This window comes from Musa acuminata, unplaced genomic scaffold (genome assembly GCF_036884655.1).
Source record: "Musa acuminata AAA Group cultivar baxijiao unplaced genomic scaffold, Cavendish_Baxijiao_AAA HiC_scaffold_1077, whole genome shotgun sequence".
NCBI lineage: Eukaryota > Viridiplantae > Streptophyta > Magnoliopsida > Zingiberales > Musaceae > Musa > Musa acuminata.
Genome location: NW_027021291.1, coordinates 134,340 through 277,168, shown reverse-complemented (window position 1 = coordinate 277,168; position 142,829 = coordinate 134,340). Strand labels below are relative to the sequence as shown.

The 142,829-nt window shown below is 44.7% G+C and overlaps 12 protein-coding genes and 2 pseudogenes across 14 annotated transcripts; 4 read left to right on the top strand and 10 right to left on the bottom strand.

Annotated features, from left to right (window-relative positions):
• Positions 1–738: 738 nt before the first annotated feature.
• On the bottom strand, positions 739–3,462 carry LOC135666183 (uncharacterized). The gene has a single exon (XM_065177754.1). It carries the CDS (start codon positions 3,460–3,462, stop codon positions 739–741), a length of 2,724 nt encoding a protein of 907 aa, XP_065033826.1.
• Positions 3,463–3,501: 39 nt separating this feature from the next.
• Positions 3,502–5,385, bottom strand: LOC135666182 (uncharacterized). The gene has a single exon (XM_065177753.1). It carries the CDS (start codon positions 5,383–5,385, stop codon positions 3,502–3,504), a length of 1,884 nt encoding a protein of 627 aa, XP_065033825.1.
• A 14,825-nt stretch (positions 5,386–20,210) lies between these two features.
• Positions 20,211–20,678, bottom strand: LOC135666181 (leucine-rich repeat protein FLOR 1-like). Its single transcript, XM_065177752.1, has one exon. It carries the CDS (start codon positions 20,676–20,678, stop codon positions 20,211–20,213), a length of 468 nt encoding a protein of 155 aa, XP_065033824.1.
• A 10,371-nt stretch (positions 20,679–31,049) lies between these two features.
• LOC135666248 (ATP synthase subunit alpha, chloroplastic-like) lies at positions 31,050–32,107 on the top strand. Its single transcript, XM_065177815.1, has one exon. It carries the CDS (start codon positions 31,601–31,603, stop codon positions 32,105–32,107), a length of 507 nt encoding a protein of 168 aa, XP_065033887.1. The 5' UTR covers positions 31,050–31,600.
• A 251-nt stretch (positions 32,108–32,358) lies between these two features.
• On the top strand, positions 32,359–65,632 carry LOC135666180 (ATP synthase subunit alpha, chloroplastic-like; annotated as a pseudogene).
• Positions 65,633–66,505: 873 nt separating this feature from the next.
• LOC135666179 (LRR receptor-like serine/threonine-protein kinase FLS2) lies at positions 66,506–74,227 on the bottom strand. Its single transcript, XM_065177751.1, has 2 exons — positions 73,698–74,227; positions 66,506–68,305 (listed from the first exon to the last, which is right to left on the bottom strand). The coding sequence occupies exons 1-2, from the start codon at positions 74,021–74,023 to the stop codon at positions 66,730–66,732; spliced, it is 1,902 nt and encodes a 633-aa protein (XP_065033823.1). The 5' UTR covers positions 74,024–74,227; the 3' UTR covers positions 66,506–66,729.
• An 8,689-nt stretch (positions 74,228–82,916) lies between these two features.
• LOC135666178 (uncharacterized) lies at positions 82,917–91,155 on the bottom strand. Its single transcript, XM_065177750.1, has 7 exons — positions 90,744–91,155; positions 90,308–90,439; positions 89,930–89,989; positions 83,784–83,860; positions 83,629–83,689; positions 83,117–83,179; positions 82,917–83,015 (listed from the first exon to the last, which is right to left on the bottom strand). Exons 1-7 carry the CDS (start codon positions 90,930–90,932, stop codon positions 82,917–82,919), a joined length of 681 nt encoding a protein of 226 aa, XP_065033822.1. The 5' UTR covers positions 90,933–91,155.
• Positions 91,156–95,062: 3,907 nt separating this feature from the next.
• On the top strand, positions 95,063–96,208 carry LOC135666177 (uncharacterized). Its single transcript, XM_065177748.1, has one exon. It carries the CDS (start codon positions 95,063–95,065, stop codon positions 96,206–96,208), a length of 1,146 nt encoding a protein of 381 aa, XP_065033820.1.
• A 5,030-nt stretch (positions 96,209–101,238) lies between these two features.
• Positions 101,239–102,432, top strand: LOC135666176 (MDIS1-interacting receptor like kinase 2-like). The gene has a single exon (XM_065177747.1). The coding sequence runs from the start codon at positions 101,239–101,241 to the stop codon at positions 102,430–102,432; it is 1,194 nt and encodes a 397-aa protein (XP_065033819.1).
• Positions 102,433–104,458: 2,026 nt separating this feature from the next.
• Positions 104,459–108,320, bottom strand: LOC135666156 (protein FMP32, mitochondrial-like; annotated as a pseudogene).
• Positions 108,321–109,915: 1,595 nt separating this feature from the next.
• Positions 109,916–119,451, bottom strand: LOC135666155 (uncharacterized). Of its 3 annotated transcripts, none has more exons than XM_065177727.1 (5): positions 119,100–119,451; positions 117,394–117,563; positions 116,523–116,583; positions 110,385–110,454; positions 109,916–110,299 (listed from the first exon to the last, which is right to left on the bottom strand). In XM_065177727.1, the coding sequence occupies exons 1-5, from the start codon at positions 119,272–119,274 to the stop codon at positions 110,215–110,217; spliced, it is 561 nt and encodes a 186-aa protein (XP_065033799.1). In that variant the 5' UTR covers positions 119,275–119,451; the 3' UTR covers positions 109,916–110,214. The 3 variants fall into 3 exon arrangements, with proteins under 3 accessions (XP_065033799.1, XP_065033797.1, XP_065033798.1); XM_065177725.1 differs by having other exon boundaries at positions 119,082–119,450; XM_065177726.1 differs by having other exon boundaries at positions 110,385–110,451; positions 119,082–119,449.
• Positions 119,452–122,597: 3,146 nt separating this feature from the next.
• Positions 122,598–126,186, bottom strand: LOC103983229 (mediator of RNA polymerase II transcription subunit 10b). The gene is made up of 5 exons (XM_009400436.3): positions 125,896–126,186; positions 125,685–125,765; positions 125,514–125,616; positions 124,205–124,294; positions 122,598–122,887 (listed from the first exon to the last, which is right to left on the bottom strand). The coding sequence occupies exons 1-5, from the start codon at positions 126,156–126,158 to the stop codon at positions 122,816–122,818; spliced, it is 609 nt and encodes a 202-aa protein (XP_009398711.1). The 5' UTR covers positions 126,159–126,186; the 3' UTR covers positions 122,598–122,815.
• Positions 126,187–127,192: 1,006 nt separating this feature from the next.
• Positions 127,193–133,214, bottom strand: LOC103983230 (heat shock 70 kDa protein, mitochondrial). Its single transcript, XM_009400437.3, has 6 exons — positions 133,015–133,214; positions 131,240–131,313; positions 131,037–131,115; positions 130,380–130,946; positions 129,676–130,296; positions 127,193–128,252 (listed from the first exon to the last, which is right to left on the bottom strand). Exons 1-6 carry the CDS (start codon positions 133,090–133,092, stop codon positions 127,632–127,634), a joined length of 2,040 nt encoding a protein of 679 aa, XP_009398712.2. The 5' UTR covers positions 133,093–133,214; the 3' UTR covers positions 127,193–127,631.
• A 1,317-nt stretch (positions 133,215–134,531) lies between these two features.
• Positions 134,532–138,855, bottom strand: LOC135666237 (probable F-box protein At4g22060). Its single transcript, XM_065177806.1, has 2 exons — positions 138,555–138,855; positions 134,532–136,088 (listed from the first exon to the last, which is right to left on the bottom strand). The coding sequence occupies exon 2, from the start codon at positions 135,761–135,763 to the stop codon at positions 134,660–134,662; it is 1,104 nt and encodes a 367-aa protein (XP_065033878.1). The 5' UTR covers positions 135,764–136,088; positions 138,555–138,855; the 3' UTR covers positions 134,532–134,659.
• Positions 138,856–142,829: the final 3,974 nt, after the last annotated feature.

The following is a 142,829-nucleotide window of genomic DNA, read 5'->3' as shown; positions in this document are numbered from 1 at the left end:
TCGGGGGCCTCGTTAGTCGTAACGCTGAGCTCAGCCAGCAGATGGCGGAGATTCAGGCCAAAAACGGGCCGGAGGTCGTGGCGGCTGCCGAGGAGCGTGCCTCGGGCTTTGAGGCGGAAGTGGTCCGTCTTCAGTCGGAGCTGGAGGCCTCCAAAGAGACCAACGACGCCATGAAGGTGGCCAACGGGGAGCTCCAAAAACTGATGCGGATAGAACGGACCGAGCTCCGTCTGGTGAAGGCCGAGGCGAGTGCCCTTAGCAAGAAGCTGGAGAGCGCAAATGCCGAGGTGAAAAAGGCATCGGAGGCGTTGGCGGAGGAGACCCTGCTTCGACCCCTGAAGGACACGGCGCTCATCAAGGCATACAAGAAGTCGGAAGGGTTTGAACTCGGGCTGACGCGGACGGGGCGGGTATCTTTCGAGTATGGGTATCGGATTGCTACGTCGCGCTTCCGTGCTCGCCATCCTGGTCTTGACGTGGACGAGGACCCTTTTAACTCCCACCCCGAAGACCGAGTTGTGGACATGCCCGAGGAGGTTCCCTTCGACGACCGCTTGGAGGTCCCCCGGCAGTGAGGACGGGTTTCAGCCCTGCGGATTTATGTGCACCGAGCTTTTGTGTCTCCTCTGGGTGCCGAGTCTTGTATCTCTCCATTTATGAAATAAAGGATGCTTTCTACCATTCGTGTGTTGTTCGGCCAAAGAGGCCTTTTGTTTGGCGGCGTGATCTTCCCTTGCTCTAAACAAAAAATTTCTTAAGGTTCCGGACGTTCCATGTTCTTGGCAAGCGGGACCCGTCCATTGTCGCGAGCCTGTATGTGCCTGGTCGGACTACCTCGATGACCCGATAGGGTCCTTCCCAGTTGGGGGCCAGCTTCCCCCCGGCCCTGGTCGGGTTGCTGACTTCGGCCCTTCGTAGAACTAAGTCGTTCATTTTAATAGGCCGAGGTCGCACCCTGCGGTTGTACACCTGGGCAACGGCTCTCTTGTAAGAAAGATCCCTCAGGTGTGCGCCGGCGCGCCGCTCTTCGATCAGGTCCAAGCCGGCACGCAGCCCCTGGTCCGATGTGGTCTCGTGGTACTCTTCTACTCGAGGGGTAGGAAATACGACCTCTGGGGGTAGTACGGCCTCGGTTCCATACGAGAGGCTGTAGGGTGATTCCCTGGTGGCTATTTTGGGGGTAGTCCGTAAGGACCACAAGATGCTGGGTAACTCCTCGACCCAGGCCGTTCGGGAAGCCGATACCCTTCTTTTGAGCCCGTCCAGGATAGATCGGTTTGTTACCTCGGCTAGTCCATTCGTCTGGGGGTAGGCAACCGAGCTGTGTTTTAACCGGATTCCATAGTTAGCGCAGAATTCTTGAATCCTTTTGCTGGCGAATTGGGTCCCGTTGTCCGTGACGATGGTTCTGGGGAGGCCGAACCGGGTCACGATGTTTTTCCATATGAACTTCTTGATCTGCTGCTCGGTGATCGCCGCCAGCGGTTCAGCTTCCGGCCATCGGGTGAAGTAGTCTATTGCGACCACAATGTATCTTCTCTGCCCTGAGGCTGGGGGGAAGGGGCCGAGGAGATCCAGCCCCCATTGCGCGAACGGCCACGCGCAAGTGATGGGGGAGAGCGGCACCGCCGGCAGTTGGGGGGTCCGGGCGTGCCTTTGGCACGGGCCGCACTTCCGTACGTAGGCCTTCGCGTCCTGAACCATGGTGGGCCAGTAATAGCCTTGGCGGAGAATTTTGCAGGCCAGGGTTCGGCCGGCGATGTGCTCTCCGCAAATCCCCTCGTGGACCTCGGCCAAGACTGTCGCCGCCTCCTCTGGCTCGAGGCACCGCAGCAGAGGATGGGAGAAAGACCGTTTGTACAGCCGCCCGTTCGCTTCGGTGTACCATGCCTGTTTTCGGCGAATACGCCGAGCTGCGGCTTCGTCGGTGGGGAGGGTCCCGTCGCGTTTGTAGCGCAGCATATCCCCTACCCAGGTGGCTCGGGTGTCGGCCGCCGACACATACGCGACCGGGATAGAGGGGGAGGAGAGCTCCTCGATCCCGTGGGTGGTGCCCGGGGGTCGCTTCGAGGCTAGCTTGGCCAGCTCATCGGCTCGGTCGTTCTGATGTCTTGGCACCCTGGATATCGTGAAGTGTGCGAAACAGGAGGCTAAGTTTTTTACCTCCGTTACGTATTTTGCCATAGTGGGTTCTCTGGCCACGTATCCGCCGTTAAGTTGCTCGGTCACCAACTGCGAATCGGTGAGGACTTTGATGGCGTCGACCTGCATCTCGCGGGATAGTCTGAGCCCCGCCAGGAGCGCCTCGTACTCAGCTTCATTGTTCATGGCATGAAACCCGAAGCGGAGGGAACGTTCGAACGTCTGCCCATCGGGGGCCGACAGCACCAGTCCTGCGCCGGCCCCCGTTGAAGCGGACGAGCCGTCCACCTGTAGGACCCACGTTCCGCCTAGTTCACTGGGGGGCCGCCCTTCGGCATGGGCGAGCTCAGAGATGAAGTCGGCCAGGGCTTGTGCTTTGATGGCGGTCCTGGGTGTGTAGCGGATGTCGAACTCTCCGAGCTCGATCGACCTCTTGAGGAGTCGACCTGCGACATCGAATTTTGATAGTACTTGACTAAGAGGTTGGTCGGTGATTACCTTGATCGGATGAGCTTGAAAGTAGGGGCGTAACTTTCGGGCTGCCAGCATGAGCGCGAGGGCGAGCTTCTCTATTGGGGGATATCGCTCCTCGGGCCCGCTCAGGACATGACTGGTGTAGTATATGGGGAGCTGTTCGCCGGCTTCCTTGATGAGGACCGAGCTGACTGCGTGCTGTGAGGCAGCCAGGTAAACGCCGAGCTCCTCTCCAGTAGTGACTGAAGCGAGGCGGGGAAGGTTGGCCAAATGTTGCTGGACCTGTCGGAAAGCTTCCTCACACTGGGGCGTCCATTGGAAATTCTTTGGGTCTCTTATTGCACGGAAGAAGGCGAGGCAGCGATCGCCCGACCGGGGCAGGAATCGGGATAGGGCGGCCAGACGTCCATTCAGTCGCTGTAGGTCTTTGACCGTCCGAGGGGCCTGCATGTCGAGGATCGCCCGGACCTTTTCCGGGTTGACGTCGATCCCTCTTTCGTGTATGATGAATCCGAGGAACTTTCCTGAACTGACGCCGAAGGCGCACTTTGCGGGGTTGAGCCGAAGGTCGCAGTTTCGGAGTGTGGCGAATGTTTCTGATAGGTCCGTCAGGTGATCTCCCGATACCCGGCTTTTTACGATCATGTCGTCCACATAGACCTCTAGGTTTCGCCCTATCTGTTGGGCGAATATCTTGTTGATGGTCCTCTGATAGGTTGCGCCAGCGTTCTTCAGCCCGAACGGCATTACTTTGTAACAGTATGCCCCAAGGCTGGTGATGAAGGCTGTGTGTCTCTGATCTTCAGGCGCCATTCGGATCTGATTATATCCGGAGAAGGCGTCCATGAATGAGAGTCGGGCGTGCCCTGCGGTTGCATCCACGAGCTAATCAATCCTTGGAAGGGGGTAGCAGTCTTTGGGGCACGCCCGATTAAGACTGGTGTAGTCAACACACATTCGCCAGCTCCCATTATGCTTTTTTACCAGAACTACATTGGACAGCCACTGTGGGTACTTGACCTCTTCTATAAAGCCGGCTGCTAAGAGCCGTTCTATCTCTTCGCGGACAGCTTCCTGCCTGTCCGGGGCCTGGGGTCGCGGCTTTTGTTTTAACGGCCGGGCATCAGGCGATATGTTGAGGTGATGTTGGGTTGCCTTCGGGTCCACGCCTGCTGCGTCGGATGGCGACCAAGCGAAGACGTCAGCGTTCTCTTGCAAGAGGCCGACAAGTTTTTCCCGCTCGTCCGGGGGTAGGTCAGACCCGACTTTAATGGTTCGGTCCGGGCGTCCCTTTTTCAGCGACACGTCGTAGGTTGGGGCCGACGGCTCGGGATGTGGATTTGGCCGTTTCATTTCTCTGGGGTCGTCCGGGAGTGCTTCGATTTTCGCCCTCTTGTGTAGGGAGACCGCCGTCAGGTAACATCGCCTGGATTCCCGAGGGCTTCCCCAAACCTCCCCAGTTCCCGCGTGAGTCGGGAATTTTACTGTCTGATGGTAAGTGGAAACCAGGGCCCTGCTTTTGTTGAGGGAGGGTCGGCCGAGGATGGCATTGTACGCCGTAGGCAGATCTACTATCAGAAAAGTCGACATCACTGTTTTAGTCTTGGGCGGTGTCCCCAACGTCAGAGGTAGTGTGACAGATCCCAATGGCGAAACCGAGTTGCCAGTGAACCCGGTGAGGTCGGAGCGGACAGGTTTCAAGGCTTGCTTCGTAAGCCCCATCTTCTGGAAGGCGTCGTGGAATAGTATATCCGCGGAGCTTCCTGTGTCAATCATAATCCTTCTTACCTGGGCATTGGCGATTCTGGCAGTTATTACCAGCGCGTCATCGTGCTCCAGTCGTTCGGCGTCTTCGGGGGGAAATGCGACCAGCGGGTCAGGGGTTCCATGGGGGCCTTCGTCTCTGGCCGAGCGGGCGTAGGCCTTCCTTCCAGACATGCTATCCCCCCCGGATGCTGGGCCGCCAGTGATGACGCTGATTAGACGCTCGGACGGGCCGTCCGGGCAAGGCGGGGCGAGGTTGCCTGTCTGAACGTGCGGGTCGAGGCGTCCCTCCCGGCGGAGTTCGTAGATTTGGCGCGAGAGCTCGCGGCATTCCTCAGTGTCATGTCCGTTTTGCCGGTGAAAGCGGCAGTATTTGGACCGGTCGGCCAGCTCTCGCGGGTTGTTCATCGGGTAAGGTGTTTTGAGCAGTCCCCTTTCCCTGATCTGGAGAAAGATTTCTGTCCGGGATGCACCCGTTGGGAGCGGGAGGGGTCTTAGCAGGGGAGGATCGGGTTGGTGGAGCTTCCGTCTGGGAGGGAGCTGTCCCTGAGCCGGTTCTGGTCTTTCCCTCTTGTGTTCCTGCCGTTTCCCCCCCGTCCAGGCTTCGACTTCCACGAACTGGTTCGCGCGCTGGAGCATTTCGGGGACCGAAGTAGGAGGTCGCTCCACGAGAGACCAGAAGAGTCGGGAGGGACGCAGGCCTGTCACGAATGCCTGCATTGACAGTGAAGGGTGAGCGTCCAGGAGTTCCCGGATCCTTGTAGCAAAGCGATTTACGTAAAGGGAGAGGGGCTCATCCTCCTTCTGGCTAAGCCCGAGGAGGAACGCCATGGAAGGCTTCGGGCGTGCGCAAGCTATGAAGTGGAGCTCGAAGTCCTTGGCAAGCTGGTCGAATGAGGAGATCGTCGTAGTCTTCAAGCCTCCATACCACGCGAGGGCCGGCCCTCTCAATGTGGTGGGGAATGCCCTGCTCATCAAGGCATCTGAGGTCCCGTACAACGACATCTGCGCGCGGAAGGCCGCCGTATGGTCGGCCGGGTCGGCAGAGCCGTCATAAGTGTCCAGGGGGGGGAGTCGGAAGCCTGGGGGAATGGCGTGTTCCAATATCCAGGGGGGGGAGGCGGAAGGCCCTCGAAATGCAGGTGGCCGTGATACGCGTCCTCATCGACTCACAACTTGTGGCCGAGCAGCTCAATGGCGGATACAAAGCTCGGGACGCGACCATGGCGAAATACCTGGCACGGGTAAGGGACCTGACCCCCAAAGTTTCGCTACTTTACCTTATCCAATGTTCCGAGGAAGAAAAACGAACGAGCCGACGTCCTAGCTAAGCTGGCGTCAAAACCGACCTCCAAGGCACGGCCAGAGGTTGAGGAGCTCCCTGCTCGCGCCATTGAAGTGGCGACTACGGCCTCAGGCAACGCCCCGATCACGTAGGTGCAGGAGCTACTACGCTTCAAGCGGGACGGAACCCTTCCCCTCAACGAAGCCGCGGCTCGGCGCCTGCGTCGCACACACGTATGGTACACCGAGGAGAGCGGCCGACTTTACAAACGGTCCTTCACCTATCCCCTCCTGCGATGCTTGGAGCCTGACGAAGCCCAGGCGGTCCTAGCCGAAACCCACGAAGGGGTTTGCGGCGAGCACATCGGCGGGCGAACCTTGGCGCACAAAATACTTCGCCAAGGCTACTACTAGCCGACCATGTGCCGGGACGCGAAAGCTTACGTACAGCGGTGCAGCTCGTGCCAACAGCACGCCCGCACTCCCCGACAACTCGCGGTCCCGCTCAGCCCCATCGACTGCGCATGGCCATTTGTGCAGTGGGGTTTGGACCTCCTCGGACCTTTCCCACCGGCTTTTGGACAGCGGAAGTACATAATTATAGGAGTGGACTACTTCACAAAGTGGGTCGAGGCCGAGCCGCTGGCGACGATCACGGAACATCAAATGGAGAAGTTCGTGTGGAAGAACCTGGTAACTCGGTTCGGGTTGCCCAAGGCCATTATCACGGACAACGGACCTCAGTTCGCCGGTAGAAGGTTCCAGGAATTCTGCGCCAATCATGGCATTCAACTGAGGTTCAGCTCCGTGGCTCACCCCCAGACGAATGGGCTGGCAGAGGTAACCAACCGATCCATCTTGGACGGACTCAAAAGAAGAGTGTCCGCAGCCCGGTCGGCCTGGATAGACGAGCTCCCCAGCGTACTATGGTCACTGCGCACCACTCCTAAGGCCGCGACCGGAGAATCCCCGTACAGTTTGACGTTCGGGACCGAAGCCGTCTTGCCACCCGAGATGGCTGTCGCCACCCTTCGGACAAAGAGATATGATGAGGAAGTCTTGAACGAAGGACTTCGTGCCAGCCTCGACGTGCTCGAGGAGCGACGCGCTGATGCGCACCTGAAAGCCCTCTCTTACCAGAGAGCCGTTGCGAGGGTCTACAATAAAAAGGTACGACCCCGACCGATCAAGTTAGGCGATCTAGTCCTACGAAGGGTCGAGGTTAGCGACCCGACCCGAGCAAGGGGAAAGCTGGCCCCCAAGTGGGAGGGACCTTATCGGGTCATCAAGGTAGTCCGACCGGGTGCTTACCACCTCACGTCGATGGACGGTTCTCCTTTGCCGAGAACCTGGAACGTCGGAAACCTTAAGAAGTTTTTCGTCTGAAACGAAGAAACCTTTTCCGTTTAAAGAAGAAGAACTCTCTCCCGAAGGAAGAAGCTTTTGCCTAGGAAAAGAAGAAGGGAACAATAAAGCGGATGGAGAAAAGTCTTTCCTTTTATTGAAGACAGCAAACCAAAATACAGGACCCGACTTACAAAACCCGACCAACAAAAACAAATTCAAAAACCCTTTATTTTTGGGGGACCTCTAGGCGATCGTCGAAGGGGACTTCCTCGGGCATATCCACCCCCGGGTCCTCGGGGTGAGGGGTAAAAGGGTCCTCCTCCACCTCGAGACCCGGGTGACGAGCACAGAAACGGGACGTAGCGATACGGTATCCATATTCAAAGGATACCCGCCCCGTCCGCGTCAGCCCGAGCTCAAACCCCTCCAACCTCTTGTAGGCCTCGAGGAGCTCCTTGTCCCTCGCGGGTCGGAGACGGGCCTCCTCCGCCAGCGCCTCCGAGGCCGTCTTCGCCTCAACCTTCGCTTCCTCCAGCTTTTTGCTGAGGGCGCTCGCCTCCGTCTTCACCAGGCGGAGCTCAGTCCGCTCCACCCTTATTGTCTTCTGGAGTCCCTCATTCGCCTTCTTAGAGGCCTCGAGCCCCGACCGGAGGCACGCCGCCTCCGCCTCCAGGTCCAACGCACGCTGCTCGGCAGCCGCCACGGCCTCCGGACCAGCTCCGGCTCGAACCTCTTCAACCTGGCAGGACGAGTTCAGCGTTGCGGCTGGCCAGGCCCCCGATGACCCGGCCGGCGTCGCGCACCCTGTCCATCAGGGCCACCGCGTAGTGGAGACCCTGCATAGAAGGAAACAGGTCAAGGAGGCCGGCATCAGACAAATGAACCGGCAAAGCAGGAGCACGCTTACCCAGGTCAGTGACTGGGCCGACTTGTTGAGCAACGCCTCCGAGGGCAGGACATACAAGTCCCGAGCCATATCGGGATGGAGCGCGCCTCGGAGGAACGTCGCGGAGAGATCCCCTCCGGCCCACACCTTAGACCCCCGGGACAAACCCTCCCAGCGGGGAACCAGAGGGTCGCTGAGCTCACCGGGTAGGATCTCGCTCGCTAGCCGCGTCAGGTACGGCTCCCCGTCTCTGGCAGGAAGCCGGCAGAGGTCGCGCACGGAGACAGGGCGAAGACCCTTCCCGGCCGTCCGACGACTGGGGACTGCCCCTCCACGATGAGAGCTCGCCTCGGGCCCCTTCGACGGGGTTGTCTTCGCCTTCTTCGAAGGGCGCCCAGCCTCGACCTCCAGCGGGGCGCCCACCGAGCCGGGTAGCGGGTCGGTCAACGGAGCGGGAGTAGGAGGTTGCGGATCGGTTGGCGAAGCTGGAAGGGGGGGCTCCGAACCCTGACCCCCCAGGAGCGAGCGCAGGTTCACCATATCTACGAAAAACAAAAGAAGTTAGTACCCGGAGCCAACCACGCAAAACGCCCGGACAAAACGTAACCAAACATACCCATAGGCGTCGGGCTGAGGCCCGCCTCGACCAGCCATTGCTCGGTCATGGTACGGATGGCCTGCGACCTAGGGAGAATCTCCTTGAGCCTCACCAGAGCTTGGCGCTCTGCCTCGCCCAAACATGGGGTGGTGTTATCGATCGCCCTCGCGGACCACCGAACCCCGAAACCCCAGTCCTGCGCACGGCTGACATAAAAAAACCTCCCATTCCATCCCTTGTTACTGGAAGGGGCACCACCGACTCGAAAACCCGTCCGGGCTGACAAAAAATAGCCCCACGAACCCTTGCAGAGGCGGTAGCAGGAAAGAAAGAGGTTAAGAGTGGGGGTGATGTTGGCATAATGGCATTCCCCCAGGAATACCACCAGGTAACGCCAAGAGTTTGGCGCCACTTGAGATGGCGAAATCCGCCAGAGAGACAGGCAGGATGCTATGAGGGGGTGAAGAGGAAAACGCAAGCCCGCCTCCAGGGCGTCGAGGGTCAAGGCGAAGCCCTTCTGGACTGGGTCATACGCCCGTTGGCCCGGTTCGAGAGCACTGAGGATATGGTCCTCCGAGATGCTATAGCGTGCCCGGAGTTCCTCCAGCAAGGCCCCGCTCATGGAGTGTGACTAAATGCAGTGTGAGCTGCAATCCATATCAATCAAATTAATACCAATACAAATCAATATCAATATATCAATATGTAGTAATATAAAAGTATGAAGTAGTACCAATATCAATATATAGTAATAATTAATACTAATAATTATCGATAATATAATTATAAATGATTATATTAACTAATACTTAATTGATACTTAGATATTTTACATATGAATATTAATACTTATATTAATATTAACTATTAAACTAATTATTAATGTTAACTAATACTTATTTTATTACTTATATTTATTTACTTATATTTATTATATTATTATTATATTATTATTATTTATTATATTATTATTATATTAATATTATTATTATATTATATTATCATTATAGGATTATATTATGTATAGGATTATATTTTATATTATGTATAGGATTATATTATGATTACAGAGTAGAAGTTATGATTATAAAAAATAGTAATAGTATGTAATTAAGTAATAGCATGTAATTATGTAATATAGTGATGTTATATAGGATGATAGGGATAGCCTTATATAACTAATGAATATCTAATGTCATTCTAATATGACATATATATTTGTTTCTTCCATAACGTAAATCACCCGTATTTTTTTTAGATTAAATCGGATTCTAGAATCATTCCTAGAAACATAGACGGGTCTGAGCTTATAGACATTACATACATCTAGTATAACCTCCCCAACCCTTCTTTTTTTTTTTACAATTCTGTAATACCGTCCATCTTTTCTCCTAAAACTCTAAGTCATATAGTAATACGTTATTATGTTCCCCAACCAATTGGATTATCTTGAACCACGCATGAATTGGGATAAACTTACTTAATAATAATAATAATAAGACTATTTTGTAATAATAAAAAGACTATTTTGAAAGCTAGTCAATGATGACCCTCCATGGATTCACCTATATAAGCCGCAGCTAACGTTGCAAAAATAAGAGCTTGAATACCACTTGTAAATAATCCAAGAAACATGACAGGTATAGGAACTACTGAAGGGACTAAAGAAACAAGAACGACAACTACTAAGGTAGCGCACCGATAAGGTAGGAACTCGCTCTTCTTACCGTCGTGTTGTTCACCGAAGTGGAGCTCCCAGTAGCTCCCGATCATACCTCCGTATGATAAAGTCCCTCACGGGACTGTGTCGTGTGAATCGCATTGCCACGAACTGCTTCCACCACGATCCGCTGCACCATGTCGCCTCCTGGTGACATCTCCAATGCATTCTGATCATTGTGGTTTGAACTTGAATTGTGAACCCTCTATGTGTAGCCTCTGCCAATACATCGCAGGGTCTCCACTTTCGTTTTGTTCGCTCTTTTGACAATCGAGCTTCATCCACCCGCTCTTAGGTCACACTTAGTTGAAGCATCGCTCTAGGACAATCCATCGCCTAGTAGCTCCCGAAGTCCACCAACTTCGCTATAATTAGTGCACCATTGTCTGGATCCTGGGCCTCTGCCCCTACAAGCACAATCTCCGCTGCGCATCGCTTCCTTCAAGTAACTTGAATGGCATCACTGTGGCATATTCTTCAAGAATACTTGCCTCTGCATCCTCTTGCCCCATGCCAAGGCATTCTGAACCCAACTTCGCCTCCGCAAGTTGAGTTGCGTTAGTTCCTCCATCAAATGCTTCTATGAGATAAGGTGCATGTGCCCATAAACTTCTTTCGTCTTTGGCACCATACAAGATGAGTCCGCTTCGTCAGAATGAATGACCCATGGAACAACATGATCCTACTCTTGCCTTTGTAAGAGTTCATATCCTTGACCTCTGTCCAAGGAAAGCTTTGTGCCTCCGCTCCATGTTCCATCTTTTATGCTGGCTCACTTCATACGGCTTGGGTACTTCGCCAAGTTACACCCAAGTTGCTCCGCTCCTCGTTTTGCATTGAGTTGATGGTGGCCCTCACGCCCACCATTCCTCGGGTCAGCCCTTCCTTGAGTCTGATCATCATATCTACTCCCAAGTGTGCTTTCATTTATGTTGCTTTAGATCGCTCTCTCACTTGATCTCGCAATGCATCCACCAATGCATTCTCTTAAGTGAGATCATTCAACGACTCCTCATCGCTCGCTCGGTCCATTGAGCTTCGTGGAGTTGTTGTTTTTGAGGTACTCCTCCTCAACATGTGCGATCTGTTGCACATGATTCTCCCTCTGGATAACCGAGATCTATCCCTCCTAAATAACTGTCATATTGTAGCAACATCTCTCTTCGTTTCGGAGACCACCATCCCCTTAGACTACTCCGATTTGCTGAATAAACTGTGCATTGTTCCGTCTCCTGCAAACACACTTGCTAGATTGCGACTCTACGTCAATACAGCCCCCGCTGCATCACTCAAGCCCTAGCAACATGCTGAACTTGCTGCACACTTTAGCCTTCCACGGACGTATCCTTCACATGCCGAAGAGAAAGTTTCAATGCTCCTTGGCACCGAGTTTCAGTCGCCTTGGGATGGCCACGAACATTCCATCATCCGCATGCAAGCCCTTACATGAGCACCGAATTCTTTGAGTTAGCAATTCCTCTCACCTCTGTGAGCTTTGCACAGCTCTTTCGATTGCTGAGCAACTCTTTCCACCTTGCATTGTCTCATCCTTTACCAAGCACCTCGCTTGCCTTGAGCACCATCAAGTGTTGTTGTCAACATTGAGCCGTAGCTCGAACTCAGCCATCCGAACCTTTGTGCGCTTCACATTCTTCCCAGCTTGCTTGTCCTCGTGGTGTCTCTTGCGCGAAGGGTTTGCCATTCCTCCGAATGCCAGTCTCAGATGCTCGCTCCTCCGAGCGACTCCTTTTTCCTACATCTCCATGCCCGTTTTCTCCCAAACGGTCGCGCGTGTGCTGACTGCCCTCAACGCAACCCCACTAGGTCCCTTAGATTTGTATACCAGGTGTTTATATGGGTGCTTGTCCCGGTCTGATACCATCTGTCACAGACTTAGCTAGTTTTGCCTAAGTCGTGCGGCACCCTTGCGTGTTCGTCCGCAAAGGTTAGTCTCCCCGAAACCTCCCATGATCCATTAGGACCCACAAAAGAGAAAACGGTTTAGAGTAAACGCCTCACTCGGAATCCACAAGCAAACATTTCCGAAAAACACTTCACAGACAATGCAAATTACAAATAGACTATATAAGCTCAGAACAGTTGCACAACAAAGGGGTAAAATGGTCCATTACAGATCGAATAATCTCTCACACGTGTCTACATGACACAACATTTATTTACAAGCCTAAAGAGGCCACCAAACCCAACTAAAATGAGACTATTAAACCTTTGGTTGTCCATCTATATGCTGTGCAAAGCATAAACAAATAGAAAGACACGGACATACGTAAGCATTAAATCAAACATCATGTTTCGAAGTTTGTCCGTGACACACTATTCAGTTGTATCACAAAGAAGTACGTCGGGCAGTAGGGCAATAGCACTATATGCTTTCAATCCTTGGAAGCAAGGTAATAGATGATGAAAATGAGCGGGCTCATCAGAAATACTTTCAATCCTTGGAAGCAAGGTAATAGACGCAGCAAAACACGATGCCATAAAGTTGTGCATTGGTATTCTTGTTTCTATGTCGTTCAAAGCAGCAGCCTTTCTTCGACAGTTTCTCTAATGCAAAAGCAACGCTGTCAACCAGTTAAACACTAGAGTGACGTTAAAATTCAGATTTGTCACGATATGACATGATAAATAGGATTTTTGTTTGAATGATCGTAAACTGAACTTAAGTGAAAAAAAGCTTAAATATCGTATCAATATATAATTGAAACTTAATACCATGATAAATATTTTGAGTCGATGTAGACCATGATATATGATTTTGAATTAAACGGGACTTCTTAACAATCTCACGACTTCTGCCGCTCTTAAACTTCACTTTTTTCTAATTGGCTTTTGCAGGATGTTAATGTGCCTCGGTCGATGTTCTGATAAGTTCCGAGGCGCGTGACGTCATTTGGAGCAGTTGACGTTGTCCTGAGACTGATCGCCATTTTTACCCTCATCATATTCCCCCCCCCCCGAAAGAAGCTATGCGTCGGTCGTTATAACGGGGGTCTGAGGCATGGCTTCAGCTTTCTGTATTCGTTCTTATCGTGCGGTTGCCGATCCGTTACCTGGGGTATGACCCAAGTTTAGAGAGTAAGGCGGGCTAGGCGTGTCGCGGTGGTCTCGAGCGACGTGCAATTGAGGTACATGCTCGAGCAAGCAGGCTGCGCAGAGATGGGACTCGGGCTGCTTGGAGCCGAGGAGCATGACGCAGGCAAGTTGGTTGCGCAGGTGTGGTCTCGGGCGGCATGGAGTCGAGGAGCACGACGCAGGCGGGCTGGCCGTGCAGGTGTGGTCTCGGGCGGCATGGAGCCGAGGAGCACGACTTAGGCGATCCACGCTTAGGTAGTGGTCTCGGGCAAATGAAGCCGAGGAGCCCGACTCAGGCGGGCAGGCCGCGCAGAGGTCGAGGTCTCGGGCAACAAGCAGCCGAGGAGCACGACTCAGGCGATCCACGCTGAGGTAGTGGTTTCGGGCAGATGAAGCCGAGAAGCACGACTCAGGCGGGCAAGCCGCGCAGAGGTTGTGGTCTCGAGCAATAAGCAGCCGAGGAGCACGACTCAGGCGATCCACGCTGAGGTAGTGAGCTCGGGCAGATAAAGCCGAGGAGCGCGACTCAAGCGGGCAGGCCGCGTAGAGGTCGCGGTCTCGGGCAACAAGCAGGCGAGGAGCATTACTCAGGCAATCCACGCTGAGGTAGTGGTTTCGGGCAGATGAGGCCGAGGAGCACGACTCAGGCGGGCAAGCCGCGTAGAGGTCACGGTCTCGGGCAACAAGCAGCCGAGGGGCGCGACTCAGGCGGGCAAGCCACGTAGAGGTCGTGGTCTCGGGCAGCAAGCAGCGGAGGAGCACGACTCAAGCGATCCACGCTTAGGTAGTGGTCTCGGGCAGATGAAGCCGAGGAGCGCGACTCAGGCGGGCAGGCCGCGCAGAGGTCGCGGTCTCGGGCAACAAGCAGCCGAGGAGCACGACTCAGGCGATCCACACTAAGGTAGTGGTCTCGGGCAGATGAAGCAGAGGAGCGTGACTCAGGCGGGCAGGTCGCGCATAGGTCGCGGTCTCGGGCAACAAGCAGCCGAGGAGCACAACTCAGGCAATCCACGCTGAGGTAGTGGTTTCGGGAAGATGAAGTCGAGGAGCGCGACTCAGGCGGGCAAGCCTCGCAGAGGTCGCGGTCTCGGGCAACAAGCAGCCGAGGAGCACGACTCAAGCGATCCACGCTGAGGTAGTGGTCTCAGGCATATGAAGCCGTGGAGCGCGACTCAGGTGGGCAGGCCGCGCAGAGGTCGCGGTCTCGGGCAACAAGCAGCCGAGGAGCACGACTCAAGCGATCCACGCTGAGGTAGTGGTTTCGGGCAGATGAAGCCGAGGAGCGCGACTTAGGTGGGCAAGTCGCGCAGAGGTCGCGGTCTCGGGCAACAAGCAGCCGAGGGGCGCGACTCAGGCGGGCAAGCCGTGCAGAGGTCGCGGTCTCGGGCAGCAAGCAGTCGAGGAGCACGACTCAGGCGATCCACGCTGAGGTAGTGGTCCCGGGCAGATGAAGCCGAGGAGCGCAACTCAAGCGGGCAGGCCGCGCAAAAGTCGCAGTCTCGAGCAACAAGCAACCGAGGAGCATGACTCAAGCGATCCACGCTGAGGTAGTGGTCTCGGGCAGATGCAGCCGAGGAGCGCGACTCAGACGGGCAGGCCGCACAGAGGTGGCCTCGGACTTGATGCGGTCGAGGAGCTTAACTCGGGAGGCGGCCTCGAACCGGTTGCGGTCGAGGAGCTTAACTCGGGAGGATGCCTCGGACCGGCTACGGCAGAGGAGCTTAGCTCATGCGGGTAGGCTGCGCAGAGGTGACCTCGGGCCGGCTGTGGCCGAGGAGCTTGGCTAAGGAGGAGGCCTCATTTATGGTGGGGTGGCGCTTGGCCTGATCCTCTTGTGCTTCTCCCGCCTCCCGACCATCCAGGCTTCTGCCGCGATGTAGTGGTTGGCCCGTTGGAGCATCATCGGTACCGCGGTGGTGGGTTGCTCCAGGAGGGACCAGAAGAACCTGGAAGGTCGCAGGGCTATCATAAATGCCTGTATTAACAGGGAGGGATGAGCTTCCGGCAACCCCCAGATTTATGTGGTAAAGCGATTCACAAAATTGGAGAGGGGCTCGCCCTCCCTTTGGTTGAGTCCGAGGAGCAGCACAACGGACGGCTTCGGGTGGGCGTAAGCCAGGAAGCTGAGCTCGAAGTCACTGACGAGCTGATCAAAGGAGGTGATCGTCCAGGTCTTCAGGCCGTTGTACCATGTGCGAGCTGATCCTCTTAGAGTTGTGGGGAACGCTCTACACATCAAAGCATCATAGGTCCTATACAGCACCGTCTGGGCACGGAAAGTGGCCACGTGATCCGCTAGGTAGGTGGAGCCATCATATGCGTCCAGAGAGGGGAGCTGGAAGTTCGGGGGGACTATCTGACCTTGAATCTCGGGTGTGAACGGAGACCCCTGTTGCGCGTTCACCCCGAGCTCCCCCCTTGACCTGCGAACCTCCTGCTGCACTTTGTCGTGCCGCTGACTAACGAAACGTAACTGGGCTCGCAGGGAGTCCGTTGAATCCGAAGACAATGCCTCGGGTTCCGGGCGACCTCTCGGGTTTGTTGTCGCTCGATCCCCGAGCAGGGCCGATCGGTCCAGAGGCGAAGTTGGGACCTCCGGAGGTAGCGTGTGGGCCTGGACAGGCAGCGCTTGTTGCCGCACTGGTTAGATCGCAGGTGGGTGCTCCGGACGAGGGACTAGTGGGATGATGGTTTGCACCATGCCCGTCAAAGCCCGGACTTGATAGGAGAGGTCCTGTAAGGCCTCGGACGACACCGATGATGGGTCGGTAGGGGGACCCTCGGGTGGCGACAAACTCGGGTCGTTAAATGACCGCCAAAAGCGTTCCGAGGTCGTGGCGGGGTGTTCATCTCGAGGTTCTCCTTACGTGGCGCGCTCCCCCGGAGCCCCGATCGGGTGTGACCCCTCAGTTGTGGCTTAGTCCAAGTCGATCTGCCGATCCCTCGACATTCGGGCCCTCCTTCTAGTGGAGGCCGAGGAGCACGACGCAGGCGGGCTGGCCGCATGCGTGTGTCTTGGGAGCAGGAAGCCGAGGAGCACGACGCAGGCGGGCTGGCCACGCTGGTGAGGTCTCGGGCATCGAGCGATCGAGTAACACGGTGAAGGCCAAGGGATATGGTGAAGGCGGGCAGGCTGCGCTGAGGTGGAACTCGGCAGTCTACGTCCGAGGGACACGGCTCGGGTCGAAGCTATTACCCGGGCCGAGGGATGCATCTCAGGCGGGAAGGCCGCGTTGAGATAGGACTCAGCAGTCTGCGGCCGAGGGATATGGCTCAACCCGAAGGATGTGGCTCAGGCTGTGGGATCCAGTTCAGGCGGGAAGGCCGCGCTGAGGTAGGACTCGGCGGTCTGCGGTCGAGGAATATGGCTCAAGCCGAAGGATACGGCTCGAGGAGCACGACGCAGGCGGGTAAACCACGCAGGTATGTCTCGGGAGCAGGAAGTCGAGGAGCACGACGCAGGCGGGCTGGCCACGCACGTGTGTCTCGGGAGCAGGAAGCCGAGGAGCACGACGCAGTCGGGCTGGCCGCGCACGTGTCTTGGGAGCAGGAAGCCGAGGAGCATGACAAAGGCGGGCTGGCTAGCCGTGCTGGTGGTCTCGGGCAATACGCGACCGAGGAGCACGACGCAAGCGGGCTGGCTTGCCGCGCTGGTGGTCTCGGGCATTACGCGGCTGAGGGGCATGGCGCAGGTGGGCAAACCGCGCAGGTGTGGTCTCGGGCATCGTCCGATCGAGTAGCACGACGCAGGCGAGCAGGCCGCGCAGGTGTGGCCTTGGGCATCGAGCGACCGACTAGCACCACGCAAGCGGGCTGGCCACGCAGGTGTGTCTCGGGAGCAGGAAGCCGAGGAGCACGACGCAGGCGGGCTGGCCGCGCTAGTGGTCTCGGGCATTACGCGGCCGAGGAGCACGACGTAGGCGGGCAAACCGCGCAGGTGTGGTCTCGGGCATCATGCGACCGAGTAGCACGACACAAGCGGGCAGGGCGCGCAGGTGTGGCCTTGGGCATCGAGCGACCGAGTAGCACCATGCAGGCGGACAGGCCACGCTGGTGAGGTCTCGGGCATCGAGCGACCGAGTAGCATGACGCAGGCGGGCAAATTGCGCAGGTGGAACTCAGCAGTCTACGTCCGAGGGACACGGCTCGGGTCAAAGGTATGACCCGGGCCGAGGGATGCATCTCAGACGGGAAGGCCGCGCTGAGATAGGACTCGGCAGTTTGCTGCCGAGGGACGCAGCGAAGGCCGAGGTTGTCTCCGGCCGAGCCGTGTAGGCTCGGAGGAGTTTAGGCCGGGGCTAACAGCGAGTCGAGTGGAGGTAAGGCAGATACTGAACCTTCGCTCGGAAAAGACCGAGGCAGGGCTTTGATTTCTTTCACGAGGACTACATCGAGTAGCCACTGTGTGCGCTTGGCCTCTCTCGTAGAGCCCGCGATCGGGAGTCGTCCCTTCTCCTCCCGGCCGCCCAGGTCTCCGCTGCGATGTACCGGTTAGCCCGCTGGAGCATTTCTAGCACCGTGGTGGGAGGTCGCTCTACGAGGGACCAGAGAAATCTGGAAGGTCGCATGCCTATCACGTACGCCTGCACTAACAGAGAGGGGTGAGAGTCCGACAAACCCCGGATTTGCGTGACAAAGCGATCCACGAAATGTAAGAGGGGCTTGTCCTCCCTTTGTCTGAGTCCAAGGAGCAGTGCCGCGGAAGGCTTCGGCCGTGCATATGCCATGAAGTGGAGCTCGAAGTCATTGACGAGCTGGTCGAAAGACGCGATCGTTCCGGTCTTCAAGCCGTCGTACCACGCGTGGGCCGGCCCTCTCAGAGTTGTGGGAAACACTCTACACATCAGAGCATCAGATGTCCCGTATAGCGCCATCTGGGCGCGAAAAGTAGCTACATGGTCCGCCGGGTCGGCGGAGCCATCGTAAGCGTCTAGAGAGGGGAGCTGGAAGTCCGAGGGGACTGTCAGATCCCGTATCTCGGGCGTGAATGGAGACCCTTGGTGTACGTCCTCCCTTACCTCTCCCCTGGACCTATGGACCTCTTTCTGCAGCTCGTCGAGTCGCTGGCTGACGAGCCGCAACTAGGCCCATAGAGATTCCGAAGAGAGTGCCTCGGGTTCCGGGCAGTCGCTCGGGTTTGCCATCACTCGATCCTCGAGTGGTAATGACGGGATCCGAGGCGAGCCGGGAGACTCCAAGGGCGGCGTGTGAGCCTGAACGGGTGGCTCTTCTTACCACAACGGTTTAGCAATGTACGGGATGATGGATTGCACCATGTCCGTTAGAGCTTGGACTTGATGAACGAGGGCTTGAAAGGCCTCGGGCGACACGGGCGTCGAGTCGGCTGGGGCGCCGCCGTGTGGCGACAAGCCCGGGTCGTTGATTATTTGACAATATCGTCCTAAGGTCATGGCGAGGTGTTCGTCACGATGGTCTCCGTGCGGGGGCCGTTCCCGCGAGGCTTCGGTCGGGCGCGACCTCTCAGCCGTAAGCTCGTCTGAGCCGCTCGAGTGATCACCCGACATTCCGAGCCCTCCTTCTAGCGCCAAAATGTTGTGGTAAACAACTGTAAGCCGTGGCCTCGGGGGCCGACGCGGCTTGGTTCGGGCTCGGTCGACGAGGGGATCTCTCCGAGGTGGGCTTCGACGAACCGTCTGGGCGGTCGCGTGCTGGTGTCGTCGGGTCCTCATGGAGGCGGCTCCACGCCGGGAGCCCAGCGGGAGGTCGGGCGTCTTCATACCTGCACGGAGGTCGGGTCGGAAGCTCGGCCCGACCCCTCCGACGACCAAGTTAGAGGAAGCGGAGAGGGTTTTAGGTGGAGAAGTAGAAGTTCCAGTCCCCCTTTTCCATTCAGAAGGTAAGGGTATTTATAGGGAAGCTTACTGTTCCCTGATGTGCCCGCTTGCAAGGGGCAGGCTGGTAGCGTCTGACATTGCTATTGACGTTGCGTGGAGAACCGAAATGTCGAAGGGTATGAGCGAGGGTCGGTTGTCGTCCTCCTCTACCTCGGTCAAGCGCACGAGGTCAAGCAACGATGAAGTCGTTGTCTGAGAGCGGATGACGTCAGCGCATGTCGAGTTAGCATTATTGCCCTCCTCCTCGGACAGAGTGGCACCCAGGTGAGGCCGACGTCGTGACGCGTCATGTCGTCATTATTACCCCTATCAAGAACTATCAAGGTTTCGAGTTTGCCTATGGACCTGGGGATGCCGCCGGAGATCTTGTTCTCTGAAAGATCAAGAATAGTGAGCCTTCGCAGCAATCCGATCTCCATGGGGATAGAGCCGGTGAGGTGGTTGCCATGGAGGTCTAATGCCTCCGTTGTAGGTACCCAACCGATGAATTCCGTTTTTTTTATTCTTTAATTTTTGTTTTATTAACTTTTTAAATTTCTATACAAGTTCAAATTCATCACCACTTCAGCTTATGCTCAAGTGGTTTTCTTGTGTTCTATATCTCAAATCGTTCATGTTCTTTGAAAGGTTGTTTTGTTCATCATGTTCATCATATGTATTGTACACCATTTTCATATGTCATTAACGAATCAATTAGTTCTTCAAATGGTAAGTTGTTTAGATTTTTAGCTTCTTTTATCACAGTTACTTTTGAATTCCAATTTTTAGAAAGAGAATGTAAAATCTTGTTTACAAGTTCAAAATCCGAAAAACTTCTACCAATTGTTTTTAAACCATTGACGACATCCGTAAAACGGATGTACATGTCAACAACGATTTCTTTTGGTTTAATTTAAAAGAGTTCAAAATCGTACATTAAAAGATTGATTTTTGAAACCTTACCACTTATTCGCGTGTGGTTTCAAGAAAAAATGTCAAATATCGAAAGTCATTTCGCACAAAGAAATCCGATTAAACTATGTTTTATATAAGACGTAAAATAGAGCATTAATAGTCGGGTGAGGTTTGCGAACGCGGAGGGGATGCAACCGGTGAGTTGGTTGGAGTCGAGGAGGAGGTGTTCGAGAGGCGGCCGAGGGCGGGTGGAATGGGGCCGGCGAGCTGCTTGAGGTTGCTGAGATCGAGCAACCGGAGGGAGAAGAGGTCGCCGAGGGCAGGCGAGAGCCTCCCGGCAATGGAGGCGTCGGAGATGAAGTCGGGCCCCGAGGAGAGGCCAGGGCGGGAGACGTTGACGACGCGGCGAGTGGCAGCGTTGCAGGCCACGCCGTCCCACGCGGAGCAACAGTCCGTGGCCGAGTCCCAGGAGCGGAGGAGGCCGGAGGGGTCGGCGGTGATGCCGGCCTTGAAGGCGAGAAGGGCCGAACGGTCGTGGGGGTGAGATCCCTGCGACCACTGCAGCAACAGGGTGGAGCAGAGGAAGAGGAAGACGAGGCACAGCGGCTGCATGTTATCCATCTCTTACGTGAAAGAATCGACGAGGGTCGACAGATGTTCTCCCCAGTCGAAGAACTTGTGCAATGAAAAGGCGGTGAATCAAACTGGAGTAAAAAAGCATTCGTTACTGCCATGAAAGTGGCAGCAGAGGGTCTCTTAAGAGACAATTTCCTCGCAGTTTCTACTTTCTTTAATGGGCTCTCAGGTCGGTAGAAATGTGGAGATGCAGTAGCAAATTAGGCGTGGAAATGGAGTCTGCTGCTGCAGTCATGAACGGTCTCCAAGGAAACTGGGGTGAGGCCCCATGAAGCTTGCCTGGGTTCAGACGCCCCATGATGGAAGTGACGCTGCTGACTTTAATGGGACCAGAGAAGAAAGAATAGGGGCGTCTCTCTGTCCCAATGGAGTATTTTATATCTCCTTCCTTCTCACCTAATGAGCTGTCGGAGTCGATGGGCTTCACTTGCCTTCGCCTGCCTTTCCAGGGTGTGTACTTGTGATGGCGCACGAGGCTGTCAACTACTCACCACAGCAAACTGCAGGTTGGGGGAACCTCAACTCATTGTATCATCTGGCTGTTTCTACAAGGCTTTGATACTGATTAGATATCGTTGCACACAGGCATTTAGGAAGTGATGAGGGCAATAATGACGACATGATGTGAATGATGCCAGCCACCCTGTACCAAGGCCTCACTCCCAGGTCAACGAAACCCTGGGACGCCGACCCAGGCGCATTAACGCCCGGACTGGACCCCGTCCGTCACAACAATGCCACCACCCCTCGGCCAACGAGCCCGGCTCTGTGCCTTCTGGGCTCGGTCAAGGGTAAGGAACACGCCAACCGAGACGCGCCATACCCTGCAGCAGCCCGACCTCCCACACAGCCCCAATGGGCATGTCAGACGCAACGTGAGGTATTTACCCAGGCCCATCTATAAATACTAGGGAGTTCCAGACAAGCGGAGGAGGACACACTCACACACCACACTTGTATGGAGGCATTTCGTCCTCCAAAACCCCCTCCACATCTCCCTCTAACTTGATCGTCGGAGGGGTCGGGCCGAGCTTCCGACCCGACCTGTGTGCAGGAACGAAGACGAGGTGGCCTCTTCCTGGCGCTGCTGCGGAGCTGCCGACCCGATCTACCGCCCCGAACGACCGATCCCGACCGGGAGACCCCGAGGGAGCTGCGCCCGAGATCCCCGACATTCCGAGCCCCAGAACCGAGCCGCGTCGGCCCCGAGGCCACGGCTTAAAAAGTTACTTACCGTAACATTTTGGCGCTAGAAGGAGGGCCCAGCATGTCGAGCGATCATCAGGACGATCGTGCCAGACTCGCGATCGGGGGATCATTCCCGACCGAGGCTACGGGGGAACCCCCCCCTCTCCAAGGACCTCGGGAAGAGCGTCCCGCTACGGCTTCGGAGCGCTACTGGCGGATCTTCAACGATCCGGGCCTATCGCCCCCCGACGGAACCACCGGCGATCCGCCGCCCGTATCGGCCGAAGCCTTCCACGGCCTCACTCACCAGGTCCAGCTACTCACCGACATGGTACAAACCATTGTCCCCCTTGTCTCCCGTCCATCTCGGCCCCCGGGCCCCCAACTGTTGTATCAACAGGGGGTCCCTAGTCAAGCTCCCACCCAGCCTCGAGAGCTCCCCACTTCACCTCGGGTGCCGCTATCTCAACCCCGTGAGCAGGCGGCGATCTGCCCGAAAGGCCATTCGGAACCAGAGGCACTATCCTCGAACTCTGCAGTTTCCCTCCGCGCTCAGTTGCGTCTCGTCAACCAACGGCTTGACAATGTGCAAAGGGAAATCCGTGCCGGGCCACCAGGAGAGCCCACGGAAGGCCCGCATCAGGGGTCGCCGTTCGTGCCGAAGATACTGGAGCACGCCATTCCCCCAGGCTTCCGACTCCCCCCCCTGGACACTTATGATGGCTCTGCCGACCCGGCCGACCACACGGCGGCCTTCCGCGCACAGATGTCATTGTACGGGACCTCTAACGCCTTGATGAGCAGGGCATTCCCCACCACGTTGAGAGGGTCGGCCCTCGCGTGGTACGGAGGCTTGAAGACTGCGACGATCGCCTCATTCGACCAGCTCGCCAAGGACTTCGAGCTCCACTTCATAGCTTGCGCTCGCCCGAAGCCTTCCATGGCGTTCCTCCTCGGGCTTAGCCAGAAGGAGGATGAGCCCCTCTCCCTTTACGTAAATCGCTTTGCTACAAGGATCCGGGAACTCCCGGACGCTCACCCTTCACTGTCAATGCAGGCGTTCGTAACAGGCCTGCGTCCCTCCCGACTCTTCTGGTCTCTCATGGAGCGACCTCCTACCTCGGTCCCCGAGATGCTCCAGCGCGCGAACCAGTTCGTGGAAGTCGAAGCCTGGACGGGGGGGAAACGGCAGGAACACAAGAGGGAAAGACCAGAGCCGGCTCAGGGACCGCTCCCTCCCAGACGCAAGCTCCACCAACCCGATCCTCCCCTGCTAAGACCCCTCCCGCTCCCAACGGGTACATCCCGGACAGAAATCTTTCTCCAGATCAGGGAAAGGGGACTGCTCAAAACCCCTTACCCGATGAACAACCCGCGAGAGCTGGCCGACCGGTCCAAGTACTGCCGCTTCCACCGCCAAAACGGACATGACACTGAGGAATGCCGCGAGTTCTCGCGGCAAATCTACGAACTCCGCCGGGAGGGGCGCCTCGACCCCCATGTTCAGACAGGCAACATCCCCCCGCCCTGCCCAGACGGTCCGGCCGAGCGCCTAATCAGCGTCATCACTGGCGGCCCAGCGTCCGGAGGGGATAGCATGTCTGGAAGGAAGGCCTACGCCCGCTCGGCCAGGGACGAGGGTCCCCATGGAACCCCTGACCCCCAGGTCGCATTTCCCCTCGAAGACGCCGAACGACTAGAGCACGACGACGCGCTGGTAATAACCGCCAGAATCGCCAATGCCCAGGTAAGAAGGATTATGATTGACACAGGAAGCTCGGTGGATATACTATTCCACGACGCCTTCCAGAAGCTGGGACTTACGAAGCAAGCCTTGAAACCCGTCCGCTCGGACCTCACCGGGTTCACCGGCAACTCGGTTTCGCCTTTGGGATCTGTCACACTACCTCTGACGCTGGGGACACCGCCCAAGACTAAAACGGTGATGTCGACCTTTCTGATAGTAGATCTTCCTACAGCGTACAATGCCATCCTCGGCCGACCTTCCCTCAACAAAAGCAGGGCCCTGGTTTCCACTTACCATCAGATAGTGAAATTCCCGACTCACGCGGGAACTGGAGAGGTTTGGGGAAGCCCTCGGGAATCCAGGCGATGCTACCTGACGGCGGTCTCCCTACACAACAGGGCAAAAACCGAAGCACCCCTGGACGATCCCAGAGAAATGAAATGGCCAAATCCACATCCCGAGCCGTCGGCCCCAACCTACGACGTGTCACTGAAAAAGGGACGCCCGGACCGAACCATTAAGGTCGGGACTGACCTACCCCAGGACGAGCGGGAACAACTCGTCGGCCTCTTGCAAGAGAACGTCGACGTCTTCGCTTGGTCGCCATCCGACGCAGCAGGTGTGGACCCAAAGGCAGCCCAACATCACCTCAACATATCGCCTGATGCCCGCCCGGTGAAACAAAAGCCGCGACCCCAGGCCCCGGACAGGCAACAAGCTGTCCGCCAAGAGGTAGAACGGCTCTTAGCGGCCGGCTTTATAGAAGAGGTCAAGTACCCACAGTGGCTATCCAATGTAGTTCTGGTAAAAAAGCATAATGGGAGCTGGCGAATGTGTGTTGACTACACCAGTCTTAATCAGGCGTGCCCAAAAGACTGCTACCCCCTTCCGAGAATTGATCAGCTCGTGGATGCAACCGCAGGGCACGCCCGACTCTCATTCATGGACGCCTTCTCCGGATATAATCAGATCCGAATGGCGCCTGAGGATCAGAGACACACAGCCTTCATCACCAACCTCGGGGCATACATTTACAAAGTAATGCCGTTCGGACTAAAGAACGCAGGCGCAACTTATCAGAGGACCATCAACAAGATATTCGCCCAGCAGATAGGGCGAAACCTAGAGGTCTATGTGGACGACATGATTGTAAAAAGCCGGGTCTCGGGAGATCACCTAACGGACCTATCAGAAACATTCGCCACACTCCGAAACTGCGGCCTTCGGCTCAACCCCGCAAAGTGTGCCTTCGGCGTCAGTACAGGAAAGTTCCTCGGATTCATTATACACGAAAGAGGGATCGATGTCAACCCGGAAAAGGTCCAGGCGATCCTCGACATGCAGGCCCCTCGGACGGTCAAAGACCTACAGCAACTGAACGGACGGCTGGCCGCCCTATCCCGATTCCTGTCCCGGTCGGGCGATCGCTGCCTCGCCTTCTTCCGTGCAATAAGAGACCCGAAGAATTTCCAATGGACGCCCCAGTGTGAGGAAGCTTTCCGACAGGTCCAGCAGCATTTAGCCAACCTTCCCCGCCTCGCTTCAGTCACTGCTGGAGAGGAGCTCTGCGTTTACCTGGCTGCCTCACAACACGCAGTCAGCTCGGTCCTCGTCAAGGAAGCCGGCCAACAGCTCCCCGTCTACTACACCAGTCATGTCCTGAGCGGGCCCGAGGAGCGATATCCTCCAATCGAGAAGCTCGCCCTCGCGCTCGTGCTGGCAGCCCGAAAGTTACGCCCCTACTTCCAAGCTCATCCGATCAAGTTAATCACCGACCAACCTCTCAGTCAAGTACTGTCAAAATTCGATGTCGCAGGGCGACTCCTCAAGTGGTCGGTCGAGCTCGGAGAGTTCGACATCCACTACACGCCCAGGACCGCCATCAAAGCACAAGCACTGGCCGACTTCATCTCTGAGCTCGCCCATCCCGAAGGGCGGCCCCCCAGTGAACTAGGAACATGGGTCCTACAGGTGGATGTCTCGTCCGCTTCAACCGGCGCAGGCGCAGGACTAGTGCTGTCGGCCCCCGATGGGCAGACGTTCGAGCGTTCCCTCCGCTTCGGGTTCCATGCCACCAACAATGAAGCCGATGCTAGTCATAGGTGCCCAGCAAGCCAATCACGTGAGTGATGGCACGTGTGACTTGATACAGAATCTTTTTGCTTATTATATTTTGGCGTATATCACTTTATAACTATTGCATAAATGCATATATATTGTGATGTCCTTGGATTTGTGCAATGGGAATCGGATCGTGATGAGATCACGATAATGAGATCGATTCACCTTTAAACACATATCCTAAATAATCCCGGTCATAGGTTACTCGAGAGGGACATCGTGATAACCGGATAGACTGGTGTGCTGTATACCCGTCCATATGATGGATGCAGCTGGTCTCATAGCTGCTCGTGTAGGGACACTAGGGATACAGTACAGGTGCTCATTGGAGAATGAGTTCACTGATTGATCCGCTTACGGAATGCTGGATGGTTGATGATGCCTTATTGTCAGACAGCGATTCCGTAGTCCTAGTGGTGTATCTGGTCCTTAGACTTGAGACAGCTGGTCATTGGGAGTGGTAGTCGACCTTACGAGGGCTATTGAGTGTCGACAGAGGATCATCCACTCTCGGCATAATGAGAGGAATATCCCATGTGTTCTTGCTCAGACAAATCCCTGGCCAGGGTCATTCGGGTTGAGAGAGAAAGAGTTCTCCGGGAGAATCCGATTAGAGCGAGACTCGAGTAGAAACTGTATGGGTCTGACAGCACCATGCTCGATATACGGTCTCTGGGATATTAGATGGATGAGGGACTATAGGTACATGGTAACTGAGGACAGACAGGTCCAATGGATTGGATTCCCCTGTATCGTCTGGGGACTACGGCGTAGTGGCCTAGTACTTCCGTAGTCGATGAGTCGAGTGAATTATTACAGAGATAATAATTCACTCAGTCAGAAGGAGTTCTGACAGGTATGACTCACGGCCAGCTCGATATTGGGCCTAGAGGGTCACACACATATGGTAGGCATTGCGATGAGTAGAGGTTCGGATATGAGATATCCGACGGAGCCCTTGTCTTATTGGATGCAGATCCAATACCCACTAGGGAAGGACCTATTAGGGTTTGACACGGGATCTCTATAAATAGGAGGGATTCACAGCCTCATAGGCTAGAGTCTTTGCTTGCCCTTCCTATTCTCCTCTCCCTCTCCACCTCAGAGTAGGCCTGGAGTTTTGAGGAGCGTCGTCGCAACCCTGCTGTGTGGATCACCGCTAGAGAGGAGGACGCTTGACCTCCTTCACCCTCTCCTAAGGATCTGCAAGGAAACAGGGATATACGATCTCCCTAGGTAACACAATCTCTATACGCAGTTTTGTGTTTTTGCGGATTTTGCGCACCAATCTTCGCACGACGATGAACATCTTTTTGGGAATCGGGGATTTTTGTTTTTTTGTTCTTCCGCTGCGCATATGATGTCGCCCCCCCTATGATTGCCCAACAGCCGAGTACGAGGCACTCCTGGCGGGGCTCAGACTATCCCGCGAGATGCAGGTTGACGCCATCAAAGTCCTCACCGATTCGCAGCTGGTGACCGAGCAACTTAACGGCGGATACGTGGCCAGAGAACCCACCATGGCAAAGTACGTAGCGGAGGTAAAAAACTTAGCCTCCTGTTTCGCACACTTCACGATATCCAGGGTGCCAAGACTTCAGAACGACCGTGCCGATGAGCTGGCCAAGCTAGCCTCGAAGCGACCCCCGGGCACCACCCACGGGATCGAGGAGCTCCCCTCCCCCTCTATCCCGGTCGCGTGTGTTTCGGCGGCCGACTCCCGAGCCACCTGGGTAGGGGACATGCTGCGCTACAAACGCGACGGGACCCTCCCCACCGACGAAGCCGCAGCCCGACATATTCGCCGAAAACATGCATGGTACTCCGAAGCGAACGGGCGGATGTACAAGCGGTCTTTCTCCCACCCTCTTCTACGGTGCCTCGAGCCAGAGGAGGCGACGACTCTCTTGGCCGAGGTCCATGAAGGGATTTGTGGAGAGCACATCGCCGGCCGAACCCTGGCCTACAAAATTCTCCGCCAAGGCTATTATTGGCCCACCATGGTCCAGGACGCGAAGGCCTACGTACGGAAGTGCGGCCCGTGCCAAAGGCACGCCCGGACCCCCCAACTGCCGGCGGTGCCGCTCTCCCCCATCACCTGCGCGTGGCCGTTCGCGCAATGGGGGCTGGATCTCCTCGGCCCCTTCCCCCCAGCCTCAAGGCAGAGACGATACATTGTGGTCGCAATAGACTACTTCACCCGATGGCCGGAAGCTGAACCGCTGGCGGCGATCACCGAGCAGCAGATCAAGAAGTTCATATGGAAAAACATCGTGACCCGGTTCGGCCTCCCCAGGACCATCGTCACGGACAATGGGACCCAATTCGCCGGCAAAAGGATTCAAGAATTCTGCGCTAGCAGTTTGCGTCTAAAACAGTTTCAAAGGGATCTGAACTTAGAAACTAGTTCGTAAAAGCGCAGAAGACAGTTTTGTAGAATCAAAACGCAAACGTAAGCTGCAATGTAAAGATCGTACGAAAAACACCGATTTACGTCTGAATGCAGATTTGGAAAGATCAGCACTTAGAAACTTGTTCGTAAAGGCGCAAAGAGCAGTAGCTATGTCAGAGGTTTGCAGTAATGATAAGGTACTCGAAATAAAAGCAAACCAGAGATTTAGAGTGGTTCGGTCAGTTTTGACCTACTCCACTTTTGGCTTCCTCCTCCGACGAGGTCACCGACGTCAACTAGAGGCCTTCCTTCAATAGGCGAAGGCCAACTGCCCTTTTACAGTTTCACTCCTTTTGATGGGCTCAGGAGACAACCCTTACAGAACCTTTCTCTCCTCACTTTACAACTCAAAAGCTTGAAGAACAGAAGGAGGAGACTTAAAGGCTTTACAACAATTTTGAGCTCTTAGAATCACAGAAAGGATCAAGATTTCGGTGTAGGTCTGTGTGCTTTCTGTGCTGAATGGGTGGGGTATTTATAGGCCCCAACCCAGTTCAAATTTGGAGCTCAAAACGATCAAATCCCGGAATTCCGGGATCAGGCGGTTGCACCTCCTGACTGGAGCGGTTGCACCGCCTGGCAGAGCTCGAAGACTGAGCTCAAGCGGTTGCACCTCTCTGTCAGGGGCGGTTGCACCGCCTGAGTCTAGCTCGGAGACTGAGCCCCAGGCGGTGCCACCTCTTGACTGAGGCGGTTGCACCTCTCTGCCAGAGCTCGAAGACCGAGCTCAGGCGGTGCCACCTCTCTGTCAGGGAGGTTGCACCGCCCAGTCTAGCTCGAAGACTGAGCTCAGGCGGTGCCACCTCCTGGCTGGGGCGGTTGCACCGCCCAGTCTCGCTGGCAGACTTAGCCCAGGCGGTTGCACCTCCTTCACTATTTCAGCTCACTTGGTTTGGCTCCAAACTTGGCCCAAACCAGTCCGAACTTGAGCCTAATTGGCCCCTACTTGGGTTATAGGATTAACACCTAATCCTAACCCTAATTAACATGCTAACTATGATTTTAAAGACATTTTCTAAGCTATTACAAAGTCCGCAAGTCAAGACTTCTTCTGGCGAGCTTCCGGCAAACTTCCGGCGGTCTTCCGATGAACTCTCGGAAACCATTCTGCGGACTCCCGGCAAGCTTCTAGACTTCACGATTTGATCTTAGCGAGTTCCAACGAGCTTCTTCGGCAAGCTCCGATCTTTCTCGGTGAGCTCCGCGAACTTCCAACGAACCTTCCGGCGAGCTTCCGAAAAACCCTTCGGCAAGCTCCCAACTCATTCTCGGCTAGTTCCGGTAGCATTCCCGACGAACCTTCGGACTTCCGTCGAACTCTCGAACTCGCAACAAATCCTTCGCGCTTGACTCCGACACTTTGTTTCGCTTTATGTCTTCATCGTTATCATAGTTAATCCTGCACAATAAAACAAAACTTCGATCGAGACAATTAATCCTAAGCAATTAACCAAGTTGTCCGACATGTCATTGGTCACTCGACGCTTCGTCCGATTCTTCGGCGCATCGTCCTCTCCTGCAACCTATTGCCCAATCGGCCAGTTGACTCCGCAACTCCGATATCCTTGGCACAATACCCGCTCTTCTTGGCCTGATGCCCGATTCCACGGCCCGAAGCCTTCTGTCGATACGTCGACCGATCCACCGGCCCGACGTCCAATCTTCTGACATGTTCCTTCGGCACAACATGATTTTCCTGCTTTAATTGTCTCATCCTGATCGAAGCATCCTGCGTTACTCAAACCGCAGATTAAATCATATACATATATCAAGTTGTTTCATCATCAAAATACGAGATTCAACAAAGAAATCGATAAAAAAAAGGCGAGTGAAATGATACAAAAAGAACTCTGTTCTTTGTTAGTCCTATCCATAAGAGAGGGGAGCATATGAAAAATGTAATCGATTCTTTCGTTTCCTTGGGTCACTGGCCATCTGCCGGGAGTTTCGGGTTTAATACCGATATTTTAGCAACAAATCCAATAAATCTAAGTGTAGTGCTTGGTGTATTGATTTGTTTTGGAAAGGGAGTGTGTGCGAGTTGTGTATTTCAAGAATAGGTTGGATCCATCCAGCTGCACTTTATTTATGGTATTTATAGGAGAAATAGGAAAAAGGTGCACGATCTCGATGAATTACTTCTGAATAAATTAAGAAATCATATGTAAGAACCATAGCATTTCGTGACTTATTGGTAAATCCACTTTGATTCTCTATCAACCAATAATGTGAGACCATTAACATGATTAAAGCTAAATTGTTTAAAGTCTAGGTAAAACATGGTACTCTTTCTATCACTTCTACCACTACGTTAGTAACGAAATGGTTAAAAAAAAATAGTTGGTAATTTATTTGATTTGATATAGAACACTCGTATCGATAAAAGAATTTGAACCATTTACTAGAAAAATGAGCACTTTGCTTTTTTTATCTAATGCTAAAATGACGACCTATGTATAAAAAAAAAGGAATTTTTGGACTTGAAGAAACAAATAAAAAAATGTAATAATTATTATTTTCATTTTTAAAAAATGAAAAATGAAATAGAATTCTAAAATTGAAAATGATAAATAAAATACAAAACAAATATAAATAAAATACAAATAAAGAAACAACTTTGTTAACAATTCTAGATTTTTGTCTGGTCTAGTCGGAAGAGTCCTCCTGATATTCTGGTCTTGTATCAGTTTTGACATCTTTGAATACAAACAGAAAAGAGAGGGTAGGCTCATTACATTAAAAAAGATATGGGAATACCCACACCATAAATAAAACATTAAAAAAGATATGGGAATACCCACACCATAAATAAAATAAATAATTGAGCGTGAGAGCCAAATGAATCGAAAGATTCATGTTTGGTTTGGGAAGAGATCATGGAAGTTTTGAAATTAATGATAAGATAATCTACTTTCATTAAATGATTTATTAGATAATCGAAAACAGAGGATTTTGAATACTATTCGAAATTCGGAAGAATTACGTAAAGGGGCCATTGAGCAGCTCGAAAGAGCCCGGGCTCGCTTACGTAAAGTGGAAATGGAAGCATATGAGTATCGAATGAATGGATACTCTGAAATAGAATGAGAAAAACAAAATTTGATTAATGCCACTAGTAATAGTTTGGAACAATTAGAAAATTACAAAAATGAAACCCTTCAGTTTGAACAACAAAGAGCGATTAATTAGGTCCGACAACGAGTTTTCCAACAAGCCTTACAAGGAGCTCTAGGAACTCTGAATAGTTGCTTGAATAGCGAGTTACATTTCCGTACGATCCGTGCTAATATTGGCATTCTCAGGGCCATGCAAGAAATAACTGATTAGCCCTTCTTTTTTTAGTTATAGTTTAGGCATTATTTTTTTCTTTTCCTTCCTAAAAAGAATAAAGAAACACTAATGGTAACCCTTCGAGCCGACGAAATTAGTAATATTAATCGTGAGCGTATTGAACAATATAGTAGAGAAATAAAGATTGTGAATACCGGTACCATACTTCAAGTAGGCAACGGAATTGCTCGTGTTCATGGTCTTGATGAAGTAATGGCAGGTGAATTAGTAGAGTTTCAAGAGGGTACAATAGGCATTGCTCTGAATTTGGAATCAAATAATGTTGGCGTTGTATTAATGGGTGATGGTTTGATGATACAAGAGGGAAGTTCCGTAAAAGCAACAGGACGAATTGCTCAGATACCTGTGAGTGAGGGTTATTTGGGTCGTGTTATAAATGCTCTGGCTAAACCTATTGATGGGAGAGGTGAAATTTCAGCTTCTGAATCTCGGTTAATTGAATCTCCTGCCCCATGTATTATTTCTAGACGTTATGTATATGAGCCTCTTCAAACGGGGCTTATTGCCATTGATTTGATGATCCCTAGGACGCGGTCAACAAGAATTAATTATTAGAGACAGACAGACTGGCAAAACAGCCGTAGCCACAGATACGATTCTCAATCAAAAAGGTCAAAATGTAATGTGTGTTTATGTAGCTATTGGTCAAAAAGCATCTTCTGTGGCTCAGGTAGGAAAGATGGAATATACTATTGTGGTAGCTGAAACGACGGATTCACCTGCTACATTACAATACCTCGCTCCTTATACGGGAGCGGCTCTGGCTGAGTTTTTTATGTATCGTGGACAACATACTTTAATAATTTATGATGATCTCTCCAAACAAGCACAAGCTTATCGCCAAATGTCTCTTCTATTAAGAAGACCTCCCGGTCGTGAAGCTTATCCAGGAGATGTTTTTTATTTGCATTCACGACTTTTGGAAAGAGCCGCTAAATCAAATTCTAGTTTAGGTGAAGGAAGTATGACCGCTTTACCGATAGTTGAGACTCAATCTGGAGACGTTTCAGCTTATATTCCTACTAATGTAATTTCCATTACAGATGGACAAATATTCTTATCTGCCGATCTATTCAATGCTGGAATCCGACCTGCTATTAATGTGGGTATTTCCGTTTCCAAAGTAGGATCCGCAGCTCAAATTAAAGCCATGAAACAAGTAGCCGGCAAATCAAAATTGAAACTAGCGCAATTCACAGAGTTAGAAGCCTTTGCACAATTCGCTTCTGATCTCGATAAAGCTACTCAGAATCAATTGGCAAGAGGTCAACGATTACGCGAGTTGCTTAAACAATCCCAATCAGACCCTCTCGTAGTGGAAGAACAGATAGCTACTATTTATACCGGAGCGAATGGATATCTTGATCCGATAGAAATTGAACAGGTAAAGAAATTTATCAGTCAGTTACGTAGCTACTTAAAAAACAATAAACCTAAATTTCAAGAAATTATTGTTGAATCTCGGATTTTGATGATGAAGTCAATTGTCATTTGTTGTCTAATCTATGTGTTGAGATAAGTGTGCAGGATTAACTACGATGAAAGTTAGACAAGCAGCAGGAGTTGCGCCGGAGTCAAGATCATGATCACATTGGGAGTTCGAGAGTTCGACGGAAGTTCGGACGGTCGTCGGAGGTTCTGCGAGAACAGATCCGAGAAGTCCGGAAGCTTGCCAAGCGAAGCTCGTCGGAACTCGCCAAGTGGATCGTCGCAAAGTCTAGGAGTTTGCCGGAAGTCCGCAGAAGCATCACCGAGGGTTCATCGGATGATCGACGGAAGTTCGCCGGAAACTCGCCGGAAGAAGCGATTGACGTACCGAAGCAAAGCTGCAGAAATTGTCTTAGATTTAATCGTAGTTAGCACGGTGATTAAGGTAGAAATGGGAGGTGATCCCATTAGCTTAATCCTGGGGCAATTGGGCCCCTGAAGAACTCAAGTTGGGTCGAATGGTTCAACCCATTCGGACCCAAGTTGCTGTGGGAGGTGCAACCGCCCAGGCAGGGAGGTAGCACCGCCCAGGCTAAGTCTCCCAACGAGACTGGGCGGTGCAACTGCTCCAGCCAAGAGGTGCAACCGCCCAGGGCTCAGTCTCCAAGCGAGACTGGGCGGTGCAACCTCCTCTGTCAAGAGGTAGCACCGCCAGAGCTCAAGTTTCGAGCTCTGCAAGGCGATGCAATCACCGAGCTCGGTCTTCGAGCTCTGGCAGAGAGGTGCAACCTCTCTGGCCAGGAGATGCACCGCCTGAGCTCGGTCTTCGAGCTCTGGCAGAGAGGTGAAACCTCTCTGATCAGGAGATGCACTGCCTGAGCTCGGTCTTCGAGCTCTGGCAGAGAGGTGCAACCACCCCTGACAGAGAAGGTGCATCCGCCTGAGCTCAGTCTTCGAGCTCTGCCAGGCGGTGCAACCTCTCCAGTCAAGAGGTGCAACCGCCTGAGCTCAGACTTCGAGCTCTGCCAGGCGGTGCAACCTCTCCAGTCAAGAGGTGCAACCGCCTGATCCCGGAATTCCGGGATTTGATCGTTTTGAGCTCGAAGTTTGAACTGGGTTGGGGCCTATAAATACCCCACCCATTCAGCACAGAATGAGAACAGATCCATTACGAATTCTTGATCTTTTCTGTGATTCTAAGAGCTCAAATATGTGTAAAATCCTTAAGTCTCCTCTTTCTGTTCTTCAAGTCTTGAGTTGTAAAGAGAGAAGAGAAAGGATCTGTAAGGGTTGTCTCCTGAGCCCGTCAAAAGGAGTGAAACTGTAAAAGGGCAGTTGACCTTCGCCCATTGAAGGAAGGCAGCTAGTTGACATCGGCAACCTCGTCGGAGGAGGAAGCCAAAAGTGGAGTAGGTCAAGACTGACCGAACCACTCTAAATCTTGTTGAATCTCGAATTTTGATGATGAAGTCAATTGTCATTTGTTGTCTAATCTGTGTGTTGAGATAAGTGTGCAGGATTAACTACGATGAAAGATAGACAAGCAGCAGGAGTTGCTCCAGAGTCAAGATCATGATCACGTTGGGAGTTCGAGAGTTCGACGGAAGTTCGGACGGTCGTCGGAGGTTCTGCGAGAACAGATCCGAGAAGTCCGGAAGCTTGCGAAGCGAAGCTCGTCGGAACTCGCCAAGTGGATCGTCGCAAAGTCCAGGAGTTTGCCGGAAGTCCGCAGAAGCATCACCGAGGGTTCATCGGATGATCGACGGAAGTTCGCCGGAAACTCGCCGGAAGAAGCGATTGACGTACCGAAGCAAAGCTGCAGAAATTGTCTTAAATTTAATCGTAGTTAGCACGGTGATTAAGTTAGAAATGGGAGGTGATCCCATTAGCTTAATCCTGGGGCAATTGGGCCCCTGAAGAACTCATGTTGGGTCGAATGGTTCAACCCATTCGGACCCAAGAAGCTGTGGGAGGTGCAACCGCCCAGGCAGGGAGGTAGCACCGCCCAGGCTAAGTCTCCCAGCGAGACTGGGCGGTGCAACCGCTCCAGCCAAGAGGTGCAACTGCCCAGGACTTAGTCTCCAAACGAGACTGGGCGGTGCAACCTCCTCTGTCAAGAGGTAGCACCGCCAGAGCTCAAGTTTCGAGCTCTGCCAGGCGATGCAATCACCGAGCTCGGTCTTCGAGTTCTGGAAGAGAGGTGCAACCTCTCTGGCCAGGAGATGCACCGCCTGAGCTCGGTCTTCGAGCTCTGGCAGAGAGGTGCAACCACCTCTGGCAGAGAGGTGCAACCACCTCTGGCAGAGAGGTGCAACCACCTCTGGCAGAGAGGTGAAACCTCTCTGATCAGGAGATGCACCGCCTGAGCTCGGTCTTCGAGCTCTGGCAGAGAGGTGCAACCACCCCTGACAGAGAAGGTGCATCCGCCTGGGCTCAGTCTTCGAGCTCTGCCAGGCGGTGCAACCTCTCCAGTCAAGAAGTGCAACCGCCTGAGCTCAGACTTCGAGCTCTGCCAGGCGGTGCAACCTCTCCAGTCAAGAGGTGCAACCGCCTGATCCCGGAATTCCGGGATTTGATCGGTTTGAGCTCGAAGTTTGAACTGGGTTGGGGCCTATAAATACCCCACCCATTCAGCACAGAAAGGATACAGATCCACTACGAATTCTTGATCTTTTCTGTGATTCTAAGAGCTCAAACTTGTGTAAAGTCCAAAAGTTCTCCTCTTTCTGTTCTTCAAGTCTTGAGTTGTAAAGAGAGGAGAGAAAGGATCTGTAAGGGTTGTCTCCTGAGCCCGTCAAAAGGAGTGAAACTGTAAAAGGGCAGTTGGCCTTCGCCCATTGAAGGAAGACAGCTAGTTGACGTCGGTGACCTCGTCGGTAGAGGAAGCCAAAAGTGGAGTAGGTCAAGACTGACCGAACCACTCTAAATCTCTGGTTTGCATTTATTTTTGAGTTCCTTATCATTGCTGCAAACCTCCTACATAACTACTGCTCTCTGCGCCTTTACGAACAAGTTCTAAGTGCTGATCTTTTCAAATCTGCATTCAGACGTAAATCTCTGTTTTTCGTACGATCAATTTACATTTACGTTTTCATTCTGCAAAACTGTCTTCTGCGCTTTTACGAACGAGTTTCTAAAATCAGATCTCTTTGAAACTGTGTTTAAACGTAAAACTGTGTTTTAGACGTAAAACTACTTTTAGACGCAAACTGCGTTCAGACGTAAAACTGCGTTTAGACGCAAACTGCGTTTAGACGTAAAACTGCGTTTAGACGTAAACTGTGTAAAACTGTGTTTTAGACGTAAAACTACTTTTAAACGCAAACTGCGTTTAGACGTAAAACTGCGTTTAGACGTAAACTGAGTTTAGACGCAAAACTGCGTTTAGACGTAAAACTACGTTTAGACGCAAAACTGCGTTTATACGCAAACTGTATTTAGACGCAAACTGAGTTTAAACGTAAACTGTGTTTAGACGTAAACTGCGCTTGATCTTAAGTAATCTTAGAATCAGCTTTTACATCGAAATCGTTTTTATCGAACAAACGCAGCTTTCGTTTTTAATCGCAGAAAGATATCCGCTGCACTAATTCACCCCCCCCCCCCTCTTAGATCTCTCGATCCTAACAATTGGTATCAGAGCAAGGTTAACTCTCTAACGGATTAAAACCCAAGAGAGATGGCATACGCCGGAAACCATGAGGGGCATTCTATTACACGTCCACCCATGTTCAGTGGGACGGACTACACCTACTGGAAGACTCGAATGAGGATCTTTCTTATTTCTATGGATTTTGAACTATGGAACCTTGTTGAAAACGGATTTTCAAAGTCTTCTCTTCCAATGATCGATTGGAATGAATTGGAGAAGAAGGCTTTCGCTCTTAATGCAAAGGCTATGAATGCCTTATTTTGCGCACTTGATAAAAACGAGTTTAATCGTGTTTCAACTTGCGAAACTGCATTTGATATTTGGCACACACTCGAAGTGACCCACGAGGGCACAAGTAGAGTGAAAGAGTCAAAAATCAATCTGTTATTACATTCTTTTGAACTTTTTCGAATGAAACCAAGTGAAACCATTGGCGACATGTTTACCCGTTTCACGGATGTCGTCAACGGTCTAAAAGGACTTGGAAAAAGTTTTTCGGATTTTGAACTCGTAAGTAAGATACTAAGATCCCTTCCTAAGAGTTGGGATCCTAAAGTCACTGCTATTCAAGAGGCAAAAGATCTGCGCAACTTCCCTCTTGAAGAACTAATCGGGTCATTAATGACCTACGAAATGACCTGTAAAGCTCATGAAGAGCAAGATGACATCCTTCCAAAGAACAGGAAGGATATGGCACTTAAAACTTCTGAATGCCACTTGAGAGAAAACTCAAGTGATGAAGACTGTAATGATGACTTGGCACTTCTAACAAGAAAGTTTAAAAAGTTCTTTAAAAGAAACAAGTTTAAGAATGATGCAAAAATTAAACTTGAACCCAAGAAGGACCAAGTGATCTGCTATGAATGCAAAAAGCCAGGACACTACAAGAGTGATTGTCCCCAAGCCAAAAGGAGAACATCAAAGAAGAAGGCTCTTCAAGCAACATGGGATGACTCGAGCGCATCCGAAGAAGAGGAGTCCAACACCGAGCAAGTTGCTCATTACGCCTTAATGGCCATCGAAGATGAGGTAACAAATTCAATAGATGCAGATTTATCATTCGATGAATTATTAAATGCTTTCCATGAATTGTTTGATGAGTGTAAGACTATCAGTAGTAAATACAAATTGCTAAAAAAGCAGCATGATAGTCTTATTTATAATTTCGATAAGTTAAATGCTGAACATCATGATAGCTTAAGCTCATGCATAAAATGCCATGATCTAGAAACTCTCCAAAAAGAAAACTTGCTACTTAAGAATACCTTGAAGAAATTCGAGGTTGGTAGCAAGTCATTGAACATGATCCTTACAAACAAGGGTCACGTTCCCAAAAGAACTGGAATTGGATTCGTGAGAAGTCCTCACCAAAATCCAACCACCTTCATAAAAGGCCCCATCTTATATGTTGAACATCAAAGCAAATGCAACTTTTGTTGCAAGTTTGGACACAGGACGCGTTATTGTCCATTTAAGAAAATTAGTCCAAACAAATTGATTTTGGTTCCTAAAGGGACCATGACAAATTCTATGCAACATGATAAAAAATATAGATCTATTTGTGAGGCACCCAAAAGCAAATGGGTACCTAAACATCATCCTTTCTTGTAGAAAACTAAACCATCACAAGCTAGGAGCAAGAGATGGTACGTTGATAGTGGATGCTCAAGGCATATTACCGGAGATCCATCACAATTCTCTAAGCTCACTAGCATAAACGAAGGATATGTCACCTTCGGAGACAACAACAAGGGTAAAATCGTTGGCAAAGGAACCATAGGTAACAAATCCAACTTCTCTATTGAAGATGTTTTGCTAGTTGATGGTTTACAACATAACCTCTTGAGCATTAGTCAATTATGTGATAAAGGATATATTATAAGATTTGAATCTAATGCTTGCATCATTCAAAAACCACACAAAAATATATCTATGATTGCATTGAAACAAAATAACGTATACACTATTGACATCAATGATTTGTGTAATGAAATGTGTTTTTCTGCTTTGAATGAGGATGCTTGGATATGGCATAGAAGATTAGGTCATGCTAGCATGAAACTAATCACTCAAATATCATCCAAAGAACTTGTAAGAGGAATTCCTCATATCAAGTTCATCAAAGATAATGTATGTGATGCTTGCCAATTAGGAAAACAAATTAAGAGTAGCTTCAAATCTAAAAATCAAATAAGCACCTCTAGGCCCTTACAATTGATCCATATGGACTTGTTCGGACCAATCTCCACATCAAGCCTAGGAGGTAGCAAATATGCCTTCGTCATCGTGGATGACTATAGCAGATACACATGGACTTACTTCTTAAAACAGAAAAGTGAATGCTTTAGATCTTTTACCAAGTTTTGCAAACTTGTTCAGAATGAGAAAGGGTCTATGATTTCATCAATTAGAAGTGATCATGGTGGTGAATTTCAAAACCATGATTACCAGGAATTTTGTGAACTCAATGGATACAACCATAATTTCTCTACTCCTAGAAATCCTCAACAAAATGGAGTTGTAGAAAGAAAAAATCGAAATTTACAAGAAATGGCAAGAACCATGTTGAATGAACACAACCTACCCAAATATTTTTGGGCCGAAGCCGTAAATACTGCATGCTACATTTTGAATAGAGTTCTAGTAAGACCTCTACTAACCAAAACTCCCTATGAATTATGGAACAATAAAAAACCCAATGTCTCATATTTTAAAGTCTTTGGGTGTAAGTGTTTTATCTTAAATGAAAAGGACAACTTAGGAAAATTTGATGCTAAATCCGATGAAGGAATTTTTCTTGGTTATTCTACTGTTTCTAAAGCCTTTCGTATCTTCAATAAAAGAACTTTAATTATCGAAGAATCTATTCATGTTGTTTTCAATGAGATTTCCGAAATCACGAAAAATAATCTTGACGAAGATGTTAATTTTGATTCCTTGAATTTAAATGAAACCCCTTCTCCAACTAGCAACTTGGATGCATCCACTCCCGAAATATCCTTACCCAAGGATTGGAAGTATGTAGATGCTCATCCCAAGGAGCTAATCTTAGGAGACACGTCAAAGGGGGTTCAAACACGATCTTCTCTTAAAACTTTTTGTGCAAACGCCGCCTTTCTCTCCCAAATTGAACCCAAATGCGTTGACGAAGCCATGAAAGATGATTCATGGATTATCGCAATGCAAGATGAATTGAATCAATTTGAGAGAAATGAGGTATGGAAGCTTGTTCCTAGGCCAAATGACCATTTAGTTATTGGTACTAAATGGGTTTTCAGAAACAAGCAAGATTAAAATGGTATCGTGGTTAGAAACAAGGCTAGATTAGTGGCCAAAGGTTTCAACCAAGAAGAAGGTATCGATTACGAAGAAACCTTCGCACCTGTGGCTCGATTGGAAGCCATAAGGATGCTCCTTGCCTACGCTAGTAGTCATAATTTCAAGTTATTTCAAATGGATGTTAAAAGCGCCTTTCTAAATGGCTTTATTTCTAAAGAAGTTTATGTTGAACAACCTCCAGGATTTGAAAATAATAGCCTCCCTAATCATGTGTTTAGATTAACTAAAGCTCTCTATGGTTTAAAACAAGCCCCAAGGGCTTGGTATGAGAGACTTAGTTCTTTTCTTATCAAAAATAATTTTACAAAAGGCAAGGTTGATACTACATTGTTTATCAAGAATTTTGAAAATAATTTTCTCATTGTTCAGATTTATGTTGATGATATTATCTTTGGCTCTACAAATGAATATCTTTGTAAATCTTTTGCTAAAACTATGCGTCTTGAATTCGAAATGAGCTTAATGGGAGAATTAACATTCTTCTTAGGTTTACAAATCAAACAACTAAGCAATGGCATCTTTATTAGTCAAACTAAATATGCCATGAATTTATTAAAAAGGTTTAATATGAACAACTCAAAGGCTAGTAACACTCCTATGAGCACCTCCACTAAGTTAGAAATTGATGAAAGTGGAGAAAGCTTTGATTAAAAAACTTATAGGGGTATGATAGGAAGTTTACTTTACCTCACTGCTACCAGACCAGACATCATGTTCAGTGTAGGACTTTGTGCTAGATTTCAATCAAACCCTAAGATATCTCATCTCAAAGCAGTTAAGAGAATATTTAGATATCTTAATGGAACCACAAATCTAGGATTATGGTACCCAAAATCAGAGAATTTTGAGTTAATTGCTTATGCTGATGCAGACTTTGCTGGTTGTAGATTAGATAGAAAAAGCACATCAGGATCATGTCAATTCTTAGGACATGCCCTTGTTTCCCGGTCATCAAGGAAACAAAACTCGGTTGCACTATCAACAACCGAAGCTGAATATATTGCAGCAAGTGCATGCTGTGCACAAGTTGTATGGATGAAAAACACTCTAGAAGATTACAAAGTTAATCTTAAAGATATTCCCATTAAATGTGATAACATGAGTGCAATTTGCTTAACTAAGAATCCTATACAACACTCAAGAACAAAACATATTGATATTAGACATCACTTTCGAGATCATGTCACTAATCATGACGTAACCATAGAGTTCATTGATACTAAACATCAACTAGCTGACATTTTTACAAAACCTCTAAGTGAAGAACAATTTGACTTCATTAGAAGAGAACTAGGAATGTTGATGTGTCCGAATAAATAAACTTGTTAAAATTATTTCGGACTATGTTGAATGATCAAATCACTTGATTGCCATGTTTCTATCTGCAACAAAATCTTGTTCGAATGCTATAAAACAGATTTCTTTTGTACACTTTCATGAATAAATTTGATGAAATGATTCATGTGTATGCATCTGGTATCATTATTACTATGCTTTTTGTTGATGACAAAGGGGGAGAAATATATGAATTGATAAACACTGTCATGATTATTATGTCTGTGTCATACTTTGTCTATAAGTGATGCTATAAACACTGCTATGATTATGCCATCCTTGCATCACCTAGGGATATATGAACATGTGCTAAAGTTTGCATTATGCCCTGAGTTGATATCTTATCATGTGAAGAAAATGCAAAACTTGCTAGAATATTTCAAATGTGTGCATCATGTAATAGTGCTTCACAGCTTTATGCGAAAATGATCAAACTACATGATGAATAGTTACAAACACAATCATACAAACTTGATGATGTATGTCAAGGTTTGACATCATTCTTGGAGAGATACATCATGATGGGTATCATGATGGAAGTATTGATAAGTTTAACTGATCTAACTTATCAATACGTCCCTTGAATTCTTGGTCTTGAATTCAAGGTTGACTTATCTCAACTATGGCATGTAGACAGGGGGAGTTAAGGATAACTCCATTATCAATTGATTGTCATCATCAAAAAGGGGGAGATTGTTGAATCTCAGATTTTGATGATGAAGTCAATTGTCATTTGTTGTCTAATCTGTGTGTTGAGATAAGTGTGCAGGATTAACTACGATGAAAGATAGACAAGCAGCAGGAGTTGCTCCAGAGTCAAGATCATGATCACGTTGGGAGTTCGAGAGTTCGACGGAAGTTCGGACGGTCGTCGGAAGTTCTGCGAGAACAGATCCGAGAAGTCCGGAAGCTTGCCAAGCGAAGCTCGTCGGAACTCGCCAAGTGGATCGTCGCAAAGTCCAGGAGTTTGCCGGAAGTCCGCAGAAGCATCACCGAGGGTTCATCGGATGATCGACGGAAGTTCGTCGGAAACTCGCCGGAAGAAGCGATTGACGTACCGAAGCAAAGCTGCAGAAATTATCTTAAATTTAATCGTAGTTAGCATGGTGATTAAGTTAGAAATGGGAGGTGATCCCATTAGCTTAATCCTGGGGCAATTGGGCCCCTGAAGAACTCATGTTGGGTCGAATGGTTCAACCCATTCGGACCCAAGAAGCTATGGGAGGTGCAACCGCCCAGGCAGGGAGGTAGCACCGCCCAGGACTTAGTCTCCAAACGAGACTGGGCGGTGCAACCTCCTCTGTCAAGAGGTAGCACCGCCAGAGCTCAAGTTTCGAGCTCTGCTAGGCGATGCAATCACCGAGCTCGGTCTTCGAGCTCTGGAAGAGAGGTGCAACCTCTCTGGCCAGGAGATGCACCGCCTGAGCTCGGTCTTCGAGCTCTGGCAGAGAGGTGCAACCACCTCTGGCAGAGAGGTGCAACCACCTCTGGCAGAGAGGTGAAACCTCTCTGATCAGGAGATGCACCGCCTGAGCTCGGTCTTCGAGCTCTGGCAGAGAGGTGCAACCACCCCTGACAGAGAAGGTGCATCCGCCTGGGCTCAGTCTTCGAGCTCTGCCAGGCGGTGCAACCTCTCCAGTCAAGAGGTGCAACCGCCTGAGCTCAGACTTCGAGCTCTGCCAGGCGGTGCAACCTCTCCAGTCAAGAGGTGCAACCGCCTGATCCCGGAATTCCGGGATTTGATCGGTTTGAGCTCGAAGTTTGAACTGGGTTGGGGCCTATAAATACCCCACCCATTCAGCACAGAAAGGATACAGATCCACTACGAATTCTTGATCTTTTCTGTGATTCTAAGAGCTCAAACTTGTGTAAAGTCCAAAAGTTATCCTCTTTATGTTCTTCAAGTCTTGAGTTGTAAAGAGAGGAGAGAAAGGATCTGTAAGGGTTGTCTCCTGAGCCCGTCAAAAGGAGTGAAACTGTAAAAGGGCAGTTGGCCTTCGCCCATTGAAGGAAGACAGCTAGTTGACGTCGGTGACCTCATCGGTAGAGGAAGCCAAAAGTGGAGTAGGTCAAGACTGACCGAACCACTCTAAATCTCTGGTTTGCGTTTATTTTTGAGTTCCTTATCATTGCTGCAAACCTCCTACATAACTACTGCTCTCTGCGCCTTTACGAACAAGTTCTAAGTGCTGATCTTTTCGAATCTGCATTCAGACGTAAATCTCTGTTTTTCGTACGATCAATTTACATTTACGTTTTGATTCTGCAAAACTGTCTTCTGCGCTTTTACGAACGAGTTTCTAAAATCAGATCTCTTTGAAACTGTGTTTAAACGTAAAACTGTGTTTTAGACGTAAAACTACTTTTAGACGCAAACTGCGTTCAGACGTAAAACTGCGTTTAGACGCAAACTGCGTTTAGACGTAAAACTGCGTTTAGACGTAAACTGAGTTTAGACGCAAAACTGCGTTTAGACGTAAAACTACGTTTAGACGCAAAACTGCATTTATACGCAAACTGTATTTAGACGAAAACTGAGTTTAAACGTAAACTGTGTTTAGACGTAAACTGCGCTTGATCTTAAGTAATCTTAAAATCAGCTTTTACATCGAAATCGTTTTTATCGAACAAACGCAGCTTTCGTTTTTAATCGCAGAAAGATATCCGCTGCACTAATTCACCCCCCCCCCTCTTAGTGCTCTCGATCCTAACAAATCTCTGGTTTGCTTTTATTTCGAGTACCTTATCATTACTGCAAACCTCCTACATAGCTACTGCTCTCTGCGCTTTTACGAACAAGTTTCTAAGTGCTGATCTTTCCGAATCTGCATTCAGACGTAAATCGGTGTCTCTCGTACGATATTTACATTGCAGCTTACGTTTGCGTTTTGATTCTGCAAAACTGTCTTCTGCGCTTTTACGAACCAGTTTCTAAGTTCAGTTCCCTTTGAAACTGTTTTAGACGCAAACTACGTTTAGACGTAAAATTGCGTTTAGACGCAAACTGCGTTTAGACGTAAAACTGCGTTTAGACGTAAAGTGCGCAAACTGTGATTTGACATAAAACTGTGTTTTAAACGTAAACTACTTTTAAACGTAAAACTACGTTTAGACGTAAAACTACGTTTAGACGCAAACTGCGTTTAGACGTAAAACTGCGTTTAGACGTAAACTGAGTTTAAACACAAAACTGTGTTTAGACGTAAACTGCGCAAACTGTGTTTTGACATAAAACTGTGTTTTAGACGTAAACTACTTTTGAACGCAAAACTACGTTTAGACGTAAAGCTGTGTTTAGACGTAAACTGAGTTTAGACGCAAAACTACGTTTAGACGTAAAACTGTGTTTAAACGCAAAACTGTGTTTAGACGCAAACTGTATTTAGACGCAAGCTGCGTTTAGACGTAAACTGTGCTTAGAAATAAACTGCGCTTAATCTTAAGCAATCTTAGAATCGGCTTCTACATCGAAATCGTTTTTATCAGACGAACGCTGCTTTGATTTTTAAATCGCTGAAAGATTTCCGCTGCACTAATTCACCCCCCCCTCTTAGTGCTCTCGTTCCTAACAATTGGTATCAGAGCAAGGTTAACTCTCTAACGGATTAAAACCCAAGAGAGATGGCATACGCCGGAAACCAAGAGGGGCATTCTATTACACGTCCACCCATGTTCAGTGGGACGGACTACACCTACTGGAAGACCCGAATGAGGATCTTTCTTATTTCTATGGATTTTGAACTATGGAACCTTGTTGAAAACGGATTTTCAAAGTCTTCTCTTCCAATGATCGATTGGAATGAATTGGAGAAGAAGGCTTTCGCTCTTAATGCAAAGGTTATGAATGCCTTATTTTGCGCACTTGATAAAAACGAGTTTAATCGTGTTTCAACTTGCGAAACTGCATTTGATATTTGGCACACACTCGAAGTGACCCATGAGGGCACAAGTAGAGTGAAAGAGTCAAAAATCAATCTGTTGTTACATTCTTTTGAACTTTTCCGAATGAAACCAAGTGAAACCATTGGCGACATGTTTACCCGTTTCACGGATGTCGTCAACGGTCTAAAAGGACTCGGAAAAGGTTTTTCGGATTTTGAACTCGTAAATAAGATACTAAGATCCCTTCCTAAGAGTTGGGATCCTAAAGTCACTGCTATTCAAGAGGCAAAAGATCTGCGCAACTTCCCTCTTGAAGAGCTAATCGGGTCATTAATGACCTACGAAATGACTTGTAAAGCTCATGAAGAGCAAGAAGACATCCTTCCAAACAACAGGAAGGATATGGCACTCAAAACTTCTGAATGCCACTTGAGAGAAAACTCAAGTGATGAGGACTGTGACGATGACTTGGCACTTTTAACAAGAAAGTTTAAAAAGTTCTTTAAAAGAAACAAGTTTAAGAATGATGCGAAAAATAAACTTGAACCCAAGAAGGACCAAGTGATCTGCTATGAATGCAAAAAGCCAGGACACTACAAGAGTGATTGTCCCCAAGTCAAAAGGAAAATATCAAAGAAGAAGGCGCTTCAAGCAACATGGGACGACTCGAGCGCGTCCGAAGAAGAGGAGACCAACACCGAGCAAGTTGCTCATTACGCCTTAATGGCCATCGAAGACGAGGTAACAAATTCATTAGATGCAGATTTATCATTCGATGAATTATTAAATGCTTTCCATGAATTGTTTGATGATTGTAAGACTATTAGTGGTAAATACAAATTGCTAAAAAAGGAGTATGATAGTCTTATTTACAAATTTGATAAGTTAAATACTGAACATCATGATAGTTTAAACTCATGCATAAAATGCCATGATCTAGAAACTTTCCAAAAAGAAAACTTGCTACTTAAGGATACCTTGAAGAAATTCGAGGTTGGTAGCAAGTCATTGAACATGATCCTTACAAACAAGGGTCACGTTCCCAAAAGAAGTGGAATTGGATTCGTAAGAAGTCCTCACCAAAATCCAACCACCTTCATAAAAGGCCCCATCTTACATGTTAAACATCAAAGCAAATGCAACTTTTGTTGCAAGTTTGGACACAGGACGCATTATTGTCCATTTAAGAAAATTAGTCCAAACAAATTGATTTGGGTTCCTAAAGGAACCATGACAAATTCTATGCAACATGATAGAAAATGTAGATCTATTTGTGAGGCACCCAAAAGCAAATGGGTACCTAAACATCATCCTTTCTTGTAGAAAACTAAACCATCGCAAGCTAGGAGCAAGAGATGGTACCTTGATAGTGGATGCTCAAGGCATATGACCGGAGATCCATCTCAATTCTCTAAGCTCACTAGCATATGTTGAATCTCGAATTTTGATGATAAAATCAATTGATGGGTTATTTGATCTAATCCATATTATTGAGTTAAGTGTGCAGGATTAACTACGATAAGCCAGAAAACATAAAGCAAGGATACCGGAGTCAAGTTCGATGGACGTTTAAGAGTCCGAAGAATCGTCGGAGATGCTGCCGGAACCAACCGAGAAGAAATCGGGAACCTGTCGGAATTTTTGGAAGTTCGCCGAAGAGATCGTCGGAGGTTCACGGAGATCACCGAGAAGGCTCGGCTACTCATTAAAGTCATCACAAGTTCAGGAGCTTACTGGGAGCCCGTCGGAAGAAGTTCGTCGGAAAGCTTGCTGGAACAAGACTCGACGTTCGCGGTTGAAAAACTTGCTTAGGAGATGATTTTGTCATGTAGTTAACTTGTAATTAGGATTCGGATTAAGAGATAATCCTATATCCTGGTTAGGGGCCAACTGGTCCCAAAATCAGATATGGTTTGGGCTAAAATTAAGCCAAACTAGTGAAATCGGAAGTCAGGTGGTGGCACCGCCTGGCTGGGCGGTGGCACCGCCAGCATCAGGAACCCAAGAGAATTCAAATTTTCGAGCCCAAATTTGAATTCACATTTTGGAGCCCAAATTTGAATTCACATTTTGGAGCCCAAATTTGAATTCAAATTTTGGAGCCCAAATTTGAATCCTCTTGAGGCCTATAAATACCCCTCAAATCTCAGCTGAGATAACAACTTTTTGAGCAGCAAGAGTTTGAGAGAAAGGTCTTAGAAAAGTGTTAGCTTGTCTTCTTTTCAATTTGCTAGTGTTCACCTCATCTCTTCTCGAAAATCTGTAAGAGAGTGAACCGCTTGTAAAGAGTTGTAAGCGGGGTATTTACCCTTCCATTTCAAGAGACTTGCTAGTGGAAGGTGGGAGCCTCATCGAAAAGGGGCCTCGCAAGTGGAGTAGGTCATTTGACCGAACCACTCTAAAATCGGCGTCATCCTTGGTTTGCATTTCATTATTGCCATTTACATTATTGCAAACCTTCTTACATGCTTTAGTTCCTTATTACTTTTGCTGCACAACTTTAAGAATACGCCTTCAAGTTAAGCTTTTCAAGTTTCGTTCTTTTCGTACGAAAGTTTTGTCGAAATCAACGATTTAATCCGCTGCACTAATTCACCCCCCCCTCTTAGTGCTGCTCCGATCCTAACAATTGGTATCAGAGCAAGGCTCACTCTCATATTTGGTTTAATACCCAAGAGAGATGGCTTACTCCGGCATACATGAGGGACACTCTATCACACGTCCACCTATGTTTAATGGGTCGGATTACACGTATTGGAAGACTCGAATGAGGATCTTCCTCATTTCTTTGGATTTCGAGCTTTGGACTATTGTTGAAAACGGATTTCAAAAATCTTCTCTTCCGATGAGCGAATGGAATGAATCGGAGAAGAAGGTTTTTGCTTTAAATGCAAAAGCTATGAATGCCTTGTTTTGTGCACTAGACAAAAATGAATTTAATCGTGTTTCAATTTGTGATTCGGCTTTTGATATTTGGAGAACTCTTGAGGTCACTCATGAAGGCACTAGCCGAGTGAAAGAGTCCAAAATCAACATTCTTGTGCACTCTTACGAACTTTTCCGAATGAAACCAAGTGAGTCCATCGGAGACATGTACACCCGGTTTACGGATGTCATCAATGGACTCAAAGCTCTTGGTAAAGATTTTACTAACTTTGAACTAGTAACTAAAATCTTAAGATCCCTCCCTAAAAGTTGGGATCCAAAAGTTACGGCCATTCAAGAGGCCAAAGACCTTAAAACATTCCCTCTTGAAGAACTCATTGGGTCTCTAATGACCTACGAAATGACATGTCAAGCTCATGACGAGCTCGAGAACCCCCTTCCAAAGAACAGGAAGGATATGGCACTCAAATCACAAGAAGACCACTTGAAAGGAACATCAAGTGATGAGGACAGTGACAATGATATTGCACTTTTGACTCAAAAATTCAAAAAATATTTAAGGAAGAACAAATTTAAAAATAATACAAAAAATAAATTTGAACAAAAGAAGGACCAAGTGATTTGCTATGAATGCAAAAAACCGGGACACTACAAGAACGATTGCCCTCAAGCCAAAAAGAGAACACCAAAGAAGAAGGCGCTCAAGGCAACATGGGATGACTCAAGCACATCCGAAGAAGAGGAGTCCAACACCGAGCAAGTTGCTCACTACGCCCTAATGGCCTTCGAAGAAGAGGTAACGGATTTAATTAATGCAGATTTACCTTATCATGATTTATTAAATGCCTTCCATGAGTTATTTGATGAATGTAAGACAATTAGTAGAAAATACAAATTGCTAAGAAAGGAGCATGATAGTCTTACTTGTGCTTTTGATAAATTGAAAACTGAATATCATGATTGTCTAGCTCCATGTGCTAAATGCCATGATTTAGAAACTCTCCAAAATGAGAACTTAGTACTTAAGGGCACCTTGAAGAAATTCGAGGTCGGTAGCAAGTCCTTAAACATGATCCTTACAAATAAGGGTCACGTTCCTAAAAGGAGTGGAATCGGATTTGTGAGAAGTACTCACCAAAATCCAACCACCTTCGTTAAAGGTCCTATCTTACATGTTCAACACCAAAGCAATTGTAACTTTTGTTGCAAATATGGACATATGACTTACCAATGTCCATTCAAGAAAATTAGACCGAACAAATTGATTTGGGTCCCTAAAGGAACCATGATCAAGTCTATGCAACATGATAAACAAGTTAGATTAGTTTTTGAGGCACCCAAAAGTAAATGGGTACCTAAAAATAATTCCTTCTTGTAGAAACATACACCATCACATGCTAGGAGCAAGAGATGGTATCTTGATAGTGGATGCTCAAGGCATATGACCGGAGATCCATCCCAATTCTCCAAGCTCACTAGCATGGACGAAGGCTATGTCACCTTCGGAGACAACAACAAAGGCAAAATCATTGGCAAGGGAACCATAGGTAACAAATCAAGTTTTTCCATTAATGATGTGTTACTAGTTGATGGATTGAAACATAATCTATTGAGCATTAGTCAATTATGCGATAAAGGTTATAACGTTAGATTTGAATCAAATATGTGCATTATTGAAAAACTAAATCATAACATGACTATGATTGCTTTAAAACAAAATAATGTCTATACCATCAATCTTGATGAACTAAGTAATGAAATGTGTTTCTCCGCCGTAAATGATGATGCTTGGCTTTGGCATAGGAGATTAGGCCATGCAAGCATGAAAACAATATCTAAAATCTCATCTCTAGAATTAGTACGAGGGATTCCGAATATGAAGTTTATTAAGGATAAGGTATGTGACGCATGTCAACTAGGGAAACAAATAAAAACAAGCTTCAAACCAAAAAACCAAATTAGCACCACTAGACCGTTACAATTGATCCATTTGGACTTATTTGGACCAATTGATACAACAAGTCTAGGTGGAAGCAAATATGCTTTTGTGATTGTGGATGACTACTCTAGATACACTTGGACCTATTTCTTAACTCACAAAAGTGATTGTTTCAAGTGTTTCTCTAAATTTTGTAAACTCACTCAAAACGAAAAAGGTTTCATGATTTCATCAATACGAAGTGATCATGGTGGCGAATTTCAAAACCATGACTTTCAAAATTTTTGTGAAGTTAATGGATACAATCATAACTTCTCCACTCCAAGAAATCCCCAACAAAATGGTGTAGTTGAAAGAAAAAATAGAAACCTACAAGAAATGGCTAGAACTATGTTAAATGAACATAGTTTACCTAAGTATTTTTGGGCCGAAGCCGTAAATACGGCTTGCTACATCATGAATAGAGTCCTAATAAGACCATCCTTATCAAAAACTCCCTATGAATTATGGAATAACAAAAAACCAAATATTTCCTATTTTAAAGTTTTCGGTTGTAAATGCTTTATTTTAAATGAAAGGGATGCCTTAGGAAAATTTGATGCTAAATCCGATGAAGGCATCTTTCTTGGTTATTCTTCCGTTTCGAAAGCTTTTCGGGTTTTTAATAAAAGAACCTTAGTAATTGAAGAGTCTATTCATGTAGTTTTTAATGAAGTCTCAAATTTTAAGAAAAATGATTTTGATGATGATCTTGGTTTTGATAATTTGAATTTAAATGAACCCCCTCCTCAAAATAGCAACTTGGATGCACCTTCTTCCGAAATTTCATTACCTAAGGAATGGAAGTATATAGATGCTCATCCAAAGGAGCTAATTATAGGGGATACATCTAAAGGGGTTCAAACTCGTTCCTCTTTCAAGAATTTTTGTGCTAATGCCGCCTTCCTCTTTCAAATCGAACCTAAGTGCATTGACGAGGCCATAAAAGATGATTTTTGGGTTATTACAATGCAAGAGGAATTGAATCAATTTGAGAGAAATAAGGTGTGGGAGCTTGTTCCTAGACCTAGTGACCATTTAGTCATTGGTACTAAGTGGGTCTTTAGAAACAAGCAAGACGAAAATGGTATCGTGGTTAGAAACAAGGCTAGATTAGTGGCCAAAGGTTTCAACCAAGAAGAAGGTATCGATTACGAAGAAACCTTCGCTCCCGTGGCTCGATTAGAAGCCATAAGGATGTTCCTTGCCTATGCTAGTAGTTATAATTTTAAACTATTTCAAATGGATGTCAAAAGTGGCTTCTTGAATGGTTTTATTTCCGAAGAAGTATATGTCGAACAACCTCCCGGATTTGAAAATACTATTTTTCCTAATCATGTATTCAAATTGACTAAGGCTCTCTATGGCTTGAAACAAGCTCCTAGAGCTTGGTATGAAAGGCTTAGTTCCTTTCTTATTTTAAATAATTTTACCAAAGGCAAGGTTGATACTACATTGTTTATTAAACATTTTGAAAATAATTTTCTTATTGTGCAAATTTATGTTGACGATATTATTTTTGGCTCTTCGGATGAATCACTATGTGAATCATTTGCCAAATGTATGAGTCATGAATTTGAAATGAGTTTAATGGGTGAATTAACTTTCTTTTTAGGATTACAAATCAAACAACTTAAGGATGGTATATTTCTTAACCAATCTAAATACACATTAGAATTGTTAAAACGATTTAACATGGATAATTCAAAAGCAATAAACACCCCTATGAGTACTGCGACTAAGTTAGATATGGATGAAAATAGTGAAAATTTCGATCAAAAAACATATAGGGGAATGATAGGTAGTCTATTCTACCTTACCGCGACTAGACCGGATATTATGTTTAGTGTAGGACTTTGTGCTAGGTTTCAATCAAATCCTAAATTATCTCATCTTAAAAGTGTTAAAAGAATATTTAGGTATCTTAAAGGAACTCCAAATTTAGGATTATGGTATCCAAAATCTGAAAATTTTGATTTAATAGCTTATGCGGATGCCGATTTTGGCGGATGCAGAATAGATAGAAAAAGTACATCCGAAACATGCCAATTTTTAGGACATGCACTTGTTTCTTGGACTTCCAAGAAACAAAATTCAGTTGCACTATCTACGGCGGAAGCCGAATACATTGCTGCAAGTGCATGCTGTGCACAAGTTGTTTGGATGAAAAATACATTAGAAGACTATGGAATTCACTTTAAAAATATTCCCATAAAATGTGATAATGCTAGTGCCATATGTCTCACTAAAAATCCAATTCAGCACTCTAGAACTAAGCACATCGACGTTAGGCATCATTTCATACGCGATCATGTCCTTAACAATGATGTTGTTCTAGAATTCATTGACACAAAGCATCAATTAGCAGATATATTTACAAAAGCCTTGAATGAAGACCAATTTGAATTCATTAGAAGGGAATTAGGTATGTTAAATTGTCCTTAAACAATAAACTTGTTTGAATAGATTTTCCGTAAAGTTTTTCATCTTCTCTCCATTTCTCGGTGAATCTAATCCTTCTCCTTCAAATTCCATATGACATGTTGTGAAATCTCGAAATCGATTTTGATGACTTGATTATGAATTTCAAGTTACCGATTTGATTTAAATATGTTTTATCTAAATCTTGATCTCGCAAAATTGGAATCACAAATAATATCTTTTGGTATTCATGAATTGATACTTACAATATGAAAGTATTGGTATTTATGACTTGAATTTGATTGAAACATTGTATGCTTAAATCAATCATTCTCCTATGTTTCAAAAATTCTTTAAATGCCTTATGTGATGATTGAAAAGTAATGTTGAGATTTTCATGAATTTGACGATTTGAATGGTTTTGTATTCGAATTATGATCTTGACTTCGTGAAATTACTACTTGAATTGTTTTTTTATCCCAATCTCTCTCTTGTACATCTACAATTTCTGTTATTTATAGAAAGAAGAGATTAGATAATATGGATGCATGCTGAATTTTTCTTTAAAATGAACTCTGCGTAAATATGTTTGCATTCTTAATTTTCAATGATAAAAACTTTGTATGACAAAAAATGTGCTTCAAGTCTCATTTCCCTTTTTGTTGATGACAAAGGGGGAGAAAAGTGATGACTCATATCATTTTTAATAGCATGACAAAATATGAATTGCAAAAACTTTTCAAAATCTTTGAGAATATGCCTTGCAAAATCCTTGAGAATATCGCAAGATCGATTGATCATATTGAAAGCATGTCCAACATGTATTATCATTCTTAATAGCATGAAAAAATATGAATTGCAAAAACTTTTCAAAATCTTTGAGAATATGCCTTGCAAAATCCTTGAGAATATCGCAAGATCGATTGATCATATTGAAAGCATGTCCAACATGTATAATCATGAAATTCATGTTGAAAATCTTTATCTCCTGTCATAGTAAAATTTGTCTCTTATCTTTCGACTTGAAAAAGATTTTCATCAAAGTTTCGCATTTACATTATGCTTAATGAGAATAACGATAAATTCTACGGTTAGAACTTATCGGTTTATACTTGAATTCAATGGATGAAATTCAAGTGTTTTGATCTTCTCATAATATGGCATATAGATAGGGGGAGTTATGTTTAACTCCGTCATCAATTGATTGTCATCATCAAAAAGGGAGAGATTGTTGAATCTCGAATTTTGATGATAAAATCAATTGATGGGTTATTTAATCTAATCCATATTATTGAGTTAAGTGTGCAGGATTAACTACGATAAGCCAGAAAACATAAAGCAAGGATACCGGAGTCAAGTTCGATGGACGTTTAAGAGTCCGAAGAATCGTCGGAGATGCTGCCGGAACCAACCGAGAAGAAATCGGGAACCTGTCGGAATTTTTGGAAGTTCGCCGAAGAGATCGTCGGAGGTTCACGGAGATCACCGAGAAGGCTCGGCTACTCATTAAAGTCATCACAAGTTCAGGAGCTTACTGGGAGCCCGTCGGAAGAAGTTCGTCGGAAAGCTTGCTGGAACAAGACTCGACGTTCGCGGTTGAAAAACTTGCTTAGGAGATGATTTTGTCATGTAGTTAACTTGTAATTAGGATTAGGATTAAGAGATAATCCTATATCCTGGTTAGGGGCCAACTGGTCCCAAAATCAGATATGGTTTAGGCTAAAATTAAGCCAAACTAGTGAAATCGGAAGTCAGGCGGTGGCACCGCCTGGCTGGGCGGTGGCACCTCCAGCATCAGGAACCCAAGAGAATTCAAATTTTGGAGCTCAAATTTGAATTCACATTTTGGAGCCCAAATTTGAATTCACATTTTGGAGCCCAAATTTGAATTCAAATTTGGAGCCCAAATTTGAATCCTCTTGAGGCCTATAAATACCCCTCAAATCTCAGCTGAGATAACAACTTTTTGAGCAGCAAGAGTTTGAGAGAAAGGTCTTAGAAAAGTGTTAGCTTGTCTTCTTTTCAATTTGCTAGTGTTCACCTCATCTCTTCTCGAAAATCTGTAAGAGAGTGAACCGCTTGTAAAGAGTTGTAAGAGGGGTATTTACCCTTCCATTTCAAGAGACTTGCTAGTGGAAGGTGGGAGCCTCATCGAAAAGGGGCCTCGCAAGTGGAGTAGGTCATTTGACCGAACCACTCTAAAATCGGCGTCATCCTTGGTTTGCATTTCATTATTGCCATTTACATTATTGCAAACCTTCTTACATGCTTTAGTTCCTTATTACTTTTGCTGCATAACTTTAAGAATACGCCTTCAAGTTAAGCTTTTCAAGTTTCGTTCTTTTCGTACGAAAGTTTTGTCGAAATCAACGATTTAATCCGCTGCACTAATTCACCCCCCCCTCTTAGTGCTGCTCCGATCCTAACAATTGGTATCAGAGCAAGGCTCACTCTCATATTTGGTTTAATACCCAAGAGAGATGGCTTACTCCGGCATACATGAGGGACACTCTATCACACGTCCACCTATGTTTAATGGGTCGGATTACACGTATTGGAAGACTTGAATGAGGATCTTCCTCATTTCTATGGATTTCGAGCTTTGGACTATTGTTGAAAACGGATTTCAAAAATCTTCTCTTCCGATGAGCGAATGGAATGAATCGGAGAAGAAGGTTTTTGCTTTAAATGCAAAAGCTATGAATGCCTTGTTTTGTGCACTAGACAAAAATGAATTTAATCGTGTTTCAATTTGTGATTCGGCTTTTGATATTTGGAGAACTCTTGAGGTCACTCATGAAGGCACTAGCCGAGTGAAAGAGTCCAAAATCAACATTCTTGTGCACTCTTACGAACTTTTCCGAATGAAACCAAGTGAGTCCATCGGAGACATGTACACCCGGTTTACGGATGTCATCAATGGACTCAAAGCTCTTGGTAAAGATTTTACTAACTTTGAACTAGTAACTAAAATCTTAAGATCCCTCCCTAAAAGTTGGGATCCAAAAGTTACGGCCATTCAAGAGGCCAAAGACCTTAAAACATTCCCTCTTGAAGAACTCATTGGGTCTCTAATGACCTACGAAATGACATGTCAAGCTCATGACGAGCTCGAGAACCCCCTTCCAAAGAACAGGAAGGATATGGCACTCAAATCACAAGAAGACCACTTGAAAGGAACATCAAGTGATGAGGACAGTGACAATGATATTGCACTTTTGACTCAAAAATTCAAACTGCGTTTAGACGCAAACTGCGTTTAGACGTAAAACTGCGTTTAGACGTAAAGTGCGCAAACTGTGATTTGACATAAAACTGTGTTTTAAACGTAAACTACTTTTAAACGTAAAACTACGTTTAGACGTAAAACTACGTTTAGACGCAAACTGCGTTTAGACGTAAAACTGCGTTTAGACGTAAACTGAGTTTAAACACAAAACTGTGTTTAGACGTAAACTGTGCAAACTGTGTTTTGACATAAAACTGTGTTTTAGACGTAAACTACTTTTGAACGCAAAACTACGTTTAGACGTAAAGCTGTGTTTAGACGTAAACTGAGTTTAGACGCAAAACTACGTTTAGACGTAAAACTGTGTTTAAACGCAAAACTGTGTTTAGACGCAAACTGTATTTAGACGCAAGCTGCGTTTAGACGTAAACTGTGCTTAGAAATAAACTGCGCTTAATCTTAAGCAATCTTAGAATCGGCTTCTACATCGAAATCGTTTTTATCAGACGAACGCTGCTTTGATTTTTAAATCGCTGAAAGATTTCCGCTGCACTAATTCACCCCCCCCTCTTAGTGCTCTCGATCCTAACAATTGGTATCAGAGCAAGGTTAACTCTCTAACGGATTAAAACCCAAGAGAGATGGCATACGCCGGAAACCAAGAGGGGCATTCTATTACACGTCCACCCATGTTCAGTGGGACGGACTACACCTACTGGAAGACCCGAATGAGGATCTTTCTTATTTCTATGGATTTTGAACTATGGAACCTTGTTGAAAACGGATTTTCAAAGTCTTCTCTTCCAATGATCGATTGGAATGAATTGGAGAAGAAGGCTTTCGCTCTTAATGCAAAGGTTATGAATGCCTTATTTTGCGCACTTGATAAAAACGAGTTTAATCGTGTTTCAACTTGCGAAACTGCATTTGATATTTGGCACACACTCGAAGTGACCCATGAGGGCACAAGTAGAGTGAAAGAGTCAAAAATCAATCTGTTGTTACATTCTTTTGAACTTTTCTGAATGAAACCAAGTGAAACCATTGGCGACATGTTTACCCGTTTCACGGATGTCGTCAACGGTCTAAAAGGACTCGGAAAAGGTTTTTCGGATTTTGAACTCGTAAATAAGATACTAAGATCCCTTCCTAAGAGTTGGGATCCTAAAGTCACTGCTATTCAAGAGGCAAAAGATCTACGCAACTTCCCTCTTGAAGAGCTAATCGGGTCATTAATGACCTACGAAATGACTTGTAAAGCTCATGAAGAGCAAGAAGACATCCTTCCAAACAACAGGAAGGATATGGCACTCAAAACTTCTGAATGCCACTTGAGAGAAAACTCAAGTGATGAGGACTGTGACGATGACTTGGCACTTTTAACAAGAAAGTTTAAAAAGTTCTTTAAAAGAAACAAGTTTAAGAATGATGCGAAAAATAAACTTGAACCCAAGAAGGACCAAGTGATCTGCTATGAATGCAAAAAGCCAGGACACTACAAGAGTGATTGTCCCCAAGTCAAAAGGAAAATATCAAAGAAGAAGGCGCTTCAAGCAACATGGGACGACTCGAGCGCGTCCGAAGAAGAGGAGACCAACACCGAGCAAGTTGCTCATTACGCCTTAATGGCCATCGAAGACGAGGTAACAAATTCATTAGATGCAGATTTATCATTCGATGAATTATTAAATGCTTTCCATGAATTGTTTGATGATTGTAAGACTATTAGTGGTAAATACAAATTGCTAAAAAAGGAGTATGATAGTCTTATTTACAAATTTGATAAGTTAAATACTGAACATCATGATAGTTTAAACTCATGCATAAAATGCCATGATCTAGAAACTTTCCAAAAAGAAAACTTGCTACTTAAGGATACCTTGAAGAAATTCGAGGTTGGTAGCAAGTCATTGAACATGATCCTTACAAACAAGGGTCACGTTCCCAAAAGAAGTGGAATTGGATTCGTAAGAAGTCCTCACCAAAATCCAACCACCTTCATAAAAGGCCCCATCTTACATGTTAAACATCAAAGCAAATGCAACTTTTGTTGCAAGTTTGGACACAGGACGCATTATTGTCCATTTAAGAAAATTAGTCCAAACAAATTGATTTGGGTTCCTAAAGGAACCATGACAAATTCTATGCAACATGATAGAAAATGTAGATCTATTTGTGAGGCACCCAAAAGCAAATGGGTACCTAAACATCATCCTTTCTTGTAGAAAACTAAACCATCGCAAGCTAGGAGCAAGAGATGGTACCTTGATAGTGGATGCTCAAGGCATATGACCGGAGATCCATCTCAATTCTCTAAGCTCACTAGCATATGTTGAATCTTGAATTTTGATGATAAAATCAATTGATGGGTTATTTGATCTAATCCATATTATTGAGTTAAGTGTGCAGGATTAACTACGATAAGCCAGAAAACATAAAAGCAAGGATACCGGAGTCAAGTTCGATGGACGTTTAAGAGTCCGAAGAATCGTCGGAGATGCTGCCGGAACCAACCGAGAAGAAATCAAGAACCTGTCGGAATTTTTGGAAGTTCGCCGAAGAGATCGTCGGAGGTTCACGGAGATCACCGAGAAGGCTCGGCTACTCATTAAAGTCATCACAAGTTCAGGAGCTTACTGGGAGCCCGTCGGAAGAAGTTCGTCGGAAAGCTTGCTGGAACAAGACTCGACGTTCGCGGTTGAAAAACTTGCTTAGGAGATGATTTTGTCATGTAGTTAACTTGTAATTAGGATTAGGATTAAGAGATAATCCTATATCCTGGTTAGGGGCCAACTGGTCCCAAAATCAGATATGGTTTGGGCTAAAATAAAGCAAAACTAGTGAAATCGGAAGTCAGGCGGTGGCACCGCCTGGCTGGGCGGTGGCACCGCCAGCATCAGGAACCCAAGAGAATTCAAATTTTGGAGCCCAAATTTGAATTCACATTTTGGAGCCCAAATTTGAATTCAAATTTTGGAGCCCAAATTTGAATCCTCTTGAGGCCTATAAATACCCCTCAAATCTCAACTGAGATAACAACTTTTTGAGCAGCAAGAGTTTGAGAGAAAGGTCTTAGAAAAGTGTTAGCTTGTCTTCTTTTCAATTTGCTAGTGTTCACCTCATCTCTTCTCGAAAATCTGTAAGAGAGTGAACCGCTTGTAAAGAGTTGTAAGAGGGGTATTTACCCTTCCATTTCAAGAGACTTGCTAGTGGAAGGTGGGAGCCTCATCGAAAAGGGGCCTCGCAAGTGGAGTAGGTCATTTGACCGAACCACTCTAAAATCGGCGTCATCCTTGGTTTGCATTTCATTATTGTCATTTACATTATTGCAAACCTTCTTACATGCTTTAGTTCCTTATTACTTTTGCTGCACAACTTTAAGAATACGCCTTCAAGTTAAGCTTTTCAAGTTTCGTTCTTTTCGTACGAAAGTTTTGTCGAAATCAACGATTTAATCCGCTGCACTAATTCACCCCCCCCTCTTAGTGCTGCTCCGATCCTAACAGCATAGACGAAGGATATGTCACCTTCGGAGACAACAACAAGGGTAAAATCATTGGCAAAGGAACCATAGGTAACAAATCCAACTTCTCTATTGAAGATGTTTTGCTAGTTGATAGTTTAAAACATAACCTCTTGAGCATTAGTCAATTATGTGATAAAGGATATATTATCAGATTCGAATCTAATGCTTGCATCATTGAAAAACCACACAAAAACATATCTATGATTGCATTAAAACAAAATAACGTATACACTATTGATATCAATAATTTATGTAATGAAATGTGTTTTTCTGCTTTGAATAAGGATGCTTGGATATGGCATAGAAGATTAGGTCATGCTAGCATGAAACTAATCACTCAAATATCATCCAAAGAACTTGTAAGAGGAATTCCTCATATCAAGTTCATCAAAGATAACGTATGTGATGCTTGCTAATTAGGTAAACAAATTAAGAGTAGCTTCAAATCTAAAAACCAAATAAGCACCTCTAGGCCCCTACAATTGATCCATATGGATTTGTTCGGACCTATCTCCACATCAAGCCTAGGAGGTAGCAAATACGCCTTTATCATCGTGGATGACTATAGCAGATACACATGGACTTACTTCTTAAAACAGAAGAGTGAATGCTTTAGATCTTTTACCAAGTTTTGCAAACTTATTCAGAATGAGAAAGGTTCTATGATTTCGTCAATTAGAAGTGATCATGGTGGTGAATTTCAAAACCATGATTTCCAGGAATTTTGTGAACTCAATGGATACAACCATAATTTTTCTACTCCTAGAAATCCTCAACAAAATGGAGTTGTAGAAAGAAAAAATCGAAATTTGCAAGAAATGGCAAGAACCATGTTGAATGAACACAACCTACCCAAATATTTTTGGGCCGAAGCCATAAATACTGCATGCTACATTTTAAATAGAGTTCTAGTAAGACCTCTACTAACCAAAACTCCCTATGAGTTATGGAATAATAAAAAACCCAACGTTTCATATTTTAAAGTCTTTGGGTGTAAGTGCTTTATATTGAATGAAAAAGACAACTTAGGAAAATTTGATGCTAAATCCGATGAAGGAATCTTTCTTGGTTATTCTGCAGCTTCTAAAGCCTTTCGTATCTTCAATAAAAGAACTCTAATTATCGAAGAATCCATTCATGTTGTTTTCAATGAGATTTCCGAAATCACGAAAAATGATCTTGATGAAGATGTTAATTTTGATTCCTTGAATTTAAATGAAACCCCTTCTCCAACTAACAACTTGGATGCATCCACTTCCGAAATATTCTTACCCAAGGATTGGAAGTATGTAGATGCTCACCCTAATGAGCTAATCCTAGGAGACACATCAAAGGGGGTTCAAACACGATCTTCTCTTAAAACTTTTTGTGCAAATGCCGCCTTTCTCTCCCAAATTGAACCCAAATGCGTTGACGAAGCCATGAAAGATGATTCATGGATTATCGCAATGCAAGATGAATTGAATCAATTTGAGAGAAATGAGGTGTGGAAGCTTGTTCCTAGGCCAAATGACCATTTAGTTATTGGTACTAAATGGGTCTTCAGAAACAAGCAAGATGAAAATGGTATCGTGGTTAGAAACAAGGCTAGATTAGTGGCCAAAGGTTTCAACCAAGAAGAAGGTATCGATTACGAAGAAACCTTCGCTCCTGTGGCTCGATTAGAAGCCATAAGGATGCTCCTTGCCTACGCTAGTAGTAATAATTTTAAGTTGTTTCAAATGGATGTTAAAAGCGCTTTTTTAAATGGCTTTATTTCCGAAGAAGTTTATGTCGAACAACCTCCTGGATTTGAAAATAATAGCCTCCCTAATCATGTGTTTAGATTAACTAAAGCTCTCTATGGTTTAAAACAAGCCCCAAGGGCTTGGTATGAGAGACTTAGTTCATTTCTTATCAAAAATAATTTCACAAAAGGCAAGGTTGATACTACATTATTTATCAAGAATTTGGAAAATAATTTTCTCATTGTTCAGATTTATGTTGATGATATTATCTTTGGCTCTACAAATGAATCTCTTTGTGAATCTTTTGCTAAAACTATGAGTCTTGAATTTGAAATGAGCTTAATGGGAGAATTAACATTCTTCTTAGGTTTACAAATCAAACAACTAAGCAACGGCATCTTTATTAGTCAAACTAAATATGCCATGAATTTATTAAAAAGGTTTAATATGAACAACTCAAAGGCTAGTAACACTCCTATGAGCACCTCCACTAAGTTAGAAATTGATGAGAGTGGAGAAAGCTTTGATCAAAAAACTTATAGGGGTATGATAGGAAGTTTACTTTACCTCACTGCAACCAGACCAGACATCATGTTCAGTGTAGGACTTTGTGCTAGATTTCAATCAAACCCTAAGATATCTCATCTCAAAGCAGTCAAAAGAATACTTAGATATCTTAATGGAACCATAAATCTAGGATTATGGAACCCAAAATCAGAAAATTTTGAGTTAACAGCTTATGCTGATGCGGACTTCGCCGGCTGTAGACTAGATAGAAAAAGCACATCAGGATCATGTCAATTTTTAGGACATGCCCTTGTTTCCTGGTCATCTAAGAAACAAAGTTCGGTTGCTCTATCAACAACCGAAGCTGAATATATTGCAGCAAGTGCATGCTGTGCACAAGTTGTTTGGATGAAAAACACTTTAGAAGATTACAAAGTTAATCTTAAAGATATTCCCATTAAATGTGATAACACGAGTGCAATATGCTTAACTAAGAATCCTATCCAACACTCAAGAACAAAACATATTGATATTAGACATCACTTTATACGAGATCATGTCACTAATCATGACGTAACCATAGAGTTCATTGATACTAAACATCAACTGGCTAACATTTTTACAAAACCTCTAAGTGAAGAACAATTTGATTTCATTAGAAGAGAATTAGGAATGTTGATGTGTCCGAACAAATAAACTTGTTAAAATTATTTTTCGGACTATATTGAATGATCAGATCACTTGAATGCCATGTTTCTATGTTTATATGTGAAAATCTGTAACAAAATCTTGCCCGAATACATCTTATTTGTTCGAATACTATAAAACAGATTTTTTCGTACAAAATGGATGTCATCCTGAAATAAATCTGATAAAGTAATTCCTTTGTATGTATTTCATCCTGTAATATCATTGCGGGTAAAAAGATTATAACAAAAAGGGAAAGAAGTTTTCAAAGAAATCTATGTAAAATTTCTCTATAAGCTTGCCAATATTGTTTTTCCTCGTATCATAATTACCATGTTTTTGTTGATGACAAAGGGGGAGAAATATATGAATTGATAAACACTGCCATGATCATATATGTCATACTTGCAAATACTTGAGTGATGCTATAAACAAACATATGAATTGATAAACACTGCCATGATCATATATGTCATACTTTAAAATACTTGAGTGATGCTATAAACAATGTTATGGTTATACCATCCTTGCATCACTAAGAGATATATGAACATGTGCTATAGTTTGCATTATGCCTTGAGTTGATATCCAATCTTATGAAGTAAATGCAAACTTGCTAGAAAATCTCAAGTGTGTGCATCATGTAATAGTCCTTCGAAGCCTTAAATGATAATGTTTAATTACACGATGAATAGTTACAAACACAATCATACAAACTTGATGATGTATGTCAAGGTTTGACATCATTCTTGGAGAGATACATCATGATGGGTATCATGATGGGAGTATTGATAAGTTTAACTGATCTAACTTATCAATACGTCACTTGAATTCTTAGGTCTTGAATTCAAGGTTGACTTATCTCAACTATGGCATATAGATAGGGGGAGTTAACGATAACTCCATTATCAATTGATAGTCATCATCAAAAAGGGGGAGATTGTTGAATCTCGGATTTTGATGATGAAGTCAATTGTCATTTGTTGTCTAATCTATGTGTTGAGATAAGTGTGCAGGATTAACTACGATGAAAGTTAGACAAGCAGCAGGAGTTGCGCCGGAGTCAAGATCATGATCACATTGGGAGTTCGAGAGTTCGACGGAAGTTCGGACGGTCGTCGGAGGTTCTGCGAGAACAGATCCGAGAAGTCCGGAAGCTTGCCAAGCGAAGCTCGTCGGAACTCGCCAAGTGGATCGTCGCAAAGTCCAGGAGTTTGCCGGAAGTCCGCAGAAGCATCACCGAGGGTTCATCGGATGATCGACGGAAGTTCGCCGGAAACTCGCCGGAAGAAGCGATTGACGTACCGAAGCAAAGCTGCAGAAATTGTCTTAGATTTAATCGTAGTTAGCACGGTGATTAAGTTAGAAATGGGAGGTGATCCCATTAGCTTAATCCTGGGGCAATTGGGCCCCTGAAGAACTCAAGTTGGGTCGAATGGTTCAACCCATTCGGACCCAAGTTGCTGTGGGAGGTGCAACCGCCCAGGCAGGGAGGTAGCACCGCCCAGGCTAAGTCTCCCAGCAAGACTGGGCGGTGCAACCGCTCCAGCCAAGAGGTGCAACCGCCCAGGGCTCAGTCTCCAAGCGAGACTGGGCGGTGCAACCTCCTCTGTCAAGAGGTAGCACCGCTAGAGCTCAAGTTTCGAGCTCTGCAAGGCGATGCAATCACCGAGCTCGGTCTTCGAGCTCTGGCAGAGAGGTGCAACCTCTCTGGCCAGGAGATGCACCGCCTGAGCTCGGTCTTCGAGCTCTGGCAGAGAGGTGCAACCACCTCTGGTAGAGAGGTGCAACCACCTCTGGCAGAGAGGTGAAACCTCTCTGATCAGGAGATGCACCGCCTGAGCTCGGTCTTCGAGCTCTGGCAGAGAGGTGCAACCACCCCTGACAGAGAAGGTGCATCCGCCTGAGCTCAGTCTTCGAGCTCTGCCAGGCGGTGCAACCTCTCCAGTCAAGAGGTGCAACCGCCTGAGCTCAGACTTCGAGCTCTGCCAGGCGGTGCAACCTCTCCAGTCAAGAGGTGCAACCGCCTGATCCCGGAATTCCGGGATTTGATCGTTTTGAGCTCGAAGTTTGAACTGGGTTGGGGCCTATAAATACCCCACCCATTCAGCACAGAATGAGAACAGATCCATTACGAATTCTTGATCTTTTCTGTGATTCTAAGAGCTCAAATTTGTGTAAAATCCTTAAGTCTCCTCTTTCTGTTCTTCAAGTCTTGAGTTGTAAAGAGAGGAGAGAAAGGATCTGTAAGGGTTGTCTCCTGAGCCCGTCAAAAGGAGTGAAACTGTAAAAGGGCAGTTGACCTTCGCCCATTGAAGGAAGGCAGCTAGTTGACGTCGGCAACCTCGTCGGAGGAGGAAGCCAAAAGTGGAGTAGGTCAAGACTGACCGAACCACTCTAAATCTCTAGTTTGCTTTTATTTCGAGTACCTTATCATTACTGCAAACCTCCTACATAGCTACTGCTCTCTGCGCTTTTACGAACAAGTTTCTAAGTGCTGATCTTTCTGAATCTGCATTCAGACGTAAATCGGTGTCTCTCGTACGATATTTACATTGCAGCTTACGTTTGCGTTTTGATTCTGCAAAACTGTCTTCTGCGCTTTTACGAACCAGTTTCTAAGTTCAGTTCCCTTTGAAACTGTTTTAGACGCAAACTACGTTTAGACGTAAAACTGCGTTTAGACGCAAACTGCGTTTAGACGTAAAGTGCGCAAACTGTGATTTGACATAAAACTGTGTTTTAAACGTAAACTACTTTTAAACGTAAAACTACGTTTAGACGTAAAACTACGTTTAGACGCAAACTGCGTTTAGACGTAAAACTGCGTTTAGACGTAAACTGAGTTTAAACACAAAACTGTGTTTAGACGTAAACTGCGCAAACTGTGTTTTGACATAAAACTGTGTTTTAGATGTAAACTACTTTTGAACGCAAAACTACGTTTAGACGTAAAGCTGCGTTTAGACGTAAACTGAGTTTAGACGCAAAACTGCGTTTAGACGTAAAACTGTGTTTAAACGCAAAACTACGTTTAGACGCAAACTGTATTTAGACGCAAGCTGCGTTTAGATGTAAACTGTGCTTAGACATAAACTGCGCTTAATCTTAAGCAATCTTAGAATCGACTTCTACATCGAAATCGTTTTTATCAGACGAACGCAGCTTTGATTTTTAAATCGCTGAAAGATTTCCGCTGCACTAATTCACCCCCCCCCTTAGTGCTCTCGATCCTAACAATTATATCTTCTACCAAGTCATTCACCGAGGAAGTAGAATTTCTTTTGAACGTTCATCGGCTTCTTAGGTAAATCCGATCTCTCAACCGTTTCTTGAATTGGCTTCCTTCCTTGGTTCTTGATCTTGGAATGGGGTTTGTCTGTGATTAGGGTGGGATCACCTTCAGCTGCATTTCTTTGGAGTGGCACTTGGGACATGGATTTCACTTCATTTACGAAGAAGCTAATCCTTTACTTTGCCTGATTAGTTCCCATGGAGGGTTGGATCGAACTGTTTGTTTTCTTGATGTGAAGCTTCTGGTTGATCGGCTTTCTTCCACTATTTGCTTTCCGTTCGAGATCATGCTCGTTGCAAGTGTCGTTGAAAGTAGCAGCCTTTCTTTGACGGTTTCTCTAATGCAAAAACAACGCTGTCAACCGGTTAAACATTGGAGTGACATTAAAACTAAGATTTGTCACGATATGACATGATAAATAGGATTTTTGTTCGAATGATCGTAAACTGAACTTAAGTGAAAAAAAAACTTAAATATCAGATCAATATATAATTGAAACTTAATACCATGATAAATATTTTGAGTTGATGTATACCATGATATATGATTTTGACTATTAAACGGTTCTTCTTAACAATCTCATGACTTCTGCCACTCTTAAACATCGGTTGGAGATTGGAGATTAGTGCAAAACCTAATCAAATTTACTTGTGATGAAAATAAAAATATAAAGAATATTCATTTTATCGAGGTCCTCTTATATAATCATAGATTTAGATTTGGTACACATATTTGTAAATATATTATTAGAAAAATATTGTGCAAGCCATAAATGGTAGAGGTGTTCAAATTGAACCTAACCAAGATTTCAGTTCGGATCAATTGAATTGAACTAATTTATTATATATATATATATATAATTATTTTAATTATAAACTGATTAATTGAATCAAATTAATCGAATCGATTAAATAAATTTGAATCGATTACGATTCAAACTATCTTATTTTAATCAAATCTAACTGAAAACGGTTTGAACCAGATTTTATTACGTCGACTGAAACAACACATGGATATTGTTCGATTGGAGGAGCTCAAGTATATAGATATATTCATCGATCTCTATAAATTATGTAAGTATGTAGCCTTATATTATATTATATAGTTTGATATATTAAGATTCCTCACCTTAATAGACAATTGGACTCCAAAAAACGAAAAAGAAAAAAGTGCAAGCCGTTCTTACGTTTCCATGAATTGTCAAACAAGAAAGTTTTGTTTTGTTCTCCGTCACCTTGACATCGGGAAATTAAATCTGAGACTCCTTCCTGTGTACTTTGGCTCGTTACCACAGCTTGCATGGCGGGAGAGGCGCGCTGCAGAGCCCCGTGTTTCCTCTGAAGCCCTCCGCCGTCAAGGGAGCCCGATGGCGCGGTATCCGACCGCTGAGCCTGTTATCTGACACATCGAACTCGGTCAGTCGCGCGAGGTCCAGCACGCCCTCAGGTATGCTCCCGGAGAGCCCGTTCCCCGCCATCCCCACCTCCTTCAGCGCCGCCAGCCTCGCCATGGACGCCGGTATCCCGCCGCCAAGCTCTGGGTTGTGCGACACCACTAGCCTCTCTACTGTGTCCATCGCGGCCAGCTCCCCCACGCCCTCGTCAAGCCCCCCGGTGAACCGGTTGCGTGACAGATCCAGCGTCCGGTAGTGCCCCAAGGGGTCCTGCGTCCCCTTCGCCAGCACTAGCCGCAGCCGGCCGTACAGCTCGTTGGAGTGCAGGTCCAGGTCCATCAGCAGCGTCAGGTTCTTGAACCCCTCCGGGATCCCCGAATGCAGAGTGTTGTTGGAGAGGTTGAGCAACGAGAGCCCGGTCATGTTGCCGATCCACGGCGGGAGATCCCCCACCAGTCCGTTGCTGGAAAGGTCGAGGATCGAGATGGACGACGCCGACGACAGCCAGTCAGACAGCGGACCGGAGATCCCTGTGTCCGCCAGGACAAGCTTGAATATGTTCATCTGGCCGAGCCAGCTCGGCGGCCTGCCCAAGTGCATCAGGGAGTTGAAGGAGAGATCCAGCTCTTGGAGGTTCCGCAGGCGGGAGAGCTCGGCGGGGATTGGACCACCGAGGCGGTTCCGCGACAGGTCTAACGTCTGCAGATTGGCCAGGTTGGCGAAGCTGGAAGGGATCCTGCCGGTAAATCGGTTGTTGGAGAAGAAGATGTCCGTGAGCGTGGCGAGGCGTCCTATAGCGGCGGGCAGCTGACCGGTGAGCTTGTTGTTCTCCAGTATCAGTCTCTCGATGCTAGGTAGGCCGCCGATCGAATCCGGGATGCTCCCGGTGAGCTGGTTCTCCGACATCCTACAGAACTGCAGCGAGACCATACCGGCGATGGAAGGCGGAATGCTTCCCGTGATGCGGTTCTGGTTCAAGTAGAGAACCACCAGGTTTTTGAGCTTGCCTATGGAGCTGGGGATGCCGCCGGAGATCTTGTTCTCTGAAAGATCAAGAACAGTGAGCCTTCGCAGCAATCCGATCTCCATGGGGATGGAGCCGGTGAGGTGGTTGCCATGGAGGTCTAGTGCCTCCATTGCAGGTACCCGCCCGATGGATGCCGGGATGCCGCCGGTTAGCCTGTTGTTGGAAAGAGAGACCACGGAAAGAAATGGAGAGGTGAACATGGAAGGGGGAAGCGAGGGAAGCGATCCGGAGAGGCGGTTGTTGCCGAGGGAGAGCTTCCGGAGTCGGGTGAGGTTTGCGGAGGGGATGCAGCCGGTGAGTTGGTTGTGATAAGCAGATAAGATTTCCTCAAGGCAGTTGAGGAAATCTCTCAGCAGTTGAGAAGCAGATAAGATTTCCTCAAGACAGTCGAGGAAATCTCTCAAGAAAAATCCTCCATGCTGAATATGTATAACCTCCCTACTGAGTGTGTATAAATGGCTATCAAGAGCTCACTATCAAAATGTATTAGACAATTTTATCTTATACATTTCATAGTTTCTTCTACAATTTCTATCTTTCTATCTTCTTCGTTTAATATCTATCATGGTATCAGAGCAGTTTGCCTAGAGCAAGCCCTCTTCGCCCTCTTCTCGACCATCCCTCTCGTGGCGACATCTCCGCCTCTCAGTCGTAGCCATTCGCTGCAGCCTACTGCAGCACTTGTGGTTGCTAATATCAGATCCGTGGGCAACGCTCCTAAAGGAAGCATAGTCACGGCCTTTGTTTCTACCGCCGGCTGCTGCTCCCTTGCCAACCGAAGTCTTCCGCTGAAAACTCCGCTGCTCTTCCGGCCACCAATCTCCAATACTGCATTACTGCAACTATCTCCAACCTTGCAGATTTCTCCAGCATCGCTGCAGAAATCGCTGCAAGCTGCAGAGATTTCTTTCACCTCGCTGCAACAATCTCTCCTGCATTCTGAATCGCTGCAGCCTACCAGTGCCTCTGGAAGAAGCAGCAGCCCTCTTCGGCATTGCATACAGCTACTCTTCTACATCTGACGTCTTCATCGTCTACCTCCCGCCACAGCCATCACTGCCTTTCTTGCTGCAGATTTCTCGCCCATCTCTGCAGTTCATCGCGCTGCAGCCTCCTCTGCAGCGCATCGATCTGCTTTTCTCCTCATCCCTTCCTCCTATATCTTTACATCTTCTATAAAGATCACTTGACCCACCACAAAATATCTGGGATGTCTTTATTTTCCTCTTCCGATATTCCTGTTCCTATTTCTGCAGGGACTCTGAGCACTTCTCAAAGTCTTATCACCATCAATGCTGCAGCACTCATTCCCTTCAAATTATCCAACGGCGGCAACTACGCATCTTGGCGGGCACAACTTTCTAATCTTTTATTTGGCTATGATCTCCTAGGTTACGTTGATGGCTCTCTCCAGTGTCCACCTGAAATGATCAACATCCCAGGCGAACCCAATCCAGTGCCAAATCCAGCCCACCAACTATGGTTACGTCAAGATCGCCTCATCCTCCAAGCTATTCAAGCTTCCGTTGCTGGATCCATTGCCTCGCTGATATCCTCATGTACGACTGCTGCAGAAGCATGGTGCAAATTACAAACAACTTTGGCAAATCGCTCGCGTACTCGCATGCTCGGACTTCTCTCCAATCTGATGAAAATGAAACAAGAGGGAAGTACTATTGCTGATTATCTACAAAATATCAAAGTTATCATCGATGATTTAGCTTTGATAGGTCATTCTCTCAGCGATGAAGAAGTCCTAATCCATACCCTCAATGGCCTAGGAGGCGAGTACAAAGAACTGACAGCAGCACTTCGGGCACGTGACTCACCAATATCATTTGAAGAACTTTATGATAAGTTGATCGACTATGAGACGTACTTGAAGCGTGATGATAAGTTGCCCGGACCACCTATTACAGCTCAGGTCAATCAAAAATCTAAGAGGAAGAGCAACCAGTACAATAAGCACGTCAACAACGATTTGGCTAAGCTGCCTCCTAGCTTTATGGGGCCCAGACCAAACCCTCCTTATCCATATCAAGGTGGTAACTTTCATAATACTCAGTCGTCGCGTCCTGACTTCACAGGCCGCCAACGAGTTGTTTGCCAACTATGTGATAAAGTTGGACACTCCGCGAAAGTCTGTCGGTCTCGTCCCAGACTCCCTACTCCATCACAGTGGCCTCAGGCGAATTTTATGGCTACTCCAACTCCTACTCAACCTAATTGGATTGTGGATTCGGGCGCCTCTCATCACATCACCTCTGATCTTCAAAACTTGTCCATCCACAACAACTATGACGGAAATGAAGATATCATCATCGGTGACGGTAAAAGAATTCCTATTACTCATTCTGGTTCCTCAACGCTTAGTTCACTTACCACAACCTTTACACTCGATGATGTTCTGTGTGCACCTAACATTAAAAGAAACCTCATTTCCGTTTCTCAATTCTGTAAACAAAATAATACATCAATTGAATTCTTTCCTAACTTTTTTCTTGTCAAGGATTTGAGCACGAGGACATCCTTGGTCCAGGGCCAGAACAAAGACAACATTTATGAGTGGCCATCCACTTCACAAATTACCCTTCCTACTGCTCACTCCTCAATCGCAGCTCCGGTTGATGTATGGCATCGTCGTCTTGGTCATCCCTCCCCTTTTATTCAGCAAAAATTACTTTCTCGTTATTCTCTTCCTACCTTGAAAATCAATAGCACTATTAATCATTGTGATGCTTGTCTTTGCAATAAAAGTCATAAACTGCCTTTTGGGACAACCTCCATTTCTTGCTCTAAACCATTTGAAATCATTTATACCGACGTGTGGGGCCTTGCCCCAATTCCTTCTTTTGATAAGTTTCGTTTTTATGTCATTTTTGTAGACTATTTTACTAAGTACACATGGTTATATCCTCTCCATCATAAGTCTGATGTTTCTACAGTATTTACCAACTTTCGAAAGTTGGTCGAGAATTTGTTTCAATCTTCCATTAAAACAGTTTACTCTGATAGTGGCGGCGAATATCAAGCCCTCACATCCTGTCTCTCTACTTGTGGTATACAACACCTCAAGTCACCCCCACATACTCCCCAATTGGTTGGTTCTGCCGAACGCAAACATCGGCATATCGTTGAAACTGGTCTCTCCCTTCTACATCAAGCATCCATGCCACCATCTTTTTGGTCAGTAGCTTTTCAAACTGCAGTTTATCTCATTAATCGTATGCTCACTCCAGTCTTACAATACCAGTCACCATTTGAAAAATTATTCCACAAACTTCCAAACCTTCATAAACTCAGAGTTTTTGGCTGTTTATGTTATCCATGGCTCCGTCCCTATGCGTCACATAAGCTAACACCACGATCTAAGCCTTGCACTTTTATAGGCTACTCTCTTGAACATAATGCTTTTCGATGCTATGAACCCCAAACTAAAAAGGTCTTTATATCACGTCATGTTATCTTTGAGGAGTCTGTCTTTCCTTTTCAAAATAATCCTACCATGCAAACTACTCCGATAAACATACATCACTGGAATATCCCTCCGATCTCATCACACGAACCTCCAATGACACCATCCAGTCCTTACTCTCAAGATTCACATACTACTATTTCTCCAGTTCAACAGCTTCTCACTCCCTCTATTCCTCCACTCCCTTCCTCACAAGTTTCCCCTATTAATGAAGTCATACCCTCGGCAACATTGCCACTGGCTTTACCTTCTCCTAGATCTAGTGACATTGTTGTGCCGACGGTTGGCCCGATCCATGACAGTGACTCGCCCTCGGCTATACCACCAACACAATCTACCACTTCCACCCCCCCTAGACATCCAATGACAACACGCTCCAAAAGTGGTATTTTCAAACCACGTCAAGTCCTTGACTTACATGCCATAACAAATTCCTCCACTGAGGCCAGTGAACCCACTACAATCACTCAAGCTCAAAAATCTTCTCACTGGCGTAAAGCCATGTGTGACGAATATGATGCTCTCCTCCATAACTCTACATGGACCTTAGTACCCTGTCATCACACACAAAATATCATCGGGTGTAAATGGGTCTTTCGAATTAAGCGGAACCCAGACGGATCCGTTGCTAGATACAAAGCACGTCTAGTCGCCAAAGGGTTTCATCAACGACCTGGTGTCGACTTCACAGAGACATTTAGTCTCGTTGTTAAACCCACAACAATCCGTCTTATCCTGAGTTTGGCTATCTCAAAGGGCTAGCATATACGACAATTGGATGTTAACAATGCCTTTTTACAGGGGTCACTTACTGAAGATGTCTTTATGCAACAACCTCCTGGTTTCGTTCATCCTCAATATCCGAGGCATGTCTGCAAACTTCAAAAAGCTATTTATGGACTTCGTCAAGCTCCACGGGCTTGGTATAACGAGCTTGGCTCATTTTTGACCTCAATTGGCTTCATCAATTCAAAGTCTGATACCTCGTTATTCATTTGCCAGCACAATGGAAGCATAATATATCTTTTAGTATATGTGGATGATATTATTGTCACAGGAAATGATCCTTTGAAGACTCATGCATTTCTAAAGCACTTGGCCGATCGATTCTCCCTCAAAGATCTAGGAACTTTAAGCTACTTTCTGGGAGTGGAAGCAACATTTACATCTTCAGGTCTCTTCCTATCACAAAGAAAGTATATTCAAGATTTATTATCAAAGGCAAACATGCAGGATGCGAAAGAGGTTACAACTCCTCTTTCTACCAGTGAATCACTTAAATTATGTGATGGAAGTCCTGCTACAGATTCGACTCAGTATCGACAAGTCCTTGGCTCCTTATAGTACTTGGCTCTCACCCGTCCAGATATTTCATTTGCCGTCAATAAGTTATCACAATTCATGCATCGACCATCTACTACGCATTGGTCTGCGGTCAAACGAATTTTGCGGTATCTTAAAGGGACTCTTAATCATGGCATTTTTCTTCGCAAAAATACTTCACTCCATCTCCATGCCTTTGCTGATGCTGATTGGGCAGGGAACTTTGATGATAGAACATCTACGTCCGGATACATTGTCTTCCTTGGAGCCACTCCAATCAGTTGGAGTTCTAAAAAACAAAAGACGGTTGCACGATCTACAACTGAAGCTGAATACCGTGCCGTCGCCACCACCGCTGCTGAACTCAATTGGGTCACAAATTTGCTCAAGGAACTCAACGTCAACTCCACGGTTATTCCTACAATATATTGTGATAATATTGGAGCTACTTATTTATGTGCCAATCCAGTGTTCCATTCCCGCATGAAACACAAAGCCATCGACTTCCATTTTGTGCGAGATCAAGTTGTCAGACATCAACTCCGAGTTTCTCACGTACATACAGCAGATCAACTAGCCGACTCACTCACAAAGCCTCTCGCCCGTAAACTATTTTCATCTCATCGGTACAAGATCGGCATCCTTGATGGAAGCTCAATCTTGCGGGGGCATGATAAGCAGATAAGATTTCCTCAAGGCAGTTGAGGAAATCTCTCAGCAGTTGAGAAGCAGATAAGATTTCTTCAAGACAGTTGAGGAAATCTCTCAGCAGTTGAGAAAAATCCTTCATGCTGAATATGTATAACCTCCCTACTGAGTGTGTATAAATGGCTATCAAGAGCTCACTATCAAAATGTATTAGACAATTTTATCTTATACATTTCATAGTTTCTTCTACAATTTCTATCTTTCTATCTTCTTCGTTTAATATCTATCAGGTTGGAGTCGAGGAGGAGGTGTTCAAGGCGGGAGAGGCGGCCGAGGGCGGGTGGATCGGGGCCAGCGAGCTGCTTGAGGTTGCTGAGATCGAGCAACCGGAGGGAGAAGAGGTCGCCGAGGGCAGGCGAGAGACTCCCGGCAATGGAGGCGTCGGAGATGAAGTCGGGCCCGAAGGAGAGGCCAGGGCGGGAGACGTTGACGACGCGGCCAGTGGCAGCGTCGCAGGCCACGCCGTCCCACGCGGAGCAACAGTCCGTGGCCGAGTCCCAGGAGCGGAGGAGGCCGGAGGGGTCGGCGGTGATGCCGGCCTTGAAGGTGAGAAGGGCCGAACGGTCGTGGGGGTGACATCCCTGCGACCACTGCAGCAACAGGGTGGAGCAGAGGAAGAGGAAGACGAGGCACAGCGGCTGCATGTTATCCATCTCTTACGTGAAAGAATCGACGAGGGTCGACCGATGTTCTCCCCAGTCGAAGAACTTGCAATGAAAAGGCGGTGGATCAAACTGGAGTCGAAAAGCATTCGTTACTGCCATGAAAGTGGCAGCAGAGGGTCTCTTAAGAGACCATTTCCTCGCAGTTTCTACTTCTTTAATGGGCTCTCAGGTCGGCAGAAATGTGGAGATGCAGCAGCAAATTAGGCGTGGAAACGGAGTCTGCTGCTGCAGTCATGAACGGTCTCCAAGGAAACTGGGGTGAGGCCCCATGAAGCTTGCCTGGGTTCAGACGCCCCATGGTGGAAGTGGCGCTGCTGACTTTAATGGGACCAGAGAAGAAAGAATAGGGGCGTCTCTCTGTCCCAATGGAGTATTATATCTCCTTCCTTCTCACCTAATGAGCTGTCGGAGTCGATGGGCTTCACTTGCCTTCGCCTGCCTTTCCAGGGTGTGTACTTGTGATGGCGCACCTCGGCTGCATCTGCCCGAGACCACTACCTCAGCGTGGATCGCTTGAGTCGTGCTCCCCGGTTGCTTGTTGCCCGAGACTGCAACCTTTGCGTGGCCTGCCCACTTGAGTCGCGCTCCTCGACTTCATCTGCCCGGGACCACTACCTCAGCGTGGATCGCCTGAGTCGTGCTCCTCGACTGCTTGCTGCCCGAGACCGCGACCTCTGCGCGGCTTGCCCGCCTGAGTCGCGCCCCTCGACTGCTTGTTGCCCGAGACCGCGACCTCTGCACGGCTTGTCCACCTGAGTCGCGCTCCTCGGCTTCATCTGCTCGAAACCCCTACCTCAGCGTGGATCGCTTGAGTCGTGCTCCTCGGCTGCTTGTTGCCCGAGACCGCGACCTCTGCGCGGCCTGCCCGCCTGAGTCGCGCTCCTCGGCTGCTTGTTGCCCGAGACCACGACCTCTGCGAGGCCTGCCCGCCTGAGTCGTGCTCCTCGGCTTCATATGCCTGAGACCACTACCTCAGCGTGGATCGCCTGAGTCATGCTCCTCGGCTGCTTGTTGCCCGAGATCGCGACCTCTGCGTGGCTTGCCCGCCTGAGTCGCGCTCCTCGGCTTCATCTGCCCGAAACCACTACCTCAGCGTGGATCGCCTGAGTCGTGCTCCTCGGCTGCTTGTTGCCCGAGACCGCGACCTGCCTGCCTGAGTCACGCTCCTCTGCTTCATCTGCCCGAGACCACTACCTCAGTTTGGATCGCCTGAGTCGTGCTCCTCGGTTGCTTGTTGCCCGAGACCGCGACCTCTGCGCGGCCTGCCCGCCTGAGTCGCGCTCCTCGGCTTCATCTGCCCGAGACCACTACCTAAGCGTGGATCGCTTGAGTCGTGCTCCTCGGCTACTTGCTGCCCGAGACCACGACCTCTGCGTTGCTTGCCTGCCTGAGTCGCGCCCCTCGGCTGCTTGTTGCCCGAGACCGTGACCTCTGCGCGGCTTGCCCGCCTAAGTCGCGCTCCTCGGCCTCATCTGCCCAAAACCACTACCTCAGCGTGGATCGCCTGAGTCGTGCTCCTCGGCTGCTTGTTGCCCGAGACCGCGACCTCTGCGCGGCCTGCCCGCTTGAGTCGCGCTCCTCGGCTTCATCTGCCCGAGCCCACTACCACAGCGTGGATCGCTTGAGTCGTGCTCCTCGGCTTCATCTGCCCGAGACCACTACCTAAGCGTGGATCGCCTGAGTCGTGCTCCTCGGCTCCATGCCGCCCGAGACCACACCTGCGCGGCCAGCCCGCCTGCGTCGTGCTCCTCGACTCCATGCCGCCCGAGACCACACCTGCGCGGCCAACTCGCCTGCGTCATGCTCCTCGGCTCCAAGCAGCCCGAGTCCCATCTCTGCGCAGCCTGCTTGCGCGAGCATGTACCTCGACTGCACGTCGCTCGAGACTACCGCGGCACGCCTAGCCCGCCTTACTCTCTAAACTTGGGTCATACCCCAGGTAACGGATCGGCAACCGCACGATAAGAACGAATACAGAAAGCTGAAGCCATGCCTCAGACCCCCGTTATAACGACCGACGCATAGCTTCTTTCGGGGGGTAATATGATGAGGGTAAAAATGGCGATCAGTCTCAGGACAACGTCAACTGCTCCAAATGATGTCACGCGCCTCGGAACTTATCAGAACGTCGACCGAGGCACATTAACATCCTGCAAAAGCCAAGTCCAACACGCTATGCCATCGCTGCTATCATATGCTACCAGGAGTACGGTCCCGCTCCCGACGAGCGAGCACATCAAGCAACGGTAACCTTCCTTATAAAATCCTCGCACTAAGCAGAAGGAAATAAGAGGGAGGAAGATGAGACAAACATCCCACTATACCTCGACTAACTTGATCGTCGGAGGGGTCGGGCCGCACTCTCCCGACCCGACATGTGTGCAGGTACGAAGGCGGAGCCCTCCACCAAACGCCCAGGAGCCGAGCCCCCTTCCCGAAGGAAACAGCGACCCGTCGACGCTCGGACCACCCAAGCGCGATCGCCTCGGTAGCCCCCAGGGTCATCCAACGCGACCCACGATCATTCGGACTCGAACCAAACCGCATCGGCCCCGAGGCCACGGCTTAAAATTGTTTACACTAACACTTGGTTAGGTTCAATTTGAACACCTCTACCATTTATGGCTTGCACAATATTTTTCTAATAATATATTTACAAATATGTGTACCAAATCTAAATCTATGTTTATATAAGAGGACCTCGATAAAATGAATATTCTTTATGTTTTTATTTTCATCACAAGTAAATTTGATTAGGTTTTGCACTAATCTCCAATCTCCATCCGATGTTTAAGAGCGGCAGAAGTCGTGAGATTGTTAAGAAGAACCGTTTAATTCAAAATCATATATCATGGTCTACATCGACTCAAAATATTTATCATGGTATTAAGTTTCAATTATATATTGATATGATATTTAAGCTTTTTTTTCACTTAAGTTCAGTTTACGATCATTCAAACAAAAATCCTATTTATCATGTCATATCGTGACAAATCTGAATTTTAATGTCACTCTAGTGTTTAACTGGTTGACAGCGTTGCTTTTGCATTAGAGAAACCGTCGAAGAAAGGCTGCTGCTTTGAACGACAGAAACAAGAACTATAGAAAGTAAGACTATAGTGCATTGGTTTATCTCTGATAACATATGTCTGTTGCTAGTTTCAAGCTATAAAATGTGCCATAAACAAGCAATACTCGGAAAACCCAAAGTATTTTGGATCCAATCTTGTTTCAAGCTTTCTTCAGAGTATTGCTTATCAGAGTATCTCTGATAAGCATTTTACGACAGAAACAAGCTTAAAATGTGATAACATACTCTGTATGTTATCTTGGTATGTCTAGACATATGCCATAAAGTAGTCAAATGTGCATTGGTTTATCTCTGATTCTCTGTCTAGATTTTCAATATTTAGCAACAATTCTTCGACGTCCACTTAATCAAGACTAAAGAGTATCAGAGAAGGAGCGGTGGAAAAGACAACTGGTACAGGGACTGGTTACCAGTCGTTCTTCAACAGCAACAACAACTGGAGGAGGCTCTATCTCTGGTAAAAGATGTCTCACAAAGGACAACCAGCTTCAGCCTTTAGACAGCTGGAATATATACTTTGCTTAGCCGCCAAATAAAGACAAAAGGTGTAAGACAAAATATTTGCTTTTCTTAGCTACTTGAGATATTTGCATTTTAAGCATTTTAAGATATTGATGATATTATTATCAAGCATATTTTAAGCGTAAATGTCAACATATGTCTAGACATACCAAGAATGACAGAAACAAGAACTATAAAATGTGGCTAAAAATGGAATTTATTGAAGCGTAAATGTCAAGATATTGATGATATTGCGTCAAAGGTCTTACTTGAGATATTTGCATTTTAAGCATTTTAAGATATTGATGATATTATTATCAAGCATATTTTAAGCGTAAATGTCAACATATGTCTAGACATACCAAGAACGACAGAAACAAGAACTATAAAATGTGGCTAAAAATGGAATTTATTGAAAATCTGCTCGGAGAATCAGAGAAACTAGCGTGGATCCAATGGCGGATGGCCTACCCAGAAGAATATCAACTACTTTTAGCCAATGCGGATGGAATGGGAGGGACACAAAATATCCTCTCACAACTGAGGACAATTTTTATACTAGAAGACCCATTTCAAGGATCTACGACAGCACAAGAAGAAGCTTACAGAGATCTCGAAAGGTTATCTTGCACTAACCTCAAATATATTATTCAATTCCTAAATGATTACATGAGGTTGGCATCCAAAACAGGAAGGATGTTCTTAGGACCAGAATTATCCGAAAAGTTATGGTCCAAAATGCCAGGGGAACTAGGAAAAAGGATCAAGGAGGCATTTGAAGCAAAATATAGGGGAAACACCATAGGGGTAATCCCAAGGATTCTCTTCTCCTACAAATATTTAGAGGCAGAATGCAAGGATGCTGCATTCAGAAGAGCATTAAAGGACCTATCCTTTTGCAGTGAGATTCCTATCCCGGGATATTACAACAAACCCGAAAGAAAATATGGGGTAAGAAGATCAACTACCTATAAGGGCAAACCCCATTCATCTCATGCAAGAATTGAAAATAGAAAGCATTTGATAAGAAATAAGAAATGCAAGTGCTACCTTTGTGGAGAAGAAGGGCATTTTGCAAGAGAATGCCCTAACGATCGAAAAAATATCAAAAGAGTAGCCATGTTCGAACAATTAGACATTCCGGAGGAATACGAAATACTATCAATACAGGAAGGAGAAAACCAAAGCGACGCAATTTATTCAATATCTGAAGGAGAAGATACAGAAGACCTGCAGCATGGTATTCACTCCTTCACTCATAAAATCTTTGCTTTAATAGAAGATAGTAGAACTTGGTGGATAGGACCTGAGACAGGATACCGAGCAAGAGTACAAGTTTCCCAAGAACAAGCTGAGTGCAGACATATATGGGAAATCAACACGGAGCTACCACCAGAATTTGAAGGATGCAAGTGTTGCAAGAGAAAGTCACAGAGAAGGCATAGGAGACACTGTCCCTTATGCAAGATCACTTCGTGCGGAATGTGCAGCATATACTACTTTGACAAAAGAACCCCCGTAATGATGGAGGAACCACCAAGGTATGAACCAAAAAACTTGCTTCAAACGCAACAAGATTTCATTAGTCATTGTGAAGCAGAAATAAGAAGGCTCAAAATGGCGGTTGAATTTGAACAACAAAAGGCTAAGGAACTTGAAGAAATGCATGCTCAATCCATAGCCACAGCCCAAGAAAATCTCCGTTTGAAGAATGAGGTAGCGGAACTAAAGGCAAAATATGATAAATTGGAAGGAGAGGTACTGGAAGTAGATCGGTTGAGGCTAGAAAAGGCAGATCTCCTAAAAGAGATACAAAGGCTGGAAAAAGGAAAGACGGAAGAGAACGAAGAAGAAGAAAGTGAAGGAGCTCTTGTTCTCTTAGAGGAGGAAACTCAGAAGATCCTTTCTATGGAAACAAAGGAAACGGGAGGATCAAGAAAATCTAAGAATATGCTCTTCAACCTAAAGGTACATATGGAGATTCTAAATATTCCCCCTTTTGAGGTCAATGCTATATTAGATACAGGCGCGACCACTTGTTGCATAGATGAAAAGGCTATACCAAAGGCGGCAATAGAAGAAAATCCTTATGTTGTACATTTCAGCGGGATTACCTCCAAAACAACAGCGAATAAAAAATTAAGGGGAGGCAAGATGACTATTGGAAACAACAGTTTCAGAATTCCCTACACCTACGCATTCTCAATGAAGCTAGGGGATGATATTCAGATGATAATAGGGTGCAATTTCATAAGGGCAATGCAAGGAGGGGTTAGGATTGAAGGTAACACGGTTACATTCTACAAAAATTTGACTACTATTAATACTCTGCCCTATATCTCGACAGCCGCAGCAATAGAGGAACTAGACCTGGAAGAGGATGACTATATTCAAATCCAAGAGTCAGTATTTTGCTCGGCAGAAGCTTAGCAAAGCGATGAAAGAATAAGAGCCAAGTTCGGAAGCCTACTAGACCAGCTAAAGGCCCAAGGTTATATTGGGGAGGACCCTCTCAAGCATTGGAAAAAGAATGAAATAACATGCAAGTTGGAAATCAAAAATCAAGATTTTGTGGTAGAAGACAAGCCTCTCAGACATTTGACACCACAAGCAAAGGAAGCTTTTTCCAAGCATATAAGAGCACTACTGGAAATAGGGGTTATCAGACCGAGCAAAAGCAAGCACCGTACCACTGCTATAATTGTTAATTCAGGAACCACGGTGGACCCCATAACAGGAGCGGAAAGAAAAGGGAAGGAAAGGATGGTTTTTAACTACAAAAGGCTCAATGACATCACGGAGAAAGATCAATATAACCTCCCTGGTATTAACACCATTCTCAAAAAGGTCAGCAATAATAAAATTTACTCAAAGTTCGATCTAAAATCTGGTTTTCATCAAGTCGCCATGCACCCTGATTCCATTGAATGGACTGCATTCTGGGTACCTGAAGGATTGTATGAATGGCTTGCAATGCCATTTGGTCTCAAAAATGCCCCTGCTATATTCCAAAGGAAAATGGATAATTGCTTCAAAGGTACGGAACAATTCATTGCAGTCTACATTGATGATATCCTTGTTTTCTCAGAAAACGAAAAGGAGCATGAGCAACACCTCACCAAGATGTTAAAAATATGCCAAGAGAATGGCCTTGTTTTAAGCCCGATGAAAATGAAAATTGCAGTAAAGGAAATTGAATTTCTTGGAGCAATCCTGGGGAATTCCAAGATCAAACTACAACCCCATATTATCAAAAAAATTACTGATTATCGGGAAGAAGACCTTACTACCAAGAAAGGCCTCAGGTCATGGCTAGGGATCCTAAACTATGCAAGAAGCTACATACCCAACCTGGGCAGACTCTTAGGCCCGTTATATTCAAAAACAAGCCCAACAGGCGAGAAAAGGATGAACAATCAGGATTGGGAACTGATCAAGAAGATCAAGAGCTTAGTACAAAATCTTCCTGACCTAGAAGTACCTCCTGAAGACTGCTTCATAATACTAGAAACAGACGGATGCATGGAAGGATGGGGAGGAATTTGTAAATGGAAAAAACAAAAATATGACCCCAGAAATACTGAAAAGGTATGTGCCTACGCCAGTGGAAAATACAATCCCATCAAGTCTACTATAGACGCTGAAATGCATGCAGTCATGAAAACCCTGGAGGCATTGAAGATTTACTTTCTTGACAAAAGGGAAATCATTATTAGAACAGATTGCCAAGCAATAATAAGCTTCTTTAACAAGTCAGTTCAGAACAAACCATCCAGAGTCAGATGGATGGCCTTCGTAGACTATATCACTGGGAGCGGTGTGGAAGTAAAGTTTGAGCACATCGAAGGAGAAAGTAACATTCTAGCCGACTCTTTATCCAGACTAATAAATATTTTGATTGCAGGATGGCCAAGCGAATCATTACTCCTAATCCTGGAAGCCACCCAGGAAGTTCAAGCCAAACCAAGCCTCAAGGCTGCTACGCACCTAAATCAACTAATAAACCAGGTGACCTCCTCCTGCAATATCAACAGGAAATGGACAAGCTCAGAACCAGGACACGTAACGGACTCTCATTTAAAGAAGAGGGATTGTCTGAAAGAAGACTTGGATCAATTCAAAAGGAAGCCTCCCGACAAGCACTTGAAGCATTGCAACAATTCTTCGACGTCCACTTAATCAAGACTAAAGAGTATCAGAGAAGGAGCGGTGGAAAAGACAACTGGTACAGGGACTGGTTACCAGTCGTTCTTCAACAGCAACAACAACTGGAGGAGGCTCTATCTCTGGTAAAAGATGTCTCACAAAGGACAACCAGCTTCAGCCTTTAGACAGCTGGAATATATACTTTGCTTAGCCGCCAAATAAAGACAAAAGGTGTAAGACAAAATATTTGCTTTTCTTAGCTACTAAGGAAAATGAGTTGAGCCCCGGGGAGCCGCTCATAGTACCATCAATAATTGTACCAAGGAATATGCTTTCCTTCGTCAAGAAGTTAGAGAAATATCTGATGAAAGGATAAGAATGCGATGGGGCCCAATGAGCACCCGGTTCTATCCTCTTCCTCTATATATTCTCTAGCTTAGTCTCTTGCAAGACATCGGTCTAAAAACCAGAGTCTTACTTGAGCTGAAATCCATCCTCTAGCAATACTCTGTAAGCATTTCAAGCTTTCTTCATATACAATCTATTGTAAGCATTTTAAGCTTTCTATAGTTCTTTGTGCTTATCATTTCTTATCATATTTTGGATCCCGCTTCCCGGTTTCAGAGAAAACCCACATTTTTGGTATCAGAGCACAACTTTATTGAAAATGGAATTTATTGAAAATGGAATTTACCCACATTTAGCAACAATGTCTAGACATATGCTATATCAAGACTAAAGAGAAACTAGCAACAGCCTTTCTTCTATAGTTATCAGAGATAAACCAATGCCTTCCTCGGGCTCCTCACAGGTTTAGATTGTAAGAGATATTATTATCAAGCATATTGAAGCGTAAATGTCAAGATAGTTTGGTTGAAAACTATATCAAAACAACATACAAACTAGCTCTGATACCAAAAATGTGGGTTTTCTCTGAAACCGGGAAGCGGGATCCAAAATATGATAAGAAATGATAAGCACAAAGAACTATAGAAAGCTTAAAATGCTTACAATAGATTGGATATGAAGAAAGCTTGAAATGCTTACAGAGTATTGCTAGTTTCAAGCTATAAAATGCTTACAGAGTATTGCTTGTTTCTTGGTATGTCTAGACAGAAACAAGAACTTTATTGAAAATGGAATTTATTGAAAATGGAATTTACCCACATTTTTGGTACCAATGCACAACTTTATGGCATCGTGTTTTGCTGCGTCTAACTGTGCCCTTAATGCAAGGATTTCCTGAAAAATTTACAAAGATAAACCAAATTTAGACATACTAAACCAAAAACTACTGACAGAATTATCAGTAATTTTTTTTCTCCTTTATCTAGGAAACTTACCCTGTCGAGTTTGGTAATAAGTTCTGTGGTTTCTGCCCTTTGTTTCGCTAACTCGTCACGTAACTCGTCAAATATGCACCTAAACAATTAGAAAAAAGAAGTTAAAAGTAAAGCTACTACATTGATGCTACTGATGGTAGTCCTATTTGTTTGTTCCAGGCATAACAAAGGTGATAAAAAATGAACAAACTCAAATGAAACATTGGATCAACATTAGCACAGTGATCTAGCAACACTCAGACCAGAACGTCACGATGATAAATCAGAATTCAAATCAACATGAACTCTGGTTTTTTGTTACCTACAACAATCTAGTGGATTGTCAGTAAAAGTCAGATTTAGCACCAAGTTTAACTATTTTCTTATGCAATCGAGATCTCTTCATCTGAACTAGCATGGTTAACCTAGTTGTTAAATTAAAAAGGTGTATTTTCTGTAACAAATATGGACAATAATTCAGCCTGAGATATCACCACATATTCCATTATCAAAAAGACATTAACATCCCTTACTCTCTCTCTCTCGAGGTTTAGATCCAAGCGCTGCCCAACAGTTACCTTGTTGATTTCATATCTGTTTAAGACAGTGAGTTTAAATTAAAGAAAGAAGTATTAATCTGGATATAATTGGCTCACTAATCTGTTATATACTTCAATGCAAACCAGACCTAAGTTCACTACGCATTTTCTCGATATCAACTCGAAGTTTTTCAGTCTCTCGTTGCAGCAATGCATAGTGATGATCCTGCAATCATATGACATAAGTTAAAAAAAAAAGAGTATATAGAGTAGAATCTGAACAGAGTGCCTAATGAACTGTAAATTGACAATCTTGTTACCCTCTTGTAGTATTATAATAGATAAATCAGCTATCAGTTGATACATCACAAGACTGACTAACATGTTCACAATCCAACTGAGATGTACCTTTACTGAATGATATTAATTCCATGCTTTGATGACCAAGCTTGTTGAAACTGCTAATTTCAAATATGGCATGATAAAGTTCAACATGTTCACAAGTACTTTAGGGTGTCTTCATCAAAAATTTCTGAAAAGTTCCTTTGGGAAGAATATTCATGGAAATGATTGCAAATGCATGAGATATGTCTAATCATAAAAGGTCTGTTAACTTCAAAATGATTATCTGATCAAATAAGTGTTTAGTAAAACAACTTCTTAACAAATATCGGTAGCAGCAAAGCTACTGACATTGGTGGAAATGGCAGTGGAAAAAATACACACTAATTGTTCAATTTTTTCAAGCTAGAAAAGTATCAGTTCTGGAAGTCTGCCATAAATTTTTCATGCATTATGCGTCATTTGCAATATTAGCAGTTCTGGAAGTCTGCCATAAACATAGCTAGAAACACTTGTGGGTGCAATATTTGCTATACTAACAAAAAAGATGCTTGTTGATGCTACCACACAGACTTGTGATCAAATCTATCCAAACTAAATCAATAACTTAAACATAGATTGAAGTTTCTAGACTCATTTTAAACTATTCTCACAGTGGATGTACCGAAAACTCATGCCCAGTTTGTCAATTCACAATACAAATAACTAATATATAGTGAGCATTCAATTACTTAAACTGATATGAAAAAGGTCTCCTGTGATATTTCCGGATATATGAGAATGGAAATGTAGCAAAACAAGAAAAAGTGAAGTTATAGGAATCAAATAAAGGGGAAATAGAAAACTGACATGGGCTTCCCCATTACAGACTCATTGTCTTTTCTTTTCTCCGCTCATGTTTCCGGATAGGCCATGGAAACTTGCCAACCGATTAGGAATATCAACTTCTATTCTCCGCTCATGTTGAATTTTTTTGAAGAATTAACCAGATTCAGATATTTAAAAAGTAGTTAAAATTGCCATCTTTTGAAAATGCCTAATGATAATTCTGGTGCTAACCTTAGATTCCTTTATCCCTGTATAATTTTTAGCTAATTAAAAGCTCTCTACAACTACAAGTATGCACATAATCTCTGACACTGACGGAAAAGCATTTTAACAATGACACACTACGGAAAATAAAAACAAAAAAAGTATTTCTGATGAGCCCGCTCATTTTCATCATCTATTACCTTGCTTCCAAGGATTGAAAGCATATAGTGCTATTGCCCTATAGCCCGACGTACTTCTTTGTGATACAACTGAACGGTGTGTCACGGACAAACTTCGAAACAGGATGTTTGATGTAATGCTTACGTATGTCCGTGTCTTTCTATTTGTTTATGCTTTGCACAGCATATAGATGGACAACCAAAGGTTTAATAGTCTCATTTTAGTTGGGTTTGGTGGCCTCTTTAGGCTTGTAAATAAAGGTTGTGTCATGTAGACACGTGTGAGAGATTATTCGATCTGTAATGAACCATTTTACCCTTTTGTTGTGCAACTGTTATGAGCTTATAAAGTCTATTTGTAATTTGCATTGTATATGAAGTGTTTTTCGAAAATGTTTGCTTGTGGATTCCGAGTGAGGCGTTTACTCTAACCCGTTTTCTCTTTTGTGGGTCCTAATGGATCATGGGAGGTTTCGGGGAGACTGACCTTTGCGGACGGACACGCAAGGGTGCCGCACGACTTAGGCAAAACTAGCTAAGTCTGTGACAGATGGCATCAGACCGGGACAAGCACCCATATAAACACCTGACATACAAATCTGGGGGACCTAGTGGGGTTGCGTTGAGGGCAGTCAGCACACGCGCGACCGTTTGGGAGAAAACGGGCATAGAGATGTAGGAAAAAGGAGTCGCTCGGAGGAGCGAGCATCTGAGACTGGCATTCGGAGGAATGACAAACCCTTCGCGCAAGAGGCACCACGAGGACAAGCAAGCTGGGAAGAATGTGAAGCGCACAAAGGTTCGAATGGCTGAGTTCGAGCTACGGCTCAACGTTGACAACAACACTTGATGGTGCTCAAGGCAAGTGAGGCGCTTGGTAAAGGATGAGACAATGCAAGGTGGAAAGAGTTGCTCAGCGATCGAAAGAGCTGTGCAAAGCTCACAGAGGTGAGAGGAATTGCTAACTCAAAGAATTCGGTGCTCATGTAAGGGCTTGCATGCGGATGATGGAATGTTCGTGGCCATCCCAAGGCGACCGAAACTCGGTGCCAAGGAGCATTGAAACTTTCTCTTCGGCATGTGAAGGATACGTCCGTGGAAGGCTAAAGTGTGCAGCAAGTTCAGCATGTTGCTAGGGCTTGAGTGATGCAGCGGGGGCTGTATTGACGTAGAGTCGCAATCTAGCAAGTGCGTTTGCAGGAGGCGGAACAATGCACAGTTTGTTCAGCAAATCGGAGTAGTCTAAGGGGATGGTGGTCTCCGAAACGAAGAGAGATGTTGCTACAATATGACAGTTATTTAGGAGGGATAGATCTCGGTTATCCGGAGGGAGAATCATGTGCAACAGATCGCACATGTTGAGGAGGAGTACCTCAAAAACAACAACTCCACGAAGCTCAATGGACCGAGCGAGCGATGAGGAGTCATTGAATGATCTCACTTAAGAGAATGCATTGGTGGATGCATTGCGAGATCAAGTGAGAGAGCGATCTAAAGCAACATAAATGAAAGCACACTTGGGAGTAGATATGATGATCAGACTCAAGGAAGGGCTGACCCGAGGAATGGTGGGCGTGAGGGCCACCATCAACTCAATGCAAAACGAGGAGCGGAGCAACTTGGGTGTAACTTGGCGAAGTACCCAAGCCGTATGAAGTGAGCCGGCATAAAAGATGGAACATGGAGCGGAGGCACAAAGCTTTCCTTGGACAGAGGTCAAGGACATGAACTCTTGCAAAGGCAAGAGTAGGATTATGTTGTTCCATAGGTCATTCATTCTGACGGAGCGGACTCATCTTGTATGGTGCCAAAGACGAAAAAAGTTTATGGGCACATGCACCTTATCTCAGAGAAGCATTTGATGGAGGAACTAAGGCAACTCAACTTGCGGAGGCGAAGTTGGGTTCAGAATGCCTTGGCACGGGGCAAGAGAATGCGGAGGCAGGTAGTCTTGAAGAATATGCCACAGTGATGCCATTCAAGTTACTTGAAGGAAGCGATGTGCAGCGGAGATTGTGCTTGTAGGGGCAGAGGCCCAGAATCCAGACAATGGTGCACTAATTATAGCGAAGTTGGTGGACTTCGGGAGCTACTAGGCGATGGATTGTCCTAGAGCGATGCTTCAACTAAGTGTGACCCAAGAGCGGGTGGATGAAGGTCGATTGTCAAAGGAGCGAACAAAAACGAAAGTGGAGACCCTGCGATGTATTGGCAGAGGCTACACATAGAGGGTTCACAATTCAAGTTCATCCCACAATGATCAGAATGCAATGGAGATGTCACCAGGAGGCGACATGGTGCAGCGGATCGTGGTGGAAGCAGTTCGTGGCAATGCGATTCACACGACACAGTCCCGTGAGGGACTTTATCATACGGAGGTATGATCGGGAGCTACTGGGAGCTCCACTTCGGTGAACAACACGACGGTAAGAAGAGCTATGGATACAAGGAGTGAAGGCCATGGTACCGTAGAGGCAGGTCTTCCGTGCGTGCATCGAATTTTGAATCGGATGAAAGCCTTGGTCATCAGCATATGGAGGCTGTGTACCACCGAGGGAAAAGTTCGAATGCAAGTACCAGTGAGTCCCATTGGGGGGACTTGATCATGCAGAGGTATGATCGAAACAACTGGAGAGTTGGACTGCTCCAGAGTCATATTCGCTTAAGGGAGCCCGACAAGCCAAAGGACAAGGTCGAGTAAGCGAACGTTGCTACCAAGGAAGCTAAGGAGAACATAATCGGTGCAAATCCTACAACGTAATGGCAGAAGCCATGCATGAGAGTTGCAATCTGTCTTTCCATCAACCAAAAGGGATCTGCTTGGAGAACACAGAAGTGTTGAAGCAGGGAGTCGAAAGGGGCGAGGAAGCGACGATGAGTCCAGAGGGACTTAGCTACCAAAAATCAAGTATCAGTTAGAATGGAGGTGGACTCGATGAAAAACCACATAAACATATCTACTGATCGTGAAGAAAATGGATGCAGATGCGAGGCGACGGATAGTAGGGCCATGGGCATGGTAGCGCCATGGTATCGCAGAGGCGGGACTTCCGTGAAAGTCATTGATCCCTTGCTCTCATGGAGGGAGAGCGCTTGGCCGTGAAAGGGGCCGAGGAGGTAGAGCATGCAGAGGCAAACTCCAAGTACCGAGATAAGGCTGAAGGGCAGAGGCCAAGGAACTTCGTAAGACCGGTGTCAATGAGCTTCTCATCGAGATAGCCGAAAGTAAAGGACTTCGGGTCATATAAGAGTGCAAGACTAAGGAACGAAGCAGGCAATACGCGGTACTGTACCTTTGCTACTCAGTGGAGTAGGCGGCAGGGTTGATGGAGAAGATGATACAATCCCAGAGGCGACCAAAACTATTATAGACTTACTCCATGTTGGGGGTGAAAACTTCCTACATTCTAGAAGTTCGATGGTATTAAGAAGGTGAATCACAGTAGTTAACTCAATGCAAGGAGTGCAAACACTTCGAGTGCTTCAGACGTGTGAGCAAAGAACATGCGAAGGCTAGTAACCAGCTCGATGCATGAAGTACAACAGTTGAGGAGGTGGGCGAAGTCAAGTAACCTTTGTCTTCTCAACTCTTAAGAGAATGGGCGAAACCGAGTACTCCAATTCTCTTATCTATCCAGCAGAGGAGCTCTGCACAGGTTCAAAGACCCTTCGAAGATAACGGAAGACAATAGTTGTCAAATCCTCACCAACGGTGATCGATACTACTAAGAACAGATTATCCGCTTCATTTCCCAACAGAATGTCATCGAAAGCAGAAGTAATGCGAATATACTTGGAAGTGACAACTAAGTTAATGAAGAGTCAATGGACAAATTTTATGGAGGAAGGGACCCAAAACTTCAGAAAGTTTGGAGGCGATGCTCGTTAAAGCTCCAATAAGCATCCACCCAGTTCAAGCAGCATGAGACATTTGAGAGACTAGCACATAGTAAGGATGGTCTTTTCCTTCATCTGAAGGATCCGTAGGAATCAATAAGGATCAACACAACTCAGCCAACCCCACACCAGAGTCAAAGTCATTGGCAAGTTGAAACAGCATATCAGATCAAAAGTTCGACTACTCAACAACAACAACGGAGAGCAACTGGGAGCCAAGAGGCGCATTGCAGCTAGAGCGGAAGATTGAAACCTCAACATAGGCGAGGAGTTGTAGTGTCCACAAAGGCTTCGACGAGGACGTCGAAGGTATGAGTGGGGGAGATTGTCACGGACAAACTTCGAAACAGGATGTTTGATATAATGCTTATGTATGTCCGTGTCTTTTTATTTGTTTATGCTTTGCACAGCATATAGAGAGACAACCAAAGGCCTAATAGTCCCATTTTAGTTGGGTTTGGTGGCCTCTTTAGGCTTGTAAATAAAGGTTGTGTCATGTGGAAACGTGTGAGAGATTATTCGGTCTGTAATGTACCATTTTATCCCTTTGTTGTGCAACTGTTCTAAGCTTGTAAAGTCTATTTGTAATTTGAATTGTCTATGAAGTGTTTTTCGGAAATGTTTACTTGTGGATCCCGAGTGAGGCGTTTACTCTAACCCGTTTTCTCTTTTGTGGGTCCTAACGGATTATGGGAGGCTTCGGGGAGGCTGACTTTTGCGGACGGACACGCAAGGGTGCCGCACGACCAAGGATTGAAAGCATATAGTGCTATTGCCCTACTGCCCGACGTACTTCTTTGTGATACAACTGAATAGTGGGTGAGATGCAATCAAGTGGAGCAAACCTGCGAGCCCTTCATTTCCAACTTGAATTTCCAGATATTAGAATCTTGAATCATCTCACTCTGTGTTAAACATCACACACAACAAAATGTCAGCAAATGTGAACTACAAAGCAACAAAACCTAATAATACTCAAGAAACATAAAAAGAGGTCAAACCCTCTGCATCTCGGGCTTGGACACAAAGGACTGGGCGACACTCTCCAAGCTCTCATTCAAAACCTCCGTGATGGTCGATGTGATGGCCTCTGCTTGCTTCGACGGGACCCCTTCCTTCTCCAACCTCCAGACCTACACAAGCAAAAACACAAATGTCAGCAAATGTGAACTACAAAGCAACAAAACCTAATAATACTCAAGAAACATAAAAAGAGGTCAAACCCTCTGCATCTCGGGCTTGGACACAAAGGACTGGGCGACGCTCTCCAAGCTCTCATTCAAAACCTCCGTGATGGTCGATGTGATGGCCTCCGCTTGCTTCGACGGGACCCCTTCCTTCTCCAACCTCCTGACCTACACAAGCAAAAACACAAATGTCAGCAAATGTGAACTACAAAGCAACAAAACCTAATAATACTCAAGAAACATAAAAAGACGTCAGACCCTCTGCATCTCGGGCTTGGACACAAAGGACTGGGCGACACTCTCCAAGCTCTCATTCAAAACCTCCGTGATGGTCGATGCGATGGCCTCCGCTTGCTTCGACGGGGCCCCTTCCTTCTCCAACCTCCTGACCTACACAAGCAAAAACACAAACACCTGTAGCGCAACCAAGACCCCCTCCCATCAATCAAACACCGACAAGGTAGCGCAGTACCAGAGCGAGCGTGTCGATAAGGCAAGCCCTACTCCCGTTGCTCTTGACGAGTTGCGAAGAGAAGCGCTGCAGCAGCGACAAATTGGACCGAGGGCACCCGACTTGCGCCGCCGGCAGCCGCATCAGCGACCAGCAACGAAACCCTAACGCGGCGGCGCCTCTACTCCAGGTGATAGCCGCCGCAGACATCTGGATCGCGAAGTGAGAACTCGTCCGTCCGATTCGAGATCGAGGGGGATGAAAACGAAAAAAGGAATTATATTGTCGCGCCCGCTATCGACAGCCTTTCTTCTTCCTGTTGCTTAGGCCGCGAAGAGAAGGGTTTGATTTGGCTTCGAGGCCCCCTTGGCGCGGTTGCTATGATGACGAAGACCGCGGAGCAGAGAGTTGGCAAGGCAAGCATCATAAGTTCATGTTCATAGCATCACACGTCTAATAATATTATTGTCATCCTTTTTTAGCTTATAATAAAAAAAAATAATGCTGTCACAGTTGAACAAAGAAACTAATTAAAATAAAACATATTTCTCTATTATAATTAATTGATTGTATAAAATATTATGATCATATCTAATAAACATAATACAATAATTATCAACATGAATTGTAAAAAATGCGGTCATATCTAATAAAATTTTATTTTATTGGATTGTAAAAAATATTACCCTCATCTCTTATAAATATAAACAATAATTATCTACATATGGATCTTAGCAGATTTTAATAATTTTTAATATTAGTAAGATTGATGTAAATACTCTTAACTCGTCACTTAAATCTAACACTTTTGCAACAATTTTCATATAATTCATTTATCTTTCCCATCTTTCCTTTTTTCTTCTCGACTTAATTGAAACATAAATCATGATCAACCAAGTCCTCTTAGGGGTTTACATAAAAATAAGAAATATCTTATGAAAATATCATGGAATAAGGATTGATCATATTCACGGGGATTATGTAAATAACTCATTCAAAGTTCGAAACAATTATGACTTTTTTCGAGTTTGGAGACGGTTATTAATTCATGATCTGACATGACATGATCAGAATGAAAACTTCATTCTCGATTCTGCGAGAATTTTTATTAAAGCGTTTCACTAGATGGTTAGGGAACATATGTAAGAGATAATTTTAAAATATTCAAAATTCTTAATGTGAGGTTGTAAGTAACAAAAAAAAAAAAAGTTACAAATAGTAATCTCCAAAGATAAGAGTATGAGTGGTAATTGAGGGGTTCTATTTAGTAAAATTATATTTTATGTTTTAAAAATAATTATATAAAGTAAGTGATTACCAATAGCAAAAAAAAAAAAAAATAGCAATCTCCATCTTTTATTATCATTAAATTTATTTATTTATTTATTATTTTTAATTTAAACTTCTTGAGCAATCCTCTACTTCTCCTCACTATCATCAATTGTCGCCCATACTTATATCATCTTAAATATTTCTAATTTTATCTTTTATTGAATATTGGTGAATAAATCTTTTTTCTCTTTTCTAACTTTCCCAATAATAGGCACCGATTCTCTCCTAATTATTCACACATATTTATATTATCTTAAATATACCTATTTTATCTTTTATTAAATATTGGCAAATGAAAATATTTTTTTCTTTTCTAACTTTTCTAATAAGAGGGCAGCTTCAAAAATATAATAAGATTCTGAGGTGAATCCTGTATACCACTATTAAATCAATATCTTAGATTAAAAAAAACTATTGAATGATATTATTTTATATAAAAATATTTTTAATATAAAAAATTATCATTGATAAGCAGAAATATAACAAGAGTACAAATCTAAATTTACATAATCATAAAGAATTATTTTTGTTGCGACAAACAATTTTATTGTTATTAGTGTTGATAAGAAATTATTTTAGAATATGTCAGAATATATCCCTATGACAAGATCCATAATAATATTTTAACCCTGATAATGTACATAATACATTTATTCTTGTGTCAGACCTAAAATTTCTAAACTTATCACCAATTTATAATGCTCATTAATAAAGTCCATATTATAAAGAAGTTTCAATGGATAAACTTTACATGTTATCACTAGAAAAGTAAAATACATGCAACAGATGACAAAACTTTAAACTCGAGTGCTAAGTGCTCCAGCGCTGCTTACATTGGCCTTGTGGTTACTATCAGCAATGGCCAAACTCATATGCAGCATCTAGGTAGAATTGAGCTTATTAAAGATGGAATAGAAAGAAACAAAGTTCAAACAATCGCACCTGAGTTGTTAGTCAATAGAAGGTTTTACTTGGGTGGCTTGCGAGAAGGATACAAAATATCATCAATGTTTTCCTTTATTTAGTTCCCCACTTTGTTCAGGTTCGTAGCTACACCTGAGGCCACCACCCTAGCATTCTTTCTAAACCTACACATTGACAAAACTTTCAGCATTTCTTTACTCAGAGTTGGACATGGAATATGTATGAATAGAATTAAAACTAAATACTTTCTTGTCGAAGAATTCATCCACTGAATGCTAAGCTGGTTGGTGTGCGTGTGGCTCAGAATGTAGTGTAGTATCTACTTGATATCTTACAAGTGAATCCCTAGAAACGCAGTTCCATGATGACAGGCATTATAGAACTGGCGCAATCGAGAAATAATAGATCAGTGTTACTGAGATGGCACAGGGAATCTATTCGGTCAAAGAGAGGATCACTGTCAAATGACCAACCATATTTATAGTTCATATCACTCGAATTGAATTGCTTTCGTGCATCTCAAAGCACGCATTACCTTGATTTCTGCATCTAGCCTCTGACCTGTGGGCGCTAGCCGTCTGCCATTCCTCTCCTTTGCCTTGTAACAGAAGAAATCGTTCGCTTCCTAAATGCCTGTGTGCAACGATATCTAATCAGTATCAAAGCCTTGTAGAAACAGCCAGATGATACAATGAGTTGAGGTTCCCCCAACCTGCAGTTTGCTGTGGTGAGTGGTTGACAGCCTCGTGCGCCATCACAAGTACACACCCTGGAAAGGCAGGCGAAGGCAAGTGAAGCCCATCGACTCCGACAGCTCATTAGGTGAGAAGGAAGGAGATATAAAATACTCCATTGGGACAGAGAGACGCCCCTATTCTTTCTTCTCTGGTCCCATTAAAGTCAGCAGCGCCACTTCCATCATGGGGCGTCTGAACCCAGGCAAGCTTCATGGGGCCTCACCCCAGTTTCCTTGGAGACCGTTCATGACTGCAGCAGCAGACTCCATTTCCACGCCTAATTTGCTGCTGCATCTCCACATTTCTGCCGACCTGAGAGCCCATTAAAGAAAGTAGAAACTGCGAGGAAATGGTCTCTTAAGAGACCCTCTGCTGCCACTTTCATGGCAGTAACGAATGCTTTTTTACTCCAGTTTGATTCACCGCCTTTTCATTGCACAAGTTCTTCGACTGGGGAGAACATCTGTCGACCCTCGTCGATTCTTTCACGTAAGAGATGGATAACATGCAGCCGCTGTGCCTCGTCTTCCTCTTCCTCTGCTCCACCCTGTTGCTGCAGTGGTCGCAGGGATGTCACCCCCACGACCGTTCGGCCCTTCTCACCTTCAAGGCCGGCATCACCGCCGACCCCTCCGGCCTCCTCCGCTCCTGGGACTCGGCCACGGACTGTTGCTCAGCGTGGGACGGTGTGGCCTGCGACGCTGCCTGATAAGGGTAAAAAACTGACTTGACATAACCCCCGGATTTGACGTAATACACCCCCCCCCACGTCGGACGCCCAGTACGACGCGCTGCCCCAGAAATAGCATTAACGACGACACGACACGCACCCATACCCGTCGTACCCGAACGACCTCCTCGGCTGACCCATCACGGCCGGCCGAGGCAGTCAAAGGCGCCAACCGACACCCCCCATACCCTGCGGCAGCTCGGCTCTCCACGCAACGCCCACGGCGGCGACAGACGCCGTCAGAGGTACGGTCATGCTCTGGCAGGATGGCCCATCAGGTAACATCAACCCCCCTTATAAATACCCCCCCCCGGCTCCCAGCACAAGGGGGATCTCGAACCCAATACAATACTCCTTCCCACTAACTTGATCGTCGGAGGGGTCGGGTCGAGATACCGACCCGACCTGTGTGCAGGTACCCGACCACCGTCAACCCGGTTCGTCAAGGCGGAGCTCTCAAGCAAGACCCTCTGCATCCGCCATCTCAAGCCCTACAAAGGGAGACACGACCGATCCCAGGCATTTGGGGCCCTGAACCAGCCGCGTCAACCCCAAAGTCGTGGCCAGAACGTTATTTACCGTAACAGATTGGCGCTAGAAGGAGGGTCGGCGTCCAAATGTCAAGCGATCAGCAAATTTACCCCGGCGGATCCTCAAATGCGGAGCTCCCCGCCTTAGGGGAACGGCGTGACGAGACCCACGACGAACGCCCCGCAGCGGTGTCAGAACGCTACTGGCGACTGTTCAACGACCCGGGCTTGTCACCCCCTGGCGGCGCACCCGCCAACTCCTCACAAGTGTCGCCCGAGGCCTTTCATGACCTCGCCCACCAGGTCCGAACTCTGACAAGCATGGTGCAGACCATTATCTCCCAACGAACCCCTCCGCGTGCGGCGAGGCCCTCGCAGCAACAGGAGACTCTCGCCCGGACCCACGCACCACCCCCAGAACTTCCGGGCTCGCCTCGAAACCCCACAACCCGACCGGGGAGCAGGGAAGTCGAGGACACGGTGAGCCGCCCCGAGCTCGAGGCCTCGACTGCTGACTCGACGAACGCCCTACGGGCCCAGCTGCGCCTCGTCAGTCAAAGGCTGGACGAGGTACAACAGGAGGTTCGTAAGTCAAAAGGAGAACCCGGGACGGACGGACACCAAGGATCTCCGTTCACCCCCGAGATACAGGATCAGGCGATCCCGCCGCACTTCCGCCTCCCTGCCCTGGACGCGTATGACGGCGCAACCGACCCCGCGGACCATGTGGCCGCTTTTCGGGCCCAGATGGCGCTGTTCGGGACTTCAGACGCCCTGATGTGCCGGGCGTTCCCGACGACCTTACGAGGACCAGCCCGCGCATGGTACAGCGGCCTGAAGCCAGGGACCATCGCCTCCTTCGACCAGCTCGCCAAGGATTTTGAGCTTAACTTCCTAGCGTACTCCCGACCGAAGCCATCCATGGCGTTGCTCTTGGGGCTCAACCAGAAGGAGGACGAGCCCCTTTCTCACTTTGTGAACCGGTTTACGACGCAAATCCGTGGACTATCGGATGCTCACCCCTCTCTCTTGATGCAGGCCTTCATGACCGGCCTACGGCCCTCCAGGTTCTTCTGGTCGCTCGTGGAAAGGCCCCCCGTCGCGGTCCCTGAGATGCTCCAACGGGCCAGCCAGTTCATCGCCGCAGAAACCTGGATGGTGGGAAAGCGAGAAGAGCACAGAAAGGTCAAGTCGGAGCCGCCCCGACACCAGCAACCCACCACCTCCCGGTGAAAGTTGGACAGGCCTGACCCAAGGCCTCCTCTTCCCGCCTTGAACTCCTCCCGGACGGAGATATTCCTACACGAAAGGGGGAAGGGGCTGCTCAGGGACCCCCACCCGATGAAGAACCCGCGGGAGCTCACAGACCGCTCAAAGTACTGCCAATTTCATCGACAGCACGGGCACGACACGGAGCAGTGTTACGAGCTAAAAAGACAAATCGAGGAGCTCATCCTCATAGGCCATCTCGGCCAGTACCTCCGGCCGAGCAAAGAGTAGTCTCCTCGTCCGGAGGGCCCTGTTGAGCGACACATCGATGTCATAGCCGGGAGCCCCGCATCCGGAGGAAGTTCTATGTCGGGCAGGAAGGCCTATGCCCGGACCGCCCCCGACGAAGCCTCGGGGCGTGAGCCTGAGCCCGAGATCACCTTCCCAGCCGGAGCCACTGAGCGGCCCCACCATGACGACGCCCGGGTGATATCGGCCAGGGTAGCCAACGCGCGAGTGAGAAGAATCATGGTCGACACGGGGAGCTCGGCCGACATACTCTACTTTGGCGCCTTCCAGAAGCTGGGCCTAGCCAGGGAAAATTTAAGCCCGATGTGCTCGGCGCTCACCGGCTTCACGGGAGATTCGATATCACCTCTGGGAGCCATTACCCTACCTCTGACTCTGGGGACCCCGCCGAAATCAAAGACTGCCATGACCACTTTTCTAGTGGTCGACCTTCCCACCGCTTATAACGCCATACTTGGTCGGCCGACCCTCAACAAGGTCAGAGCCGTCGTCTCGACCTACTACCGGACCGTCAAATTCCCGACACGGGAGGGAGTCGGGGAAGTCACCGGAAGCCCCCAAGAGTCCAGGCGCTGCTACCTTACCTCCGTCTCATTGGGCAAAAGGACTAGGGGAGAGGCGCCTCTAGAAGATCCCCGGGAGGCAAAAAAGTCGGCCCCTCACCCTGAGCCGAGGGGGTCCACTGTTGACATCCCCTTACAGGAAGCACGGCCGGATCAGACGGTCAAGGTCGGATCAGAGCTGCCCGAGTGGGAACGGGAACAGCTCGTCGGTCTTCTGCGGGAGAATGCCGACATCTTCGCCTGGTCTCCATCGGACATGAAGGGAGTCGATCCCAAGGTCGCGGAGCATCATCTCAATATCCCACATGATGCCCGTCCGGTAAAGCAAAAGCCCCGGCGCCACGCACCTGACCGACAACGTGCCATACAAGAAGAGGTGGACCGACTCTTGGCGGCAAGCTTCATAGAAGAGGCCAAGTATCCTCAGTGGTTGTCCAATGTAGTTCTCGTGAAAAAACACAATGGAAGCTGGAGGATGTGCGTTGACTACACCAGTCTCAACGATGCGTGTCCTAAAGACCGCTACCCCCTCCCGAAGATCGACCAGCTGGTCGACGCGACAGCAGGGCACGCGCGCCTCTCTTTCATGGACGCCTATTCAGGATACAACCAGATCAGGATGGCACCCGAAGACAGGGAACACACGGCTTTCCTCACCGATCAAGGGATATACTTCTACAAGGTCATGCCGTTCGGGTTGAAAAACGCCGGAGCCACATACCAGAGGACGGTAAACAAAATGTTTGCCCCCCAAATCGGGAGGAACATGGAAGTCTATGTGGACGACATGATTGTGAAAAGCAGAGAAGCCGGAACACACCTTGCCGACCTAGCCGAGACCTTCGCCACGCTACGCAAATTCGGCATGCGGCTCAACCCCACGAAGTGCGCTTTCGGCGTCACCTCCGGGAAGTTCCTAGGGTTCATTGTACACCAGAGAGGAATCGACGCCAACCCAGAGAAAGTACAGGCAATAATCGATATGCAGTCCCCCCGGACAGTTAAAAACCTGCAGCGACTCAACGGTAGACTTGTCGCCCTGTCTCGCTTCCTCGCCCGATCGGGCGATCGCTGCCTCCCTTTCTTCAAGGCGCTCAAAGACCCGAAGAACTTCCAATGGACATCGGAATGCGAGGAGGTTTTCAAACAGATGAAGCGGCACTTGGCCAGCCTCCCTCGACTCGCTTCCGTCATTCCCGGCGAGAAGCTGGGACTCTATCTGGCGGCCTCCCCGCACGCAGTTAGCTCCGTCCTCGTCAAGGAAAGCTCCGGCACACAACTCCCGATCTACTACGTCAGCCACGTCCTGAAAGGACCTGAGGAGCGTTACACGCCGATAGAAAATCTCGCACTCGCCCTGGTGCTCTCGGCTCGGAAGTTGCGCCCCTACTTCCAGGCGCACTCGGTGGAAGTCGTCACCGACCAGCCTCTCCGGCAGATCTTAACAAAGTTCGATGTTGCAGGTCGGCTCCTCAGATGGGCGGTGGAGCTCGGAGAACATGATATCAGCTACGTGCCCAGAATCGCCATCAAGGCTCAGGCGGTAGCCGACTTCATCGTGGAATTGACTCGGGTGGACAAAGACCTCGAGCGAACTCCTGAGGCTTGGACCCTACACGTGGACGGCTCGGCCAGCTCAAAGGGTGCCGAAGCTGGGCTGGTCCTTCTCGCTCCCGACGGACGCTCATTCGAACGTTCCCTTCGCTTCGGGTTTAAAGCCACCAACAACGAGGCGGAGTACGAAGCGCTCCTAGCCGGATTAAGGCTGGCCCTCGAGATGCAGGTGGCCGCAATACACGTCCTCACTGACTCGCAACTCGTGGCCGAACAACTCAGCGGTGGATACGAAGCTCGTGACGCGACCATGGCCAAATATCTGGCACGGGTAAGGGATCTAACCGCGAAATTCCCTTACTTCACATTATCTAATGTTCCGAGGGAGGAAAACGGACGAGCCGACGCGCTCGCTAAGCTGGCGTCAAGGCGAACCCCCGAAGCATGGCCGGAGATAGAGGAGCTTCCCGCTCGCGCCATTGAGGTAGCAACCACGGCCCCAGGCGGCGCGCCGACCACGTGGGTGCAAGAGCTGCTGAGCTTCAAGCGAGATGGAACCCTCCCTCTCGACGAAGTCGCGGCTCGGCGTCTGCGCCGCACACACGCGTGGTACACCGAGGAAAGTGGCCGGCTTTACAGACGATCCTTCACCTACCCCCTACTGAGGTGTTTGGAGCCTGACGAAGCCCAGACCGTCCTGGCTGAAACTCACGAGGGGATCTGCGGCGAACACATTGGCGGGCGGACCCTGGCGCACAAGATACTACGCCAAGGCTACTACTGGCCAACCATGTGTCGAGACGCAAAAGCTTACGTGCAGCGGTGCAGCTCGTGCCAGCAACACGCCCGCGCGCCCCGACAGCCTGCGGTCCCCCTCAGTCCCATCGACTGCGCATGGCCGTTCGCCCAGTGGGGACTGGACCTCCTCGGCCCCTTTCCACCGGCCTCTGGGCAGCGGAAGTATATAATCGTGGGAGTAGACTACTTCACAAAGTGGGTCGAGGCCGAGCCACTGGCCACGACGACGGAACACCAGATGGAGAAATTCGTTTGGAAAACCCTTGTGACCCGGTTCGGGTTGCCCAGAGCCATTGTCACCGACAACGGACCTCAGTTCGCCGGCACGAGGTTCCGGGAATTCTGCGCCGGTCATGGCATTCAACTGAGGTTCAGTTCGGTGGCCCACCCTCAAACGAACGGGTTGGCCGAGGTAACCAACCGATCCATCCTGGATAGCCTCAGAAGAAGAGTGTCCGCGGCCCGATCGACCTGGACGAACGAGCTCCCCAGCGTGCTGTGGTCGCTGCGCACCACCCCCAAGGCTGCGACCGGAGAATCCCCCTATAGCCTGACTTTCGAAACCGAGGCCGTCCTACCGCCAGAGATGACTGTCGCTACGCTTCGGACGAGGAGCTATGACCAGGAGGCCTCGAACCAGGGACTTCGCGCCAACCTCGACGTGCTCGAGGAGCGACGCGCCGATGCACACCTGAAGGCCCTCTCTCACCAGAGAGCCGTCGCAAGGGTCTACAACAGAAAGGTGTGACCCAGGCCAATCAGGTTAGGCGATCTGATCCTACGAAGGGCCGAAGTCAGCGACCCAACCCGAACGAGGGGGAAGCTGGCCCCCAAGTGGGAGGGACCTTACCGGGTTACCAGCGTGGTTCGACCAGGTACTTATCGACTCACAACAATGGACGGTTCCTCCCTGCCGAGGACATGGAACGTCCAGAACCTTAGAAAGTTCTTCGTCTGAGGCCAATGCCCCAGCTCCCAAGATTGAAGTTGTGCAATTTTCGGAGCTTAAAAGACACTGGAAAAAGATTCTTTTATTCATGAAGATGTCTGAGGCCAATGCCCCGGATTTGACGTAATACACCCCCCCACGTCGGACGCCCAGTACGACGCGTTGCCCCAGAAATAGCATTAACGACGACACGACACGCACCCATACCCGTCGTACCCGAACGACCTCCTCGGCTGACCCATCACGGCCGGCCGAGGCAGTCAAAGGCGCCAGCTGACACCCCCCATACCCTGCGGCAGCTCGGCTCTCCACGCAACGCCCACGACGACGACAGACGCCGTCAGAGGTACGGTCATGCTCTGGCAGGATGGCTCATCAGGTAACATCAACCCCCCTTATAAATACCCCCCCCGGCTCCCAGCACAAGGGGGAACTCGAACCCAATACAATACTCCTTCCCACTAACTTGATCGTCGGAGGGGTCGGGCCGAGATACCGACCCGACCTGTGTGTAGGTACCCGACCACCGTCAACCCGGTTCGTCAAGGCGGAGCTCTCAAGCAAGACCTTCTGCATCCGCCATCTCAAGCCCTACAAAGGGAGACACGACCGATCCCAGGCATTTGGGGCCCTGAACCAGTCGCGTCAACCCCAAAGTCGCGGCCAGAACGTTATTTACCGTAACACGAACGATTTGAGACATAGAACACAAGAAAATCACTTGAGCATAAGCTGAAGTGGTGATGAATTTGAACTTGTATAGAAATTTAAAAAGTTAATAAAACAAAAATTAAAGAATAAAAAAACCGGAATTCATCGGCCGGGTACCTGCAACGGAGGCACTAGACCTCCATGGCAACCACCTCACCGGCTCCATCCCCATGGAGATCGGATTGCTGCGAAGGCTCGCTGTTCTTGATCTTTCAGAGAACAAGATCTCCGGCGGCATCCCCAGCTCCATAGGCAAGCTCGAAAACCTGGTGGTTCTCTACTTGAACCAGAACCGCATCACGGGAAGCATTCCGCCTTCCATCGCCGGTATGATCTCGCTGCAGTTCTGTAGGATGTCGGAGAACCAGCTCACCGGGAGCATCCCGGATTCGATCGGCGGCCTACCTAGCATCGAGAGACTGATACTGGAGAACAACAAGCTCACCGGTCAGCTGCCCGCCGCTATAGAACGCCTCGCCACTCTCACGGACATCTTCTTCTCCAACAACCGATTTACCGGTAGGATCCCTTCCAGCTTCGCCAACCTGGCCAATCTGCAGACGTTAGACCTGTCGCGGAACCGCCTCTGTGGTCCGATCCCCGCCGAGCTCTCCCGGCTGCGGAACCTCCAAGAGCTGGATCTCTCCTTCAACTCCCTGATGCACTTGGGCAGGCCGCCGAGCTGGCTCGGCCAGATGAACATATTCAAGCTTGTCCTGGCAGACACAGGGATCTCCGGTCCGCTTCCTGACTGGCTGTCGTCGGCGTCGTCCATCTCGATCCTCGACCTTTCCAGCAACGGACTGGGGGGAGATCTCCCGCAGTGGATCGGCAACATGACCGGGCTCTCGTTGCTCAACCTCTCCAACAACGCTCTGCATTCGGGGATCCCGGAGGGGTTCAAGAACCTGACGCTGCTGATGGACCTGGACCTGCACGCCAACGAGCTGTACGGCCGGCTGCGGCCAGTGCTGGCGAAGGGGACGCAGGACCCCTTGGGGCACTACCGGACGCTGGATCTGTCGCGCAACCGGTTCACCGGGGGGCTTGACGAGGACGTGGGGGAGCTGGCCGCGATGGACACAGTAGAGAGGCTAGTGGTGTCGCACAACCCAGAGCTTGGCGGCGGGATACCGGCGTCCATGTCGAGGCTGGCGGCGCTGAAGGAGGTGGGGATGGCGGGGAACGGGCTCTCCGGGAGCATACCTGAGGGCGTACTGGACCTCGCGCGACTGACCGAGTTCGATGTGTCAGATAACAGGCTCAGCGGTCGGATACCGCGCCATCGGGCTCCCTTGACGGCGGAGGGCTTCAGAGGAAACACGGGGCTCTGCGGCGCGCCTCTCCCGCCATGCAAGCTGTAGTAACGAGCCAAAGTACACAGGAAGGAGTCTCAGATTTAATTTTCCGATGTCAAGGTGACGGAGAACAAAACAAAAGTTTCTTGTTTGACAATTCATGGAAACGTAAGAACGGCTTGCTCTTTTTTTCTTTTTCGTTTTTTTGGGTCCTATTGTCTATTAAGGTGAGGAATCTTAATATATCAAACTATATAATATAATATAAGGCTACATAGTTACATAATTGATAGAGATTGATGAATATATCTATATACTTGAGCTCCTCCAATCGAACAATATCCATGTGTTGTGTCAGTCGAAGTAATAAAATTGATTCAAACCGTTTTCATTTGATTAAAATAAGATAATTTGAATCGTAATCGATTGAAATTTATTTAATCGATTCAATTAATTAATTTATAACTTAAATAATTTATATATATATATATATATATATATATATATATATATATATATATATATATAAATTAGTTCAATTCAATTGAACCGAACTGAAATCTTGGTTAGGTTCAATTTGAACATCTCCACCATTTATGGCTTGCACAATATTTTTTTAATAATACATTTACAAATGTGTATCAAAATTAAATCTATGATTATATAAGAGGACCTCATTAACAGATAAAATGAATATTCTTTATAATTATTTTCATCACAAGTAAATTTGATTAGGTTTTGCATTAATCTCCAATCTCCGTATGTTAAAGAGCGACAGAAGTTATGAGATTGTTAAGAAAAATCGTTTAATAGTGAAAATCATATATCATGGTCTACATCGACTCAAAATATTTATCATGGTATTAAATTTCAATTATATATTGATATGATATTTAAGTTTTTTTTCACTTAAGTTCAGTTTACCGTCATTCGAACAAAAATCTTATTTATCATGTCATATCGTGACAAATCTTAGTTTTAATGTCACTCCAGTGTTTAACTGGTTGACAGAGTTGTTTTTGCATTAGAGAAACCGTCAAAGGACTGCTCCTTCGAACGACACTTGCAATGAGCATGATCTCGAACGGAAAGCAAACAGTGGAAGAAAACCGATCAACCAGTAGCTTGACATTAAGGAAAGAAACAGTTCGATTCAACCCTCCATGGGAACTAATCAGGCAAAGTAAAGGGTTACCTTCTTCGTAAATGAAGTGAGATCCATGTCCGAAGTGCCACTCCAAAGAAACGCAGCTGAAGGTGATCCCGCCCTAATCACAGACAAACACCATTCCAAGATCAAGAACCAAGGAAGGAAGAAAATTCAAGAAACGGTTGAGAGATCGGAATTACCGAAGCCGATGAACATGATCATCGGGAACCCCGTCGCCGGCTCCACGGACAAGGCGATCTCCTCGGCCGCTTCCAGATGCGAGGACTCCGACCGGGAGAACCGCGATCTGGCAAACGTCGATCTCTCCTGCCACTTCTTGAGGCGGCGGCAGCGGGCGTTCGTGGTGGGGCGACTCCAGGAACAAGACGATCTCGGTCGTCTGCTTCCAGATGCGCTGACTCCAACCAGTGGAACCGCGATCTCGCAAACGTCGGCCTCTTCTGCCGCTGCTTGAGGCGGCGTCAGAGCGCGTTAAGAAGGCGAGAGAGTGGGGGACGACAGGAGAGGGGAAAGCGAGAAGTGGCGATGGGGGAAGATGGGGACGGGGAGTTAAATAGGCAGGAGGCAAATCGAAATGGGAGCGAAAGCGAGATTTGATATATGCAAAATAGACACGCAAAAATAAAGCCAAGATTTTCTGCAAAATTAAAGTTTGAGATTTGATGTGAGCGGCACAAGACCAATATCAACAGTATATACCGATTTAACATTTGATATGAGACTAATCCACCAAAGCCCTATATACCGATCTATTGACATACCCTACTGGTATGATCCGATATGTACCATGATCGATCAATACAACGATATGGATAGGTAAGACAAACCATATATATAATAATTCTGAAAATACTATAGCCTTGGAGAGAATCTGATCAAGATAATATGCAAATTAATCCTCTAAAGGTAACATGAAAACTCGAAGGGTGGCCAAAACTGAAATTGCATGTTATCAAGTGAAATAATCTAAATTGAGTGCTACAAGAGATTTCAATTTGCTTCATCAAAACACTATTAATAAGAATGATGGAAATTCAAAGTTGCCAAAAGACTATTACATCTAATTCAAAGTGCGCATTCTGATGTAATAGTATTGCATTGATACTCTTGTTTCCGTATCTGCTGATTTTACATCAGAATGCGCACTACAGCTAGACCAACAGCAGATATGGAAACAAGAGTACCAATGCAATACTTTATGACATCGTATTTTGCTGCCTCTAACTGTGCCCTTAATGCATGGATTTCCTGGAAAATTTACAAAGATAAACCAAATTTAGACATACTAAACCGAAAACTACGTACAGAATTATCAGCAATTTTTTTTCTCCTTGATCTCGGAAACTTACCCTGTTTTTTTTCTCCTTGATCTCGGAAACTTACCCTGTCGAGTTTGGTAGTAAGTTCTGTGGTTTCTGCACTTTGTTTGGCTAACTCGTCACGTATGCGGCTAAACAATTAGAAAAAAGAAGTTAAAAGTAAAGATACTACATTCGTCCAGTACAGCACATGAAAAATGAAAAGCTCCTTGCAATAAGCACACACATAATCATTGATCAATGCTACTGATGGTAGTCCTATTTGTTTGTTCCAGGCATAACAAAGGTGATAAAAAATGAACAACGTCAAATGAAACATTGGATCAACATTAGCACAGTGATCTAGCAACACTCAGACTGGAACGTCTTGATGATAAGTCAGAATTCAAATCAACATGAACTCTTGTTTTTTGTTACCTACAACAATCTAGTGGATTGTCTGTAAAAGTCAGATTTAGCACCAAGTTTAACTATTTTCTTATGCAATCAAGATCTCTTCATCTGAACTAGCATGGTTAACCTAGTTGTTAAATTAAAAAGGTGCATTTTCTGTAACAAATATGGACAATAATTCAGCCTGAGATATCACCACATATTCCATTATCAAATAGACATTAACATCCCTTACCCTCTCTCGAGGTTTAGATCCAAGCGCTGCCCAGCAGTTACCTTGTCAATTTCATATCTGTTTAAGACAGTGAGTTTAAATTAAAGAAAGAAGTATTAATCTGGATATAATTGGCTTACTAATCTGTTATATGCTTCAATGCAAACCAGACCTAAGTTCACTACGCATTTTATCGATATCAACTCGAAGTTTTTCAGTCTCTCGTTGTAGCAATGCAAAGTGATGATCCTGCAATCATATAAGTTTAAAAAAAAGAGAGTATATAGAGTAGAATCTGAACAGAGTGCCTAATGAACTGTAAATTGACAAACTTGTTACCCTCATGTAGTATTATAATAGATAAATCAGCTATCAGTTGATACATCACAAGACTGACTAACATGTTCACAATCCAACTGAGATGTACCTTTACTGAATGATATTAATTCCATGCTTTGATGACTAAGCTTGTTGAAACTGCTAATTTCAAATATGGCATGAAAAAGTTCAACATGTTCACAAATACTTTAGGGTGTCTTCATCAAAAATTTCTGAAAAGTTCCTTTTGGAAGAATATTTATGGAAATGATTGCAAATGCTTGCAATATGTCTAATCATAAAAGGTCTGTTAACTTCAAAGTGATTATCTGATCAAATAAATGTTTGGTAAAACAACTTCTTAACAAATATCGGTAGCAGCAAAGCTACTGACATTGGTGGAAATGGTAGTGGAAAAAATACGCACTAATTGTTCAATTTTTTCAAGCTAGAAAAGTATCAGTTCTGGAAGTCTGCCATAAGTTTTCATGCATTATGCGTCACTTCATAAAATTGCAGCACAACAAAAACAATGCTAGAAACACTTGTGGGTGCAATATTAGCTATACTAACCAAAAAGATGCTTGTTGATGCTACCACACAGACTTGTGATCAAATCTATCCAAACTAAATTGATAACTTAAACATAGATTGAAGTTTCTAGACTCATTTTAAACTATTCTCACAGTGGATGTATCGAAAATTCATGGGCAGTTTGTCAATTCACAATAGAAATAACTAATATATAATGAGCATTCAATTACTTAAACTGATATGAAAAAGGTCTCCTGTGATATTTCCAGATATATGAGAATGGCAATGTAGCAAAACAAGAAAAAGTGAAGTCATAGGAATCAAATAAAGGGGAAATAGAAAACTGACATGGGCTTCCTCATTACAGACTCATTGTCTTTTCTTTTGCTCCATAGAACACCACAGTTGATAGGCCATGGAAACTTTCCAACCGATTAGGAATATCAACTTCTATTCTCCGCTCATGTTGAATTTTTTTGAAGAATTGACCAGATTCAGATATTAAAAAAGTGGTTAAAATTGTCATCCTTTCTTTTGCTCCATAGAACACCACAGCTGATAGGCCATGGAAACTTGCCAACCGATTAGGAATATCAACTTCTATTCTCCGCTCATGTTGAATTTTTTTTGAAGAATTGACCAGATTCAGATATTAAAAAAGTGGTTAAAATTGCCATATTTTCTTTTGCTCCATAGAACACCACAGCTGATAGGCCATGGAAACTTGCCAACCGATTAGGAATATCAACTTCTATTCTCCGCTCATGTTGAATTTTTTTTGAAGAATTGACCAGATTCAGATATTAAAAAAGTGGTTAAAATTGCCATATTTTCTTTTGCTCCATAGAACACCACAGCTGATAGGCCATGGAAACTTGCCAACCGATTAGGAATATCAACTTCTATTCTCCGCTCATGTTGAATTTTTTTGAAGAATTGACCAGATTCAGATATTAAAAAAGTGGTTAAAATTGCCATCTTTTCAAAATTCCTAATGATAATTCTAGTGCGAACCTGAGATTCCTTTATCCCTGTATAATTTTTAGCTAATTAAAAGTTCTCTACAACTACAATTATGCACATAATCTCTGACACTGACGGAAACGCACTTTAACCATGACACACTCCGAAAAAAAAAAAGTATTTTTGATGAGCCCGCTCATTTTCATCATCTATTACCTTGCTTCCAAGGATTGAAAGCATATAGTGCTATTGCCTTACTGCCCGACATTCTTCTTTGTGATACAACTGAACAGTGGGTGAGATGCAATCAAGTGGAGCATACCTGCGAGCCCTTCATTTCCATTCTCGAAGCAAGTGGAGGCCATCACATCAACCATCACGGAGTTTTTGAACGAGAGCTTGGAGAGTGTCGCTCTGCATCTCGGGCTTGGACACAAAGGACTGGGCGACACTCTTCAAGCTCTCATTCAAACATCCGTGATGGTTGATGTGATGGCCTCCGCTTACTTCGACGGGACCCCTTCCTTCTCCAACCTCCTGACCTACACAAGCAAAAACACAAACACCTGTAGCGCAACCAAGACCCCCTCCCATCAATCGAACACCTACTCCCGTTGCTCTTGACGAATTGCGAAGAGAAGCGCTGCAGCAGCGACAAATTGGACCGAGGGCACCCGACTTGCGCCGCCGGCAGCCGCATCAGCGACCTGCAACGAAACCCTAACGCGGCGGCGCCTCTACTGCAGGCGATAGCCGCGGCAGACATCTGGATCGCGAAGTGAGAACTCGTCGGTCCGATTCGAGATCGAGGGGGATGAAAACGAAAAAAGGAATGATTTTGTCACGCCTTTCTTCTTCCTGTTTCTTAGGCCGCGAAGAGAAGGGTTCGATTTGGCTTCGAGTCCCCCTTGGCGTGGTTGCTATGATGACGAAGACCGCGGAGGATAGAGTTGGCAAGGCAAGCATCGTAAGTTCATGTTCATAGCATGACACGTCTAATAATATTATTGTCATCCATTTTTAGCTTATAATAAAAATTTTTTAATGCTTTCACAGTTGAACAAAGAAAATAATTAAAATAAAACATATTTCTCTATTATAATTAATTGATTATATAAAATATTGTGGTCATATCTAATAAACATAATACAATAATTATCAACATGGATTTTTATTTTGTCATTTAAGTTGTGCACAAAACAATGTTCATAGTTGTATTAAAAAAATGTTTTTATTTATTATTTTTGTTCTATGTTCTAATTATTGGATTGTAAAAAATATTGCGCTCATCTCTTATAAATATAAACAATAATTATCTACATATGGATCTTTTAGGAGATTTATATTGACAATCATATTTTAATATTAGTAAGATTGATGTAAATACTCTTAACTCATCACTTAAATCTAACACTTTTCCAACTACTTTCATATAATTCATTTATCTTTCCCATCTTCCCTTTCTTCTTCTCCACTTAATCGAAACTTAAATCATGATCAACTAAGCCGGGGGCTTGCTCAAGAATAAGAAAGAGGAATCTTATAGAAATATCATGGAATAAGGATTGATCATATTCATAGGGATTCCGTAAATATCTCATTCCAAAAATAGAAAGTTCAAAACAATTTGAACTTTTTTTGGGTGCAATTACTATTTCATAATCTGGCATGTACAAAATGAAAACTTTGATTGTACAAGAATTTTTACGAAAGCATTTCATTAGATGGTCAGGGAACACATCTAAGAGATAATTTATGAATATTCAAAATTCTTAAAGTGAGGTTGTAAATAACAAAAAAAAAAAAAGATTACAAATAGTAATCTCCAAAGATAAGAGTATGATTGATAATTGAGAGGTTGTATTTAGTAAAATTATATCTTATTATTTTTTAAATGATTATATAAAGTAAGGGATTACCAATAGCAAAAAAAAAAAACAAAACAATAACAATCTTCATCTTTTATTATCGTTAAATTTATTTATTTATTATTTTTAATTAAAACTTCTTGAGCAATCCTCTACTTCTCCTCACTATCAACGATTGTCACTCATACTTATATCATCTTAAATATTTCTACTTTTATCTTTTATTGAATATTGGTGAATAAATTTCTTTTCTCTTTTCTAACTTTCCCAATAATAGGCACCAATTGTCTTATAATTATTCACACATACTTATATTATCTTAAATATACATATTTTATCTTTTATTAAACATTGGCAAATGAAAATATTTTTTTCTTTTCTAACTTTTCTAATAAGAGGGCAGCTTCAAAAATATAATAAGATTCTGAGGTGAATCTAGTATACCACTATTAAATCAATATCTTCGATAAAAAAAAATATTGAATGATGTTATTTTATATAAAAATATTTTTAATAAAAAAATTATCATTGATAAGTAGAAATATAACAAGAGTACAGATCAAAATTTACATAATCATAAATAATTATTTTTGTTACGACTAACGATTTTATTGTTATTGGTGTTGATAAGAAATTATTTCAGAATTTGTCAGAATATTTCTCTATGACAAGATCCATAACCATGTTTTAACCCTGATAATGTACATAATACATTTATTCTTGTGTCAGACCTAAAATTTCTAAACTTATCACCAATTTATAATGCTCATTAATAAAGTCCATATTATAAAGAAGTTTCAATGGATAAACTTTACATGTTATCACTAGAAAAGTAAAATACATGCAACAGATGACGAAACTTTGAACTCGAGTGCAAGTGCTCCAGCGCTGCTTACATTGGCCTTGTGGTTACTACCAGCAATGGCCAAACTCATATGCAGCATCCAGGTAGAATTGAGCTTATTGAACATGGAATGGAAAGAAACAAAGTTCAAACAATTGGCATCTGCGTTGTTAGTCAACAAAAGGTTTTACTTGGGTGGCTTGCGATAAGGATACAAAATGTCATCAATGTTTTCCTATGTAGTTGCCCACTTTGTTCAGGTTCCTAGCTACACCTGAGGCCACCACCCCAGCATTCTTTCTAAACCTGCACATTGACAAAACTTTCAGCATTTCTTTACTCAGAGTTGGACATGGAATATGTAGGAATAGAATTAAAACTAAATGCTTTCCTGTCGAAGAATTCATCCACTGAATGCTGAGCTGGTCGGTGTGCGTGTGGCTGAGAATGTAGTGTAGCATCTACTACGATATCAAGCAACAGGTCAGACACAAAATTGAGAAAACAGTTCGTGCACCGAGAATAGCAAGAAATGCTGAATAACTTGTTTCATGGCAAAAATATTTTAGAAGAGACAAGATGCAACACCAATTAGCCCCAAGATCCCAACAGTGAGCCTTTTCCTGAGCTATATTGATAAAAGATACAGGATGTATTGCAAAAAAATAATATGATGCTTCAGTATATATGAATTTCATGCAAATTGACAAACATAAAGTCTCACAACAATTTGAGGTGTAATTAAAAAGTTATTAGTACTTGATCTCAAATTATTAGTTAAAACCCTTGAATTAAAAACTAACTTAAAATTTTCTACAGCGAAGGAGCAAACTCTGCAAAAATGTCATCCTCTTAAGACAGCAGACCTCTTCCTTATCAAAACCTCCAAACATGAGAGCACTTGTACCTCTCCATCAAATCAATTTTATGCTAACAAAGGCCAAACATCAACCCATGCTGCTCACCACACGCACAAGATTCCAAAATTTTTTGATTAGCTGCATCATATGCACTTTTTTGTTCTACCAAATTGTCACGGATAAATTTTTAAACAGAATGTTTGATATAATGTTTATGTATGTCTGTATCTTTTGGTATGTTCATGCTTTGCACAGCATGTAAGGGGATGACCGAAGACTTAATAGTCTTATTTTAGTTGGTTTGGTGGCCGCTTTAGGCTTATAAATAAAAGTTGTGCCATGTGGACACTTGTGAGAGATTCTCGGTTTATAATGGATAATTTTGACCCTTTGTTGGGCAACTGTTCAGAGCTTGTAAAGTCTGTTTATAATTTGCATTGTCTATGAAGTGTTTCCTGGAATGTTTGCTTGTGGATCCCGAGTGAGACGTTCTCTCTAACCCGTTTCTCTTTCGTAGGTCCTAACGGACCATGGGAGGCTTCGGGGAGGCTGACCTTTGCATACGGACACACAAGGATACCGCACGACTTAGGTAAAACCATCTAAGTCCGTGATAGATGGTATCAGAGCAGGACAAGCACTCATAGAAACACTTAGCATGCAAACGTGGGGGACCTAGCGGGGCAGCGTTGAGGGCAGTCAGCACACGCACGACCGTTTGAGGGAAAACGGGCATGGAGATGTAGGGAAAAGAATCGCTCGGAGGAGCGGGCATTTGAGATTGGTATTCAAAGGAATGACCAACCCTTCGCACAAGAGAGACCACGAGAACAGGCAAGCTTGGAAGAATGTGGAGCGCACAAAGGGTGGGATGGCTGAGTTTGAGCTACGGCTCAACGTTGACAACTATACTTGATGGTGCTCAAGGCAAGCGAGGCGCTTGGTAAAGGATGAGACAATGCAAGGTGGAATGAGTTGCTCAACGACCGAAAGAGTTGTACAATGCTTACAAAGGTGAGGGGAATTGCTAACTCAAAGAATTCGGTACTCATACATGGGTTTGTATGTGGACGATGGAAGGTTCACGGCCATCCCAAGGCGACCGAAACTCGGTGCCATGGAGCATTGAAACTTTCTCTTCGGCATGTGAAGGATACGTCCGTAGGAGGCTGAAGTGTGTAACGATTTCAGCATGTTGCTAGGCCTTGAGTGGTGCAGCGGGGGCTGTATTGACGTGGAGTCGCAATCTAGCAAATGCGTTTGCAGGAGGCAGAACAATGTGCAGTTTGTTCAGCAAATCGGAGTAGTCCAAGGGGATGGTGGTCTCCAAAATAAAGAGAGATGTTGCTCCAATGAGATAGATATCCAGGAGGGATAAGTCCCGGCTCTCCAGGGGGAGAATCATGTGCAACAGACCGCACATGTTAAGAAGGAGTACCTCAACAAACAATAACTCAACGAAGTTCAATGGACCGAGCAAGCGACGAGGAGTCGTCGCATGATCTCGCTTGAGAGAATGCATTGGTGGATGCATTGCGAGATCAAGTGAGGGAGCGACCCAAAGCAACACAAATGAAGGCACACTTGGAGTCGATATGGAAATCAGACTCAAGGGAGGGCTGACCCATGGAATGGTGGGCGCGAGGGCCACCATCAACTCAATGCAAAAATGAGGAGCGGAGCAACTTGGGTGTAACTTGGCGAAGTACCCAAGCCGCACGAAGGGAGCCAACATAGAAGTTGGAACATGGAGTGGAGGCATAGTGCTTTCCTTGGACAGAGGTCAAGGACATGAACTCTTGCAGAGGCAAGAGCAGGATCATGTTGTTCCATGGGTCCTTCATTCTGACGAAGCAGACTCATCTTGCATGGTGGCAAAGATGAAGGGAGCTTCTGGGCACATGCACCTTATCTCGGAGAAGCATTTGATTGAGAAACTAAGACGACTCAACTTGCAGAGGCGAAGTTGGGTTCAGAAGGCCTTGGCACGGGGCAAGAGGACGCGGAGGTGAGTACTCTTGAAAAATATATCACAGTGTTGCCATTTAAGTTGCCATGAAGGAAGCAGTGTGCAACAAAAATTGTGCTGGTAGGGGCAGAGGCCCAGGATCCAGACAATGGTGCACTAATTGCAGCGAAGTCGGGGGACTTCGGGAGCTACTAGGCGACGGACTGTCCTAGAGCGGTGCTTCATCTAGGTGTAACCCAAGAGTGGGTGGATGAAGGTCGATTGCCAAATGAGCGAACAAAATCGAAGGTGGAAGAGACCTTGTGATGTATTGGCAAAGGCCACGCATGGAGGGATCACAATTTGAGTTCATCCCACAAGGATCAGAATGCAATAGAGATGTCACCAGGAGACAACATGGTGCAGCGGATCGTGGTGGAACAGTTCGCGGCAATGCGATACACACGACATAGTCCCGTGAGGGACTAGATCATACGGAGGTATGATCGGGAGCTCCTGGAAGCTCCACTTCGGTGAACAACACGATGGCAAGAAGGGCTATGGATTCAAGGAGTGAAGGCCATGGTACCGCAGAGGCGGGTCTTCCGTGCGTGCATCGAATTTTGCATCAGATGAACGCCTTGGTCATTAGCATATGGGGGTTGTGTTCCATCAAGGGAAAAGTTCGAATGCAAAGTACCAGTGAGTCCCATGAGAGGGACTTGATCATGCAGAGGTATGATCGAAGCAGCTGGAGAGTTGGACTACTCTAGAGCTCATATTCGCTTAAGGGAGCCCGGCAAGTCAGAGGACAAGATCGAGTAAGCGAACGTTGCTACCAAGGAAGCTAAGGAGAACAGAATCAGTGCAAACCCTACAACGTGATGGCAGAGGCCATCCATGGGAGTTGCAATCTGTCTTTCCATCGACCAAAGGGAGCTGCTTGGAGAACACTGAAGTGTTTAAGCAAGGGGTCGAAAGGGGTGAGGAAGCGACGACGAGTCCATAGGGACTTAGCTACCCAAAATCAAGCATCAGTTAGAATGGAGGTGGACTCGGAGGAGTGTCATAGAGACATATCTACTTATCGTGAAGAAAAAGGATGCAGATGCGAGGCGACGGATAGTAGGGCCATGGGCATGGCAGCGCCATGGTGCCGCAGAGGCGGGACTTCCGTGAAAGTCATTGATCCCTTGCTCTCATGGAGGGAGAGCGCTTGGTCGTGACAGGGGCCGAGGAGGTGGAGCATGTAGAAGCAAACTCCAAGTATCGAGACAAGGCTGAAGAGTAGAGGCCAAGGAACTTCGTAAGACCGGTGTCAACGAACTTCTCATCAAGATAGCCGAAAGTGAAGGACTTCGGGTAATGCAAGAGTGCACGACCAAGGAACGAAGCAGGCAGTACGCGGTGCTGTACCTTTGCTACTCAGGGGAGTAGGCGGCAGGGTTGATGGAGAAGACGGTACAATCCCAAAGGCGACCAAATCTATTAGAGAATCACACCAAGTTGGCGTGAAAACTTCTTGCATTCCAGAAGTTCGATAGCATTAAGAAAGTGAATCACAGTAGCTAACTCAACGCAAGGAGTGTAAACACTTCAAGTGCTCCAGAAGTATGAGCAAAGAGCAGGCGAAGGCCAGTAACCAGCTCGATGCATGGAGTACAACCTCGAGGAGGCGGGCGAAGTCAAGTAACCTTTGCCTTCTTAACCCTTAAGAGAATGAGCGAAACCGAGTACCCTAATTCTCTTATCTATCCAGCAGAGGAGCTCTACACAAGTTCAAAGACCCTTCGAAGATAATGGAAGACAATAGTTGTCAAATCCTCACCAACGGTGATCAGTGCTACTGAGAGTAGATTGTCCGCTTCATTTCCCAATGAAATGCCAATCGAAAGCGGAAGTGATGCGAACTTACTTGGAAGCAACATCTAAGTGAAAAAAGAGTTAATGAGCAAATTTTATGGAGGAATGACCCAAAACTTCAGAAGTTTGCGAGACGATGCTCGTTAAATCTCCAACAAGCATCCACTCAGTTCAAGCAGCTTGAGGCATTTGAGAGACTGACGCAGTAAGGATGATATTTTCCTTCATCTGGAGGATCCGCAAGAATCAACAAGGATCAACACAACTTAGCCAACCCCACACCAGAGTCAAAGTCATTGGTGAGTTGAAGCAGCATGGCGGATCAAAGGTTCGACTATTCAAAAACAGCAATAGAGAGCAGTTGGGAGCCAGGAGGCGCATTGCAGCTGGAGCAGAAGATTGAAGACTCAGCAAAGGCAAGGAGTTGCAGTGTCGGCAAAGGCTTCGATGAGGACGTCGAAGGAATAAGTGGGGGAGAATGTCACGGACAAACTTCTAAACAGGATGTTTGATGTAATGCTTATGTATGTCCGTGTCTTTTGGTGTGTTCATGCTTTGCACAGCATGTAGAGGGACGACCAAGGCTTAACAGTCCCATTTTAGTTGGTTTGGTAGCCGCTTTAGGCTTGTAAATAAAGGTTGTGTCATGTGGACACTTGTGAGAGATTCTCGGTCTATAATGGACCATTTTGACCCTTTGTTGTGCAACTGTTCAGAGCTTGTAAAGTCTGTTTGTAATTTGCATTGTCTATGAAGTGTTTCTTGGAATGTTTGCTTGTGAATCCCAAGTGAGGCGTTCTCTCTAACTGGTTTTCTCTTTCGTAAGTTTTAACGGACAATGGGAGGCTTCGGGGAGGCTGACCTTTACGGACGGACACGCAAGGGTGCCGCACGACTTAGGCAAAACCAGCTAAGTCCGTGACAAAATGTCACTTCCAAATTTGCATACGAGCTATCAAGGTAATATTAGGTTCCACTAAGGCAAAAAAGCTTGAGAAACCTCTAGGTTTTAGAGAAGCATTTGCAGATCCTCTATTAAGAACAACAAAAGCTTTTGATCACTTTCAAGTGATTAATCCACTACATGTTGCCTATATAAAAGAAATAAAAAGCAACTCACTCATTAAACTAGCTCCAAATTTTCGATATTGATTTGACAATGCAAATAATTTTCGGTATTCATCTTTGATAACATGTAATAATAATCCTCTTTGCACGTATTAGAAATTGGTCAAGGATAACAAAATTTTCCAATTTGTCACAACTTCCCAAGTCAATGTTTTTCCACCCATGATTGTACCAAACAAACATTCTACTTGGCTCATTTTCTATGCTTAGCATAAAACAGTCGTGATATAATGACATTTTTCTTTTTTTTTTTCAAGACCAGAAAATGCTCTAAGCTAATTACTGGTCAAGATTCCGATCTAATATCTACAAGAAAAAACAAAAGTTACATGTTGACCTCAGCCATTATCTTCATTTAAATATATAGAAAATTAACATATATTTATGCTCTACTTTCCCAACTCCTTGATCCATTTAAATAACAAATGCTTACAAAAGATCTACCGTCCACCACCTTCTTCTAGTGAACTAGAACAAAAGTTTCATGTTGTTCATAATACTGATCTTTCCATATTGTCCACCTTATCGACCTTTGTGAAAGAGTTCCAAAAATTGGAAATTAAGGCTCGTGAAATGCCATAGATGTTGCTGAACCTAACCCAATAACCGATAAAATATAGCAAAGATATCAAGAAATTGGCCTTATGATCCAATGTAGCTAGAAACACAGATTGACATCCATCCTTGTTTTAAATAAAATAGAACTTCCAAAAGATCGTTTACAGTCCATCACCTTCCTTGTTAACATTTGCAGGAATATGACCAGCAGTTGAAGTTCTTCTGTCCGCCAATATCTGCAATAAATTTCATATGGATGTTAGTGAACTGACAATGAAAAGAAAAGTTCTGAAACACATTTGCAAGGGAAAAAAAATACAAGAGTTAACTCTCCAAATTGCACTCTTTAGCTTTCCTTTATGTCACCTATATTCTACATCTTATAGCACTCCTTGGCACAGTGATGTCCTCCATCTCTTATAAACTAAAGCACACATCTAGCACAAATGGATATCTCAAACGTGATAAAATCAAGTACAGGAAGCATATTTCATTATTCACAATACAGGAGAAGATGATCCCATGCAACAACATCTGTATCAGGATTTCTTTAACGCAGATAATTCTCCATTGAATCCATAATTATCTAAACATTTTTCGGTCTTTGATTGTGAATTCAATACCTTTTGGGTTATACAAACACAATATTATTCTTAAAAGAAATAGTATGAAAGGTGAATATAAACCCAGCGCCAAATTCAACAACCACCACATATATATTGGATGAAATTATTCTGAACTAATCTACCTTTGCGTGACTGATGCTAGATAAGCTACGTCAAAAGTTTAGTGGTGATTGCCTGTGCATACAGCTAAATATAACAATTGTCGTCTGTGCCTATAAAATAACCAAAGCAACAGTTGTATATGCATATAGACAACAATAGTGTATCAATGTTAGTCGATACTTGTAACCAATTATTTGTTCCAGTAAGAACATTTAGACCTATACAATAGAGATCAAAAGGCATACTCCTGAAAAAATATGAAAGGAACACAATATCAAGCAACATGCAGTTAAGAAAGTCAGAGAAGCAAGAAATGACCTCTATGCCCACACAAAATGGCAATTCTGCTTGGTTCTCTGGCTTTTCAGCAGTATTATCTTTCTTATCTAGGAAAAGTGAATAACCAACACAAGCATACTTGAAATCTGACAGGCTACGACCATCTTTTGTAGCTTCCGTTTCAGAATCACCAATGATGGAGTTAGGTACTGGTCACAAGAGTTTCACTTAGTTGTTAATGAGAATAGGATGAATCTTATTCACTCAATATTTCAGTAAACATAAGAACAACATGATGAATCCAATCTTTCATGGTAAAGCATCATGGACCAAGTACCCGCAAAAAAGCTGATGAATTTTTCCACATAATATGCCAGTATCTAGTGAGTTGCCCTAGACCAAAATGGCTTCTTAAGCAATGATAGAAAAGGACCAGAACCAAAAAAAAAAAGGCAGATGGATATGTGTTAACAGTAAATAAATTATGACCAATCCGAACCAGTCACAGTCCACTAGTTATCAGCGGTTAAACAATCCCAAAAAACCAACATACTTTTCAGATAATATACACTTATTACTTGAATGTTTTCAACTTGTGTCAAGGTCTTATCTTCATGCCTAACTCCATGAAGCTAATCAATGGAAATATTATAAACAGGAATTACTCCATAAAGGAGATTTTAACATGTGAAAGCTGAAAACCCAATTAAATCCGGACAGTATTCATACATGGAATAGATGTATGTATAAAACTGATTGGCTATCTTAGGACAAAAGGACCAATTAACCTAAATCCAAAATTAGAGGAAGACATTCTACAGACCCTGAAGGAGATACACCTCAACAATTGAAGAAATGACCAACTCAGTTTCTTTACTTATCTATTTAAAAGCACAAGAAAAAGAGATGTAATTTCAGAACACTGATCTACAATAGCGCTTGAGAGCTCTACACTGTTGTAAATTGGTTCAATTAGGAACATTGTTGGAACTGATATTAAATTCAGCACCTTATGAGTCAAAATTCCATTGCACACAGTTGCTTCCCTCTATTAATAAGGAACATTGTCGAGTCATTCACATACAGCTTGTATCATCATTTTTTTAAAGGATCATAATCTAAAAACATCATTTTCAATGTCTATTAAAAAAAAATTGCAGGTGGGTCGGGGGTTCTGAAAGAAGCATGGACCAAGCAACTAGAAGACTATTTCATTTAACTTCAGACAAGTTTCCTATGCATAGTTTCATTTCTCATTTCAGGGTTCACTATTATATACAATATAGCAACTTGATTACCTAACCAAACTTAGTTTTCTTTATAAACCAGGCCTCAGATATGTTATAGTTATCATTATTTTAGATGTTGGCAAATATCATCATGCAAACTTCAATGGGTCATTATGTGAAGGAATCACTCCCATAATCCGTGTTAGTCAATGAATAATATTCAAGCAAAAGGCACAGTTCTAGCAATCTTGCTTGTTTGATCAAATTTTAAAGTTCAATAACCCTAATTCATGAACATTCGCATAGCATTTTATCATCCTAAGTCCCACCAAATGCGCACACTTTTTAGATTCCTGGAACACGCACCACTTAGTTCATAAAAAAGACGACGACATCACATCTTTGCCATGTAACAAAACTGATAGACAGAAATCGAGGTTATAATCTGCATATTCCAGCACAAAATTCCCAGACACAACAGACAGAAAGCAAATGGACCTTGTGGAAGAGTCCGACCGATGCCAACGCAGACGGGATTGTGGCCGTCGGACTTTAGGCGCGAGGAATAATAGAGGCAGCCCTTACAAGACTTCCCCCTGTAGCTCGGCGGATCGGGGACACGGCGCGGATCGCCGTCACCTGTGCCGTCCGCACTATTGAGCCCATCCTCATCGGGTGGCTCGCCCGTCATGCTCCCGCCTCGCCTCGCCTCGTCCGATGGATCTTCCGGCCCTAATTGTCAGCCATGCGTCCGTGTCGGGGAAGGAATTGGGCGACGTCTTCTTCAGACATCTCAGCGTGGGATGCGCTAAGCTTCGGCAACGAAATGCGGGCTTCGGGGTCTGAGCTGACTCGGTGTTCTAACGACCCGAGTCATGTGAACCAAATGTCACTCGTCCTGCCGAACTATGTGGCTTCTTTTACTAACATATTACTTATTTGTAAACCTTTTTTACTATTTACTATCTTATTTTTAATTTTCTTTTCATATTTTTAATATTTCTAAATTATTTTATTATAAATATATATAAATATCCTCATTTACCTTCTCTTCTTCTTATTTCTTCTTTTTTCTTGAAGAACAATATATGAGTGACGATGAGTGAGGACGAATGACGTCAATGGGGTGACGAGTGAGGTCAAACGACGTCGAGCATCAAGGGTTCATTGCATGGGCATCGATAACGCGACAACAAGTGGAGAGATATTCAAGGGGATAGTGAATGATGTCGGCAATGAGTAAGGTTGATTATGTCAACAATGAGGATGAAATAAAAGATTATGAGAAAAAAATAAAATAAAATCGATAATACGAGAATAATAAATAATAATAGTGCACGAGGCCGATGGTGTTCTAGAGGAGATTTAGATGTTGCCTCCTCTATCAAATAGTATCTTCCTCTCTCATTTTCATCCCCTCTGGCTTCTCTCCCCTTCGGTTATGCTATCCTTCCAAACGACATACCCAGCAACAGCGTTGGTGGCACATGAGACCAATGGCATTCTAGAGGAGATTTGAGTGTCGCCTCCTTTATGAAGCACTATCTTGCCTTCTAGCTTTTCTCCCCTTCGGTTTTCCTTCCCTTTAGCTATGCTATCCTTCCAAACGACATATTGAATGATAACATTGATGGCATATAAGGCCGGTGGCATTCTAGAGGAGATCCAATCATCACTTTCGACATCCGTGAAACGCTATGTATCCTTTTATTTAATCTAATGATCATGTGCATTCTTAAGTTTTACATGATGGTATCTTAGAGCAGCATAATATTACATGTTAAGAAAAAGTTTTTTTTTAGCACTTCTTAAGCTTTATCAACCTCTGTAAGCATTATCATCTCCTCCAGCTTCGTTATCCTCTCGGACGACCTATCCAACGGTCGTGTTAGTGGTACGCATAAGGCGGATAGCTCTCCTACTTCTAATCTACAATTCGAGGGAATTAGAGTTTACGATTGATGCTATAGATGAAGACGATGTGTCAAGGTAAAATTCTTATTTTTGAGTTGTCGGATGATGAAGACTTAAGTAAGTGTTTAAATTTTTTTTATTTTAAATCACTATATTTAATGCAGATTTATTGAATCATAATTTAAATCATAGTTTTTAACTTATGTTTAATTTAAATTACTGTATTAAAAAAAATGATTATTTAATAAGATAAGAAGAGTCAAACTCAAGTCAAAAATCAACTAATTAAAGATCTTTAAATAGGGAGCAAAATTACAAATATTAGAATGTTTCAATATACAATATGTATATTTTAATGACATACCTAGCTTTTTATTATATTTTGAGTAGAAAACTTAGGAAAATGTCTCCCACCTAGTATTTGAAATACAACCAACGAGCTTATGTTGTATGATCAAATAAAGTAACATGTATTACATTCTATCTAAATTAAGATTTTTTTTTAAATACTAGAATAAAATATAAAATTTCCTAAAGATCCTAAAAACACTGTCAAAATACTGATAGATAATGTAATTCAAAAAATAAATTAACTCTTTCCTTTATGTCAAATATATCAAAGACTACTTAATCTATCACTATCAAGGAAAACACTTGATATAAGCCATCATAAGCAATAAAAAAAGCTTCTTTTAGAGTATCGATAATGAAATTCAATACATTTTGATCAAGTTTGTATCAAGGCATGAAAAAAAAAACTTAGACTAAGCCTTTTAAAAAAGTAGTCCAATTAGATGCATAGAAGGATAAATATTGTGATGAGAAGTTTATAATTTATAGCTATATCTTTTTTTATAAAATCTATAAAACTTTTATTTAATATAAGAGTTATCTTTACTTTTGGTATGTTAATGATGTTTTTGTCTTTTATTGTAGATGGTCTTTTTTATTAATTGTGAGAATGGTTCCAACGAGAGTGAGAACAAAAGTGTACTAGATCTCCTTTGGAATGCCATCTATATTGCTACTGGGTATGTCTTCCAAAAGAGGCACTTCACAAAAGAGGCAATGCCTGAATCTCCTATCAAACGCCACCGATGCAACCACAAGGTATACCATCTAAGCACAATCAAAGGATTTTTTTCGTTGATAAAGTTGATGACATGAGGATAACTAAGATTAAATATTTCATAGTATAAAGATCTCAATGTAACTTTAATTAAAGTGTAGAAACTAAAATACTAAATATAATTAACAACAGAGAATAATATGTAATTAACCCTGATGATGATAGAGGATAATATATAATTAGCCCTATTGATAATAATGATGATTGATTAAGGATTGAAGAGTACTGTGCTTAGAATGATCCATTTATAATCATCCACGAGAAAATAAGTGTTATAGAAGTTTTCTTTCTTTGTTTCACAAACAAAAGATATAAAGAAGAGTTAGGAAGATAAATTTACGCTGTTACAATTCCGGTACTACACCACGTCATTCATTACAATAGCTATTACTTGTATGTTGTGACATGGGACTTAAATGTATCCCTAATGCTTTCCTGAGTGGGCACGACTGTGTTTTATTAGAACGTGCTATATAGCTTAGTTCTGATAAAGATTTTGACACGATGTTAAGTTCAAATCAAACCTTCATCACTTACTCATTTATACATAAGCATGTTCATATGAGCATATAAAATGAATGTCTTTGACATAATCATGATTTATAAGATTATAAACTTTAATGCATATAAGATGAATGGCCTTGACATAATTATGGTTTACAAAGGTACCCGATAACTTAGCTGACAAAAGTCATTAACGTATCATCACAAAATGCTAGGCTCAAATCGTACCTATATCTATCCCCTACCCTTTAAAAAACATTATGCTTTATTACTTGAATGTTATTCTACATCAAAAAATTTGCTAATTTTAAAGCTCCAATTCAGATCACTACTCTTGCCCCGAATGTAAAAGCACTAACAAACAAGGATCATGAGAAAAACTGGAGGCAGCAATCATTTAGTGCAGAACGAAATTACCAAACTTATTTATGCGAAAACAAAATAGTCATGAAAACGAATTGACAGGATTAAAAAACTATAAATTTTTTTTTTTATCTGGACATGGATACATGTAATATTATAATGTCAGACATATATATGATTCATTTTTCTACAAGCTTAAAAACACAGAGCTCAACCATCTACTAATAGAAAACAGTACAAAGCTTAGTTTGAATATCAGGAAACACTTTATCAAGTTAGGTTGCACACTAGCTGAAATGAACAGGAATAGCCAATATGCCTTTTAGTGCTCTTGTTTCACTTTGACATCTCCATTCGGTAGAGCACTCTGGGACTGTGCCAGCCGCTTCGATTCCTGAAAGTGAAATGTGAAATCAATCAAACAGCAAAACTAGGGTAAACTCCCACAAAAGACAGGACACCAAGGCAGTCAACATGGACAGTTAAGGTGGGCTTCTAAGTCGCATCAACACGTTCAGATGATTAAGATGAAATGAGTGGTACCACTTAATGCTTAGGTTCAACAGCAATTCAGGCACAATTTAGTAAGATTTACACAAGTAGTTTGCAGCAAAACATATAACAATTAACCTCTTGCGTTGTTAATTTATATTGACAATCCCTTCATTTGTGGTGCATTGAACAACCTAATGCTATTTCCTAAATCCAAAATTCATCCTTGCCGGTTTATATTGTTGACAGCAGCCTACAATAAAATATCATGTTTCATATCAAGGTACAATACTCGCCATTTTACCTTCTCTTCTTACTAATGAGGAATCAGAGAACACAATGACGGAGGCTGTGATGAACAACAACTGAGATGTAAATATGGTAGTGCTGGTGATAATGAGGTAACAATTGTCATAACTAGAGTGGAGGTTAGAGGAGGTAAATATGGTGCCAACAATGGCAATAAGATAGTGGATGGTGGATGTTAAAGAAGTACGAGGTAAAGGTGAAGGTGGTGCAGATACTCCTAAGCTATAATATGTTTCCAGTACCTATATCAGTTTTAAAAGTGACAAGATCTAACGAAATGCTACATTTACAAAAACATACATGATTCACATAACACGTATCTACCAGTTAATTACAAAATTGAGAAATTGACATTTCTCACAGTACAACACTTGGTTATGGCTTAGAATTTAAAAACTTCCATTGCATCCAAGGAAAAAGCTTGCTCCCATGTACTGCTTTGGTTGCCCTCTATATGGTTTCACGTCTTTACATAGGATCAAATGAATTTTATCTCTGGTTGTGATCTTCTATTAGGTCTTATGACCATAGTCCTCGGCCTTGTCTTTTAATCGGAACAGATCAAATAGTTGGTACAGAGTACAGATATTCATAAAGAGAGGCTCCATGAAATAGTGGAATCATCAAATAGCCTCAAGACTAACTATTATAACAGTAATTCATTATACATTTGATCTTTTGTCAAAAAAGAAAAGGCAAGCACAAAGATCTTACTATTCAGTGAAAAAATAAATTTAACTGTCTATTTAACAGCCATAAGTTGTTATATGCACATATTTATATACAAAATAACAGAAAAAGAATATAAAAAATCTCACCATAAGAGTTGAAAATAGCAAAAGAAATATGGATTCAGTGAGAAAAAGAATCTAAGAGATTAGTGGAAGAGTGGTAAGCTATTATAACTTACAGCAGCAGAAGAAGCACGGATCTCCCTATAGGTTTCCACTTCATCAGGAAAAGCCTGATCAAGCTCCTCAAGAAGGTGCTTTCGCAAGCTCTATTAACATAAGACAAAAGTAAGCCATTGTGCAAAGACACAGTAAATATAAAACAAAATAGTAAAATGGACTACTAATGACAGGTTTAAAAGCTAGAACGGAAACTAAGGTTATGACAAAATAAGTTCTAATGATGTATATCCTGTATCTACAATTTTTTTTGCATGATACAGACCAAATAGCATTAATGACATTGAAGACATTGAGGGTCAAGAAAATAAATTGAAAGAGTTGTTAATGACCAATAATTTCGCAATAGTCTGAAAGTGATTGTTTAGTCCAATGATATGTAAGTAAAGCCTGATCAAAAGTTCATAATCAGAAATTATGGTTCTAACATTTCCTGTAGTAATATATATCATAAATGACATCTCTAACTAATTAACCTTTTCTGACTTTTTTCTGTAATAGACATTGAAGAGTCACCAACATGACAAGGAATGAACCAAGAATGATAGTCCATAGAATTTACTGAACAAAAAACACAACTATAGATCTTGGCATTCACGGTGGATACTTGTGTTTAACAAGAGTATTAGGCATTGCAAGTTAGATGCAGTCACCTTGAATGTCATACAACCAACTTTAAAGTTTAAACGTGTCGATTTCCTTTATAAAACAGAATGATAAACTCATTCAAGGTTGTCCAAAGGTCAATAAGGAACTTGATCAATTATTAGGTAATGAAAACCATGTAAGGACACTGGTTTAGGCATACTAGTCCAACAACTTCAAATAAACGGAACAAAACCGTGACTAATAGAAAAACTTAAAGGTTTAAGGCTAATGATCTCTCATAATACACTAACATTACAATAACAGTGCATCAAAGAAGCAGAATCTTCCGCTGTACAGAAGTTTCTTAATTCTCTCATATTACTCTCACATGTAGGCATGCTAAGATGCTGGACCATGCATGTAAAAGTCTTTTAATTACCATGCTACCCTAACGTGACAGCATATATAAACTTGAATGCGGAACTTTTATGTATGACACTCTTACATCAAATAAAAAGTGAAAGCCAACAAAATTACAATAGGTGAACATGCTGTCAGGTTATCTAATACCATGCAATCACAATCTTCAACATAGAACTAACTCCATGAGATCTTAAAGATTCATTTTATATGTACTTCGAGAATAAAGAAAGGTAACAGTGAAGTATCTCATGTTATTAGATTAGACTAACAATGAAGCAAAAGAAAACAAAGAATTACCTTAAAAGCATCAGTCTTTCCTTTGGTTATCTGGTTCTTGGCAATACAGCTATTGATCACATCCCTAGTGAACTCGTCAGGATTCTTCCCATCGTCAATCAAACTGCACAAAAAGATAGAATCTTTAACGAATCGATTCCAAACAGTCAAGAAAGAGATCAAGAGACTCACTTGACGACCTCCATAGGCACCTGGATGTTGCACTTGTCCGCCATCTTCTGCATCGCGTCAAGCTCCGCCACCAAGGCGTTCCTGTGGGAGCGAACCCAAAAGAACCACCCCCGCCAAAAAGGAAAAAAAAAAAAAACCCTAGGATCAGAGGCACCTCTCCAGGGCGGGGAAGGAGAACGGGAAGGGGGCAACAAAAAGGAGGAGGGCTCACAGTCTCTGGAGAAGCGGGAGCTGCGAGGCGACGCTGAAGGAAGAGACGGTGAGGTAGAGCTGGTGGAGGAGGCCGAGGGTCTTGTCAACGGAGTTGATGACCTGGGTCAGGTTCTGCTTCGCCTCCTCGGCAGGGTCGGCCGCGGAGCCGATGGTCCCGGCGGAGGTCGGGTTGGGGGCGGGGCTGGAGGCGGCGGCGGCCCCGGTGGAGGGGAGGCCGCCGTTACCGGCGGTGGAGGACGAATTTTGCGGGGAGGGATCCATCGGGTTGAGTCCCCCAGGGATCGGGAGGGTACTTGCGGTGAATCGCCAGCCCTTTTATAGGGAAGGTCCAATAGTGGACCCCGCGTGGGCCCATCGAGGACCGGCCTGTATGACCTCTCGTATACCCCCAAAAGAAAATGGAACGGTAGGGAGGGGCCTCAGTCGAGTACCACTAGAAGTTGAAGTCATATCGATCACATGAAACACAAGTGATCAAATGATTTGGTTTATATATAAGACTAAAGAGGTAAAAGATTGCCTGCTCAATTCAACGTGGTGAAATTGATCGGACTTAGTTTTTTTAAGTGATATCATTGGTTGAGAATAAATCACTCTGATGGTAGAAAATACCTCTATCGATGTGACTGCACCAAAAGTATAATTGAAAAGACCATTTGTTTATTGGTAATGTGAAAAAAGCACATAAGAAGTTTATTATTAGTTTAGCAAGTCTGATTTAGGTTTATTCAGCTTATATTACAATGTTTATTTTGGAACCTTAATAGACTATTATAAGTAATAAATACTATGGTTGTTTTCTTATCTTGGGCGTATACATCTAATAGAAGGGGATGCGTAAGTTGGGCATATTGGATGTCTTATTGTTGAAGTAAGTGGAAGTATCGCACGTTAAGGAGATGCTCTGGTGGCGTCCAATATATATATTTTTTTATCATTAGTGGGTGCATCGTACACAAAAGGGGGACACTCTTGTTGCCAAATGTTTCGGATTTTTTTTGGGTGCAATTAAGTACGAAATTAATACTCTAATCAAGTCAGATGCTTTAAATTCTTTTGTGTCGGTGCAACATATACAAAAGGGAAGTCCTGATTATGATAAATACTTTAGATGTCATATGAACATCAACATCAACGTAAAAATCTTGGATCAGTGATTAAAATAATTGATGAATTAATCAAGATGGATCGTAGCAACTCCCGTTTCATCGTCATACCCACAGGTTTCTGATAGTTATTCCATGCTTCCATATTACCGTCAACATTTTTACGTTCATGTGTTCCACTAGCATGTCTGGCTGTCATCAGCAAGGTTGTTTGACTTGATAAGATCAATTACAGCTTAACCATGTACATCACTAACTCAAGTCACTGGAACTAGTGATATCCATAAAAAAACATACAGCTAACAACAGCAGAACAAGAACAAACCACACCATTTGGAATGTTTCCAAGAGATGCAACTCCCCACTTTGATAGGGATATCTGACATCAAAAGGACAGCGTATCTGATTTGCTCTTCACAGAAACACCAGGAACCCTTAAGATCGACAAAATCCTGTGGCCATTCGATCTACTTACTGAGTTCATAATCTGAGGGACATCTATTATTCCGCTAAAAAACTACCACTAAAGCAAAATCTGCTCATACCCTGTCAGGAATTAGACAGTATGATATTAAACACAACATGAATTTACTTGCTTCGGTAGGGCTATAATCATCTATCAGACATCCTACTTCTTGACCTCTTCGTATTCTGCTTCGGGTGCCTGATCACCACCTTGAGAACCACCAGATGAAGACCCACCTGAGCTTCCTGCCATGTGCTGCCCAATCTTTGAGACTGCCTTGTTTGCTGCATCAAGCTTGGCCTTGATGTTGTCGATATTATCTCCTGCCATCTCTTTCCGTAGATCACCTACTGCAGACTCGATCTCTGTGGCCACTTCAGCCGGAATTTTATCCCTGAACTCGCCCAAGCTCTTTTCAATACTGTAAATTGTTGTGTCTGCACTGTTCTTGATGTCGATCAAAGCTTTCCTCTCCTGGTCCTTCTGAGCATGGAGCTCGGCTTCCTTGACCATCTTCTCAATCTCATCATCAGAGAGGCCACCGGATGACCGAATAGTAATCTGCTGTTCCTTCCCAGTGGCCTTGTCTTTGGCAGAAACTGTCACGATTCCGTTGGCGTCAATATCGAATGTAACCTCAATCTGTGGCATGCCTCTTGGAGCTGGTGGGATGCCTACAAGGTCAAACTCGCCTAAGAGTTTGTTGTCTGTAGCCATTTCCCGCTCACCTTGTAGCACACGAACACCAACCTGGGTCTGGTTGTCAGCCGCAGTGGAAAATACCTGAATGGAGAAAGAAACCAGTAAACAGTCTACAGTGTCGAGTTAAATGTTTGACATCCTATTGCATATCCATGAAAGCAGGAAAATGCATATTTGCCAAAATCCAAAATAATACAAAAAACCACCCTGGTGAGAACAGATTTTAACCATATGATCAAGAAATGATGTGTTAGCAAAACCTAGGCACAATGTTCAAAGAGAAAGGTTCAAAAATTCAGTTCCAGTCTCCTTTTCAAATTGACAAAGGCAAAATGGTTATTTGACTATCATTTAAGTCAAAGTCAATAAAAAAATGGATAGAAAGCCTGCTCCAGAAGTCAGAAAACAGGTAAGAGGATGCAAATTATCAAAAGAGAAAGTCAAACCAAGCACATTGCTAAATTTCTTCAAACAGTTAGAGATACATCATGGTTTGACTGGTTGCCGGCAAAATGCATGTAACAAACTTAAGCTTACGGGAGGCAAAGCTGTCAAAGATTCGAGTAAACTACTATGACAAGGATCTTCCCATCACTCCCAGATTTCAAATTTAACCATGAGTTGTTGCTTGGAGCAGGGTATAGAGGATCCACTAACATGGTTGTGGCATCCAACATGGTTGCTGCTTAGTTTTAGCTACAAGGATATGACCTAAAAGGTCAGAATTGAAATAAAAATATGGTGACATGGATCAATATTAAAATAAATAAGTACACATTCTCAAAAAAATATAGACTTGAATATTCATATAAAAAGTTCTTATTTTTAATTTTAAAAATTATTCCACATAATACAGGAATTAATTTATTCTTTTTATAACTCATTACCCCCTTATTATTTATTTTGGTAATATAAATTAATTAAAACATTCAATATGCAAGAGAATATGCATCTTCTGCCTAAGTCTTATTTCAAGTTCTATCAGCTGTGTACCAGGCTACCAGCAACCTAGAGGTGACGTAAAAAGCAGTTCCATAGTCTTGGAAGGCAAATCTCAACAATTTGGACAAGTCAAGATCATCACACACCAATAACAGGCTGGCATAGAAGCACCAGCACTGGGGACTGCGCTTCATGCCAGTAACTCTACATTGTCACATGACTACTGTCCATATTTGGGCACATGAGCTCACACCTAATGCTAGTCACTCATAAGGCATGCCCTTTATCAAAGGAATCTCCAGGAGATGATCCACCTTCAATCATGAGTTTTAAAGTAATTTCTTTGTGGAAAATTTTGATCCATAAGACAAAGAAAGCCAAAAAGGACTTGCATTTACCATTTGAAGTAAACTGTTTTCGGTGGATGTTTATGACCAAAAGTCACATTCTATATGGCATGTTTTCTATACGCATGACAACTTTATGTCCATAGCTTCTTTGAATGAACCATCTACTAAGATTAACTTGAGAGTTCAATTCAACTACTTAAATCGATCCTTACCTGACTCTTCTTCGTGGGAATGGTTGTGTTCCTGTTAATCAACCTCGTAAAAATACCTCCAAGGGTCTCGATACCTAGCGATAGGGGGGTGACATCCAAGAGGAGCAACTCCTTAACATCTCCACGAAGAATACCACCCTGGATAGCAGCTCCCATTGCAACAGCTTCATCTGGATTTACTCCCTTGCTAGGGCTCTTTCCAAAGATTTCTGAAACTATTTCCTGAACTTTTGGAACCCTAGTCATTCCACCAACAAGAAGAACCTCATCAACATCCTTGCTGCTTATGCCAGCATCCTTCAAACAGCTTTTACAGGGATTTTTTGTTCTTTCAATCAAGTGATTCACCAAAGTCTCAAACTTTGATCTTGTCAGAGTGATATTCATATGCTTTGCTCCTGAAGCATCAGCTGTTATAAATGGAAGATTGATATCAGTCTGAGATGTAGATGATAATTCAATTTTAGCCTTCTCAGCTGCTTCTCGAAGCCTCTGTAGAGCCAGCCTGTCCTTTGAAAGATCTATTGCCTCAGTTCTCTTGAATTCATCAACCAAGAATTCTACCAATGCATTGTCAAAATCTTCCCCACCCAAGAAAGTGTCACCATTTGTGGCTTTGACCTGAAATCGAAAATAAGATCAACAAAACCTGACAAAAACATGAAAACAAAATCCTCAAAAGCTATAAACTTAAGAAATTATACCTCAAATACACCATTTGATATTTCTAGGATGGAAACATCAAATGTTCCACCACCAAGATCAAAAACTACAATGAGACCCTCCTTGTTGTTCAACCCATAAGCAAGTGCAGCTGCAGTTGGTTCATTGATAATTCTTTGAACATCGAGACCGGCAATTTTTCCTCCATCCTTTGTAGCCTGACGTTGTGCATCATTAAAATATGCAGGAACGGTGATAACAGCCTTTGACACACACTTTCCAAGATACGACTCTGCAGTTTCTTTCATCTTAGTCAAAACGAAGGCACCAATCTGGCTGGGTGAATACTGTTGACCATTAGCTTCAACCCATGCATCTCCATTAGGTGCCCTCACAATCTTAAAAGGAACCATCTTCATCTCTTTCTGTGTCTGAGGATCATCAAAGCGACGGCCTATCAGTCGCTTGGTACCGAAAAGGGTGTTTGTAGGATTGGTGACTGCCTGACGTTTTGCTGGAGTTCCAACAAGTAGTTCCCCTTTTTGATTAAAAGCTACAACTGATGGGGTGGTACGAGCTCCTTCAGAGTTCTCTATGACTTTAGCATTCTGTGACAAATAAGCATAGAGTACGCATTTAAATAGAGTTCCAGATGATCAAATACAAAAAATATTTGGAGAATATGCATAAAGAACAACCTTTCCCTCCATAACTGCAACACAAGAATTTGTAGTTCCCAAATCAATTCCAATTATATCATTTCCTGCTGGTTTTGTGCTGTATAGAAAAAAAAACTTATCCTTGGTGAAAGAAACCAGAGAATAGCAGAAAACAATATTGTGATATCTTAAAGGAGAGACTCTGAAAGTTCACTTCAACATTTATAAGCATGAGATTATACCTGAAGGGTCTAACCAAACTAGACCATTTGTGACCCAGAGGAGCACCCCATGGCATGATTGCATTACTAGATAACTGCAGAAATAAACATGAAATATAGGTTACTTCAAGATGTTTGTTGCATCCATGTTGTGTCTTTGTTGAACACCTAGTTATTGGACACCTCTTGGCATCTGTTGTGTGGTTCGAATAAACAAAGGCTCTCATACCATCTGATATTTATTAGATATAAATGTATGCATGTTTGATATTTAAGTCATTCACACAATGCATAAGTAAAATAATGCACTATATATATATATATATATACATATATACATATATATATATATATATATATATATATATATATATAATAGACTTTTATGTACTCATTTACATTTTACACATGTTATTCACCACTAATATGAATGAATGCTATGCTGCTTCCAGAAAATACATGCAATGACCCTAAAACCTGGCATCCTATTTTTGTAGGACTTGCCATGTAGGTGTATCATCCATGCCTCATGGCTATGTCCAAGCATCTTAGCAAGAATAATAACTTTATTGCTCAACATCAAGAGTAGAAATAAGATTTTAAGAGCCCAACAATAGGAATCTCATAATCAAATAGAGAAAATATATAAAAATCTGGTTAACAATAAGGTAAGGAAAAAGGAACAACAAAGATAATGATGTACTAAGGGAAGTCCAGTAACTATCATATGATTAACATAGAGAATTTATAACAAATAACACATGAACAATATGAAACTAACATGGAAATTCCACTGATTTTGTTGTCTATAAAAAGGAGCATGTGATTAGATAATCTGTCTGAATCAATATAGTGAAAAAAAGATATATAGCTACTTAACCATGCTTTAGCCCCATCTATTATTTTAATTTTCTATTATTCTATTTTCAGGTACGTGTATGGAGAAAGTCCCCATTATCTTCCAATGTTATCCGCTTCCACTTGCTAATGGTATAATAACTTCACATACATAGGACATGCAGATGATTAGTCATTATTATAAATCATTGGAATTATAAATATTAGCTAAAAACTTACTACAAAATCCAACGACGAAACAATGATGTAAAACGGAAGAGCACAAAAAATTAAAATTCTCTGTTGAGATTATTATAAAAAGAACAGTCAGTTTAAGTTGCTACAATTATCTCGTACAAAACTAATATACAAGTCCAAATCACATCGACTTGTTTTTGTTATCAAACGTACTCGAGAAACACCAGCACATACAAGCATGGTCCCATTCCTTTAGATAGTAGTCGATCCATCGAACTCAACCAAAGATGCAGATACTGTACATGGAACCAGAAAATGTAACTTGACTGTCATTAAAGTCAGATTTAGATACCAAATCCAGAAAGGAGACATAACTTGTCAAAGACATGTTCATGCCAACAGGCAGTACCGTGCTAAAATCTGAGCTAACTAGGAGAAAATGGAGCTTTAACCAAATATCATTGCTGATAATATGTATGTCAAGTAGAATGGAAAAAAAAAATCTGTTGCTCCAATACACAACACAAAAAAAGGTTGCATATCCTTTAACTCAAGAAATCGTGTTCGTGATTTCTTCGGACACAGTAACCCAACATTCGAAAAGAAATACAAACAAAGTAGGAGTCAAAGTAAACACCTAAACGATGTGAAACCGCCAAAAGACGGATTTCCAGAAAGCAAGAAATTCAACCCATGTCAAGATTACTACATCCCAATCGCTTCCGAAGGCGTGGACAATCCGAAAAAGAAAGGGAGCTTACAGATCTGAGGCGAGAGGACAGATAGGGCGGCGACATATCGCGCCGCCTCAGAGCTCGAAGCATCACGGAGGCCGCCATCGATCTCCTACGAAACCGAAGCGTTAGGGCTTTACAGGGGCTTTTGGAGCGATCGCTCGAGGAGTGTTTCGCTTCCTTGTGTGATCGAACGGCTGCCCTCAGGAGCAGGTAAACCCGCAGCGCTAGGGTTCGCTACTTATAACGACTCTTGGATACCCACCAATTGGGAAATGGAGGCGCAATCCGACCCGTTTATTTGAACCGATCAGACCGGGTTCGGGTTTTGAAAACGGGTCTTCTGCTGTAAGATGCGTGCGGGAATATATCATCTGTGAGAGCTTCAGTTCAGAAAATGCTGCTCTAAATTTATAAAAGGAAATTATTATGATTTGAAGATAAATGCAATTTAGAAACTTGAGATAGATATAAGATTTTCCTCGGCCAATTGTTGGGACTTGAGCAAAGTGATGTGCATGAGGATATTGCTTGTTCAATGGGAGACAAAATGAACATAGACGCACGACAACAAATGATAATTATCAGCCACTTAATATCCAAACACACAGGCTCATTCTTGTGAAAATGGTAATGCATTAATGAAGGAGAGTTGCTTCCTGTTGGAGGTGGTGTTGGTTTCTTGTTCCTCCTGTGAGGAGTCAGTCACCATTGAAGCATCTGCAGCAAACAGACGGGAGTGTGTCATCAATCCTCCCTCAGCAGTGGCAACTCTTACATTCTCTCGGCTTCTTTTTGCAACTTCCTTTTCTTCTTCTTCTTTTGTCTCTGCCTCTACAACTTCTTACTCTTACCATCGGAGGAATTCATCTTCCTGGGTGGAGAAGGATTGAGAAAGAAAGCAGCCCTGTTGTCCAATGTGCCAATGGTAACAATGCCATGGAGAATGTCACGTAATAGTCGTGTTTCCTTCGGCATCACACCCTCGAAGATCACATTTCAATGTTCTTCGACATCTCCACAGAACACATCTGGAGGTCAGAATGTAAATCCATGACAAGCTAAAAGAGGATCACACCACATACTCGACCTTTCTTTTCAGAAAACTGGGAGAACCTGATGCTGAGTTGCATCTTGCAGTGCATCCAATCGAAGATCCTGCAAAAAAGCATCGAAGGAGCACACATTAATCGCTGCTAAACAGTGATTGTATAATAATCAAAAGCTGGCAAAACTATGGTTACAACACAGAGACAAGAGGGATTTGTCTACTTACCTTGGTTGGCATATATGATCACTGGGAACCACTGAAGTGGAACTGGAATGTAATTGAGTTCCACTACAAGGCTGGATTACTGCCCGTAAACTTGTGACGTTGGGCCAAGATTCTTTAGAAGGCTTTAAGGAAGAACATTTAGACATATTAGAGAAATAATGGTGCAGATATCTAATCATAAAAACCTTTCAACTCACCAACGACAAACCTTTGTTCTGAATAAAAAGAGGCAATGAAAACAAAGGAACGAATTAGAGGAGAAGGAATATAAGCAGCGAGGAATCATCAAGACTACAAATGACAACAAACATCGGAACTCTAAATTTAACTGAGAACTACAGCTTTATCTAAGCATTTCACCGAACACCTTGCGAACACAAACAGAGCATTCATAATTTAACAAAGGCTGGGGAATACCCATACAGGGTCCAGTGGAGACTGGCCCCTGAGCAAACCAGGTGAATCAGGGTAGACAACCTCGACGGATTGCTCTTCCAACGAGAACACATACCACGCATCTTTCCGGTAGCTTACATAATAAATGCAGTTCCCTCTTATCCCCGATCCAGCGGCGGCAATCGACCCGGCAAACCCCATTGACCCAAGGAATACTGTCCTTCCGCCCAAGTCAAGCACCTCTACCCAGCTACAACTTCCCGAGTCCCAGCGGCAAACATCGAACCCACCCCTGAACCTGTGGCAGAGAACCATCAACTCCCCACCTGACTCGGCAAGCCAACGTTCCCGATGCCCTTCCGCTGCTCTACCGCCACCGTCGCCCAGTAGCCAGAGTTTTGGATCGGCGGCGAGGTCCACGACGACGAGCTGCATCGTGGCGGTTAGAGCGTAGAGCCTGTTATCCCGGAAGAAGATCATGTCGTCAACCATCCTCAGCATACTCCAGTCGCGGATGGTCCAGAGGGAGTCCCCGACGCGGCAATACTGCAGCACGGTGCTCCTCTTGGCGAAGAGGACAACGATGCAGTCGAGGGCGGGGTCGGACGGGTGCGAGGAGAGGCGGACGCGGCGGAAGGGCTCGGGAACCTTGGGAAGGCGGATGCGAGACTCCGAGAAGATGTTCCAGAGTAGAAGCTTGGAGTTGGGGGGATCGGTGGCGGTGATGAGGTGGCCGTGGGCGTAGGCGACGGATCGGCGAGAGTGGACGCGCCATGGGAGCTGGGCACGGTAGAGGCGGCGGCGGTCGAGGTCGTAGAAGGCCTCGGTGTATGCAGGGAAGCGGGTCAAGAGGATGAGCGGGAGCTGGGCGGAGAGGGCGTCCGGGGTCGGGGCGGCGAGCTCTCGCCAGCTGCGGCAGACGCCCCGGAAGGCGAAGAAATCCTCGAGGCTGTCGAGGCGCCGCAGCACCGACCGCAGCAGGGGCTCCGTCAGGGACGACCAATCCCTCCTCTTCGCGTCCAAGCCCTCCTCTTCCTCTTCCTCTTCGTGATCCTCCTCTTTGCAAGTATACGAAGCTATCCTTCGCCGTTTGACAAAATCCATGACCAGAGTTGCCTACCGTGGGGGTGGGGAATGGCTACTGCCCTGCAGGTGATTGAATGAATGCCCAGGTATCATGTGAGGCACAATCGAGTCCAACTTCTCATCATTGACCTGGGAAGACTCCACAGTCCACAAACTCATTGCTTGGCCAAAACGAAATCACAGCTTCTTCATGGACCGGTTGTAACACATCATCAAGATTATGCTCGCAGATTGACATTGCTCAGAACATTAAATAAAAGATAATGTTGCCCATGCGGAAGTACCTAAATCTCAATATGTTGTTCCTACAGCCATTGCATTCTCAAATGGATGCATCAATGACCTTACAGAAGAAGAGACATGAGAATTGCATCAGCAAGAGGGAAAGATTCTTTAGCTAACCAAATAGATAACAGAGGTATCAATTGAACAACATCACAAACGCTTTCTTGTAGTAGTGGAAAAACAATTATCAATTTACTCTGCAAGACACAAAGTAGGATGAAACAAGAAATTGTCTAATTCATCTTTTTTTTTTTTTTAAGATAAGTCACTAGACCCAAAAATAATGGATAAAAGTAAGGGCTAATTATATATTAGCTTTTATACTTAGACCCTATTAGCATTGTGATCCCTGCACTTAAAAAATTTATATTGAGATCCTTATCATTCTGAAAGTAAAACAAATAATCTTATTTGTTCTAACATTGCCAGTAGTATTGATAAAAAACACAATACGTGATACCACATGTTGGATTGGCATGAAAGTGATGGGCAAAAAGTAAGGACTAATTACATATTACCTTTTATACTTAGACCCTATTAGCATTGTAATCTCTGCAATTAAAAATTTTATATTGAAATTCCTATAATTCTGAAAATAAAATAAATAACCTTATTTGTTCTAACGTTTTAGCTGTAGACTAAAAACACAACAAGTGATGGGCAAAAAGGTATTATGTTTTCCGTCAATACAGTTAACGGCATTAGGACAAATGAAATTATTTGTTTTATTTTCAAAACTATAAGGATCCAAATGTAAATTTTTTAAATATAAAGATCATAATGCTAATAAGGTCTAAATACACGGGATAATATATAATTAACCCTAAGAATAACAATCAAGTAGCTACATGAAAAGTAGATAGACACTAAAAAATAACAAAGTAAAAAGGGATTTAATCTTGTAACCTCTATAAACCTTCACATGAGAAGAGGATTTATGCATATTATAGTGATTATACTTCACAAATGTAGTTCCTAAAATATAAAGAGCAGGGCCTACAAACTTCATCTATTGATTGAGAGAAGAAACATCGACATGATGCTTGATTTTGGTAGTCCTACCTATCAATGTGTACCTCAAACCCGAACCTTAAAAACAGAACAGATGTTGAACAAATGGTCAGGATAATCACAGAAAAGAAATATTAATTCTACAGATTGCACAAAAAAAATTTATGTAGTTTAAAGAAGAAAAGAGAAATAGTTCCTAAACTGCGCCAGCAATAACCACAATTTTCGCTGAAATGGATCCTCGAACCTGCATCAACTATCCATGTAAAACATCAGTACACTAACTGCAGGCCATAAATTCAACATATCATACGGGGGAACAATTATCCTTATCAAGATGTCACAAAGTGGAACAAAGTACACTTTGCCAATGAACTTGGATAAGCACTGCATCCTCTACAACCGGGATAAAAGGTGCAGGAAAACAAGAAGCAAGATTATACTATCCAGCTTAAGGTTTGACACATCATGACTCATGCTGCTTTAGTCCACAAGCAATCCACACATTTCATATAACCATTAAACAACACTTGCTATTGTTCAAGAGAACTATCACTTTTGAAACATTGCCACCAACCAGAGTTATTATATAAGAAATTAAAAATGATATCAACCATAAATTCTGTTAGGAAATAGTTATACGTGAGAATAGAGATTAAAAGAGGACTAAGAGAACAGTCTTGATTGATAAAGATTGAAGAGGTCGGATTAGGTTTTGACCCACTACTCAACAAGTTTAAGTTTTAGGATTGAATTGGTATATATGTACATGTTAAATTTATTCATCATGTTTCCTAATATGGTATCAGAGCCAAGATTCATCAAAAAAAAAAAAAAATATATATATATATATATATATATATATATATATATATATATATATAACATAAAGTTATAGCTAGTTTATAACATAAAGTTAGATCTGAATGAGATTTCATGCGCATAATTTACAGTTCCTCATTTCAATCTCACATTAAAAGTAGATAAAAATTTGAATTAGTTTATAAGAACTAGATGTGTCTATTATTATTAACTTAGGTATAAATATTTTGGACTGTGTGATTCAGACTCGACAAGTTAATAGATTATTTATTCGAGACATAGTAAATGACTCCAGTAGTAAATGAATGCGACTAGAGGCAAATCGGAACCACCTTGGACTCCCCGTCATGTGCATCATGAAATATTTTCCTTTAATCTCACATAAAAAATGAGTAGTCTTTAATTGACGAATAAATGTTATAAAGGCTAGATGAATCTACTATCATTAATTTAAACTTAAACATTTTAATCAATGGTTCAGCTCAAACAAATTAAACAATCAATTATAGTGTCAAACTAGGCTATGACATGGATACTAATCGCGATGTACCTTCTTTGAAATCGGCCAAATATTAAAGCTGACTTTTAAGTAATTCGCATGAGATAAATTCCTTCATGAACAGAAAAGTCACTAAAAAATAACAATTAACAACATAATCTTAAACATCAAAAAGGTCCACAGAACCCTAACCTCGATGAGCACCACGACGTAATCGATCAAATGCCCAAGAGCCCCCTCAGTAACCCTAGACGATTAATCAGTCGAAACCTCCGTCTGGTATCAAACAAGACATCAGCAAAACGAATTACAATGCGAGGAAACCCCGACAAATGGAGACGAATCGAGACAAGAGAGAGGGAACGGAAAGTGAAACGTGGAGACGCATCCGCGTAATCCGGGCGCAGGCGGTTGAGGGCGGCGGTGGAAGGGGCCAAGGTAGCCACCGCTAGGTGCGGCGACGGCTAGGGTATGCCGGCGGCCGATGGCTCGGGCCAAAAGGAAGCAGGCAGGGCGAAGAAGGTCGGTAAAACGGACGCTCGAAGCGAACTGAACCCGCCCGCCCTCGTCAATCACCTTTAAATAAAGCCCCGGACGAAGGGGGACGTGGGTCTTGAAATCTCGTGCACATCTCCATCGTGAGATCCTGACCGTTCGTCGTCCACATGGACTGGCACGCGCCGCCCAAAGTTGAATGATTTTAGCACGTGAATATAAGCCTCTTTTGATGTTTGACGTCGGAGAATTTTGCTTTAAAATCGATTGTGATTCTCGTGTACTTGAAAATACAAAAAATGATTGTTATCTTCGTAACCTTTAATGGTCAAATCGGATTCATAGAGTGCAAAGCTTTTGATTTAGAGTCCAAAACCTTGAGGTTATCATCCTGCCCATCCCACTCTCTCATTCCTCTTCATCCCACTCGTCCTTGAACTCTATTATGGGATGGCTTGTTTGATTCATTTCCTTCTCCTCTAAGTACTGGGGTTTCTCATTGTGGATCAACGGGATAGTAAAATTAATGCAACCTATATAGTGCCCTCCAGCTTGAATGCTATGTCGAATTAGAGGGCCTTAAGGTTGCTCGACAAAATCAACTCACATGTCTTAAAAGTATGCAGAGACCCAAAATTCATGATTAATATGCCCTCAAGCATTTAATGGCTACTTTACCCACTTTACAGTGACATTTTGCGGCATCAACGGTGCAAATCACCCAATGATCCTATTGAATATCAACACTTTTTTCTCATAATCTTACAGATTTTGATAGATAGAACAATACTGATTTTTGAAAAGAGGACCCACCTCCTAATATCTTGTATGATGACTCTTTTCACTTTATATATATATATATATATATATATATATATATATATATATATATATATATATATATATATATATATATATATATATATATATATATATATATATATGATTGTTGAATTGAGATGATAATTAATGTCAATAACAATTACATGGATTGTTTGATTGTTACTGAGTCGTGAGATCGTGTATTAAACCATCAAAATACATTTATAGATAATAACTCGTCTTGATATCGAAATCACTAGTCATCATCTCTAATGAATGAATTATCTCGATGGAATATAATCGACATTTGCATCATAATAATAGGACATAGATTCAATTATTATATTGATCAGGTGGAAATGATATATCATCATACTTTCTACTCATCATACTTCTCATTTATCATAATCAAATGATTATGATATATATATATTTAAATGATACTCATACGAGATGAGAGTGAAAGATAAATGTATAGCAGTGGATGAAACGTATAAATTGATATGTAGGCTTGGCATGCTGTGAAGCGAACCACTTCGATCGGTGGTCGAGATGGTGCCAAGCTCAAGCAACAACGTAAGAACATAGGAAGTCATGAAAGAGACATTTAGATGTCAGAAATAATATGCGGTCAAGATAACATCAAGTGTTAGTCTCGATGTCGGAATGAGCGAATCATCGTGATCATGCTTTGGAATGGATAAGGAAATTGATATGGCACATTTCAGTAACCCGCCCTCCAACCATTGTTCACAGCCACGTTCTTTTGACCACAGTGTTGCCTTGGGACGATGTCGTCCGAGCACAATGCTACCCCGCAAAAATCGGGATGATGCCACTCGATCGTAGTGCTGCCCCGCAAAAGTCGAGATGACACTGCTCGAGCATGAAACCATCTCGCAAAAGCTGAGACGGTGCCACTCGAGCACAGTGCTACCCCGCAAAAGTCGGGATGGCACCACCCGAGCATAGTGTTGCCCCGTGAAAGTCGAGTCAACAATCATAAATATGAGAGGTACAGGCGGTCTCTTAGGGAGAGAGATAAAAAGTCCCTCGCAGGCCAACAGGCGAGAGGATTTTTTAGCCACTTAGTTCTAACTAGATCTTTGGAGGGATCATAGTTGCGAGCCCATTCCTTACCACTACATGTGTGCAGGGATCGGAGGCCAAGAAGTGTTGAATCTCGTATTTTGATGATGAAACTACTTGATATATGTTTATGATTTAATCTGCGTTTTGAGTGACGCAGGATGCTTTGATCAGGATGAGACAATTAAAGTAGGAAAATCATGTTGTGCCGGAGGAACATGTCAGAAGATTGGACGTCGGGCCGGTGGATCGGTCGACGTATCGACAGAAGGCTTCGGGCCATGGACTCGGGCATTGGGCCAAGAAGAGCGATTATTGTGCCAAGGATATCGGAGTTGCGGAGTCAACTGGCCGATTGGGCAAAAGGCCGCAGGAGAGGACGATGCGCCGAAGAATCAGACGAAGCGTCGAGGGACCAATGACATGCCGGATAACTTGGTTAATTGCTTAGGATTAATTGTCTCGATCGAAGTTTTACTTTAATTGTGCAGGATTAACTACGATGAAAGTTAGACAAGCACCAGGAGTTGTGTCGGAGTCAAGTTTATGATCACGTTGGGAGTTCGAGAGTTCGACGGAAGTTCGGACGATCGTCGGAGGTTCTACGGGAACAGATCCGAGAAGTCCAGAAGCTTGCCAAGCGAAGCTCGTCGGAACTCGCCAAGTGGATCATCGCAAGTCCAAGAGTTTGCCGAAAGTCCGCAGGAGCATCACCGATGGTTCATCGGATGATCGACGAAAGTTCACCGAAAACTCGCCGGAAGAAGCGAGTGACGCACCGAAGCAAAGCTGCAGAAATTGTCTTAGATTTAATCGTAGTTAGCACGTTGATTAAGTTGGAAAATGGGAGGTGATCCCATTAGCTTAATCTTGGGGCAATTGGGCCCCTGAAAAACCGAAATTGGGCCGAATGGAGCTACCCATTCGGACCCTGATTGCACCAGGAGGTGCAACCGCCCCAGCCAGGAGGTGGCATCGCCTAAGCTCAGTCTTCGAGCAAGACTGGGCGGTGCAACCTCCCCTGACAGAGAGGTAGCACTGCCTAAGCTCGGTCTTCGAGCTCTGGCAGAGAGGTGCAACCGCCTCAGTCAGGAGGTGGCACCGCCTGGGGCTCAGTCTCCGAGCCAGACTCAGGCGGTGCAACCACCCCTGACAGAGAGGTGCAACCGCCTGGGCTCAGTCTCCGAGCTCTGCCAGGCGGTGCAACCTCTCCAATCAGGAGGTGCAACCGCCTGATCCCGGAATTCCGGGATTTGATCGTTTTGAGCTCCAAATTTGAACTGGGTTGGGGCCTATAAATACCCCACCCATTCAGCATTGAAAAGACACAGACCTACACCGAATTCTTGATCTTTTCTGTGATTCTAAGAGCTCAAATTTGTGTAAAGTCCAAAAGTTCTCCTCTTTCTGTTCTTCAAGTCTTGAGTTGTAAAGAGAGGAGAGAAAGGTTCTATAAGGGTTGTCTCCTGAGCCCATCAAAAGGAGTGAAACTGTAAAAGGGCAGTTGGCCTTCGCCTATTGAAGGAAGGCCTCTAGTTGACGTCGGTGACCTCGTCGGTGGAGGAAGCCAAAAGTTGAGTAGGTCAAGACTGACCGAACCATTCTAAATCTCTGGTTTGCTTTTATTTTGAGCACTTTATCATTACTGCAAACCTCCTTCATAGCTACTACTCTCTGCGCTTTTACGAACAAGTTTCTTGTTAGGATCGAGAGCACTAAGAGGGGGGGGGGTGAATTAGTGCAGCGGAAATCTTACAGCGATTAAAAACCAAAAGCTGCGTTCGTTCAATAAAAACTATTATGATGCAAAAGCTAATTCTCAGTTTGTATCTAAGTGCAGTTTGCGTCTAAGCGCAGATTGCGTCTAAGCGCAGTTTGCGTCTAAACACAGTTTGCGTCTAAGCGCAGTTTGCGTCTAAGCGCAGTTTGCGTCTAAACTCAGATTTACGTCTAAACGTAATTTTACGTCTAAACGCAGATTTACGTCTAAACGCAGTTTTACGTCTAAACGCAGATTTACGTCTAAACTCAGATTTACATCTAAACTTTGAAACTCGTTTG

Excerpts from the sequence above, each read along its gene's own strand:
- LOC135666183 (XM_065177754.1), bottom strand. The coding sequence starts at position 3,462 with ATGGACGCCTTCTCCGGATATAATCAGATCCGAATGGCGCCTGAAGAT.
- LOC135666182 (XM_065177753.1), bottom strand. The coding sequence starts at position 5,385 with ATGTCGTTGTACGGGACCTCAGATGCCTTGATGAGCAGGGCATTCCCC.
- LOC135666181 (XM_065177752.1), bottom strand. The coding sequence starts at position 20,678 with ATGGATAACATGCAGCCGCTGTGCCTCGTCTTCCTCTTCCTCTGCTCC.
- LOC135666248 (XM_065177815.1), top strand. The coding sequence starts at position 31,601 with ATGGTAACCCTTCGAGCCGACGAAATTAGTAATATTAATCGTGAGCGT.
- LOC135666179 (XM_065177751.1), bottom strand. The coding sequence starts at position 74,023 with ATGGATAACATGCAGCCGCTGTGCCTCGTCTTCCTCTTCCTCTGCTCC. Across the intron at positions 68,306-73,697 it reads GGCGACCTCTTCTCCCTCCG|TAGGGAGGTTATACATATTC; the intron begins GTTGCTCGATCT and ends ATACACACTCAG.
- LOC135666178 (XM_065177750.1), bottom strand. The coding sequence starts at position 90,932 with ATGTCTGCGGCGGCTATCACCTGGAGTAGAGGCGCCGCCGCGTTAGGG. Across the intron at positions 89,990-90,307 it reads CCAAGCCCGAGATGCAGAGG|AGTGAGATGATTCAAGATTC; the intron begins GTTTGACCTCTT and ends TGTTTAACACAG. Across the intron at positions 83,861-89,929 it reads TGGAAATGAAGGGCTCGCAG|GATCATCACTATGCATTGCT; the intron begins GTTTGCTCCACT and ends ATATGATTGCAG.
- LOC135666177 (XM_065177748.1), top strand. The coding sequence starts at position 95,063 with ATGTCAAGCGATCAGCAAATTTACCCCGGCGGATCCTCAAATGCGGAG.
- LOC135666176 (XM_065177747.1), top strand. The coding sequence starts at position 101,239 with ATGGAGATCGGATTGCTGCGAAGGCTCGCTGTTCTTGATCTTTCAGAG.
- LOC135666155 (XM_065177725.1), bottom strand. The coding sequence starts at position 119,274 with ATGACGGGCGAGCCACCCGATGAGGATGGGCTCAATAGTGCGGACGGC. Across the intron at positions 116,584-117,393 it reads CATTTTGTGTGGGCATAGAG|ATATTGGCGGACAGAAGAAC; the intron begins GTCATTTCTTGC and ends AATTTATTGCAG. Across the intron at positions 110,455-116,522 it reads TGCAAATGTTAACAAGGAAG|TAGATGCTACACTACATTCT; the intron begins GTGATGGACTGT and ends TTGATATCGTAG.
- LOC103983229 (XM_009400436.3), bottom strand. The coding sequence starts at position 126,158 with ATGGATCCCTCCCCGCAAAATTCGTCCTCCACCGCCGGTAACGGCGGC. Across the intron at positions 125,617-125,684 it reads GTGCCTATGGAGGTCGTCAA|TTTGATTGACGATGGGAAGA; the intron begins GTGAGTCTCTTG and ends CTTTTTGTGCAG. Across the intron at positions 122,888-124,204 it reads TCCGTGCTTCTTCTGCTGCT|GAATCGAAGCGGCTGGCACA; the intron begins GTAAGTTATAAT and ends TTTCACTTTCAG.
- LOC103983230 (XM_009400437.3), bottom strand. The coding sequence starts at position 133,092 with ATGGCGGCCTCCGTGATGCTTCGAGCTCTGAGGCGGCGCGATATGTCG. Across the intron at positions 131,314-133,014 it reads TGTCCTCTCGCCTCAGATCT|TTATCTAGTAATGCAATCAT; the intron begins GTAAGCTCCCTT and ends TTATTTCTGCAG. Across the intron at positions 130,297-130,379 it reads TATCAAATGGTGTATTTGAG|GTCAAAGCCACAAATGGTGA; the intron begins GTATAATTTCTT and ends TTTCGATTTCAG.
- LOC135666237 (XM_065177806.1), bottom strand. The coding sequence starts at position 135,763 with ATGGATTTTGTCAAACGGCGAAGGATAGCTTCGTATACTTGCAAAGAG.